Source organism: Triturus cristatus, chromosome 7 (genome assembly GCF_964204655.1).
Source record: "Triturus cristatus chromosome 7, aTriCri1.1, whole genome shotgun sequence".
In the NCBI taxonomy this organism is placed as follows: domain Eukaryota; kingdom Metazoa; phylum Chordata; class Amphibia; order Caudata; family Salamandridae; genus Triturus; species Triturus cristatus.
Window position 1 is genome coordinate 1,056,324,549 of NC_140590.1, and position 144,179 is coordinate 1,056,468,727.

Genomic DNA, 144,179 nt, shown 5'->3' on the forward strand with positions numbered 1-144,179 from the left:
CAGCATCTTCTACTAACTTTGGTCCTCTAGTTGTCTTCAAATATAGGTTTTTTTTTAGCGTTTTTTGAACTCTGGATTTTGTAGGCATCTTAAATTTTGTTCACTGCTCTTCAGCAATACCTGAAAAAAACTAAAAAAAAAAATCCTTTATTTTATTTAAATATATTACTACATTTCCTTTCACAATAGTCACAAAACGAAATTTCTTTGCCAATTTGAATGCACACTTACTGCTCTTTTTTTTTGGCAAGTGAAAATCACTTTTACAGACTGACACATTATGAAACCACTTTTTTGATTTTTTTAAATGCACATGTCCAAACTGCTTTTTCAGACCACCACCATGTGTAACCTGGGTGGCTGCCTACATTCCAGCAAGGGCAACCAGCCTTAGTGATGCTGAATGTATTTGCATTACAGACTGAAACCTGAAAACCCCACTCGCTTGTAAATACTGTGCATGATTATACATGGCAAGCAGATGGGTGTGTGCTAAGAGTCTGCTTCTTCCCCCAAAAAATCGCTCCCCCTTTTTCCTACTAATGCAACTGTGAAATCACCAGAAAAAAACACAATAAATCTCTGCCTGTAATTCCTATTTCCACACAGAGTCATGTTTTCACATTAGTCCCAAAACGAAATTTCTTTGCCAATTTAAATGCACACTTACTGCTCTTTTTTTTTGGCAAGTGAAAATCACTTTTACAGACTGACACATTATGAAACCACTTTTTTGATTTTTTTAAATGCACATGTCCAAACTGCTTTTTCAGACCACCACCATGTGTAACCTGGGTGGCTGCCTACATTCCAGCAAAGGCAACGAGCCTTAGTGATGCTGAATGTATTTGCATTAACAGACTGAAACCTGAAAACCCCACTCGCTTGTAAATACTGTGCATGATTATACATGGCAAGCAGATGGGTGTGTGCTAAGAGTCTGCTTCTTCCCCCAAAAAATCGCTCCCCCTTTTTCCTACTAATGCAACTGTGAAATCACCAGAAAAAAACGCAATAAATCTCTGCCTGTAATTCCTATTTCCACACAGAGTCATGTTTTCACATTAGTCCCAAAACGAAATTTCTTTGCCAATTTGAAAGCACACTTACTGCTCTTTTTTTTTGGCAAGTGAAAATCACTTTTACAGACTGACACATTATGAAACCACTTTTTTGATATTTTTAAATGCACATGTCCAAACTGCTTTTTCAGACCACCACCATGTGTAACCTGGGTGGCTGCCTACATTCCAGCAAGGGCAACCAGCCTTAGTGATGCTGAATGTATTTGCATTAACAGACTGAAACCTGAAAACCCCACTCGCTTGTAAATACTGTGCATGATTCCACAGGGTAAGCAGATGGGTGTGTGCTAAGAGTCAGCTTCTGCACCAAAAAATCGCTCCCCCTTTTTCCTACTAATGCAACTGTGAAATCACCAGAAAAAAACGCAATAAATCTCTGCCTGTAATTCCTATTTCCACACAGAGTCATGTTTTCACATTAGTCCCAAAACGAAATTTCTTTGCCAATTTAAATGCACACTTACTGCTCTTTTTTTTTGGCAAGTGAAAATCACTTTTACAGACTGACACATTATGAAACCACTTTTTTGATTTTTTTAAATGCACATGTCCAAACTGCTTTTTCAGACCACCACCATGTGTAACCTGGGTGGCTGCCTACATTCCAGCAAGGGCAACCAGCCTTAGTGATGCTGAATGTATTTGCATTAACAGACTGAAACCTGAAAACCCCACTCGCTTGTAAATACTGTGCATGATTATACATGGCAAGCAGATGGGTGTGTGCTAAGAGTCTGCTTCTTCCCCCAAAAAATCGCTCCCCCTTTTTCCTACTAATGCAACTGTGAAATCACCAGAAAAAAACGCAATAAATCTCTGCCTGTAATTCCTATTTCCACACAGAGTCATGTTTTGACATTAGTCCCAAAACGAAATTTCTTTGCCAATTTGAAAGCACACTTACTGCTCTTTTTTTTTGGCAAGTGAAAATCACTTTTACAGACTGACACATTATGAAACCACTTTTTTGATTTTTTTAAATGCACATGTCCAAACTGCTTTTTCAGACCACCACCATGTGTAACCTGGGTGGCTGCCTACATTCCAGCAAGGGCAACCAGCCTTAGTGATGCTGAATATATTTGCATTACTGAGTCCAACCTCAAACCCTTAAACTATTCTTTTTTTTTCCAGTACACCTTAATTTATCGTGAAAACATAGTCCATATTATTTTACATGTTCCTCACATTTAAATTTCTCCCAAAACAGAAAATGATAAACGCAACTTCAACAAAAAGAATTTCCATTTCTATTATTCATTTCTTAATTTACCATATACATCTCCTCTCAAACTCTAACCTCACCTTTAAAATTAGTTAGTTGTGAAAGAAATGTGGCACTCAAACAGCAGATTATCAGAGCCAGGATCTCTGTTCTGTTCACCTCTCTCCTCTCAGTAGAACCAGATAATGGCAAACTTTCCCTCTATTTTTCCACACATATACATGCAAGTTTCAAATCTCAGTGCTTCCCCCTTTTTTTCAAATGTAATCACACATTTCTATTGGTTGAAAACCAACCCTTTTCCAAAAGTACCCTGCCCCCAACTTGACTTCTGCCTAGTACCCTTCCCCCAACTTGACTTCTGCCTGCTACCATAGCAACAGCTCATGGAACACTGCTGTGTGGAGTTAGGTCAGAAGTTCGCCACACAATGTTTCAATTCCACAGAGCAAGAGTGCTTGACTTTTCAAACCTAACAGCAAATCCATAGTACTGTTCTTTGGTAACACATTTTTTTGTACCAATACAAAACATGCTTCTATTAGTTTACACATACAGCCTAGTTTTTATTCTAGAATGGTAGGAAACAGCCAATCAGTTCTTTTTGTTTTGAAAAAAATATGTATGCCTCCATTTCCAAACTGTCTTTCTTTTCATATTGCCATTCTACTGAAAGACACCTCCTGAGTGCATCCAGTTCTCCTTTGAAGATGTTCACAGTGTGGATTGTAGGGCACAGCTATGTCTTCTGGAGTGAAAAGTTTGCAGAGAAAACAGATATGGTGAGAGACCTTGCTTTGCCAAATGTAGACATTAAATGGATTGGTCAGAGAGGGTTAAAGTGGCACCAATTGATGCCATTGGTGAAATCCTTCATGCAAATCCAACACCCTGACCTCATAATAGTGCACTGTGGTGGCAATGACCTAGGCACTTTGACTGGGGTAGGTCTGGAAATGCTTATGAAGGACACCTTTGCACAACTGTTTTCACTTTTCCCTAAAACTGCCTTTGTGTTTTCCAACATATGCCAAAGGCAAAAATGGAACTGGTCCAATCATTTCTGTCCGCAGATTGACAAAGCAAGAAAGCACGTCAACAAATCTGTTTCTGCTTTCCTCCGTGACTATGGTATGGGTGCCATTTACCACAACAACTTGCGTTATGACATGCAAGACATTTATAGAGGAGATGGTGTGCACTTCAATGATGAAGGGAACAGAGTCTTCCTCTTGAACCTTAGACTCTGCATCGGTACTTACTTTTAGGTACCACTAAAAAATCATTTCATAAACACAACGGCTCTTTTTAGAGCCCCCTAATATCTAAACACTTAAATCTGAATTTCATTTTTTTTTTTTTTTTTTTCTACCGTACGCTTACCGTAAGCTTACCGTACGCGTACCCCGTGATTTTTTTTAAATCAATAAATGTTTTCTTTGTACTTTTCAGTCCTTCTTTGACCCCCTCACAAATGTAAGGGGGTCTGTAACTCTCCTCATTGCCCCCTTTTCTTGTTTTCACTCTTTTTTTTCTGAGTGAAACACACAAAATGGCGGCCGCCGCTTCCTGGTTTCGGCCGATTCGAATGTTTACTAAGATCTAACAGCCAATCAGAATCGCGCTCGCGCACGCCACCGTACGCGTACGGTAAGCTTACGGTAAGCGTACGGTAAGCGTACCGTAAGCGGGCTCAGATATATATATTGAATTAAAGGCTATTTTCTCAGAATCTACTGAACAGATTTACACCAAACCTACAAAAGGCACTTCCTTGACATAGGGACTACCTCTCTGCCAAATTTCTAGTAATTCTGTTCAGCCGTTCGGGCTGTAGCTCGTTCTAAAGGTCCTATGGAAAAATGCATTGGAAAAACGCGTTTTGGGACCCCCCTTTTATCTCAGCCCCCGCTTGACGTATCCCCCCGAGACTTTCAGGGTAGGAGCGGAGCGTAGCGCCCCACCTATTTTGAGAAATTCGCGAGGATTCATCGACCGGCGCCAAAGTTATTCCAAATAGAATGTTGCGGTTTTCCTATGGAAAAGGGGTCCTAACTATAACTACCTACTGGCGACCGCCAGTAGGTAATATACATATATATATATATATATAAATACATATACATATATATATATATACATATATATATATATATATATATATATATATATATATATATATATATATATATATATATATATTCACTGAAAAAACCATAGGTTTCACACATGTTATAGTTAGCGGAAATTTTACTGATAAAAAACCAATGAAATTCCCCCGTTATAGTTAGTGCAGGCAACTATAACTCACGCGACCGCAATCCTCTGCTGATGCTAATACTGTATTTAGACACTTATTTGCCCATGTCTTCTTCCATACATTTTTAGCTATACATATATTACAAATATTTTTTTTTCATAAAGACACATATGTCATCAGCAGAAGATTGCGGTCGCGTGAGTTATAGTTGCCTGCACTAACTATAACGGGGGAATTTCATTGGTTTTTTATCAGTAAAATTTCCGCTAACTATAACATGTGTGAAACCTATGGTTTTTTCAGTGAATTTGTACGGTTTTTTAAATGCTAAGTTACTTTACGCCATTCGTGGCGTGCGCGCCCACTTAACGCAGTTCGTTCCGTGCGCGCACGGTGCGCTTCGCGCACAGTGAGCACGCGGTGCGCTTCGCGCACCGCGCGCCCACTTTACGCAGTTAGTGCCGTGCACGCACGGTGGGCACGCGGTGCGATGACAAAGCAAGAAAGCACGTCAACAAATCTGTTTCTGCTTTCCTCCGTGACTATGGTATGGGTGCCATTTACCACAACAACTTGCGTTATGACATGCAAGACATTTATAGAGGAGATGGTGTGCACTTCAATGATGAAGGGAACAGAGTCTTCCTCTTGAACCTTAGACTCTGCATCGGTACTTACTTGTAGGTACCACTAAAAAATCATTTCATAAACACAACGGCTCTTTTTAGAGCCCCCTAATATCTAAACACTTAAATCTGATTTTCATTTTTTTTTTTTTTTTTTTCCTACCGTACGCTTACCGTAAGCTTACCGTACGCGTACCCCGTGATTTTTTTAAAAATCAATAAATGTTTTCTTTGTACTTTTCAGTCCTTCTTTGACCCCCTTACAAATGTTAGGGGGTCTGTAACTCTCCTCATTGCCCCCTTTCCTTGTTTTCACTCTTTTTTTTCAGAGTGAAATACACAAAATGGCGGCCGCCGCTTCCTGGTTTCGGCCGATTCGAATGTTTACTAAGATCTAAGAGCCAATCAGAATCGCGCTCGCGCACGCCACCGTACGCTTACCGTAAGCGTACGGTAAGCGTACCGTAAGCGGGCTTAGATATATATATTGATTTAAAGGCTATTTTCTCAGAATCTACTGAACAGATTTACACCAAACCTACAAAAGGCACTTCCTTGACCTAGGGACTACCTCTCTGCCAAATTTTGAGTAATTCTGTTCAGCCGTTCGGGCTGTAGCTCGTTCTAAAGGTCCTATGGAAAAATGCATGGGAAAAACGCGTTTTGGGACCCCCCTTTTATCTCAGCCCCCGCTTGACGGATCCCCCCGAGACTTTCAGGGTAGGAGCGGAGCGTAGCGCCCCACCTATTTTGAGAAATTCGCGAGGATTCGTCGACCGGCGCCAAAGTTATTCAAAATAGAATGTTGAGGTTTTCCTATGGAAACGTGGTCCTAACTATAACTACCTACTGGCGACCGCCAGTAGGTAATATATATATATATATATATATATATATATATATACATATATATATATATATATACATACATACATATATATATAATATTTTCTTTTTTACATTCAAAAAATATTTGGGTTTATATTTCTTTTTCTACCCAATTTATATTTATACCTATGTTCTACCCATGTTTTTATTGATATATCAACCTTAAAATAGCACCAGGCTTGTTTCCCAGAAGGGGGTGAAACACGTGTTGGCTGGTTCGATCTAATATAAGTGATTCTGATCCTAAAGAATCGCTTCTTGAATGTAAGATTCAGAACTAATAGATTAACTATTCAAATATCATTAAATAGAATTCTCCAATTAATTATGATTCTGTTTTTCTCCTTGATCCATTAAATCATTTTACTATATGAATGGGTGAGGGGTCTCCCATTCTTCAATGCAAAATGTCCAAAGAAATATCCTTCATGAACTGGGATGCACCAACAGAAAGGATCATACACCCCTCCCACTCTTGCATTACAAACTGCTTCATACCTGCCAACGCGAAGAACAATGTCACTCTGTGAGGACGGGCAGGGCCTTGAAGGGGCGGAGTTTCATGCAGAGAAGTACCTACGAGGCACTTTTGAAACCCTTCTGCCCTCAACCCTCTCCCTCCCAAAAAAAGCTTGCTGAGGCTTGTGCCGATGTCCTGGTGTGTTTTCACACCTCTTAATTGGCGTCAGCAGTTCAAAGCCTCAGAAAACGAGCTGGAAACCATTATTTACAGTGTTTTTCAGCTTGCCTTCCCTGCCACCATGTGATATTGGCTCCTCACTGGCAAACTGTGTGATGTGAGACAATATCGTGTGTCACCTATGGGCACCCTGTGAGTTGGCAGGTATGCTGCTTTTTTTTCCAACAATAGATTTATGAAGCAGAGGTTGTAACATCGAGTTGTTGTCTCAGTGCTGTAGTGTGCCTTCTTTATCACCATCATTTGAAATCCCAGCAGGGATGTTCACTCTGTGCGAGTGGTTGTCCATGTATGGGAGATTTTTGGCAGCAGGACATTTGGATTCACTATTTAACATTTTGTTGAAATAATGCACTACACACAAAGGATATTGTTTGTTCTGCATTTTGGATGTTAGTCTTTATAATTAGGAAAACATATCAAATTAGATGCTTCTTTCCAAAATTAGGAATGAGGTGTTCATGATTCAAGGTACTCAGCCCTCACTGTAGACATTGCTGAAGGAATTGCCTCTCTCTTCCAACATGTAAATAGGCTCCATAGTGTATCTTGGCCTGTGCCCTGAAATTATTGAGTCACACCTGATATTACCTAAGACCCAATGCGAAGATACAGCATTTTGAGAGTAAAAGAAATCTGGAAAGAGTCTCTGACCGAACCCACTGAGTTATGTCTTGTGGACAAAGTGTTGGAAATCAGACAAACTTGTCAGAAAATCACTCATTTGTATGTAAAAACATGGAGTCCTACCCAAACCCCCAAAATTAGTACACACACAAATATTGATATTTACAACAAACTAATATTTATTAAGTTCTGTGCTATTCTCCTTCAAATAATAAGTAATAATTATTGCCATAATTATTAATAACTCACCAAACAAAATATATAAAATGCTGAATGCTGAATATACCTCACTCATATTTCAACAAGCATCCTTTTCAATTAAACCTTACCTTTGCTATAGTTAGCTGATGTAAGAAATTGGGTTATTAGTTGAGAGGAGTGAAATGTTCACTCAAATAGTAAACACAATCCTTGCCAGGGTGAATCACAAAAGTCACTATTTAAACCTGTACTTAACCCTCTGGTAGCTTTGGCACAAAAGCAGTCAGGCTTAACTTAGAGGCAGTGTATCAAGTATTTATGCAGCACTCAAACAGTAAAAAGTCAAAAATAAAACGCAAGAAAAATTCAAAATCAATTTGGAAAAAGAGTATATTGAAATAAATACAATGACAGCAAAACAACAAAAGAACAGTCAGTAGCACTGGAGTTCTGAATTTTTAAAGTTTCTAGGAAAAATAGCATACAAAAACACAAAGCACCACATGCAATAATCTGGTTGCGGTGGACCAAGGTAAAATCACAAGTTAAGGCGACCGTAATGGATCATGGGTCAGATACAGGGACCAGGCTTGTCCTGCTGAAGTGTTTGCCTTCTCGAGTCCAAGTCCATGCAAGTAGCTGCAGATGGAGGTTTGCTTTTGGGAAAGCAGCGAGTAGTTCTTTGTTGGCATATCAGGTCAGTTGTTGCAGATGGTTGCTGTTGGGGTGTGAAGAGCAGGCTGTCGCTGGAGCTTTGTGTTGTTGGTCAACAGGGGCTGTCGCTGCTGACACAGACCATCAGGCCTGGGGGCTGATGCAAAGAGCAGATGTTGCTGAAGATTTGCATTGGTGGACGTCACTAATGGTGATAGTTCATTGTGAAGAGATTCCATTGCGGTTGCAAGGAGTCCAAAACCTTTAGATTTTCAGCTGGAGTTCAGGAGGATTCTCTTGATCTCCAAGTGTTCCGGACCTGGGGGGTACCTCTAGGGGATCATGACTCATTCCAGAGGAGACCAACATCAGGGGTCAGGCAGGTTCAGTTGATGCTAGCCAGCTGGGCAGTTGTTGGGAGGCCTCTGGAAGCATGTTGTGCCCCTGTAGAGCAAACAGGAGGTCAACTAACTGACCCCTGGATTCACATCTGAGGAGCTTGGGTTCAAGGCAGGCAGGTCTAGCTTTTCTTCTTCAGACAACAGGGCAGTCCTTCTTCTGAGCCTTCCACAGGTCCAGAGGTGTTCACATGAGAGGATCTGAAGATGCCACTTTTATCCCCAGTACCAGACTGTGGGTGGGGATGCCCCCTAATTATTATCTTCCCTATTCCTGAGTTTGGCTCCAAACTGACGAGTGTAACAAAGGACAGGCAGGCTTAGGTGTGAGCTGCCTTTGTCAGTAGCATATCAAGCCATCTTTAGAAAGAGAGAGAATGTGGCCTAATGGCTTCGGCGGTCGACCTTGAAGCCGGGGAACTGGGTTCAAGTTTCGGCAGGGACACTCAACATCCTGTGATTCTGGGCTAATCACTTCATCTCCACATGCCTAACACAAAAAATAATGAATGTGTCCATAAGCCACACAACTGGTGCTGATGTAAAGTGCTCTGATACCTTCAGGTCTAGTTTTTGCTATATAAAAAACCCCTCAAAACTCAAGTCAAAAAGGCTACCCTTTGAAGCTCAGGAAGGGCTGAGTACAACCCTCCATAACTTCCTGCTCAAGGAAGCACCACCCTCCTCGAATTCAAAGCCTTTGTTACCCATGTCTGGAAGGAATACACAAAACACCACGGGAAAGCAATTCACTTTCATGTGACCCTGGACACTGGCAGAAAGGCACATTTGGTTTAGGCAGAAAAATGCCAACTTTCTAAAAGTGGCCTTTTCAGAATAGTAACTTAAAATCCATAATTACCATGAAAGAGGATTTAAAACTGCAATTCATTTGAGTGAAAGAAGCATTTCTCTGTTACTAAACTGTCACTTTTTAAGTATAATAAGGTATTCCAGTGTACGTCTATAGGGGAGCTAGACTTACAACGTAAAAATGACTTTGGCTTTAGGAGTTGTTCACTGCCAGGGTATGTAAAACTTAAAAATACATGTTCTACTTTTTAAATATCATGCACCTTGTGCTAGGAGTGGTTAGAGACTACTTTTAGATGCCTTATAATAATTAAAAGTGACAGCTTAGGCCTGAAAAAATATTTATTTTCTGGGTCTGTCAATTTAAAACTGCACTACAGACAGCAGTGGGCAGGCTGAGACATACTTTCCAGTACTACTATATAAGGTGAAACAGTGAGTGTTGCAGTCTACTAGCAGCATTTAATTTATTGACCCTGGGTACATGTAGTATCATTTATGAGGGACCAGGAAGTAAACTAAATTTGCTAAATAGGCGTAGGCCACTTTTACCATGTTTAAGGAAGAGAACACAAGCACTTTACAACTAATTAGTTAGTGTAAGGTGGGTAGAGTCCTACTGCGGAAAAAAAAGAAGTGAAGGCAAAACATCTGGGGAAATACTACGTCAAGGATGTCAGGCGTGACAGCTGATTTACATTTTAATTATTTTATGTTATCTCACGCCAAATCATGTCAAACCTTTGGATAACGGAATGCCATTAGGCTATGAAGTCGGAGCCCATTTTCAGCAGCCCTCCAGCAGCCAGGCAGCCTGCTGGCACAACCCAAATCACTGGTATCCTTGATGCCTTTTTCAGATCTGTGGCCAATGGTGCAATAAGGGGTTTGCTTGTCCTTCTAAAACAGATCACAATTTACTGCAAAATGCAAAATTCTTCAAAGAATGGAAACAATTCGTCTTTGACGTGTTAATGTGAGCAACAGAAAAATACATGAGAGTTGAGCAAATATAATTTGCAAGTTTGCAAAAATCTCATAGGCTCATTCATATAAGTAATATACAAGTCTGTCTTCTGGGCTCTAAATAACAGTGGTGCTCTTTGATGCATTCGATGCACAACAACAATGTTACCAGACAGGAATGTCTGTGTTGTGTGTGTCATTATTTAAAGAAATAGCAAAACCAATGCCTTACCTGTCAATCTGGTCTGACTGTAAAACGGAAGCCTTGGGTACCATCCTGTAAGTTGGTGCGCAGTGTTACACTGAGTCCATCCACGCATTAGTGAGCGATAGATATGTCTTTTTTATTGACTTATCATCTCGTTGCAGCTCAGATCAAGGAGAAAGTCTGTATTTCAATCATAGCAAGACTACTGTTCTTCCGGGAGGCCGCAGATATTACATCCTCATTTGCTTTGGTAAAAGAATTGAAGGCCCCCAAAACAAGTGATGAATTATATTTGGGAAAGTTTACTGTCATCTTGAGGGCTTGACATTTCAGCCAAGAACCAAATCTACTGAGCAATTTTCAATCCACCCTATATGTGTTGTACATGAAAATTTGGGGTACCAGACTCAGCCGAAGCTTAACATTGATTGGGGACAACCATCTAAAGAGAGAATCTCTCCCGACCCTAAACTACATGTTCCATGTAACAACTCAAGCAAAGATTTAACATCTGAACTGGGTGCAAGTTGAGGAAATGGTGCAATGCATCTAAAACCTCACTCTACACACATGTATATCTTCTACTTAGGACTCTCAGGGTCATTTACACCATTGTGGGCAGCCAGTAGAGGTTATGGTCTCTACTGTCCTGGCAGAAGACTGCCTTCCAAATTTAGATATACCCGCTAGTATGTTGGCATTAATCAAGCCACTAAACTTGCCATGTTTGTTCCACACACTTGCCAAATGTTTTTTGTTTTCAAGAAACAAACTTCCAAAGCAGTGGCACACTAGGGGGCATATTCACAAGGGAAGGGCGAAGGGTGGTGTTAAGCAAACATTGGTAAAGCCACACTCTGTCATTCTAAAACATAATTGTCACAAGAATGCAGCACACCCCTGCGTTTCTCCTAGCACTGGCACTAAATCTAGCAGCCTAGTGCCAACGCAGGCACCCTTGCACCAAATGCAAGGGTGCCTGCATTAGGGGGAATGATTGTTTATGTGCAGGAAGGTGTCCCTTCCTACACATAAACAATCCAGAATGGCAATTTGTAACACCTATGTGTGCTGAATCGTGTGTGCTGCATCGTGCAGCACACTTAAAAGTTGTCAATCGTAATTTTTTTTTTAAATGATTGATTTATGTGCAGGAAGGGACACCTTCCTGCACATGAACAATCATTCATAGCAATTTGCTGTTTCTATATGTACTGTACAATGCAGTACACATAGAAACAGTAAAAACGAGGAGAATTGAAGTATTTCGCCTCTTTTCGCCGTGTTAAGACCTGGATTTCCCTGGTCCTAATTTTTCGTGCTGCCTCCTATTTATGCCACCCTTGTAAATAGTGGGCAGCGTCAAAATCAATCAGTGTTGTGGAAGAACGGTCACCGCAACACTCATTACATGCCCCTTTCACGTAAAGTGTAGCATGAAAGGGGACCTTATTTTCAAGGCGCCGTTAAGCCATGTTCAGTGGCTTAACACTGCCTTGTAAATAAGGCGAAGGGTTTATTGCCACAGGAACGTCATAAAAAGTAAAATTGCTGTGGTTATAGGGGTTTGTAAACATGCCCCTAGCTCCCTAGGACCAAATGGTCCAAGGCTATGAGTTCTTAATTTCTTCCAATTTTAGAGTCTGTGTATTGGAAAAATGGTTTCATGTAATTTCTCAGAATATATCACCTGATGACTTAAAGACAGAGATCTAGTCTTGAAATGTCTCTTTTCCATGGGTATTCCAGCATTAGGAGGACTTGAGCAGGGACGGACTGCTAGCAAGTTGCACCGCTCCCGCTTTTGTTACAGGGGGCCGATATTGCAGCACTGCTGCACAACCAGACCCCAGTGACTAAACCAGCCCCCAAGAGCACAAATCCAGCCTTCACCCCTCTGACCCACCGACAAAATGCCCGGTGCTCACTACGGCCAGTCCTGCCATGGAGTTGAGTGTCACTGGTGTAATTGTTTTGCATGTTAGCCTGATAACTGCAGTCCAGTAGAGGGCTGTGTTAGGCACTGAGCAGGAGTATTGAAGTATGACAGCAAAAAGGCTGAGACATGGTGATGTGAAAGGTGGTAGCAAGATGATGCTGATCATTCAGATAGGTAGAGGGAGATGCATTTAAGTATCCTTTGTTTGATGCCAGGGCCCTCAAATTTCAGTAGAAGAAAATGGTGGTGAGCTGTGTCTAAGAAGTGAAGTAGACATGTTCAGTTATACAAGTGCAGTGACTCCAGTACTTTCTGTGTTGGGCCTCAGGTTGTTAACATGTTTAATTTCCTCTGGTTCACTGATAAAAAGGAGTCTCATACGATGGATTAAAATAAACGTGCTATTACTGCTATTATTATTATTGTTGTTGTTATTATTATTATTATTATTATTATTATTATTATCCTCATACACGTACACTGTACTGTGTTGAAGAGGACTGTTTTCCTCTACATCACAACATTTGCAAAGCTAGCCTTTCCAATTATGATAACATGAACTGATAGCCAATGTTTTTAACAAAAAATGCACCACTGGCCTGTCTGGAGCAGGCTGATAGCTGAGTTTACTCAGCAGAACTATGAACACTAAAATGAAACAAGGCTGCGGCTTTCCCTCTCTCCTTTGCGCCTTTGGTTACAAACATAGCAGTGTTAAAAAACCTACACAAGCCTCAATGCAGCACTTCGTGAGTTTTACTTTTAAAACTTCTAGCTGTATTCATGCAACAAAATTACTCAGAGCACCGTGTAAACCACGAAATAGCACAATCTGCAATTTGCACCACAATTCGAGGCACTCTGAATGTGTGCAAAGTGATATAAAATGAAAAAAAAAACATAGCCGAACAAGAGGATTTTTCGTTGTAGCTCCAAAAGGGAGCACAATAATCTGGGAATAAATATATATACTAGGGACAAAATGGGTTTCTTTCCAGAATTAAATTCTTCAAATTGATGTTGTGACCACTGAGAGAAAGAAAGCTTTATCACTCTAGGTCTGGTCTGTCAGTTTTTTTTTTGGGTCTGGGGAATTTGAGCTAATCATTTGAAAGCCCATCATGGATGCCCAACTAGACAGTTGCTCTGTAGGGCAGATGTATAGTTGTGTGGCATCCTGGGCAATTGCACATCGTACAATTTTTTTGGGTGATCTGAAGTGATGATCTATGTCTTCGATTTGGGGAACCTACCAAGTTAGACATAGATTTTCATAGAAGGAATATAGAGCTGAATGACTGGGTCAAAGCACCCCATTGTTTTTGATCTAGGCTGTTGAATGGAAACTCTGGCCAAATGACTATAAATTGATGCTTGCAGTAGACTGAGTCACTCCAGATTTACAAAATGGCATGTATTTACATTGCACCTGGAATGATTGTATTGTTCACAAGTTAGATCCATCTTCAAGAATTCTACTTTCTATTAATTAGTCCAGAATTCAGTTCATGCGTCAATAAAATTATGCATTGACATCCAATATCTCAGATGATATAAAGGGATCTTAAAATGTACATACGTTCTTCAATCAAGCTACAGACATTGTGTTTTACTCCTGTATGGCAGTAGATAGGAATGTGTATACATCAGCATAGGATGTAATTTGAAGCAGGTACTTGGAATGGATAATGGACCCCATGACAACAGCCATGAAGGGTTAAAAGTTTTTCTTCCATGCTTGAGCTGAAATGAGGTCTTTGAGGATAATCATATTCTAATTTGTACTGTAGCAGCAATAATCTGTTCAATCGATAGGGCTACTGGACCTTACAATGAAGTTGACATATTCTTTAGCCTATTTGGATGTTGCACTGTGGCAGTGTAGTGGCATTTGTGAAAAGTAATCAGCAGGGTTTTGATTTTTCCCCAGCTTGTGAACAATTTAATTGTCATAATTTTGCAGTCGCAAACCCCAGCTCTCAATGCAACGCCTGGTGGTTCATGATAATGGTGAAAAGTTTTCCATATAGAAACACATGGAAATGTTTGCAAGACCACACTACAGCCAGAATCTCCGTCTCCGGCTATGAATAGGCAAGCTTCGACTGGAATAGGCCACGATGTGTCTCTGAGTATTTTGATGACCATTGTGTTGAGCCAGGATGGCCCCAGCCACACCAGGCTTGCATTAGGCCTGGGCGAAAATTTCGTTCCGTTCGCGGAAATTGCGATAATTTGCCATTTTCGCATTCCGCGGAGAGCGCGAAAATGTCAAAATTTCCGGTTTCCGCAGCTTGACGATAATTTGTTTCTTGCTCGCGCTGTAAATTAATACATTCTCGCGCTCGCGCGATCGCCTTACCTGAATCCCTGCGTTCACCGACAAGTTTTCTTGATCTGGTCGCGTTCTCCATGAGATGTTGTATTGTTTTTAGCCATTTGCGCTGTCTCGCGACAGTTCGCGCCCGCAGTGACGTCATGCATCGCGCGATCACGTCTTTCTTCTCGCGATCATGCACCGCGAGACAACTCAAAACAAGATGGCCGCGCCCGCAAGCAACCACATGGGTAAGTTGGCGACCCGCAACCATGCAGAAAATCTCGCGAACATGCCGGAAAAAAACTTCCGCATCTTCGTGATATTTCCGCTTGTTTGCGATAATTTTAAACATTTTCGCGATAATTTGCGAAAGTTAATTTCGCAAATTCCGCCCACCCCTAGCTTGCATCTAATGTGATCTGAGTATGTAGTTTGGGGTCAAAATAGGCAATTTCTGTTGCATTCTCAATCGCATGTTTTATTCTTTAGAAACTTTGGTCACATTCAGGAGACCACTGGAATGAACATTTAACTTTGTTAAATCTCTCAATGGGACACTCACTGTTGCAAAGTCACGAATGTACCTTGAGCAGTAACTGTCCATGCCTAAGAAGGATTGCAACATGGTTACATCTAGTGCGTGACAAGTAGATGACAGTGCTTTCACCTTATCTGGATCAGGAGCCCTTCCCCTATAAGAGAATATGTGCCCAGAGAATGTAAGTTTGGTTTTGTGAAACTCAAACTGTGCTGCATTCAGAGTGAGGCCTGCATCAGCAAGTAACTGACACACTTTTGAAAGAGCCTCATCATGCTCCTTTCATGTTGACCCCCAAATACCAGTATGCAATCACTGTAGTTAAAAGCATGTGTAACAGGCTGAATTACTCGACGAATAACATCCTGAAATTTTTCTGCACCCGAAGACACTCAAGACACTCAAAAACGTAGTCTTTTGTATCTTAACAGACCAACATGAGTTAAAAAAGAAGTAATATACCTGTAATTCTATTCCAGCTCAAGTTGATGGTATCCCTTGTACAAGTCAAGGCAGAAGAAGACTTTGGCTCCATTTAATTGAATGAACATGTCTGTTATGTGGGGACCAGGGTGTCTCTTTCTCTGTGTTGCTTTGTTGGCCTGGCACATATCAACACAAATGAGCACTGCACCTCCTCTGTCCTTTTTTGGCACCACCACTATGGGTGAGACTCATGGTGTAGGGCCAGTGAAGCGGTCAATTATGTCATGCTTCAACAGCGTTTCTAGTTCTATTTCAATGGCTGACTGTAAGTGAAAAGTGACTCTACGGTGCTGTTGTGCAACAGGAGGAATTTCCTCATTAATATGAAGTTGCACTTTCATTTTTTGGAGTTTTCCTAAACCATGAAACAATGATGGGAACTGACTTACACTTTCAGACTGAGTACGAAGGTTGTAATAGAGAGACAAATCTGCCCCATGCCAGCAGCAGTGGCAAAGCTGAGTAGACATGCACTGGATGAGGTTACTTGAAGGACATGGATCTCGCTTGCACTGATGTTGTTTTGTCACATGCTTGCTGTAAATGACCCTTGACTTTGAAGTGGTTCAGAAGCAGTCCAAGTATATACCTTTGTGCCTGATGTAATTCGGTGAGGCACAGTGGACAGGCTGTTAAACATTCCACCGGCATGATGTTGATAGAGGCACCATGGTCTATGATAAAAGTTACTGTTTCATCATTCACTTTCAGTGTGATTTTGGGACAACGTCCAATTGAAGATGTCATTTCGTTTGATGAATTTCTTTTGAACTGTGGTATTCTTTACAAAGTAGCTAATCCTACATGTGCATGCCTCTCTTTGTTAGCTACCTTTGGAACACTCCCATCTTATAATAATAATAATAAATGAGCTTTATTCGGTGAGTTGGCTTCAAACCATAAAAGCAAGTACAATATTACATTTCATCAATTATACAATAAAAGTCATATGAATTAAAAAAATACGAGATTTAAAATGCTCTCATAAAGGCAAAACATTTAGAATGTGTGAAAAATAACGATCTTTTGGGAAGGGGAGAATCAAAAAGTCATTTGTGTTTGCATATTGTAATATAATAGGATGTACATGCATAGCCTCAAGCGCAAAAAATGATCAGATAGTGTCGCTATGCAGAAAAAAGCGGAAGAAAAAGATAACCCCCAACTGCATTATTAGGATGCTTTGGGGGATATGCCCAAAACAACGTTTGGTATCTTATAATTACAATACTCCGTCTAATAAGTAATCCATAAAATGGATTTGGTTAAAAATTTTCACACAAAAAATAAATAAATAAATAAAAAAGAATTGTTATTAATACAATTTGGAAATATGTTCTACCATTTGACCTCACATAACCGACTATACGTCCTCAAGATTTTTCCTGTGATAAAAAATACATTTGAGAAAAGTACTAACACATTTGCAAACAAATTCAGAGTCCAGGAATTGCAACCGTAACATGGCTGGCCGACACCTTCTGAAACCTAACTGTTTCAACACAGGAACTAACCAAAGTTTGCGGTGTGAAATATAGTATTTGCAGAACAAAATAGTATGCATTGTAGATTGCTCTGCTATTTCATCGCATGGGCACACCGGCAATTGTTTCTCCCAAGTGTTTTTAGAAGGGAAGGCTACTATCCTATGGAAGATGTTTAGCCTGAATCTGGTCAATAAGAACCGCTCAAACTGCGACTGGACATACGTTAAGTATGGTTCGATATCCAGAGTTGTCATCACTAGCATAGAGTGGCGAACCGATGGTTTCCAGACCTCTGCGCACATACGTAATTCTTCGACGTGGGACAGTGCCCTTATTTTTAGTTCTTTCTTGGGTATTTCAGAAATAAGTTCTGGTGTCAGGTAATATTTACCCAATCCTAGGTCAAATAAAAAATGTTTTATATACATCAGCCAGTCGATCTTCCCCACGTGGTCCAATGACATACAATCTGACAGTAACTTCTTTGTGAGGGTATTTTTAGTCGAAGTCCAAACGCGGTACCACAGTAAAAGTGGTTCAATTTTTGCAAGGTCCTCAATATGGGGAGTCCCCAATTCAGTATGGGATGCGAAGGTGGAGACTCGTTTTGGAACCGCCAAGAGAAATCTCAGGAAGTTGTTTTTTGCCACCTGGAGGGAATTAGTATGTTTATGTCCCCAGAGGCCTGCTCCGTAGAGTGCTGTCAAGAGACACTTTGCTTTGTAAATACGGAGAAGCTCTACAGGTGGTCTCTTAACCAATTTTTGTGAAAATTTTATTAGGGCAGCATTTGCCCTCAGAAGGTGGTGTTTACGAGCCTCAATGGCTGGTTTCCAATTTAGCTTCGCATCCATCATTACGCCAAGATATGGGTATTGATCCATTGGTTCTAGCCTTTCCTTATCTAGATAGATATTCTTCCCCCTTTTTCTACCCTGCCCTGCCACCATAACAAATGTTTTTTTTATGTTTATTCGAAGGTCTAATTTGCCCATGAAACTTGCGTACCGTTCAGTTGCTTTTTGTAATTCTCGTGGTGTACGTGCAAGTATCACGGCATCATCCGCGTATAAGAGCGCTGGTATCAAGCGTTCTCCAACTCGAGGGAGGTCCTGGGCCCCCTGTAGTATCTCCGTCTCAAGACCATTTGTATATAATGAAAAGAGAAAGGGGGCCAGGACACAACCCTGCCTGACACCACGCTCTACTGCAAATGAATTTGAGAGTTCTCCCCGGACTCCAAAACGTACCCTGGCAGAGGCATTCATATATAATTCACGAAGGAAAGTTACTAGGACCGGGTCTACACCCATTTTGCTGAGAATTGTCCATAATTTTGAGTGAGAGACGCAGTCAAAAGCCGCGGACAGATCAACATAAACCATGTATAATCTGCCCTGCTTTGCAGAAACATATTTCCCCATAATTAGGGACAAATTTAGGGCCTGCTCAATTGTCCCAAAGCCCTCCCTGAAGCCAAACTGGATATCAGAGAGGACCTTGTCATCGTCCACCCACTCCTGGAGTCGCTGGAGAACCACTCTGCCCAGTACCTTCCCCAGAGAGTTCAGGAGCGAGATTGGACGATAGCAAGAAGCATCCTCCCTATCTCCCTTCTTGAAAATAGGGACCATGGTTGATTGTGTCCAGGATTTAATTAGGCCGCACTTCATTACTGCGTCGAATACCCTTTTTAGAATGGGAGCCCACAATTCTAGATTAGATTTGAAAAAGTCCACTGGCACACCATCCGGGCCAGGGGATTTCCCACTTTTACTTGATTTGACTGCGTTGATGATTTCAATTAGTGTGAGATCTATTGAGATTGGGAAAGATTTGGGCTGGGTGCTTCTAACATTACCTTCTATAGGTTCGATTTCTGGAGGTTTGGCAAAGATTTTTGAGAAGTGGTTTACCCACGCCGGGCCATCAATTGCCACATCAACCGATGGGTGATTACTATTATCTTGCAGGAATGGAGCCTTAACCAGTTTCCAAAAGGCGTCGCTATTTCTGGTCAGGGAACTCTCATGGAGTTGATCCCATAATGCCTGTTTCAGTTCTTGTTTCCTGCCCTTACATACTGAAGTGTAAGTTCTTCTTAGCCTCCTAATCTCGTCCTGATCTCTAGGAACTTTTGACAGGGCTCGCTTTAATTTTTTATGTGCCATAGAGCAATTGTGGTCAAACCACCCTCTTTTACCCCCCCCCCCCATTTCCTTAACATTTTTTGGTTAGCAACTCCATTACCTTATCTAAAATTTCCCCGAAATTATCCAAAACCTCCTGCTCCCCCGTGTTGGTATGTAAGCATTTTACTATAGCCTCGTATGTCGCACGGACCACCCTTTTTGTTAGATCTGCGGGGTCTATCTTACCCCACCCTAGGGTATAGCCGTTTATTTTTTTAAGATATATTTCGTGTTGGGCTAGGATGGAATTTATAAGCAAGGGCGGAAGCTGACCTTGATCCAGGAATAAAACTATGGCCAGGGCAGCATGGTCACTTAGGGTATTTATAAGAATACTAAAATTTCCAACCTTATTTCCTAATGTGGCTGTGACCAATATGTAGTCATTTGTCGACTCACAGCCCCTTCCCAGATAGGTTGGTTTCAGCTGGCCATTAGAAGATTTGGGCGTATTTAATATTACGAGGCCTAATTCAGACATGGTTTCATTTAAGAAGTTTCCCACGTTTGAGTGACTGAAATGGGTTATTTGACCATCTGTTTCATCCACCACCCCGCAGAGGTTAGTGTTACTTCTACTACATGGGTGATGGTTGAAATCACCCCCCCATATGATACTTGGGGGGTCCTGAGTTTTTTTCTGTTTAGACCAGGTTACGAGTTTCTTACGGAGAGCCCCTTAAATATTTAATCTATCAGTTTCTATCAGATTATCGTATAAATTTACTACAAGAAAGATCTTTTTTTCCTCAAATGTTAGTTTTAGTACCTGGTAGTTTGGTTCTAGTGCAAGGGGTGTAATCTCTAGGCCCAATAGAGTATTCGCTATGTAAGTCACCAACCCACCTTTGGGTCTGCCATGCGAGACGGCTTTTGCTGGAGTAAAAAAGGTTTTATACCCTATTAAATGTAGCTCGGTTGTTGCCCATGTCTCCTGTAAACAAATCACGTGATGTTCTTGTACATAGTTTAGAATGCTCCCATTTGTGATTTTTCTCTTAAGCCCTGCAATGTTCCAGAATAAAAATTGTATTCTTAAACTTTTCTGGGTTACATCAGTTCTTTCAATCGGGTCTACTCCCTCTTGAGAGGTGTTTTTTATGGTCAGTTGGCCTTCCACTCTTGGTAAACTAAATGTACCATTTAGTGTGTTTTCTAACAGGTAGAGTTCGTCTTCAATGGGTAACCTGTGTACTGAGTCGTCTATAAGTTCCTGCAAAAGGGGAGTATCTTCTACGTTTACACTCCCATCTTCTTCATTGGTACTCAAAAGCAATGTCGAGGAGCCTGTGCATGATGAGCTGAATGACGATTGATCTAGCCTTGTTTCTATCTGTCATAGTTGATGTTGCTTTTTGATTTAGTGGTCATGGCGAGAATGTTTTTGGAACCTTTTGCCACCCATTTTCTCTTCTCGCGGTGATGCATTTGATTTCTCTTTTGCTTTGCAAACAATTATGTAGTGGTTTCTTTCCCCCAACCTTTGCATGTCTGACCTATGGCTGGACATTTACCTTCATAGAGAACTTAAAATCCACATCGGAAACTTAACTTTGATTTCTTTAAAGATGTTGACGTACTTGCATCTTATTTTAACTTGTGCTTGCTTTTCACGGTCAGGGCTGATTCGTGATGGGCCGTTCTCGCTTCCATATCAGCAGCTTGTCAATCTGCTCATTCTTCTGCTCGCACAGCCATTAGCATTTTCTCTAGACTCCATGTTTCTCTCAACATGCACCTTCTAAATGAATCGGAAAGGCAGCCATCGATGACTCGTTGACAAATGGCTTCTTTGTGAGAGAAATCACAGAACTTGCAATGCTTAATGAGTGTATCAAGTCTCAACAAACTCATCCATTGTTTCACCAACCTGTTGTCATTCTTGGTTGAAGATGTATCTTTCATAGTTGACATTCGCCATTGAATTGAACTTGGCTTCCAATTCTTCTTTTATCTTTTGGTACAATTTTGCTTTAGTTGGCAAGACTTTCTTTATTACTTCTTTCGCTCCATCACCAGCAAAGTTCTTAAAGTATTTAATGATCTTTTTATCATCTTCTTCATTTAGGGCATCTATGAAGTCATTAAATGTTTCAATCCATGCAGCCCACCTGGCACTCATGTTCCGTTTCTTCGCTGTGTCAAACGGCGGTGGAGGATTTAGGAAAATGGCTTGCTGTATATTTCTTGCCCCCTTCTGTCAAAATTGTGTTGGCATTTGCAACTTCTGCAAACACAACCCTTGTGTTTGTGCTTGGGTTTCCACATTCAATCGGACCTGGTTAGCACTACCTTTAGTGTTTGCTTTGCATGAATGATGCTTTTGTGTTCTGGAGGAGCACAATAGCTCTTCTTCCAGACAACCTGAAGTTTTTGGAGGGCTTTTTGAATATGCTACTCTGTCGGGCCTTCAACTTCTTCTAGGGCAATGTACGGGCTGGAGCGGGGCTTTTACTTCACATATGCTGACCCTAAGCTGACCCTAAGCTGCTTCGCATCAATTTGGGGCAGACGTGGCATGAACAAGCAGTTTGCTGTACCATTGCAAACTCTCAGGAAAAAGCAGTCTTGTTTCTTCGGGGCACGTATTCCCTACTCCAGTTGTAGCATCCTCCCTAGTCCGGGAACATGCAAATAAAACCCACCACACATGGAGCTCTTTAACAGATATATTTATTCTACAGCATATGATCACACACTGCACACATCGCATTATGACTTTAATAACCACACGTTAACACCTCCCAGCAGCTTGTGCAATTCCAGTTTAAAGTCGGCCAAGAACCACAAGGGTTGTAGCACTCATAATCTTAAGGATACTACACATTCCTTCATTATATATAACATAACATAGTTGAATGCAGGTAATATGGCTGTCCTAAGGTCTTCATCTGATTAAATGATGTTCCCTAAAGAGACTTAGGGGTCTATTATGATATCGGGCGGATCGCCACGCGCCCGACATCATCCCCCGCCCGCCTTCCATTTCCCCCGCCCGCCTCCCATTTCCCCCACCATATTTTGATGGCGGGGGGTACCGCAGCAGACGGGAAGATCGTCCGCCGCTTTTCCGCCCTGTCGACGAGTCGACGAGTGGAAAAAGGTTGAATATGGTGGCGGTGTCTGCTAGACACCGCCATCCATATTAGAATTGCAGCAGTAAGCAGCCTTTCCGTGGCGGCAACGATCCACAGTTGAGGGCCCATTGTGGGACCCCAGGAGGTTGGGGGGATGGGGGGGCACATGGGGGTACCTATGGTACCCCCCCTGCATTTGCATAGACGATGTGGCTGGCATGTTGTGCATGCAAATGCACAATGTGCAGCCACAGCATTGTGGCGGGCGGTGCTGTGTGCACCGCCCGCCACAATGATGTGGATGGGGGATGCCACCGTGGTGGTGGCATCCTAATTGCCGGTGCAGGACCTCCGCACCACTGGCGGCCGGTCCCAGCACCGCTAGGGTGACGGGCAGACGTAAGTCCGCCTGCCATCCTAATAGGCCCCTAACTATGGTGGAATATCCTTGGTGGTCCTGGAACTCTGGAACAGCTTTAGTCTTCGACTTCAAGCAGAAGTTCATTAAGTCCAGTGCAGGAAATTCACAAAAACCGGACTGTTCCAATTCAGTTAAGTCTATCATCTTTTTGTGAGTGATAGAAGAATATCATATTTGCACATCTGGCTAGACTCTAAAACTCGTGCTGTCATAACTTTCCATGTAATTTTTGTTTTTCTGTTCCAGCTCTCTGAAGTAGCATAGGTGAGGTGCAGTCTTTAAAACAAATACAAAATTAATAAATCTAAAACACAAGAGAAGTTCTTTTTGTTAGTGGCACAGCAAGGATATCATGGGCCCAAATAAAACCTTGAAAGATGGCACCTATCTCTTTTTAGTTCCTAAAACCACCTATAATTGGTTTGCAGAGGGATCTCACATCACAGCCTGAGTCCTCGTGCTACTGCACCGGCTGCCCCATTGATTGCTGTGATCCTGATTTTAAAGCAGATGGTGGTTGATTGTTTCATTGTCTGCCTAGGAAACAATGGAACACCAAAAATACTTTTGTTGTTCCTTCTCTGCATATCTACTTATTTGTTATATTTGCACTGTGCTCTGTTGCGTTGTGTGTATAAAATATATATTTGTTCCAATAAAATGTAATGACCCATCGATAGAAATCTCTTTCTTTGTATAAAGATGCATGCCCTTCAAAGAACATGGCCTCAGGTTTGTCACTGTTTTCGGGCTCGCCTAGGTAGCGCATGCGCTGTCTCTTGAAACATGCAGTATCGTCTGAATGAGCTTTCAGAACGCCCATCTGTTCTCTTTTGTTTCTTCATGTGTCTTTCAAAATTCCTTTGTTTTCGTTGTTGAATAGTTTACATTTGTCCCTTCTTTTGCTCTTTTGGTCACGCTCAGGAGACTGGCCCTGTTTCATGGATCACTTCACTTCAGTAGTTTCGGCACCCTACTTTTTCTTTTGCCTTGGCGTGTTAGGCTTTCCAAACACGCTCAGTCGACGGCTACAAATCATGTCCTTATCTTGTTTTCAACTGGCTTTGGTTTGACTAGTGCTTTTTCAGCCGGGTGCTTTTTTAGCCAGAGGCTATGTTGTTTTTCATCCTATAATATTTTTGGTTTCATTAGCTCAAATGTTCAAACCTTAAATAATATACTTAATTAATGGGAGAGTAGCTTAAGAAGACGACAGACAGTAGGACCAACCTATTTACATTGTGCTTTTGACAGTGTGATTATTTTGATATGATTAAAGAGGTAAACATGCTGCTATTACTCTTTTTTTTTTTAATGGAAGCATCTTCAAGTTGCACATTTTCAACTTTTGATGCTTTAGTTTACGTTTCAATTGTTGTTGAAATAAAACCAATATCCAGGGAAGCCTTGTGCGATCCAAATGCGGCATGTAATGTGAGGTAGCTTAACAATATACCCTGTAAGTAGACAGTGCAGCATTACCTCAGCACACCTCAGCACTACCACAGCACCACCTCAGCATCAGTGCAGCATCACTTCAGCACCAATCAGTGTCACTCAGCACCACTTCAGCAGTACCACTGCAGCACCACCTGAGCATTAGTCAGCAGCACCTAAGCACAACCAAAACACCAGTACAGCACCACCTCAGTATAATTAAACCCTAGCGCAGCGACACCTCAGCACCAGCACAGCACCTCCTCAGCACCACCAAAGCACCACCTCAGCACCAGCGCACAAACTCAGCAACAGCACAAGACCACCTCTGCACCAGTGCAGCACTGTCTCATTACCAGCACAGCACTATCTCAGCGTCAGTGCAGCACCACCACAACCTCAGCATCAGCACACCATCACTCAGTGCCACCACAGCATCGCTCACCACCACCTCAGCACCAGCACATCATCTCCTCAGCATAACTCAACACCACCAGAGCACTCCTGCATCAGTGCACCACCACCAGTGCAGCACCAACTCCAAACCAGTGTAGCCCAGTGGCGGCTGGTGGATTTTGAAAGTGGTGAGGTGAAAAATGTTGTAACCTAATGCAATAGGCAAGCAAGCAAAGCGAGTGAGCCCGAACTGCAAAAAGAGGGTGCGGTGGCGTTCTCCCCCCCCCCCCCCCCCCCCACACACAAGAAAATTTTGAAAAAAATGCATTCAAATGGTGGGTTTTTCGTCACATATTTACTACAAATTGTTGAAAAAAAGGGGGATCCAAATATAGCATTTTGAAGCACAAGTGTGAAGAAAACATTAGAATCAAATCAAAAATGTGCCCAATCCTCAAACTGGTCTGCTTGCAAAATGACCTCCAACCCAAGCACATACAACCAACGGAAACATGCCCTCTAAGCGTTTCCCACCTGTAACACATCTCTAAACCACCTATGTTTTCATTGCATATAATAATGAAAATGCTGCCGTATGTTCTTATTTATCTTATGCAACTTACAACCATTGACAAAGCCTATAGTCCTGGCTGGTTGTAGGTTTAATGTCACTCGTATTATATATCTGGAGGCAATGACAGAAGAAGCACAATACCAGTGGGGCAGCACACTATGCTAAGTACAGATTTTTAACTTAACAGTTTTAAGCCACGCTCATAATTACATCGGCTGCCCCTAAGAGAGACCCCCCATTTCTTCTATCCCACTTAAAGCCCTGCACAGATCAGGTATCCTGCATAAAAAGCTTACACAGACACTCCTTGTCCTGTATAGGGAAGCAAGTATTTTGCTGTCACTGGCAACAAATAGGTAGGAAAACGTTCAACTCAAAATCATTATTGCTGTTTTTTGGGTGTTACTATATTTTATATGTGTGTGTGTGTGACCCAGGACAAACAGAGGGGCCCAGCTCTGTTGCTCGAAAAGCTGTGTCCCCAAGTGGCATCTGGTAAAAAGAGGGCAGGTTTTGAATGAAGGCCTGGCCTACAGGAGCACCTCCAAGGCCGTGTTGCAGGTGAGCTCTGCCGTTAGAGACCCCCCCCACCTTATGTGCGATCTGGACAGCGAGAGGCCGCTGGCGCACAGACACATATTTCCTGTGCACTCCCTGTATCACCACAAGCTCGCATACAGTGTCCCTGCACTCCTCCTGCACTCTCTCCCGCACACATTCCACCCCGGCACCCCTGAACCCAGATGTACATGCACACCTCATCTGCACTCCTACAAGCATAACCTTCTCTGCACACCTGTACCCCTGCACATCTTCACTTCTGTTGCCAACTGAACACATGTACTTAAAACGTTCACTCATACACACGCTGTACATCTCCTGCGCCCTACACCCCCTTCAGATCTCGGCCCCTGGACTTTCATCTGCTCTTTTAACCATAGGTCTATTTACAGCGCTTTGAAACTTTTTACGTGAGTTATGGCGCACTGCACACGCTCTCATTATTATCGGCATATTACTGCTGCTAATAGTAGTGCACTGTTGTGACTGTAACAAGCAGACTCTTACTGTATGTGGTCTAGGGTGATCATGGCTCAGTCGGGGTCACACTGATTCTTGCACGACTGACCCTGGTGATCCGGTGACTGGCACGGCACCCTGTCTGTGACGACTCTCTCCAATGCTGTTCTCTGGGGCCTCTCACAACGTCCGACTCCAGTGGTGTCGCGGTTGCGCCGCTGCTCATGGTCAATGTGCCCTATCGGGTGTGAGAGCACGCCTCTCTGAATCCGTGCCCCTCCAGTGATGTCGCTGACCAGATGTCACTCTCTGTGCCAGGCACTCACTCTAGTGGTATGCAGTGATCTAGTGCCCCTCAACCTGCAGCTAAGAACCCCTATCCAGAGTCCCAGTGCATCTCTCTGGTAACACACTGGTGACGTAGTGTGGCAACCCCTCTCAGCCAATAAAGACACTTCTCCAGCAGTGCTAGGATTGGCTTAGCAGGGATACTCGCCACCCATTAGGAGACCGAGGGCTGCGGCATTGATCAACCCTCGCTCTCCTAATGCGCAGCCGCCAGCTAGAGCAAACACTGGTGCGCATGACTGGGCTGGTCGGAAAAATTCTCCGGCCCAAACCCAACATGCACATATGTGAGTTGTGCACTCCGCACGACCACCCCCTGGCCTCCTGAAGTGCTGAGTCAGACAATCACATGTCAGTCAGCATGACGCCGGAGTCAACCTGCTGGCTGCCCCGCGCCTGCCCCTGCCTGTCTGCTAAAAAACTGTAAATGACTGCCTCCAGTGCCTCGAAGTCGGACGCAGCTTGGGACTCGGGAGGTAATAATAGGCTATTATTACCGTTCTTTAGGGGCCAGAAATTACTTGTGGGTCAATGCCCCAGCGCCCTAATGGATGCACCAACACTACTGTAGCCCCATCACAGCATCAGCGCGGTACCACCTTGGCACCAGTGCAGCACCACCTCAGCAGCAACTAAGCACCAACACAGCATCATTTCAGCATTAGGGCAGCACCAACTCAGCACCAGTGCAGCATCACCCTCCGCACCAGCACAGCACTAACTCAGCATATCTCAATACCAACTGAGCACAGCACACCATCACCTGAGCACCACCAAACCATCACTCAACACCACCTCATCATCATTTAGCACCACCTCAGTATCACTCAGCACCACCTCGTCACAAACACACCACCACCTCAGCATCACCTCAGTATCAATCAGCACCACCTTAACACCAGTAACACACCACCTCAGCACAAGCAGAGCATCAGCGCAGCATCAGCACAGCACCACCTCAACATCAGCTAAGGTGGTGCTGTGGTGTGAGCACCACCACAGCACCACCTGATCATCAACACAGCACCATCTCAACATTTGCACAGCAACACCACTCTATCAATGCACCTCCAGCGATGCATCACCAACTCAGCATCAGGGCAGAACCAGCTAAGCACCAGTGCAGAACCACCTCAACATCAGCACAGCACCATCTCAGCATCAGCACAGCAACACCTCTGCGTTAGTGCACCACCACCAGCGCAGCCCCACATCAGCACCAACACAGCCTTATCTCAGCAACAACTCAGCACCAATGCAGCAGCACTTGAGAATCAGCGAAGCACCACCTGAGTATCAGCACAGCATCACCTCAGCACAGAACCTACACTGTATCACTCAGCACCACCTGAGCATCAGCTCAGCACCACCACCTCAGCATGACTCAGCACCAGAACAGGATCATTCAACGCCACAACAACATCCCTTAGCACCACTCTGCATCTTCACATCATATCCTCAGCATCACTCAACACCACCATAGCTACACCTCAGCATCAGCACCATTCCACCTGTGCATCAGTGCACCACCCGCAACACAGCATAAGTGTAGCACTACCTCAACAGCAACTCAGTACTAATGCAACACCACTTCAGCAGTAGTGCAGCACCAACACAGCATCACTCAGCACCACCTGAACACCAGCACATCACCATCAGTGCACCACCAAAGCATTACTCAGCACCACCTCTGCATCACTCAGCACACCTCAGCACCATCAGACCATCACTCAGCACCACCTTAGTTCAGCACCATCTCAGCACAGCACCATCTGGGCACCACCACACCACCACCTCAGCATCAGCACAGCACCATCTGGGCACCACCAAAGCACCACCTCAGCATTAGCACAACACCATCTCAGAATCAGCACAGCATAGCACCACATCTTCAGTGTCCCACCACCAGTTCATCACTGTACCACCTGAGCATTACCACAGCACAACCTCAGCCCCAGCACAGCATCAGTGCAGCACCACCTCAGCATCAGTGCAGCCCCACCTCAGCATCAGAACAGCACCATCTGGGCACCACCACAGCAACACCTCAGCATCAGCACAACCCCATCCCAAAATCAGCACACCACAGCACCACATCTTCAGTGCCCCACCACCAGTGCAGCACTGCACCACCTGAGCATTACCACAGCACCACCTCAGCATCAACACAGGACTATCTCACAGTCAGTGCAGCACCACCTCAACGAAAGCACAGCGCCATCTCAGTGCCCCACCACCAGTGCAGCACCAACTCAGCACCATCTCAACATCAGCGGAGCCCCACCTCAGAACCAACATCATCTCACAATCAGCACAGCCCCACCTCAGAACCAGCACAGCCCCACCTCAGCAGCAATTCCACACCAATGCAGCACCACTTCAGCATCAGCGCAGCACCACCTCAGCATCAGCACAGCATCACCTCAGCACAGCACAAACTCAGCATCGCTCAGAACCACCTAAGCATAGTACCACCACCTCAGCATGACTTAACACCACCTCAACATCACTCAGCACCACCTCAACATCACCTCAGTATCACTCTACATAACCGGAGCACCACCACAATACCACCTCTGCATTGACACAATACCATCAAACCATCAGCACAGCACTAGCTCCTCATCAGTACACCACCACAAGTGCAGCACCATCCCAGCATCAGCGCAGCACCACTTAAGCACCAGCACAGCACCACCTCAGGATCAGCGCAGCACTACCTCAGCTTCATCAAAGCCCAAAATTTGCATCACTGCGCAGCCCCACCTCAGCAGCAATTCAGCACTAATGTAGCACCACTTCAGCATCAGCACGCACCACCTCAGGATCAGCGCAGCATCACCACAGCACCAACGCAACATCACTAAATCCCACCTGAGCACTACTTCAGCACTCATGCAGCACCACCACCTCAGCATCACTCAGCACCACCACAGCATCACTCACACCACCTCAGTATCACTCAGCATCACCTGAGCATCACCTCTGCACCGGCAAACCACCACCTCAGCATCACTTGAGTATCATTCAGCATCACCTGAGCATCACCTCCACTGCAACATACCACCACCTTAACACCACCTCAGCATCACTTAGTACCACCTCATTCTGCCCTTGGAATCTAGCATCTGTTGATTCTCTCCAGGTATCAGCCCCCTTCTCATGTTGTAATTCAAGTACTATTTCTTAACCTCCACTCTCCCGCTGTTTATCTCCCCATCACCCCCAAACAAAACAAAAGCTATAACAAACAAGCATTAGAACAGACAGGAAGAAGTTACCCATATTACAAGGACAGAAAAACTAGCAGACATTTTCTATGCTTATTTTTTATTTAATAGGGTCATTCTTCTTGGCTACATATAAGGTAACAGAAATGCTTATAACGCTTTTTCATTATAATATTTCATCATGCTGCACAGCAACAACATAACTTAAAGACATTAACACAGCCAATAGCTATGGCTAAACACTTATAAGGTCCCAAAGGCGAAACCTATTGGGTATGCCAATGCTTTTTATAGGATGCGGGTCGGAGTTCACCATGTCTGTCCATTAACAATGAAAACGTCTGCTTTACAAATGGTGGCAGCATTGTGAAATGCTACGAGAGACTGGACTTATAATGCATTAGCCATTCTTGCCCATCACAATAAGATGCCTAATAAGCAGAAATTAATATTTCATGCTCTCAGCTCATGCATTGTTGAAGAGGTTTGCTATAAACTGAAAGGGATTTTAGGGCCTGCGAAGCTATGAGAAAACTCCCTGTGCGTTTGTAAATCTCTCTAAAGAAATGGCCCTGGGAGCCCGCGCCAGGAATACAGATGCACGGTGATTGCACACATACAGTGCATATTTTATTTTGTAGTTTTAAAAGATTTTTGCCACTACGTCATGTACATGTTGATCAGCGATGCAATGAGGTGCAGTGTTGAAATGACTAATTATGTTTGCTTCTCTGTTCAGTGGACTTTCTGCTATAATCGTTATTTTTCCATGTGCTAGTAGGAGGAGATGACTTATGCTGCCAGCCCCCTAACTTGTAAGCTCCGACCCCATGTGAGTTGTTGTATAAGACTGAGGGCAACAAAAAAGAGGATTGTGGTAGGTTCGAGATGACATAAAGGGCTGTAATATAGTCTGCTGCTGTTGTATCTGTTTGAGGAATCTGGCTGTGATTATCTTAAGTATTTAGCTGCCTAAGTGGGCTCTGTTCTGATCTCACAGTTTTCTAAAGCAACTAGTTCCTGCTCAAACTGCCCTTTCCGCGTCTATGTCCATTTCCTCTCAAGCTTTTTTACTGCTTCGTTGTTGCTCAGGGCCAGCATGAGCAATACTGATGTTCCATTTCCTTTTTAGAAGTTCTCATTTGTGCTATTGGCAGCACACCACGAGTATGCTACCTAGAGAATGGTTCTACATGCCTGACATATTCTCTTCTCATATAGACATGCAATGTGCCTGTGTGTTCTCTGACCGTGGGCACAAGAATAGTGCCTTAAAGAACCCTAGGTGCAAGAAGTGGGCCAAACTGGATATTTTTTTGCTTTTGTTACATTACTTTGTGTTTTCTCGGCCCCCGCTTGATGAATCACAACAAAGCTTTCCATGGACAAACTGGGCAAAAAAGAGCACTTTTTCGGGAAACTTTAATGGCGATTTGTCAAATGATGCCAAAGTTATTAGCAACACAAAAAAAGCATTTCTTATGGAAATGCTGACCTAACTATAACTACCCAGTGGCTACAACCACTAGATAATATATATTTATTATTATATTATAGTTAACCCATATATCAGCAACGGCTCCCACTAGAGGGTGCCAGGACACCACCCATGTTGATTTCAAGTTCTGTGAATGGTAATTGCAAAGAACAATTACCATCCACATACGTTTTTTTGTAATTAAATAAGGACTTCAAGCGCTTGCAGAGTGCTGCTTAAGTGCCTGGCTGCCTCTCACACTTGCTGTGATGAATCAGAAAGCCAGGCACTTTCAAGTGAGACACATGCTCTAGTGAGCATGTGTCCCTCAGCAGTTTCGTTAAAAAAATATATCTATATGGAGGCTAAGGGCTGTCCTAGCACCAGCCCTGGCCTGCAATGTTCAGGGGCCTGAAGAGACCTCCCAATCATGACGCATGCAGCATTATATTTACAAATAGTCCAGGCATCTAGGGCATAAGCTCTCTATTACTGGGGCTGTATATCAATCACTTTCACAAGCTGCAAGCAACACACCCTTTCCCAACTCGTCACCTCTGATGTGTTGGGAAAGTGTGTTGCTTGCAGCCTGTGAAGTATTCCAAGCATATGACTCGAGGTCACAGAGTCATGAGACTCTGTGATCTCGAGCCATCGGAGACCGAGAGGGCATGCTTGGCACTCTCAAGCATGCCATCTTAGATTGGAACAGCAGCCCTGTTGTGTGCCGCGTTGCTTGTTCTAGTGCAGGATTTGCAGGTAAGAGGGGCTAGATAATGGAGGCCTTCCAACACACCTGCCAGCCTGTGGTTAGTTTCTACTGTTTTTTAAACAATAAAAACAAACCTCTGGCTGGCAGAGCAGAGTACACACCCTGAACTCACAAACTTAAAAGTGCTCCCTTTGTGTGCTTTTATCATGAGGGGCATTTTACTTTAGTACATCAGTGTATATCACTATGTTTAGAGGCATTTATTAAAACCATTGATAAATGCCTCTCAAAATAGTGATATAAACTGAGGTACTAAAGTGAAACTCTCCAGCATGTTAAAAGCAGATATGAGAGCCATTTTAAGTATGTGAGTACAGGATGTGTGCATGCTCAACTCACATATTTATATGTGCTCTAGTTCCTTGTATACTTTTAACATGCAGGAACGTTTTATTTTACTTTTACTACATCAGTGTATATCACTATATTGAGAGCAATTTATTAGCAGTTTTAATAAATGCCTCTCAATACAGTGATATAAACTGATGTACTAAAATGAACCTTCTTATTTGTTACCCCAGTGGGTTTATGAAAACAAGGCTGACTTGTCTACAGTCTGTGACCGCTGTCATGTCGAAACACCGCCTCCATCTACACGATGAAGCCATATGGATCCATCACGGGCCCGCACTGACTTGGTGAGCCTTATTTTCATCAACCCACTGGGGTAACAAGTAATTTTAATAACGGCACACTGAACAGACTCACTTGAGATTTAATAAATTCCTGCACTACGAGGACCACAAGGCCATAGGAATGACCCAGCCCACTGTGGCAGGTTCCGGATAAATGGAGGTGCAAGACGCTGTTCAGTGATTGCAGTAGTGACGCCACTGAAGAAGGGAAGCCTATTCTCGAAAGACGCACTCTGACATCCACTACAGCAACCTTCATGAGGTAAAAGTCGGATCGGTGGGCGGATCCAGTTTACAGCATGCCTGTCGATTCACGCCTGAGGCACACAACACAAGACCCACAAACCACGCGGACTCATTCGAGTCGCCCATTGGAGGGCTCATATTTCAAAGTGGGAGGTGTGGCCTCTATGCCAAAATGACTGTCGTGCCTCTGAAGAGTGCAATGAGCATGAAACGCGTCAGGCGTGCATCAATAGGCATGCTCTAAACTGGATCCACCCGCCGATCCGACTTTTACCTCATGAAGGTTGCTGTAGTGGATGTCAGTGTGCGTCTCCACAGGTGGGAATCGTGGAGCTTTGATTTACACGCAGCCTCCAAGCCACGGGAGATGCACCACTCGGAAATTTGGGGCCACGGTCAATGTGGAGGCATCCATGGAGGACTGACAAGCCGGATGTGCGAGTGGAGGCCCATTGGTGGTCTTGTAATGTCTCAGACAGCAGCACATAACTGAGGCACGCAGCACATAACTGAGGCACACACGACAAGACCCACAAACCAACACGGACTCATTAGAGTCGCCCATTGGAAGGCTCATATTTCAAAGTGGGAGGTGTGGCCTCTATGCCAAAATGACTGTTGCACCTCTGAAGAGTGCAATGAGCACGAAATGCGTCAGGCGTGAATCGACAGGCATGCTGTAAACTGGATCCGCCTGCTGATCCAGCTTTTACCTCATGACGGTTGCTGTAGTGGATGTCAGAGTGCGTCTCCACAGGTGTGAACCTTGGCATATATATATATATATATATATATATATATATTCCACCAATCCCGCTTCCATGAAAAACGGGCTGACACATGCTCAGGTACGATTCAGAAAAGCTTTATTTTCACCATCTGGGCACATCGTGCTTTGTTGAAAGTTCGCCATTGCTGTAACACCTGGCAGACGTGTTTCGGCTTGGTTGCCTTCCTCAATGCCAGCTTTGTGTGACAGAGAAACGCGAACAGAGATTTTAAAAGTTCACACATCAACTCCCATTGGAGGATACTTGTGGTAATAGAAAGAGGACTGCGGGTTCCGGATAGTACTCACTCTGCCTGTTGTACTTTGTCCCCTTTGACTCACGATATATTAAAATCCCTGTATGCAGCAGGATGTTGGCCAAATCATGCTGCTAGTGAGGAAAATACAGTCCGAATCCGGGGACACAGTTCAGTGACTACGTACCCTGCATACGATAATGCTCTGACTCCATCAGCTGTCAGGCTACATTCTCCCACTGCAGCAAGAAGACGGTGATTTGGCTTTCCTCCAATCGTCCTTTCAGCAGACAATCTGCTGCTCTTTCCCCAGTGTACCAACACAAGTGCCGCTGCTGGAAGGGCGCCGCGATGCGTACCTCATACGCTCAAACCAAAGATTTGTCGGCAAGTCGCGGAGCACCAGACCAAGAGGCGTGCCAGTTTCAAGCGCCGACCGCTTGACACATACTCCACCAATCCCGCTTCCACGAAAAACGGGCTGACGCATGCTCAGGTACGATTCAGAAAAGCTTTATTTTCACCATCTGGGCACATCGTGCTTTGTTGAAAGTTCGCCACTGCTGTAACACCTGGCAGACGCGTTTCGGCTTGGTTGCCTTCCTCAATGCCAGCTTTGTGTGACAGAGAAACGCGAAGAGGGATTTTAAAAGTTCACACATCAACTCCCATTGGAGAATACTCGTGGTCATAGAAAGAGGACTGCGGGTTCAGGATAGTACTCACTCCGCCTGTTGTACTTTGTCCCCTTTGACTCACGATATATTAAAATCCCTGTATGCAGCAGGATGTTGGCCAAATCATGCTGCTAGTGAGGAAAATACAGTCCGAATCCGGGGACACACTTCAGTGACTACGTACCCTGCATACGATAATGCTCTGACTCCGTCAGCTGTCAGGCTACATTCTCCCACTGCAGCAAGAAGACGGTGATTTGGCTTTCCTCCAATCGTCCTTTCAGCAGACAATCTGCTGCTCTTTCCCCAGTGTACCAACACAAGTGCCGCTGCTGGGGGGGTGCCGCGATGCGTACCTCATACGCTAAAACCAAAGATTTGTCGGCAAGTCGCGGAGCACCAGACCAAGAGGCGTGCCAGTTTCAAGCGCCGACCGCTTGACACATACTCCACCAATCCCGCTTCCACGAAAAACGGGCTGACACATGCTCAGGTACGATTCAGAAAAGCTTTATTTTCACCATCTGGGCACATCGTGCTTTGTTGAAAGTTCGCCACTGCTGTAACACCTGGCAGACGCGTTTCAGCTTGGTTGCCTTCCTCAATGCAAGCTTTGTGTGACAGAGAAACGCGAACAGGGATTTTAAAAGTTCACTCATCAACTCCCATTGGAGGATACTCGTGGTCATAGAAAGAGGACTGCGGGTTCAGTATAGTACTCACTCCGCCTGTTGTACTTTGTCCCCTTTAACTCACGATATATTAAAATCCCTGTATGCAGCAGGATGTTGGCCAAATCATGCTGCTAGTGAGGAAAATACAGTCCGAATCCGGGGACACAGTTCAGTGACTACGTACCCTGCATACGATAATGCTCTGACTCCGTCAGCTGTCAGGCTACATTCTCCCACTGCAGCAAGAGGACGGTGATTTGGCTTTCCTCCAATCGTCCTTTCAGCAGACAATCTGCTGCTCTTTCCCCAGTGTACCAACACAAGTGCCGCTGCTGGGGGGGCGCCGTGATGCGTACCTCATACGCTCAAACCAAAGATTTGTCGGCAAGTCGCGGAGCACCAGACCAAGAGGCGTGCCAGTTTCAAGCGCCGACCGCTTGACACATACTCCACCAATTCCGCTTCCACGAAAAACGGGCTGACACATGCTCAGGTACGATTCAGAAAAGCTTTATTTTCACCATCTGGGCACATCGTGCTTTGTTGAAAGTTCGCCACTGCTGTAACACCTGGCAGACGCGTTTCGGCTTGGTTGCCTTCCTCAATGCCAGCTTTGTGTGACAGAGAAACGAGAACAGGGATTTTAAAAGTTCACACATCAACTCCCATTGGAGGATACTCGTGGTCATAGAAAGAGGACTGCAGGTTCAGGATAGTACTCACTCCGCCTGTTGTACTTTGTCCCCTTTATATATATTAAAATATTTTTTTCACTGAAAAAACCATAGGTTTCAGGGACGTTATAGTTAGAAATTAGCATTTAACAAACCTTAGAAATTCACTGAAAAAACCATAGGTTTCAGGGACATTATAGTTACTTGGACATTTGACTCTATAAAACCAGAGAAATTCAACCGTTATAGTTAGTTGACCTAACTATAACTCGCGCGCCCGCAATGCACTGGTGATGACGTCACATATTACATTACCCATGACATGGTCAGTGCCATCACTCATGACATCACTCATCATCCACGTGATAGTCTGACACACCTCCTCACACTCTAGTATAACCTTTGATACACGTACTCTAAAATACAGACTACCATTTTCAAAACCATAGACGCACAAATACCAGATACTAGATACCTATCCACTGATTCCTATCTATATATCGTGAGCTAGACATACACTCATACAGTCACTCATACATGCTGTCACTCATCATTACATCAGTATAATATCCACTCATACACCTATACATACATTCACACAGTGCTACTGCTCCGAGTGTGGCCCCCCTGGACCACGCATCATCGCAGGGTACGTACACGCTGAGCGCCAAAGTTACTACTAAATCAGTGCACCATAAGTCATCGCCACGTGGTCTTATTGAGGCAGAATTCAATAGACAAAAGACATTGATCCGAGTGCGGCCCTCCCGGACCACGCATCATCGCAGGATACGTACACGCTGAGCGCCTAAGGTACTACTAACTCAGTGCACCATAAGTCATCGCCATATGGCCCTATTGAACCAGAATCCAATAGACAAAAGACATTAGTCCGAGTGCGGCCCTCCCAGACCACGCATCATCGCAGGGTACATACAAGCTGAGCGCCAAAGGTACTACTAACTCAGTGCACCATAAGTCATCGCAAAGAAGAGTGAACAGTTTTATGTCAGCAGTGAGGCATACTATCACTTGAAAATCACCCAAAAATACTTATAATATAAAAATAACACAAGAATTGAAGTACATTAATGATTACAATCGAGTAATTTTGAAGATGTGGAATCCAAATATGGACATACAATATGTTGCAGATAACTCAATTACTGTTACTCGCATACTATCCAAATAGAAGTCCATACCTGGAAAACATATGTCTGTATGAAATACTGCAACATTAAAGTTTTAGAAAAAATGTTACAGAAAAAATAAATGAGGGGAAATATGCTGTAATTGGATCTGATAGATGTTTCTTAAAGAATGCCAAAGGAAATGTGATTAATCACAGGAAATTAAGTGGTGATACTCCAGATAAGAGAGAGTTTTTCTCTTTAGCTCTTCTGCAACTCTTCAAACCTTGGAGGACTGAAATGGAATTACTTGGGAGATTTTGACTGCTATGAAGATTCTTTCAAAGCATGTAAAGCCATTGCTACCAGTGAGGCCCACCCGGACCATGCATCATCGCAGGGTGCGCACACGCTGAGTGCTTCAGGTGCCACTAACTCACTGCACCACAAGTCATCGCCACGTGGACTTATTGAGGCAGATTCAACGCAAGCCGCAACACATGGTGCCACTAACCCTGTTCAACAGAAGCCGGCAACACATGGTGCCACTAACCCTGTTCAACACAAGCCAAACTATGCCACATGTGGAACTGTGTCCTGAGTCCTGAATGGCAGTCACCACAAGTCCGTGGCAGCGACCACAGCACCAGACTCCCTTTGATCAGTTAGGCATATTTCCATATGGTAGGCCAGCGACACGTCATGCCACTAACCCTGTACAACACAAGGCGCGACACGTGGTGCCACTAACTCTGTTCAACACAAGCCGATCCCACATGTGGAACTGTGTCCTGAGTCCTGAATGGCAGTGACCCCAAGTCCGTGGCAGCGACCCCAGCAGAATACTCCCTTTGATCAGTTAGGCATATTTCCATATGCAAGGCTGGTGACACGTGGTGCCACTAACCCTGTTCAACACAAGCCGATCCCACATGTGGGACTGTGTCCTGAGTCCTGAATGGCAGTTACCCCAAGTCCATGGCAGCGACCACAGCAGCATACTCCCTTTGATCAGTTAGGCATACTTCCATATGCAAGGCCAGCGACACGTGGTGCCACTGACCCTGTTCAACACAAGCCAAACAATCCCACATGTGGAACTGTGTCCCGAGCCCTGAATGGCAGTCACGCCAAGTCCATGGCAGCGACCACAGCACCAGACTCCCTTTGATCAGTTAGGCATATTTCCATATGGTAGGCCGGTGACATGTCGTGCCACTAACCCTGTACAACACAAGGTGCGACACGTGGTGCCACAAACCCTGTTCAACACAAGCCGATCCCACATGTGGAACTGTGTCCTGAGTCCTGAATGGCAGTGACCCCAAGTCCGTGGCAGCGACCCCAGCAGCATACTCCCTTTGATCAGTTAGGCATATTTCCATATGCAAGGGCGGTGACACGTGGTGCCACTAACCCTGTTCAACACAAGCCAATCCCACATGTTGGACTGTGTCCTGAGTCCTGAATGGCAGTGACCCCAAGTCCGTGGCAGCGACAACAGCAGCATACTCCCTTTGATCAGTTAGGCATATTTCCACATGCAAGGGCGGTGACACATGATGCCACTGACCCTATTCAACACAAGCCGATCCCACATGTGGAACTGTGTCCTGAGTTCTGAATGGCAGTGACCCCAACTTTGTAGCAGCGACCACAACACCAGACTCCCTGCGATTAGTGATGCGTATTTGCACATGGAAGCCCGGCTACACATGGTGCCACTGAACCTAAACTACGCAGGCTGGTGGGGCCACCAACCTATGCATGTTGCTGTGGGCCCGTGCTCACCGCTACCTCTGGCCTACACTGCGGTTAACAGGGCTCACAATTCAGACACAGTCGCGATTGCAGATGACGCAGTAGGCAACAGACATAGCTCCCACTGCGGCCCATCTGCACCAAGCAGCATCACAGGCTCATACACTTCGACAGTGTATTCCATACATATTTCATCCTTTCATGACACGCCTACACTGTGGTCTGTAGGGCTCACAATTAAAATTTAATCTTCATTCATTAATTACAGAGTCCACTAGGCAAGTAACTATCACAGGCCTAAAACCTACATAATATCCTTTTAGTATCCTTGCTTCAAGAACTTTTTTTATATCAGTTATAGCTTTAGTACAATCAACAAATTTATCTTCAAGTGCCAACAAACACCCAATAACACTCTACACTGCGGGCAACAGAGCTCGCAATTCAAATTTTTGACATGTGGTGCCACTAACCCTGTTCAATAGAAGGCACGACACGTGGTGCCACTAACCCTGTTCAACACAAGTGGACCCCACATGTGGAACTGTGTCCTGAGTTCTGAATGGAAGTGACCCCAACTTCGTGGCGGCTATTTGTTGTTGTTTTCTTTAAATAAAATATTTTATATGTAAATCTATACATGACTAAGATTCTTGCTTGTCCAACCGCACAGGGATAATTCTGGGCCCAAGAAGGTTGTTGGGGGTATGTTGGTAATGTGGAAAGAAGGCGCGTTACCTGCAGATGTGAAAGGGGTATCTCTCACAGAAAGAACTCCGGTATGTTTTCAGAAATGCCTCGGACAGATGCCAGCTGACGGACTAAATCACAAAATGGCTTTTCAATGCTTATGTAGTGTGACTTATGAACAGTTTGCACCAAGGCTCGCAGAGGGACAACTGTGGCCTGTCCGGTTGACTCACAGACGCAGTACTACGAGCTGTCTGCTCCCAAATGATCAGCAGCGTAGTAGCTCGCAGAGGTACAGGCACAGCAGCGTACGCAGAGGTACAGGCACAGCAGCGTACTAGCTCGCAAAGGTAGAGAGCTGCGATCCGACGGAATGGCTTCTAACGCTATAGCTGCGAAGTGGTGATGTTAGGAAGAGGGAGCGTGAAAGGTTTATCTCGCACAGACAGAGCTCCGCTTTATTAAATTGCCCCCGGGACCTTTCTTTTATATTTTCACTTGATGCAAGAAAGCGCGCTTTCTGGACCATGACCTTTCTCCCTACCAAACTTGCCATAATTCCGTTCAGCAGTTTGACCTGTAGCGTTGTCTAAAGTTTCCTATGGAAAATCCTTTGAGAAAACATGTTTTCACACCCCCACATAGCTACCTGACGCACGCGTACTCGCTGTTGGTTTGCAGGTCAGTGCTCTAGTTGTTAACATGTCACGGCCACTCCCTGAGGGCAGGTTTGCACACACACCACACCCATTGGCACATATGTCACAGACCATGTGACCACGCAAGTATGATACATCAACAACGTCACATCCTTTATTGCCGGTGGTGACTGGATGGCGGACGCTCGACGGGTCTCAATCATAAAGAGTCCATGAAAAGTTGCGCAGAGGGTTAGTCGCACCCTGACTGTATAGTCGTCTCGGGCCTACTACCATGTGGCGCGGACTTGACTTGCACAGGGTTAGTGCCACCCGAAACTGATGTGGCCGTCAGGGGCCTAACACCACGTGGCGCGGACTTGAGTTACAGAGGGTTAGTCGCACCCTAAGTTGTATGGCCGTCAGCGGCCTACCACAACCTGCCACTGACTTGCGTTGCACAGGGTTAGCGGCACCCAAAGGTGATGTGGTCTCCGCAATTGATGACTCAGGACTCAGCGACATGTGTGGGATCTGCCGGGCCGCGGAGCTTTGACGGGCACGTGGAGTGCCCACTGGTACACACTCCGGTGGTAGCAGGTAATTATTTGGTCATGGATGTGCAGGTACGGCAGTATCTCTCTCTCTACACTCTCACTTCCCTCTCTTCACTCTCTCTCTCCCTTTCCTTCTCTTTCTCTATCTCCCTTCTACCTTTCTCACTCCCTTTCTTTCCTTCCCTCTCTTTTTCTCTCTGACTTTTTTTCCTTCTCTGTGTCTCGCTCCTTTGATATGCGCATTACACACGTCCTTATTTTGTGCTTTATTTTCCAGGGTGTGTCGACATTCATGCTCCCGACAGGAGTCTTCCGCCTTGTTGTTTTGTGTTCATTTTGTTAAATTTACTTTATCCTTTATATATACGTTTCCGAAAAAATAAAGTTTGGAGAAAAAAAATCAATAACGTTTTTGGTTGTTAGTTAAGTGCTGTGTGACTCTTTCTCGTTCTTATTACTGTTATTTGGTGGTGTCCACCATGGTGTTAACTTTTGGGGCCGTTATCGTGGGAATACTGGTGATGTCTGCAGTTTGCACCAGTTTCTGAATAGTGTGTCAGATTTATCTCAACTGTAGTTGCATTAAAGTGCTGATAATGAGATGCAGAGTAGGCGTTCCCGTGCAAAAACACACAAGGTGCACCTTTGCGATTTATTCTAAATACTAAAATCCTGTATTGAATTGCACTGTGGTAGTGGGTGCATTTACAGTGTACACACAAAATCAATGAAGAAATCTCATTGTATTTATATTGATTGTGAATAGTGGGTCAGGTGCTGGATCTTGACGGGATACACTGCCCAGTTCATTTATTTTTCTGTACAAGAAAAAACCACATGACAACTTTCACAACGAAAGGCAAAAACTGTGATGTGAAAAAAATTCCGGCGATAAGCCATGTTAGCGCCAGAGATTTTACACCTGCTTTCTGCTAGTGTTAAGCAGGACCACTACCTGCAGCATGAAAGGGAACGCAGCCAAGAGCCACACCTGAACACCCACAGGTGCCATAGAGTCAACGAGCATGATACACGGATACCCGTAAGGGCCATAACACTCATCGCAACAACCCCAGGACTGCCAATGCCCCCCGAACCCGCATCTGAGCAAGTATGTCCGTGTGGTCATTGTGTTAGCATGATAGGCACGGGCCCTGCAACATCAGTGTGCTGTCTTCAGTGGACGTTTCCATGTCACAACAGCATTGGCAGTGAGCCTGGAGATGTAGCTACGCACGCATCCTCCTGCATGCACAAGCGGCAAAGGGAACAAGGTGTCTCACACATGTCTGTCTGCAAGAAGTGCGGTAAGTGTGTCTCTGTGTTCTGGTGTCGCCGCCACAAGGGCCGCGGCAGTCGATGTTGTAAGGTGGCATGCACCACCTCCAAACGGCAGTGTCATGGTGTAATTGGAATCCCGCAGGACATGCGCGAATAGCCATTACAAAGGTGTGCCGTAGGAGTGCACGGGATACAACAGCGCAGCACACAAAAGTGTGGGGGCTCGTAGGAGGGACGAGCAGCTGTTTGGCAATGTAACACACAGTGAACCCGCCCATGTGCCACGTGCTGGGCATCTCATCCATGATGACCAGGGTCGCAGACATTCCACAACACCCACGACCGGCCTTTGTACACATTCTGTATGAATGCAGCTGTAGAAGTTACTGTAAGGATCAAAGGTTCTTTGTCTGATCTATCTTGCGCTAACACATTTGCTGCTCAGAGAAGGAACTTGCAAGTGGCCAGCCCCCCCTGACTGATACGATAATATTTGCATCCATCTCCAACACTACGCACTGCCCGATTTGAGAACGAGTGGACATCCAACACTCAAAAGTCCTTCGTCGTAGTTAGCGTGCGTGAAATGGCCTTCACACGTACTCCCACCACAACCCTGCCCTGCACCCATTGCACACAGACCTGGCTCATTGCACCAATCTGTGCCATTTCATCCTCAAGACTGGCACACAGCAAGCCAGTGCAGCTACAAGCATAGCCACTGACGCATAGCAGGGCAGCCCGAACACATGGTCGACTCCATTCACATCCACCTAAACCTTGCACATCTGCTGCAAGTCCTGGGTGCACTGCCTTTGGCAGTCCTGCGGATCACTTACCAGCACCATATACAAGTTACCGTGTTCCAAACAAAACTTCCTCCTACTACGTATAAAATATTGCTGACACTACTTGGACATGTGTGGCACAGCGCCCAGAGCACATGACTTCACAGCACAGGACACACAGTTTGGGCTCACGGTTTCATCCCCGAGTCAAGCAGCAACTCAATTTGGCAGCATAACATTGTAGACAATACCTCACTTAATTTCCGTACCCCGCACTTTCAGACCGGTAGGGGTCAGTAGTTCAGCGGCTTTATCCCCGGCAGCAGCTAACCTTACACCCCCCAGCGCCATCAGACCCGTACGAGTGAGTAGTTTTCACTTTACAAATACCAAATTGATTTGATAGGCGCAAATTTACCTTCGCACTCCCTGTATAACACCCCCTAAGCACCATAAACAAGTTACAATGTTCGAAACAAAAGTTCCTCCGAGTAGGTATAACTACATGCTGACACTACTTGCACAGATGTGGCACAGCGGCCAGAGCACATGACTTCACAGCAAAGGACACACAGTTTGGACTCTTTGATCCCCGAGTCCGGCAGCAGCTCAGCTTAGCAGTATGAGACTCTAGCCAATACCTCACATATTTTCCGTACCCCAGCACTTTCCGACCAGTAGTGGTCAGTAGTTTCTCCTAGTAGGTATAAACACATGCTGAAACTACTTCCACAGGTGTGGTGCAACGGAGAGGGCACATGACTTCACAGCATAAGACACACAGTTTGGGCTCACGCTTTAATCCCCGAGTCCCGCAGCAGCTCACCTTAGCAGCATCAGACTCTAGGCAATACCTCACTTAATTTCCGTAGCCCAGCACTTTCAGACCGGTAGGGATGAGTAGTTTGCTTTGCACCCCTGTATAGCACACCCTAAACACCCCACAGAGGATACAGTGCTCCTACCCTCCTCTTTCCTACTTTTTTGCCCTTTTTTCCCCTTACTCGCTTCGACAGAATCACAAAATGGCTGCCAACACTTCCAACTTGCAACCGCTCACACCGCTCGCAGCCAATAAGCAGCAAGCTCGTGCTCATAGCGCCTCAGCCAATCAGATGGCTGAATTCCGAAATATCGATATCTGTAAATTTCGATATTTCTCCAACACTACTGAACGGATTTACACCAAATAAACAAAAGCGTGCTTTCTATTCCAAGACCCTTCTCCCTGCCAAATTTGGGGTAATTCCATTCACCCGTTCGACCTGTAGCCTTGTCTAAAGTTTCCTATAGAAATTGCATGGAGAAAACATGTCTTGGGACCCCCCTTTTTTCTCGGCTCCCCCTTGACGAATCACCCTCAAACTTTCAACATAGTAGCTGATATGAACAAAGAATTCATTTGGAACCTTTCATGAAGATTCATCAAACAACGCCAAAGTTATAAGCAAAACAAAAAATGCTCTTCCTATGGAAACTTGGTCCTAATTATAACGGCCAGCAGATAATATGTATATATGTGTGTATATATATATATATATATATTATCTACTGGCGGTCGCCAGTAGATAGTTATAGTTAGGACCGTGTTTCCATAGGAAATCTGCAACATTCTATTTGGAATAACTTTGGCGCCGGTTGACGAATCCTCGCGAATTTTTAAAAACTAATGGGGCGCTACGCTCCGCTCCTACCCTGAAAGTCTCGGGGGGATTCGTCAAGCGGGGGCTGAGAAAAAGGGGGGGTCCCAAAACGCGTTTTCCCCATGCATTTTTCCATAGGACCTTTAGTCCGAGCTACAGCCCGAACGGCTGAACAGAATTATGTGAAATTTGGCAGAGAGGTAGCCCTCAGGTCAGGGATGTGCCTTTTGAAGGTCTCGTGTAAATCTGTTCAGTATTTCCTGAGAAAATAGCATTTAAATCAATATATATATCTATGGGCGCGCTCCGTGCGCTTACGGTAAGCTTACTGTACGCGTACGGTGCCGTGCGCGAGCGCGATTCTGATTGGTTATTAGATCAAAGTAAACATTTGAATCGGTCGAAACCAGGAAGTGTCAGCCGCCATTTTGTCTCTCGCAGTCTGAGGGGGTGAAAAACAAAGGTGGATAACGTGAAAAGGGGGCAGGCTGGACAGTTCCTGACCCCCTAGCCTTTGTCAGGGGGTCCCAGAAGGACCCCCAAGGGCAAAAAATTAATTTTAATTTTTTTTTTAAAAATCGCCGAATGCGCGCAGCGTACGCGCACGGCGTAAACGGAGAAATTCCGCGAGGAAAAATTCCGCGAACTTCGCGCAATTACGCGTACCGTACGCGCATGGCAAAAAAAAAATTTCAAAAAGGAAAGCTTGAAAAAAAACTAAAAAAAATTGTGAGGTAAGGTTGGCTCTTAAAAGAGCCGTTGGGTTAATACAGGGATGGAGGAAAGAAAGAATGGGAATATTATGAGCGTCTACAAACGTGCTGGTCTATCTTATTGTTAATAAGGGAAACACTGGTCTCCCCAAAAACAATAAGACCACAACACCTTAAACACCTCATTACAACCCTCCCAAATCGAGGGTTAACGTCCAGAGGAGCAGAAGAAGGTGATGCTCCCACCTCAGAGGAAGGGCTCAGCTGAGCTGCCGATGATGTACTCGGCTGAGCTTCTGAGGTTGGGCTCTGGTGACTTACTGAAGGGTTTTCTCCAGTATGTCGAGCAAAGGTCCTGGGATGTCTATCCCTAAGGTGTCTCATCATAGAGTGATTTCCAAAGGAATACTTCTTCCTTGGATTTCCTCTAGATAAAACACGGTCACAAAGTGTGCAAGTGACCAATGGAGCATTGACCTTTTTCTCCCCCTCTGGAAAAGTAAAATACTCCCATACAAAAGAATTCTTCTGTTTACTCCTTCTCTGGATGATGGTGGTGCTGCTAGCCTCACTCTCAGAAGAGGTCTGCTGTTCTGCCATTGTATCTCAATGTCAATTCAGCTCCTTCTCCTAGGGGATCTCAAGCAGTAATGAGGGGAATGGGTGTGGTGTGGGAAGTTTCTGGAACTGAAAGTAGTTTAAACCAATGAAAAGTGTTCTTTGTGGATCACATGACCTACTGTGCGCGCTCCGTAAGCTTACGGTACGCGCTCGGAAAAAAGTACGCATGCGCGAACGTGACGCTTACGGAGCGCTTACGGAGCGCGTACGTAAGAGGCACTCGCGCATGCGCATTACACGCCCCTGCGTAACCGCGACGTTGCTTCCGCGTGTACGCGTACGTCACGTACGTATCACGTAAGCGCGCTGTACTTATGACGTGCGGAGCGCGTAGCTTCAGCTTACCGTACGCGCATCGTATCACGTAAGCGCACTGTACTCATGACGTACGGAGCGCGTAGCGTCAGCTTACCGTACGCGCACGAAAAAAAATGCATAAAAAAAAAAATTAACCATTCCATAATGCAGGATATAGTACATATATTATTTTATACATAGGTTTACAAAAAATCTCAAAAAAAAATTTGCATTTAAAAAACCGTACAAATTCACTGAAAAAACCATAGGTTTCACACACGTTATAGTTAGGAATTAGCATTTAAAAAACCTTGCAAATTCACTGAAAAAACCATAGGTTTCACACATGTTATAGTTAGCTGGACATTTCACTCATAAAAAACCAATGAAATTCCCCCGTTATAGTTAGTGCAGGCCACTATAACTCACGCGACCGCAATCCTCTGCTGCTGACGTCAGATATTACATCACTGATGACATATGTGTCTTTCTGAAAAAATAAAAATGTAATATATGTATAGCTAAACATGAATGGAAGAAGACATGGGTAAATAAGTGTCTAAATACAGTGATGTAATATCTGACGTCATCAGCAGAGTATTGCGGTCGCGTGAGTTATAGATGCCTGCACTAACTATAACGGGGGAATTTCATTGGTTTTTTATGAGTGAAATGTCCAGCTAACTATAACATGTGTGAAACCTATGGTTTTTTCAGTGAATATATATATATATATATATATATATATATATATATATATATATATTTTGTTCTCCAAAGTGCCCGAAAGCAATGAGAGGCACTCGACAGCGCTCTGCCATCGGCGTTGAGATGCAGCCTGTCTTTCTGCTCCCTTTTAAATTCAAAATGCCAACGCGTTTCTGGGATTCCATCCCCTTCTTCATGGGCTGCTTAACCACAAAAATGACGGCTCACATTACCTTAATTTCCGGCTTTATTTATTTCAATTGTTGCCCCCAGTGGGCGTTTGCTCAGTGCAGTCTTCTTAGTGCCTTATGGGTCCTGAAGTCCCTCATGTGAGCGTAACGTGTTAATTTTTGTAAATTCATCGAGTGGTTCCATTAAAAGCATGTTTTTTTCCTATAGTAGGTACGGAGCACAAACACAGACTCAATTTGCATATTGAGCGCTGTGCTGGAACGATGTTGCACAGTTCAAACACCCCAGCCTCAAACCTTGATGATGGTGCTCTTCTCCACGGTCGGTGCCGCCGTGTTCATATTTTGTTCTCCAAAGTGCCCGAAAGCAATGAGAGGCACTCGACAGCGCTCTGCCATCGGCGTTGAGATGCAGCCTGTCTTTCTGCTCCCTTTTAAATTCAAAATGCCAACGCGTTTCTGGGATTCCATCCCCTTCTTCATGGGCTGCTTAACCACAAAAATGACGGCTCACATTACCTTAATTTCCGGCTTTATTTATTTCAATTGTTGCCCCCAGTGGGCGTTTGCTCAGGGCAGTCTTCTTAGTGCCTTATGGGTCCTGAAGTCCCTCATGTGAGCGTAACGTGTTAATTTTTGTAAATTCATCGAGTGGTTCCATTAAAAGCATGTTTTTTTCCTATAGTAGGTACGGAGCACAAACACAGACTCAATTTGCATATTGAGCGCTGTGCTGGAACGATGTTGCACAGTTCAAACACCCCAGCCTCAAACCTTGATGATGGTGCTCTTCTCCACGGTCGGTGCCGCCGTGTTCATATTTTGTTCTCCAAAGTGCCCGAAAGCAATGAGAGGCACTCGACAGCACTCTGCCATCGGCGTTGAGATGCAGCCTGTCTTTCTGCTCCCTTTTAAATTCAAAATGCCAACGCGTTTCTGGGATTCCATCCCCTTCTTCATGGGCTGCTTAACCACAAAAATGACGGCTCACATTACCTTAATTTCCGGCTTTATTTATTTCAATTGTTGCCCCCAGTGGGCGTTTGCTCAGTGCAGTCTTCTTAGTGCCTTATGGGTCCTGAAGTCCCTCATGTGAGCGTAACGTGTTAATTTTTGTAAATTCATCGAGTGGTTCCATTAAAAGCATGTTTTTTTCCTATAGTAGGTATGGAGCACAAACACAGACTCAATTTGCATATTGAGCGCTGTGCTGGAACGATGTTGCACAGTTCAAACACCCCAGCCTCAAACCTTGATGATGGTGCTCTTCTCCACGGTCGGTGCCGCCGTGTTCATATTTTGTTCTCCAAAGTGCCCGAAAGCAATGAGAGGCACTCGACAGCGCTCTGCCATCGGCGTTGAGATGCAGCCTGTCTTTCTGCTCCCTTTTAAATTCAAAATGCCAACGCGTTTCTGGGATTCCATCCCCTTCTTCATGGGCTGCTTAACCACAAAAATGACGGCTCACATTACCTTAATTTCCGGCTTTATTTATTTCAATTGTTGCCCCCAGTGGGCGTTTGCTCAGTGCAGTCTTCTTAGTGCCTTATGGGTCCTGAAGTCCCTCATGTGAGCGTAACGTGTTAATTTTTGTAAATTCATCGAGTGGTTCCATTAAAAGCATGTTTTTTTCCTATAGTAGGTACGGAGCACAAACACAGACTCAATTTGCATATTGAGCGCTGTGCTGGAACGATGTTGCACAGTTCAAACACCCCAGCCTCAAACCTTGATGATGGTGCTCTTCTCCACGGTCGGTGCCGCCGTGTTCATATTTTGTTCTCCAAAGTGCCCGAAAGCAATGAGAGGCACTCGACAGCGCTCTGCCATCGGCGTTGAGATGCAGCCTGTCTTTCTGCTCCCTTTTAAATTCAAAATGCCAACGCGTTTCTGGGATTCCATCCCCTTCTTCATGGGCTGCTTAACCACAAAAATGACGGCTCACATTACCTTAATTTCCGGCTTTATTTATTTCAATTGTTGCCCCCAGTGGGCGTTTGCTCAGTGCAGTCTTCTTAGTGCCTTATGGGTCCTGAAGTCCCTCATGTGAGCGTAACGTGTTAATTTTTGTAAATTCATCGAGTGGTTCCATTAAAAGCATGTTTTTTTCCTATAGTAGGTACGGAGCACAAACACAGACTCAATTTGCATATTGAGCGCTGTGCTGGAACGATGTTGCACAGTTCAAACACCCCAGCCTCAAACCTTGATGATGGTGCTCTTCTCCACGGTCGGTGCCGCCGTGTTCATATTTTGTTCTCCAAAGTGCCCGAAAGCAATGAGAGGCACTCGACAGCGCTCTGCCATCGGCGTTGAGATGCAGCCTGTCTTTCTGCTCCCTTTTAAATTCAAAATGCCAACGCGTTTCTGGGATTCCATCCCCTTCTTCATGGGCTGCTTAACCACAAAAATGACGGCTCACATTACCTTAATTTCCGGCTTTATTTATTTCAATTGTTGCCCCCAGTGGGCGTTTGCTCAGTGCAGTCTTCTTAGTGCCTTATGGGTCCTGAAGTCCCTCATGTGAGCGTAACGTGTTAATTTTTGTAAATTCATCGAGTGGTTCCATTAAAAGCATGTTTTTTTCCTATAGTAGGTACGGAGCACAAACACAGACTCAATTTTCATATTGAGCGCTGTGCTGGAACGATGTTGCACAGTTCAAACACCCCAGCCTCAAACCTTGATGATGGTGCTCTTCTCCACGGTCGGTGCCGCCGTGTTCATATTTTGTTCTCCAAAGTGCCCGAAAGCAATGAGAGGCACTCGACAGCGCTCTGCCATCGGCGTTGAGATGCAGCCTGTCTTTCTGCTCCCTTTTAAATTCAAAATGCCAACGCGTTTCTGGGATTCCATCCCCTTCTTCATGGGCTGCTTAACCACAAAAATGACGGCTCACATTACCTTAATTTCCGGCTTTATTTATTTCAATTGTTGCCCCCAGTGGGCGTTTGCTCAGTGCAGTCTTCTTAGTGCCTTATGGGTCCTGAAGTCCCTCATGTGAGCGTAACGTGTTAATTTTTGTAAATTCATCGAGTGGTTCCATTAAAAGCATGTTTTTTTCCTATAGTAGGTACGGAGCACAAACACAGACTCAATTTGCATATTGAGCGCTGTGCTGGAACGATGTTGCACAGTTCAAACACCCCAGCCTCAAACCTTGATGATGGTGCTCTTCTCCACGGTCGGTGCCGCCGTGTTCATATTTTGTTCTCCAAAGTGCCCGAAAGCAATGAGAGGCACTCGACAGCGCTCTGCCATCGGCGTTGAGATGCAGCCTGTCTTTCTGCTCCCTTTTAAATTCAAAATGCCAACGCGTTTCTGGGATTCCATCCCCTTCTTCATGGGCTGCTTAACCACAAAAATGACGGCTCACATTACCTTAATTTCCGGCTTTATTTATTTCAATTGTTGCCCCCAGTGGGCGTTTGCTCAGTGCAGTCTTCTTAGTGCCTTATGGGTCCTGAAGTCCCTCATGTGAGCGTAACGTGTTAATTTTTGTAAATTCATCGAGTGGTTCCATTAAAAGCATGTTTTTTTCCTATAGTAGGTACGGAGCACAAACACAGACTCAATTTGCATATTGAGCGCTGTGCTGGAACGATGTTGCACAGTTCAAACACCCCAGCCTCAAACCTTGATGATGGTGCTCTTCTCCACGGTCGGTGCCGCCGTGTTCATATTTTGTTCTCCAAAGTGCCCGAGCGCTGTCGAGTGCCTCTCATTGCTTTCGGGCACTTTGGAGAACAATATATATATATATATTCACTGAAAAAACCATAGGTTTCACACATGTTATAGTTAGTGGAAATTTTACTGATAAAAAACCAATGAAATTCCCCCGTTATAGTTAGTGCAGGCAACTATAACTCACGCGACCGCAATCCTCTGCTGATGCTAATACTGTATTTAGACACTTATTTGCCCATGTCTTCTTCCATACATTTTTAGCTATACATATATTACAAATATTTTTTTTTCATAAAGACACATATGTCATCAGCAGAAGATTGCGGTCGCGTGAGTTATAGTTGCCTGCACTAACTATAACGGGGGAATTTCATTGGTTTTTTATCAGTAAAATTTCCACTAACTATAACATGTGTGAAACCTATGGTTTTTTCAGTGAATTTGCAAGGTTTTTTAAATGCTAATTCCTAACTATAACGTGTGTGAAACCTATGGTTTTTTCAGTGAATTTGTACGTTTTTTTAAATGCTAAGTTACTTTACGCCATTCGTGGCGTGCGCGCCCACTTAACGCAGTTCGTTCCGTGCGCGCACGGTGCGCTTCGCGCACCGTGCGCGCACAGTGAGCACGCGGTGCGCTTCGCGCACCGCGCGCCCACTTTACGCAGTTAGTGCCGTGCACGCACGGTGGGCACGCGGTGCGATGACAAAGCAAGAAAGCACGTCAACAAATCTGTTTCTGCTTTCCTCCGTGACTATGGTATGGGTGCCATTTACCACAACAACTTGCGTTATGACATGCAAGACATTTATAGAGGAGATGGTGTGCACTTCAATGATGAAGGGAACAGAGTCTTCCTCTTGAACCTTAGACTCTGCATCGGTACTTACTTGTAGGTACCACTAAAAAATCATTTCATAAACACAACGGCTCTTTTTAGAGCCCCCTAATATCTAAACACTTAAATCTGAATTTCATTTATTTTTTTATTTTTTTTTCTACCGTACGCTTACCGTAAGCTTACCGTACGCGTACCCCGTGATTTTTTTTAAAATCAATAAATGTTTTCTTTGTACTTTACAGTCCTTCTTTGACCCCCTCACAAATGTAAGGGGGTCTGTAACTCTCCTCATTGCCCCCTTTTCTAGTTTTCACTCTTTTTTTTCTGAGTGAAACACACAAAATGGCGGCCGCCGCTTCCTGGTTTCGGCCGATTCGAATGTTTACTAAGATCTAACAGCCAATCAGAATCGCGCTCGCGCACGCCACCGTACGCGTACCGTAAGCTTACCGTAAGCGTACGGTAAGCGTACCGTAAGCGGGCTCAGATATATATATTGATTTAAAGGCTATTTTCTCAGAATCTACTGAACAGATTTACACCAAACCTACAAAAGGCACTTCCTTGACATAGGGACTACCTCTCTGCCAAATTTCTAGTAATTCTGTTCAGCCGTTCGGGCTGTAGCTCGTTCTAAAGGTCCTATGGAAAAATGCAGGGAAAAAAGCGTTTTGGGACCCCCCTTTTATCTCAGCCCCCGCTTGACGTATCCCCCCGAGACTTTCAGGGTAGGAGCGGAGCGTAGCGCCCCACCTATTTTGAGAAATTCGCGAGGATTCATCGACCGGCGCCAAAGTTATTCAAAATAGAATGTTGCGGATTTCCTATGGAAAAGGGGTCCTAACTATAACTACCTACTGGCGACCGCCAGTAGGTAATATATATATATATATATATATATATATGTGTGTGTGTATAAATATATATGTATTATTTTAAAATGTGGGACAAAAACATATGTTGTTTAGAGCAACTGTGCAAATAAACACACATTCATTCATTTATTACTGCAGTGCAAAATAAAAATTGAGCCTATTATCAGGGTGCAGCAACAGTGACACTTTTTATTGCCTCACAGAGAGAATGTAAGAATTGCTTTATCGTTTACACAAGGAAACATATCTCCTAATAATCACAGGGTCTCTCTAATATGATTTACGATATTGCACAAACCAACCCCTTGCATTCTAGTTTTGGTTAAAAATTTTTGTTAAAACAAGGACACATGGAAAAATACCGTGGCATAAACCCTATATGCAGATGCACAGGGTTTAAAATCCTATTTATTATCATTGTTGGGAGGGAAAATTATGACTCTCCCAAGTATTTGAATCTCGAGAGTCATGGCCCCTCGTCACATTTTGAAGAACAGGGATAAACCCTGCACTGAGAAAGGCATTCAAAAGTAAATGATATCCTAAAATAAAAAGCTATGTTCCCTCTTACCACTAAAAGTGCGCCCTCTTTTCTGCAGAAAGAACACAGACCCGCAAATACATGCTGATCTGACTTTCTTGATCTAATTTAATGTTACATAGTATGACCTTCACCCCAAAGAGCATTTTGGTGCAAAAAGCAAAATTATGAACTAACTAGATGAAAAGATACCTTCATAACCACAGAACAAAAGTAACAAGGTGCTCATTGATTTCCTATAGTCTAGTTTGTGGATCACTAGGGGATACCAGCCTAAAGCATGTGAATTCTGGAAGTGCTATTGAAAGTGTGACTGCTGCAGGGTACGAGCTATACTTAGGGCATTATTACTAATATCCAAACAAGATGGCCACAGGGAAGGAGCTCTAGGACCGAGCTCCTGGATGCCGGAATCCCCCCACCATGCAAATCCCTGCTGCCCCCCCCCCCCACAACGACCCTCAAAACAACTGAGACCCCCTGGAGCCTAAGGCAAAGGGGGCGAAAAGAAACGTCGATCCGCGCCTCGCTGCCTTCAAGGCCAGGACAGATGCCCTGGAGGGGAGCAACTGGCGGACTCTTCATCGGACGTCCTGGAGCAACTTCAAACTGCTGGAATCCTCATTGGGTGACCTGAAACAACCTTGCACTGGACCCACGAGTGCTCTAACATTGTGGACACTGCAGATGTGGCCTCGAAGCCCGCGTAGACGCGGCCACGAAGCCCGGGATGCCTGACCCCAAAATGGCGGCTCCTCGTGACCGGACACCTCCACAGTGTGGCTCACAATGACGGCGAGATGAGGCTCTCTGTTGATTTCGGCTTCTTAGGATCCCCGCGGTGTGCTTCAGTGCTTCTTTTTCACCCTGGCTCAATTGACGACCAACCCGGACGTACCGGACTCAGCAACTAATTTGACGCCGTACAGAAATTCCCGATGCCTGTCACTAAGATGGCGGCCCCTTGCGACCTGATACCTCCATTGTGCAGACCACAATAACAACGAGGTGAGGCTTCTAAAGACTCAGGACTCCTTTATTCCCACTGAATGCTCCCTCTCACACTGGCTCCTCTGTCATCCACCCCAGTCATGCTGGACTCTGCAACGACGAGGCACGATGCACGTAACCCTGGATGCCTGACCCTAAAATGGTGGCTCCTCGTGACATCATAACCCGAATTCAACAGCGAGATGCCACTTATTTTCCTGAAAACTGCCTGTTGTTTTGAAAATCAGGCTTCAACTCGAATGGTGCGGGGAAACCTCGGCAGACCACCCCCCCTCCACCCCCCGACTGAAATGGAACTGGCCTGTCTCGAGGGAGGGCATCTACAGTTATTCTACTTCCAAAGAGATCCAAGTGCAGGATGGTGCAGAGGCCACTACCACTGGAGCATGAGGGGACCCTGATTCAGGTCAGTTTTACCACGCTAGCCATGACAACCGTCTGCTTACCCCTGTTTGGGTTCCTCTTCTGCATATTCTGCTCTCTCATTTTCCACTTTGAGGAGACAACGGCAACACACTGTGGGGTTCTGAATTACCTCCCCTCCATTAGCGCGTCGATTGAGGAGGAAAGACCACAAAGGTATGTTTGGCGCTTCTGCATTGGCCTCCACTCTGCACCCCGCTTCCTGGTGGCTGTGGCCTACCGGAATCATTATCATGCCACGTCATGTTCCATCCGCACTTACGACGTTTTGTGCCACATTAACTTCATCCTGAACGTCCTGGAGAACCTATGCCTGCTCCTTCTGACATACGTGTCCTCTATAGAGAACCCTGCGGTCCACGAGTTGGCCTTCATTGGGTTCATGATCTTCTCCCTCAGCCACATGATTCTGACCTGTCTCCTCTTGAAGATGACTGGGAAAAATACAGTTTCTTCTGAGCATCATCCTCTGCACCCAAGAACTTCATGTGAAAACATCTGGATTGCTGATGTGCAGCGTACAATAATCTTCTGTCAGTTGAGAAAAATAATCGAATTACAAACTGTGTGCCTCATGTCCTGGGTGGCAAAGATTCTGGAATGGCCTGTGCTAGGCTTGTCTACCGGTTTGTGTCCCCGTCACCCTCCCCCTCCTCTTTTCATGCTGTGTCTCTCACCCTCCCCTCCTTCATTCTCTGTCTACTTCCCCTGCTCCTACCCCCTCTCCCCTGAATCTCTCCCCTTACCTGCTTTTTCCCTTACGTAAATGCCCTTATTGTTTGTCTCGACCTAAAATGTAACTATGTTGCCATGCTCTAATAACTGTGTAACCTTTGTAATGATGTAACCTGCTGATACTCATGTAAAGCGCTCTGATACCTCCGGGTCTAGCCTGCGCTATATAAAACCTTTCAAATAAACAACTAAAATAAATTACGAGTTTGGTGGTTATCCCTTGGAGCCTCATGCCAGCGCTCTGCAGGAGGACCGTCAAACCCGTAGTCAGATCACCTACAAGTTGAATCCTGGCAAGCAGATCTGCTGCTGTAGTCCCGTGGTGATTCCTTTCTAAGGCTCAAAGAAGAGCCATAGAAAAGCAACGCCATGGGGCAACCACAGCACATTCCTGCACAGGGAGAAATAGAACATGTTGCGCATTTCTTCCTATGCAGGACCTGGGGGTTTAAATATTTTGTGACCCCCTGCACAGGGCCTGTAACGGCCCCCTGAGTTGGCTCACTGCTACCCTTTCCATGGTGGACTCACTATCGTGGATAGGGTTGCAGTGAGGAAACTCCTAATATGCTCAGCTGTGCCACATCGGCACCACCAGCATATTGCAGCTTGTGACCGCTGCGTCACCACCATAGAATACATCATCTCCGACAGTTGCGGCGGTCCAGTGGCGGTCCGACCACCAAATTTTGTCATTAGGCCCTTAGTAGTGAATAAAGGCTCATGCTTAGTCTTGTATCTCAAAGCAGCAATTTTCTAATAGAAAAATTTACCTAATGAACCACAAAATTCTTGGAAGAGGAGTGTTACAGGACGAGACAGTAGACCAGGGTGCTTTGCTATAGAAAGTTTTTATCAAAGGGTTTACGGGTTGAGTGGGTCAGACCACAAACCTACAAAGTCTCTCTAGACTTCCTGTCTTATTTCCACCTTAAGTTTCTTCACTGTAGTAGCAGTAGGGTTCCACTGTCTTCTGGAACGGGATGCCCTCTCGGAAAGAAAGCCACAGGCTGTTAGTATCCGGTCACTAGAGAGGTTCCTAACCCTTCACCACATCACCGCTGTTATCGCGTGAAAGGACAGCGAGGGGGGTGCTGGTAATATACATAAGCACTTTTGTGAGCCAACAGAGGGACTCCTGTTGTAAGTGCCCCAGTGAGTCTCTTCAACCTCCAAATATTAACCTCCAGTGCACCAGCAAATGCCTGTTTCCAAGACCTTCCTACTTTCTAGCCTTCCCACCCACACAGCCCTGTGACATACCCGTGAGACCAAACCCACTGGCTCACACAACACACAGTGTCCCACAGCACCTGCCCAAAGCCGTGGCTCGACAACGGAGCCACGGCAGCCAAGTCCGTCCCGCCTTCCAGTTGGTAATCCCTGATCCCGGTGCTGCGATCGTCCTTCCACCCAGTCTGGGACCGAGGCCGTCTGTCGTGGAACCGCCCCTCCTTTCTCTCTGCCGTAGCCGTTCTCCTCGTCTGCATCTTCCACCTCTCTTCCTTCGGTGTTGGCGTTCTCTCCCGAAAGCTGTGTCTTGCCGACCCCTCCGCCTCCGACGCCGCCCTTTTCTCTCTCGGACATGGAAATACACACCGGTCTCGTGACGACGAGACCAGCAAGCAATGTCCTGTGGTACCCTCGGGCTCCTGCCACAAGTCCCCAGGGTGTTCACGTCACAAGGAGATTTATGATCAGATTATTACTGACATACCTTAAATACTTCTTGAGAAGAATTATAAGCAACATTAATCCACAGTTGATAATAATTCCCCTTTGTTATCAGAATGGCTTAACTGAATAGCTAACACCGATTTTCACAGGATTATTTCTTGGAATCAGATTTAGATTTATTGTTTGTTTTTTCTCTAGCTGCTGACCCTTTTGTTTTAAGGATATCAAAGCACAGGAAATGAAAGACCTCATGTACCTATCTTCTTCTACTTTCATAGACTTAATTTATCGTAGGCTTGAATTTTGTATTAAATGGACTCAAAATCACTGCAGGATGCACAACAAAACGGATGTCAACAGGCATTTAAATTTGATGTAACCAATACTCACTAAAAGCTTTACATTTTCTGATTGCAAACGTGTTTTTTTAAACAGACAGGTGTGACATGGTGGGTTGCAATAGTTGTTATAAAAATTAATTAAGATGTGATCTCTTCATGGTAGTGAAGAAAAGGTTTGATTAGCGGGCACCTAATAAAATTACATATGAAATCTTACAGGTGACCACCTCAATGAGTAGGGGACTCTGCGTATTGAATAAATCATATTGTATGAAGAGGGACAAATACTCATTAGCCCAACTCCTAACTCCAGCAGAACAGTTGATGCTTGCTGGACCACAGCAGCCAGATGTTTGAACAGGATGAAAGTGATGAATGAGCACATGGAAGGATGAACAAGTATGTTGAGTGAGTGCATGCTATCGTCCCATTTGTGGAAGGGGGCTGCTCTGTATTCCAGCTGCTGCTGGCTCACTCACCACACACATAGTCATCCATTCATTCATTCATGTGACCAGTCACTCACCCATTCATGCACCCATGCACTCACTGATTTGCCAGCTTTTACATTTACCCATCCATTTTGTCAACCCATGGCCCTATTAGCATTTTCACTCATATATATCCTGGGAACTACAGATCATGGTGTAGCTTTACGTATTTAAAGATCAGATGCAAGATCCCTATATGCTTGTGCAATTGCAAAGTTCCAGGGCCATATGTGTGGAATCAGAAGGAAAGCCCAAAAATCAATTTTGTTTTTCCATCCATCAGCTCAAGTATGAACTTTTTTAGGCACTGCCAATGGTGTCACCATTCTGTGTACTCACAAAGAGTGGACACTGAGCGGTATTATAAACAAGAAAGTCGGGTCCACTGTGTGGATAGGTGTTTTACTACACTAATCAAATGATACATTTTAAATGTTATAGTTTTTAGATGGTTGTTGTTAGAAAAACCCCACTCCCACACCGGAAGGGTGGTGGTAATGGGGTCTTTCCAGACATACACTGTGGTAGCTTGGCTCGAGTGGTCAGGGGTCAGGCACCGTGTTAAGCATACGACATACCCACACAATAACCATGCGTGCATCCGTTCCAAAAACGACACTACACCTTAAAAATTATACTGAAAATATATCTCTTTATCTTCTTTTCTCTTAGTTGCTGATTAAATAAATAATAAGACAATCACAGTACACAAGGCTTTTTCTGTGGAAGGGTACGTCAAATAAATACTGTCTTAACGATTCAATAAATAAGGTAGATCATAAATAATCAAGGCATAAATATAAGTGCATTACATGAAAGGCAATTAAATATTATGAGGCAATAAACACTGTACGACAATAAATATTGTGAAACAATAAATACTGTGAGGCAATAAATAGGATAAATACAATAAATACAGTGCTCTCAATAAATAATAAAAGCCAACAGTGACACTTGTAAATCAGTTCACATTTAAAATACTATGGGCTGATTTGGCCCAGTCACAGCTTGTGGTTAGGTGGATGGCCTGAGGGGTATACTCCCTGGCTTGGACAAGGCTGAGGCCTAAACTGAGGTAGATCAAGGGGGAATCTAGAGATCTGGCTCTCCCACACTACACAACCCCTCTGTATTAGTCTCAGCTCACCCCTGGCACAATCAAGCTGGTTCCAGCACCTCTCTAGCCCCTAGGATGGTCTCTTAGGGCTTCACAGGGCCTTAGGCACCCTCTATTCCACTTACTGCCCTTTTTATGTAGTTCCGACGCCGCTGGAGTCGTGTCGACGCCGTGAGGTGGTTCCGGTTCGATGTCGGCGGCCTCGGCGCAATGACAGTTCTTGACGACGCCGGTAGGCGGTTCCGGTTCGATGTCGGCGGCCTCGGCTCGATGTCGACCTCCGGTTCGATGACGTCGGGCAGTCTTGGCTCGATGTCGACTTCGGGCAGCTCCGGTTCGATGTCGGCGGCCTCGGCTCGATGTCGACCTCCGGTTCGATGACGTCGGGCAGTCTTGGCTCGATGTCGACTTCCGACGGCTCCGGAGTGCGATCTCCACTCCCGACCTCCGGTGCTCCTTTCCTCAGGTTCCGGCGACTCCGGAGTGCGACCTCCACTCCCGACCTCCGGCACGATTCTCTTCAGGTTCCGGCGACTCCGGAGTGCAATCTCCACTCCCGACCTCTGGCACGCTTCACCTCGGTCTCCGGCGACTCCGGAGGGCGGACTTCACTCCCCCGTCGACGCCGATCACTTGACCTCAGGTGTCTTCCTCCTCGACCTCTGGTACTCTCCACGACCTCCGTCGGCGCCCTCTCTCGACCTCTGGCGGCTCCGGGTATGACGTCTGCTTTCCAGTCAGCGCCGCTTCTCCACCTCGGGCTCCAGGTCTCAGGCTTCTCGACGTCGGACTCCAGGGAAACCAATAAACAGGTCAGATTCTTGCTTTTCTTTACTTCTAAGGCCTGTTCCTGCTGTCCAGGTCCTTAAGATGGTTTTTGTTGCTTTCTCCCACACAGGGCTCCAGGCTGGGCTCAGTTAGTAGGGACTAGTATCAAGGGTGGGTTTATGGACCCCACTCCAGGCACAAGTTTCCACCCCTGCTGCCTCACTCCTTCCTCCTTCAGGTTTCTGCTGCTCTCTCTTCACCAGTCAGGTGCCAACTGCCAGCTCCAACTGTCAACTCTGGCTTAGCTTCCCAACATTCCCAACCGCCTCCAACTGTCACAGGGTTCCAGAATGTTGCAGAAGGTTCTAGTAGGTTCCAGTGGGTTCTGATGATGTCACAGGTGGCCACCATTTTGTGCTCCAGGCCCTCAGACAGAAGTTCCAGGGGTAGATAAAATGGCTCCCTGAATCTGCATCAATACTAAAAAGTCTGGTGGTTCCCAAAAAGGAAAAAATACTAACCGGGTTTGAGGCAAAAGTGGGACAAAATAAATAATGATGAGGAGGGACCACCCAAAGGGCTGACAGGTCTAACACGCGTCCCCCCCCAGCTGAAAGTGGGGAGAGCTACCCAACCCCTTGGGAGTTCTCATCACTAAGGCGGAAATACCTTGAGAGACCGTCTGCATTGGCGTGGTCCACTCCAGGCCGATGTTCCACCTGAAAGTCCATTCCCTGTAGGGAAATAGACCACCTCAACAACTTGGGATTCTCCCCCTTCATCTGCATCAGCCAACGAAGGGGTCTGTGGTCGGTCTGAACTAGGAAGTGCGAGCCAAACAGGTATGGCCGCAACTTCTTCAGAGCCCATACCACTGCAAAGGCTTCACGCTCTATTGCACTCCACTTCTGTTCCCTGGGAAGTAGTCTCCGGGATAGGAAGACCACGGGTTGATCCAGACCCTCTTCATTGAGTTGCGATAACACTGCCCCAATGCCATGTTCTGATGCATCTGTCTGGACAATGAACTTCTTGGAAAAGTCTGGGGCCCTTAAGACCGGGGCCTCGCACATGGCTTGCTTCAGCTTCACGAAGGCCTGCTGACAAGCCTCCGTCCAGACTACCCGTCGAGGTTGTTTCTTGGACGTAAGCTCCGTGAGGGGGGCCACGATGGTACCGTATCCCTTCACGAAGCGTCGGTAATATCCCGTGAGGCCCAGAAAAGCTCGGACCTCAGTCTGTGTCTTGGGGGGTTCCCAGGCCATGATGGCCTCGATCTTCGCCTGGAGGGGTTGCACCGCTCCCCTACCCACCAAGTGTCCAAGGTACACTACCGACCCCTGCCCGATCTGGCACTTGCTGGCCTTGATCGTCAATCCAGCTTGTCTCAGGGCCTGGAGAACAGCTTGCAGGTGACGCAAGTGATCCTCCCAGCTGTTACTGAAGACGGCTATGTCATCCAGATAAGCAGCAGAGAAACTCTCCATTCCGGTGAGGATCTGGTTTACCAGGCACTGAAACGTGGCAGGTGCGTTCTTGAGCCCAAAGGGCATCACACAGAACTGGTAGTGGCCATTGGGCGTGGAGAAGGCTGACCTTTCCCTTGCTCCATCAGTCAAAGAGATCTGCCAGTACCCAGAAGTAAGGTCAAAGGTACTTAGATATTGGGCAGCTCCCAGCCGGTCAATCAATTCATCCGCCCTAGGGATCGGATGAGCATCAGTTTTGGTTACTGAATTCAGTCCCCGGTAGTCCACACAGAACCTCAGTTCCGGTTGGCCACCCGGTGGTGCAGCTTTTGGTACTAACACCACCGGACTGGACCAGGGGCTGCTAGAAGGTTCGATCACTCCTAGCTCCAGCATCTTAGTGACTTCACTGTGAATGCTGGCCTTCACCTTGTCTGACATCCGGTAGATCTTGGACTTCACAGGTGGGCTGTCTCCTGTGTCCACGTCATGGACGCACAGGTGAGTCCTACCCGGGACAAGGGAGAACAACGAAGAGTACTGTCCCAGGACCTGGCGGCAGTCCTCCTGCTGTTCAGGAGTTAGAGATGGGGAGAGAATCACTCCCTCCACCGACCCATCCTTCTCTTGAGACGCAAACAAATCGGGGAGAGGCTTGCTTTCCGCGTCCTCTGCTCCGTCAGTCACCATCATCAAAATGACTTCGGGCCTCTCGTGGTGGGGTTTGAGGCGGTTGGCATGCAGCACCCGTAGGGGCTGACGAGGGGTCTTAAGATCCACCAAGTAGGTAGCCTTACCCTTCTTCTCCAACACCTCAAAGGGTCCTGACCAGCGATCCTGGAGGGCGCTAAGCTCTCCTGGTTCGATCACCCACACCTTCTGGCCAGGCTCCAACTCCACCGGGTGAGCGTTGTGGTCATACCACGCCTTCATTACTGCTTGGCTGGCCTCCAAGTTGTCAGAAGCTTGCTTCCACAACTTAGCCATTTGGCTCCGGAAGGCCAGCATGTAGCTCACCACGTCCTGGGGAAGCTTTCTGGGAGTTCTTTCCCATCCGTCTCTCACCAGGTTGAGAGGTCCACGTACAGGGTGCCCATACAAAAGCTCGAAGGGGCTGAAGCCCACTCCCTTCTGTGGCACTTCCCTGTAAGAAAAGAGTAGACAGGGTAGGAGGACGTCCCATTTCCTCCGCAGGCTTTCAGGCAGACTTCTGATCATGCCTTTCAAGGTTTTGTTAAACCTCTCCACCAGACCATTGGTCTGGGGGTGGTAAGGAGTTGTGAACCGGTAGGTCACTCCACACTCCTTCCACATTGCCCGCATGTACGCTGACATGAAATTGGTCCCCCTGTCGGACACAACTTCCTTGGGAAAACCCACTCGGGTAAAGATTCCCATCAGGGCCCTAGCCACAACAGGTGCTGTAATGGTCCTCAGAGGTATTGCCTCTGGGTACCGTGTGGCATGATCCACCAGAACCAGGATAAACCTGTGACCAGCTGTAGTAGGTGGATCTAACGGACCCACAATGTCGATGCCCACCCTTTCAAAGGGGGTGCTAAGGACAGGAAGTGGTTCCAGGGGAGCTTTCAGCTTCACCCCTGTTTTCCCACTGGCTTGGCAAGACACACATGTCCGGCAGTAGGTATCGGACGACACTTTCATTTGAGGCCAATAAAAGTGTGGGACAAGACGGGCGAAGGTCTTGTCTTGCCCCAGGTGTCCTGCCAAGGGGATCTCGTGAGCCAACTCCAGAAGGAAGGCTCGATAACGTTGAGGGACTACCAAGGCTCGTGACGATCCATGTAGGGGTGCCTTGGGTTCACTGTAGAGGAGGCCATCCTCCCAGTAAACACTGTAGTTCCCTTCAACGTTCCCTGCTGCCTGGGCTGCGGCCTGACGCCTCAGCCCCTCAAGGGTAGGGCACTCCCTCTGGCCCTGGCAGAATTCCTCCCTGGACGGGCCTCCCTCCACGTGCCACTCGGCCGGGATGGGTAGGTCCTCCAGTTCGGTGACATCCCCCACCGCAGACTCCTGGTCCACCACCTCCGGTGGCCTATCCGTCCTACGGGGTGCGGACGCCGATGCAGGCTCCTCCTGTCCTCGGTTCTTCCCTTGACTGGCAGCTGGCTGGGCCTTTGTTCCAGGCTCCAGCCTGAACGAACTCCCTCTCCGGGTAGTCGCGGACCCTGTGCTCACACAGGCCCAGTCAGGTGTACCCAGCATCTCAGTATGAGTCCGGTATTCCACCTCCTTCCAAGCATTGTGCTCCATGTCATTCCCCAGCAGACAATCAACTGGCACGGCAGGGCTTACGGCAACTCGAAGTGAACCTGCAACCCCCCCCCCCATTCAAAGGGAACCTCGGCCACTGGATAGTGGCCTGTTCTGCCGTCAGCCATCGCGGCTGGGTGGAGTACATCGGGAATTACCTGCTCTGGAGACACCAGTTGGCTACGCACCATAGTCATACTGGCTCCTGTGTCTCTCAGAGCCTCCCCTCTTTGGCCGTTGATGGTGACCCACTGCCCATACTTTACGGTATTTGCGGGCACCTGGATCTTAGGAACCATCTCCCGTTCTCCCAGGGACACTAAAGTGACACCCGCCCACTCCCTTCCCTTAATTAAAGGCATCTCCTCCCCGAGCACTACACTAGCTACTCCGGGGGTTTTTCCTCCAATGGGAGGGGGTGGTCGTTTCGGGCACTTCGCATCTCCCTTGTAGTGTCCAACGCCACCGCACTCGTAGCAATGGACAACCCTTGGCTGCTGACTCTGGCCAGGATTAGGGTTTCTGGGTGGGTTAGCCCTAGGGGTGAATCCTGTTCCCTTCCCTTGGAAGTTATTTTGGGGGCCTTTGGAGAACTCCTTTTTCTTTTCCCCTCCCTCTTTCTTCTGGGGGGCGCCCTGTCCGGCCTTTTGAGTATCCCCTCCAGTCCCCCTTGTGGACACCCGGGTACTAGCCCAAATGTCCGCCTCCTCAGCAAGCTTCCGGGGATTGGTCAGCTTGCTATCCACCAGGTGTTGACGCAGTTCAGGGAAACATTTTTCGAGCAGGTGTTCCTTCAGTACTAAATCAAACAACCCCTCGTAGTTCCTCACTTCACTGCCCTGAATCCAACCCTCTAGTGCCTTCTTTGCATAGTCCAGGAAGTCCACCCAATTCTGTGTGCCCAGTTTGTGACTACCCCGGAACTTCTGTCTGTACTTTTCGGGTGTTAGTCCAAACTTTCTTATGAGCGCCACCTTCATGGTGGGGTAGTGGGTCTGCTCATCCTCCTCTTAGGCCAATAAAGCATCCCTACCAGCTGGAGGCATGTACCTGTACAATCCCTCTCCCCAATACTTCTCTGGAACCCCATGGGCCCTTAACGAGACCTCATAGGCCGCTAGCCACTTGGCAATATCGTCGCCCACCCCATAGCTAGCCACTATGTCCTTTGGCAGGTAGGGTTTGGGTTCCCTGGTGATTTCTTGGTCTTTGCTGCCACCATTAGGAACAGTGTGTGCCCCGACTCTTAGGATCTGAAGATCTATCTCTTTCAGCCTTAGCTCATGAGCCATCCTCTGTTCCTCCTTCTCTTTCTCCAGCCTTGCTAAGTCCCATGTGAGCTGTCTTTTCTCCCTCCGGTCTGTTAACTCCACTTCAGATAAGCCACCGCTAGAGACAGTGCTGCCCTTCCTGGAAATGGTTCTGGGCCCCGCTACTAGGTTCCCCACCTCAGGTTGGTACAACCCAGCCCCCTCGCTGTCAGGCTCTCTATCCCTGTCCTCCTCCTCAGCCTTGCTTTCTCGTCGTGCCTCCCCCCAAGCCCTTAAGCTGGTTTGGAGTGCACCCTTCTTTGCTCCTGGGGGACAATACACCCCCTCCCGCTGACAAAACTCCCTGAGTTGGGCCACAGTGTACGTTTCGAAATTCTCCAGTACAAACTCCATCTTGCCCACTCAGGTCAGAGGACAGTTATTTGCAGAAGCTATGCAGGGGGGTACCTTATATAATACCTCCTCCCACCACCAGAGTAAATTTGGAAAAAACAAAAACTCACAATTAGGAAGGCCGCTTTGAGAAAACTCCAGGTGTAGGCCTATGGACTACCCACAGTTATTGTCGAGTATACGTAGGCACAGCTCAATCCCGCCGCTGAACACCAACTATGTTAGAAAAACCCCACTCCCACACCGGAAGGGTGGTGGTAATGGGGTCTTTCCAGACATACACTGTGGTAGCTTGGCTCGAGTGGTCAGGGGTCAGGCACCGTGTTAAGCATACGACATACCCACACAATAACCATGCGTGCATCCGTTCCAAAAACGACACTACACCTTAAAAATTATACTGAAAATATATCTCTTTATCTTCTTTTCTCTTAGTTGCTGATTAAATAAATAATAAGACAATCACAGTACACAAGGCTTTTTCTGTGGAAGGGTACGTCAAATAAATACTGTCTTAACGATTCAATAAATAAGGTAGATCATAAATAATCAAGGCATAAATATAAGTGCATTACATGAAAGGCAATTAAATATTATGAGGCAATAAACACTGTACGACAATAAATATTGTGAAACAATAAATACTGTGAGGCAATAAATAGGATAAATACAATAAATACAGTGCTCTCAATAAATAATAAAAGCCAACAGTGACACTTGTAAATCAGTTCACATTTAAAATACTATGGGCTGATTTGGCCCAGTCACAGCTTGTGGTTAGGTGGATGGCCTGAGGGGTATACTCCCTGGCTTGGACAAGGCTGAGGCCTAAACTGAGGTAGATCAAGGGGGAATCTAGAGATCTGGCTCTCCCACACTACACAACCCCTCTGTATTAGTCTCAGCTCACCCCTGGCACAATCAAGCTGGTTCCAGCACCTCTCTAGCCCCTAGGATGGTCTCTTAGGGCTTCACAGGGCCTTAGGCGCCCTCTATTCCACTTACTGCCCTTTTTATGTAGTTCCGACGCCGCTGGAGTCGTGTCGACGCCGTGAGGCGGTTCCGGTTCGATGTCGGCGGCCTCGGCGCAATGACAGTTCTTGACGACGCCGGTAGGCGGTTCCGGTTCGATGTCGGCGGCCTCGGCTCGATGTCGACCTCCGGTTCGATGACGTCGGGCAGTCTTGGCTCGATGTCGACTTCGGGCAGCTCCGGTTCGATGTCGGCGGCCTCGGCTCGATGTCGACCTCCGGTTCGATGACGTCGGGCAGTCTTGGCTCGATGTCGACTTCCGACGGCTCCGGAGTGCGATCTCCACTCCCGACCTCCGGTGCTCCTTTCCTCAGGTTCCGGCGACTCCGGAGTGCGACCTCCACTCCCGACCTCCGGCACGATTCTCTTCAGGTTCCGACGACTCCGGAGTGCGATCTCCACTCCTGACCTCCGGCACGCTTCACCTCGGTCTCCGGCGACTCCGGAGGGCGGACTTCACTCCCCCGTCGATGCCGATCACTTGACCTCAGGCGTCTTCCTCCTCGACCTCTGGTACTCTCCACGACCTCCGTCGGCGCCCTCTCTCGACCTCTGGCGGCTCCGGGTACGACGTCTGCTTTCCAGTCAGCGCCGCTTCTCCACCTCGGGCTCCAGGTCTCAGGCTTCTCGACGTCGGACTCCAGGGAAACCAATAAACAGGTCAGATTCTTGCTTTTCTTTACTTCTAAGGCCTGTTCCTGCTGTCCAGGTCCTTAAGATGGTTTTTGTTGCTTTCTCCCACACAGGGCTCCAGGCTGGGCTCAGTCAGTAGGGACTAGTATCAAGGGTGGGTTTATGGACCCCACTCCAGGCACAAGTTTCCACCCCTGCTGCCTCACTCCTTCCTCCTTCAGGTTTCTGCTGCTCTCTCTTCACCAGTCAGGTGCCAACTGCCAGCTCCAACTGTCAACTCTGGCTTAGCTTCCCAACATTCCCAACCGCCTCCAACTGTCACAGGGTTCCAGAATGTTGCAGAAGGTTTTAGTAGGTTCCAGTGGGTTCTGATGATGTCACAGGTGGCCACCATTTTGTGCTCCAGGCCCTCAGACAGAAGTTCCAGGGGTAGATAAAATGGCTCCCTGAATCTGCATCAATACTAAAAAGTCTGGTGGTTCCCAAAAAGGAAAAAATACTAACCGGGTTTGAGGCAAAAGTGGGACAAAATAAATAATGATGAGGAGGGACCACCCAAAGGGCTGACAGGTCTAACAGTTGTATTTTAGTATTAGGTTATATGTATCGATTAGATATTACTTTTTAAATGAAACCGAAGAATTTTGTATATTGTAAACTTCAATAATCTGTATATATGCACATTGCACTTTTATGGTCGGGTGACCGAAATAAAGTTTATTGATGACATTCACTCATCTACACAACCATACACATATTTGACAATTCATGAAGAAACACATTCACTAATGTACTACATGGCCTCTAGGACTGCTATCTAGAGAGCACAATGGAAAGACAGAGGACTCTTCTTGAAGAAAGCAGATGTAAATGGGTCTCACATGATACTGCCTGAGGATAGCAGCACCAGGAAGAGGGTATTTGAACATGCCCAGGGGGCAGAGTATATGAGGATCACCCCTAATGATAGTGCCCTGGGCAGAAACTGGGAGAGCTTCTATGAAGACACTGACTTTGAAGAGTAGTTGGGATATGACCTTTGAGTTTACTGCAAAGAGAGAGAGTAACTGAAAGAGAACGTCTGAGGTGCAGCATGAGTCAAACATTCGGGTGGGGCGGGCGTTGCTCATCTAAAATACCTCCTTGGAAGAGCACTGTCTCTTCAAACCATCATTCTTGGCCGATTCCTTGCATTATGAAGCTTCCTTGTTACACAGACAGGATTCACCTAGTGAATGCCCCCACATTGCATGGGCTCCTGGGATTTATGTTCTGCCTCGGGTGCTACCAGGCACAGAGGTGGCACAAGGAACTGATCAGTGGCATGGGCCCCACTCCTTCCAAGCCCTGCAAGTTATGCAATGCCTCTCTTTGTTACATCAAGGTTAAAGTCAGACAGAAAAGGAATGTTGTGAAATCACCTGTTTGGGGGACCCCGACTGGTGAAGCACCACGGGCAGTCTGACTACTTCTTTCATACCCATGCATCATAGCCCTTCGACAGCTGGCCTTTGGAAAAGGATGCTGCATGACCACAACGCATGAAACGCAAATGCAGCCCTTATGCGTATTGTTACTGAAAACGTCTGAAGACTGACTCAGATGATGGACTGTTAGCGGAGGGTCCACAGAGGCCTAAATTCCTTCCTCCACCCAGCCATTCGGATAGAGTCTTCATCCACTCCTTAAATGACAAAAACCTAACCTGGGTACCTGAACAATGAGTGGCTTGCTAAAATGTAACAATTACTTTTTACTGAGATTTCTGTATAGCAGTGTCAGTCTGTCACACTGTCTACACACACAACACAGCCGATTAGGACAGCCAAGATGAATAGCCAAGGCGCCACCGGAGGGCCACTTGGACCATGGGGTCTGTGGGGGATGTGTGTTATGCCCTTTCATGTGCACACACACACAGACAAATAAACACACACACATATTCTGTTCTGTCATCTGTCTCTTCTTAATCTTGCTCGCTTTCTCCACTGCTTAAGTTGAGCCAGTGGTTCCCGGTGCTCGGTGCCGGCACTTAATTGTCAACATCGGAGCTTTTGACAGTTTACCACAAGGGTCTGGCTATTTTAGAGATGAGCACAACAGTCAATTATTAATTCAAAATACATTAACGATGATTATTACCTGCTACCCAAACCATTCTTGTAGCTTTGGGGGCCTGAAATAGTCCGAATTGTCACACTTGTGTGATGGTTAGCAGTTGTGTTGTTACTATCATTGGCAACATGGCAGGGGCAACATGTGGTGCAAGCTGGAGTGGCCTCCTGACAATATCCCTGGCACTTATTTTTTCACAAATTAAGCACTGGCTGTCTCTCACTCTCAGCAGTCTTTCTATAATGTTTCTTCTCTGCTTTGCCTTTTGACCTTCTCCTGGCTGCCGATCTCCTGATCTTCTTTCTTGAATCCATTGCTCATTTTCACAGAGAAACACTGGCTTATGTTTCCTTCCAGAACTAGCTACACTTGCAACAAACAAAAGTTACAAATGTAAACTTGTTTTGCCCTTTTCTATCTGAGATTTCACCAAACTGGCACTTGTCAAAAAAAACACAGTAGTTAAACAGCACATTGCACGCACTACAGTGAGGGTTGAGGCAGCCCACTCTAGTGTGGAGGAGCCCATGGGACCACGCAATGGAGAGGCTGTGGGTGGGGGGTGGCAGTGTTATATCCCTGATGGCAGATAACACGTATTCTTACACAGATTTCAGTTACAGCGAAAGAAAGTTGACTAGAAGAGAAGCTCTCTTGTTGCCATGTTTGGCGGAACTGCCACCTATTTCATGCTGGTGGCTATCTTGGAACAGTGGGGGTGACATAGTAAACAATGTCATGTATGTAAAAATTGAAAATGTTGAAAACTTTGACGTTACTTGCCCCTCCTAGTGCCGCTAGCTGTTTGGGCTTCACTGTTCTGAGCCTTCTGGCAGCCCGAGCAGTTGGTTCACCAAGCTGCGCTGGATAACCAAGGAGTAGGGCGGACCCTGGGTAGGAGCAACCAGGAAACCTTTGAGCTGTGGCCCTCCTTTCACCAGCGGAAGGATACAACTCATCCAATCAGAAAATTGTGAAAACGAAATGCTCCTGGGCAGGACAAAGACATGAATGAAGAAGAAGGACATTGAATTAAGTGAGGTAAGCAACGACATTTTCAAAAAGAGAGCACTGGTTGATCCAAAGATCACCCTAAGTGAATGTATAAAAGCATACCTACAAACAGCTAGAAAAACCTGTAGACAAGAACTAAAAACCAGCATGCATTAAGAAACATCATTCAGGGACCTCCTGCAATGCAAGTGGAGCTTTTCGTTTTGTTGGAAAACATTTGTATTGAGCACTTTAGATAATCCTTTCAAAGGGAGAGCACGTGGATTCACAAGATACTAGACCCTGAGACCTAAATTAAAACACAACTATAACGGCCTTGGTTTGAACTGGGCAGTAAAATGGTAAATGAAGATGTGTTGCTTCTTTAAACCTTTCTGATCTTGGCTAGGTAGAGTCAGAAATAATTTTCCAGAAATTGAAATACGACTTATATGCTTGCACATCATAAGGAAAGACCATCAGCCTTTTTGATTTTTCTTTACTCGAAGACACTAGTAGTCGTAGGTAATTTTGGCGATCATTTTAAGACCATTCACATAAAATACCCAACAATTTGAATACACCATAAAAACTTTACAAAAGAGAGTAAAATGTTAAAATGTTAAAACGCGTCATAAAAGCAGCAACACAACAGCTTAATAACGAAAATATAAAATATTTGGGTGGGAAGTTTTAATTAATTCCAAATTCAGGAAGGTATTCATGTAAATTTTATCATAAAGAGCCACCATTTATGAAAGGACTGATATGATCCTTACAACAAGATGTCAAGAACTGTCCGCTCCTTGCAACAGACATAGCGCATATTGGTTCCTAGATAACAGATAAGAGCCTATTCCTTATACGCCAGACATAAAGCAAATATCTCGTTATTATCGGACAATTCGTTGTAATAGGCCACTGGAAAGCCCAAGATCCCTAAGAGTAGCCCATTGTTTAGCAGGATTGATGTAGTCAAATGCCACTTTGAGATCCACAAACATGACGTACAGGTATCCCTTTTTATTCGTAACTTCCTTCTATGTAAGCAGAAGGAAGCGAAACACCTGATTCAAGGTGCTTGTAAATGTCCTGAACCTGGCTGGGACAGAATGTTTTTTTCCTCTATCCAGGATTGCAAGTGGATCAAAATTATTTTACAGCAAACTTTCTGTGCTATATCTAGGAGGCTGATGGGCCTGTAGTTGGAAGGATCCCCTTTATCTCCTTTTTTGAAAATGGGGATTATTTCAGCACCCCTACAGGTCCCAGTGATATCACCCCTTGCACAATAGCATTAAAAAAGATGTGAAATAATATGAAAGATCAGACAGCCGCTCTCTTCTACCCTTCTGCATGGCTGCCTACACCAGGGTAATCTAAGAGTCAGATTTGAGCGAGTATGGCCATTGAGACTGGCCAATAATGGAAATGGCCATCGACTCTACAGACCCATGGTGTTATGTAGTGTAATATTGCATATTGTACCACTGTGCTATTTCGCTTCATTTCTTGTGTGCAGTAAATACTGCTGTTTTGTAGCAGCAAGACTCATTTTATTTTGACATTGTACAAAATACAATAAATGTTTTTTTCTATCCCGAAACCGCAATGACTGCCAAAAAATGAAGTGGCAGATAATAGCACACTGTTACAATATGGATCTTAATGGCACCCTGATGCACAATAAACCTGCAAGCAGTGTATGAATTTGTGGCCCATTAACTCATTTTAGGATGACCCAATTGGACTCAGGGGAAATTTAGTTTACTCCAGTGTGATCTCACACAATTTCGGGCATTTCTTGTTTAGCTTGTTATGTGAAATGCAAGAGAGTATGCTATTATGCGAGGTCACGAAAATTTAGATATCTTTCAGATAAAAATCCTGGTGTGTGAGTATAGGAAAAACGTAGATGAACAGAATGTGAGATGCTGTTGTTTGCACCAGGCATGATTTTACACTATTGTTTTTAGCACACAATGTGTCCTTGTATCCAAAATGCCTGGGAAAAATAAAGTATGAGGGCAGATTTAGAGCTAAATGGTTGACTAGCATTATACATATTTGTTAGACCTGGCACCATTGGCGTGGGTCTCCCCTGCATTTTTTGCCAGTACCTCCTGTGTTTTTGCTGTGTGTTGGACTCCGTTTTGCTGATCTAGATGCTTTGGGCCAATCGCCACTGCTGTTCAGTGCCAAAGTGTGAGTGCTCCCTTTGTAAATTTTTGTTATGGATTGGTGTTTTCATGATGGGCTGATTTGATTTATTAGTCAGTCCCTAGTATAGTGTACTGTGTGTGCCCAGGGCCCGTAAATCAAATCCTACTAGTGGGCTGCAGCACTGATTGTGCCACCCACATACGCAGCCAATAAATGTAACTCTAGCCTACCATTGCAGAGGTTGTGTGCAGTCTGGTACTGCCATGTCGACTTGGCAAGTGCACCCATTTGCCAGGCACCAACCTTCCATTTTATTGCATGTCAGTCACCCCTAAGGTAGGCCCAAGGTACCCCAGTGGGCAGGGTGCAGTGTATGTGAAATGTAGGACTTGCCCTGATGTGTGTGGCATGTCCCAATAGTGAATTACTGCCAATTTCGCTTTTCACTATTGCAAGGCTACCTGTTCCCATAGGACAGAATGGGGAGTTTGCTTCTAACATATTATAAACATAATTACCCCTGGGAACAAGGTGGGAGATTACAGATTAGTATGCCTGAACTCAGAATGTTAAAATGCATCTTTAAGTGAGGGTGATTTTTACATTCTGTGTTTGAAAATACCACTTCAGAAAGTAGGCATTTTCTTGCTTAGCCATCCGGTGTGCCACTGCTATGTTTATGTATTGCATGTCTGGCTTTTGGATGACAGGCTCCAGAGAACCTGATGATTCAGGGCTGGGCTGAATAAACCTGGGCTGCATTTAGAGTAGAGGAAGGAGATTTCCTGCCAGGAAGCTGCACCAGAGAGGACAGAACCTGTTAGAACTGAGCACAGGGCTTCTCTGCCACCAGAGAACAAAGGATTTTGTGATATGAATATTGGGGACCAGACCCCAGAACTTTAGATCACTTCTGGGAATCAAGAGGGACCTTTGCCAAGGAGAAGAGTCAGAGAAGCTGAGGAGGAATACTGTCCCTGTGCTGTTTGCTGTCTGGGGTTGGCCTGCAGTGGCTACTTGCTGCCAATGAAAGGAGAAAAGTACTTTGTTGTTTGCTGTGTCCCCTGATTGAAGAAGATCTCCAAGGGCTTGAAACTGAGCTTGCCTCTTGTTCTGAAGTCCCAGGGACATATAGACTTCACCACCAGCTCCCTTGAACTGCCTTGCTGGGAGTTCTGACTTGCAAAGAGGTGCCTGCTGTTGTTTTGGACCTCTAGAGACTGTTTTCCACTGGCGGCTAAAAAAATAACTCAACTTCGAAGAAGCGATACGCATCCGCACCTGTTTTTGACGCATCACTGAAGAAACCGTTGCAGCGCCTACCGCGGCATGAGAAATCGCTGCACGCCACATTGAGTGCACCGATCTCCAAAGTCCGAGATCATCGCACCGAGTTTGAATCAAGGCCTGCTCTGTGGCTGCAAGAGTTCATACATTGTTCCGGATCGTCGCATCTGATGGAGCAAGGACTCATAGAAAAGAGACTTGTTCGGAAGCAATCTTCTCATATAACTCATAACCTTGTATTAATCATGTATTGTGAAAATTAATGTGCACCACACATGATATAAAAGAAAAGAAGAAGCTTGCCTATGTGTCTTACTACAAGGAACCAGAGTGAAAGCTAAAATGGCTGCTAATGCGGGAATCTGTATTGCGCATGCGTCAACTGCATCTACGCAGTATAACGAGCTGTCGCTTGGAGGGAATTTTCTAAAATGGCCGCTTGGAGGCTCACATGCTAAGCATCTGCTTTGCCGACACTAAAACAAGTTAATTACTAACTGCTAATGCGGGGAGAGCATTTATAAATAAATGGGATTAGAGTAGAGATAGGTGGTATACAGTGAATCCATTTAAGTTGAAATTAATGTGTTCTTTCTGATTTTTTCTACTAGTACGTAGTTGGGCCTCTTATGAGATGCTGGAGTCTATGACCATATGACCATTACACATGCATAGTCTAAGTAAACCACGTTGTAATCCTTGTACGCCATCCAAGGACAAGAACAGCAACATACCCTGGGAACCAGTATGATGTCCTGTGAAGAGGAAGAGAAATATATGAAGTGTATACTTTGTGTTAGATAATAAAGATTTATGAATTAAAATTAAGGGGCGGGATCATTTATCAAAGAATTGAAATAATATATTGTAAATTTGGTATGGTGTGATGATCATCCCCCCTTGCCTGTCCAATCAAAGTTAGAAGTTTCATGATATTGAAACATTAATGGATGGTACATGAGCATAGAAAGGTATAATTGAGGTCGTCTTAGTTAGTTAGTTAGCACAAGAGACAGAGATTTGCTGAATGCTGCAGAGCTTGGGATACTGTCGGATTGACGTGCGAATGCTGAAAAATACGTTTTCCAGAACATCAACTTAAACGTAATTAATTCAGAAGAAGATCGTGGAAGAATCTCGAGGAGGAAGAGAGTGTCAGAGAGGGGTGCAACGCCAGCGTCGGTGCTAGAGAGGTCATCTACCCTGTCCTGAATCCTGTCCTGAAGCCTTTGTCACCTGAGCTTTCCCGGGGACCCTTTCCTGCTCCTTGACCAGGGGTTGGTTTTCACACCATACTAGGTAAATATAATTTCATGAAAGTGCAAATGTACTTTTCTCTCTATCCTCTCCTTTCTGAGCACCATTATTACAAATTATGATTTTGTTTGAATAATTGACTAATCAAATCTTCCTTCCTTTGAGTAACGGAGACTGTACTGTACTTTGAATTGTTGACGTGAATTTAATTTAGATAAAATCTTAAAAACTTTCCCGAGTCTGTGATTATTCTCATTACAAAGAAAATCGACCTATGTCATTTCACCATCAACTAGTTCAACTAATGGTCCATGGACCAGAGGAAAGAACTTTTTGATGAGTGAAAGATTGGTAAGGTATGACAGGTAACTAATCTTGCAATAAGAAATAACATAAAAAGTGACCCCCAGCGGTTTTAACTAGTCAGTGTGAGTATGTGTGTTTATGGGTCCAGGTGAGTATATGGTATTGGATGATATGTGGCTGGTTTACCGCTGGATCAGTTTTCTGGTAGCAGAGCTATGGATATTATTGACTAGTTTGGTGATAAGTATTGATTATTGAATCATTGATTTATGTTTTAACAAACCCGTTTCTGTTTTGCTTTATGTTGTCTGGAAATTCCCGGGAAGTGAATAGCGCAGGTGAAACTTTGGTCTTATATCACCTAGAAAGGGTAACACCGAAGGAGTAACAGGTTCTTCTGAGCTTGAATGAAGGGTAAGCGGAAAGTTTTACTCGTAGTATATGAAGAGTAAGCGGAAGGTTTTACTCGCAGCAAAATACATAATCTATCCTTTGGTTTTAGTGGAACAGACAGAGTAGCGAATGTTTCTATGCTGTTATGAAATTTAAAGAAAATATGTTTTCGTGTAACCTTGTGAAGGGAGGGTCAGTCGCCGGAGTTGCACTGACAGCACAGAGAGCCACGCTGGGATAGGTTAAATCAGCGGGTGTGTGACTGATGCAAATTTGTAAAGGAGGGGTCAGTAGTAAGGAGTGATACTGACGTCACGAAAAGGCCGCAAAAGGATTGGTTAAACGAACAGCGTGAGCCCAAGTCTGATTGGTTGAAAGAATAGAAGCAGTGCTAGGATTGGTGGACGGAAATTTTGTATAATTGAATCTCATTTGCCATTTAGTGTGAATCACCCTGATAGAAAGCTCAAGGATTTGCAGATTATTGCTTTATGTTTCCACAGTCTAGAATGTATGGTGAAAAGAGAAAAATTTCATTGATTAAGAGAATTAAGAATTTCTTTAAGAAAGACAAACCTGTATTGACTAGGGAGGGAATTTCTATACCTCCGCCAAAAACACCTGCTTCATTTCTGATGATGGAGAGAGGATATCATACGTGTGTATGGATGGAGAATTGGATAGAGTACACAAAGGATGACAGTGTTTTGGCTTTTCCAGAATATGGTACATTTAATGGGAGAATCCTTCAGAATTTGAGAATGTGGATGAATGATTTAGATTCAAGACCCAGAATGACACAGTATGAAGCGCTAGAAGAATGGGAGACTGAGTCTTATGAACGAGAGTAAAACGGAAGAGGGAGAATGATGGGATTTTACCCAAGATATATGAATGGATCACGTGAAGATCAGATGAAACAATGGAGAAAAGCAATGGTATCTGAAGGTTTATATCCAGTATTAATGGCTGAAGAACAAACAGTGGGCAAGTGTAAGGAGAAAACAAAACATTTGACAATTACAGGTTTTGGTGAATCAGAAGATGAATTCATGGAGGACATTTTAACTAAAAATCCTCCACCATATCAGGAAGGATCAAATAGAATTATTCTGAGTGCCCCTGTCCTGGGAACGCCTTTGATTCCACAGGTTATACATGATCTAACAGATAATAGGGTAATACAGGATAAGGAAAGAGAAGCAATGAATGAAAACAGAGACAAACTAATACAGAAAATAACCCAACTGAACACACACCCTGAAGCATTGACAATACCCATAACTATAGGTCCACTTGTTCCATTATATGGAGACAAGATAAATGGTCCAAAGCCACAAGCTATGACAACTTCTTTGAATAATACTAGAAAAGAAATTGTAATAACTGATGACCAAGCTAGTGAGTGTGATTCAGTAATTTCATTAATGGATTTGCCGATAAGGGAATCAGTAAATGAAACCCCGAGAAAAATTACACCCAGTAGTTCAAAAGAAGGAAGGACAGGTGTCGCCGGGTCCACTGACCTGAAGTGATGCCCAGTCCACAGGAACGAAGAGACCTCTCCACACTCCCAAAAGACAGCCCCCCTGATATGGAAAAGAGATTCTCTCATACAGGAAGGCTAGCCCAGGGAGATGCGGGGAATGATATCCAACCCAGGTAGCCTCTTCTGAATCCCCAGAAGGTTCAAGGAAAGCGAATTCAAAATGAGTGTCCTAGGAGAGAAAACATGAAATGCCCCAAATGAAATTCTATCTCCTTATGTAAATCTCAAAAACTTCATAAGGATATTATGCCTGTCCCGCAGAGACAGTCGTTCCACTTACCAGCCAGATTTGATAAGGAACGTATGAACTGTGTGAGTGATTCGAAGAACAAGGTAAATCAGGCACATCAGTTATTTCCTTCACAGTCCGCAGAAGATCCAAAGAAGAAGAGGCAGATACATCCAAAAAGGTTTGCTTTCAATGTCCAAACATGTTTAAAGGCGTAAGTTGCACAAAAAGTCTGACTTTACAAATTTGTAGGCCTCTTAAGAGCATTCACAGTCTATTACTGAGAACATATGGAGATTTCCAAACATAGGGACTTTGGCACAAAATAAAAAGCTGGAGTATGGTTTAATTTCCCGAAAGGCCTTTTATTTCGGGGGCCTTTATTCAGCCCAATGTTACCACTTGATATTGGGGGCCAGGAATGTTCATGAATTGGCGCTTAAGCCAAAATATAATCAGAGAGGTGCTACTGTAATAAACATGGTCGCGCATTAGATATATACGCGACCGCGGTTGCAGCGAGAAAAAGGACGCGGACGCGAATTATCTTCAAACGCGGCCGCGGAGTGACACACTGCTCAAATGAAAAAAATAGGTGCTGGTCATTAAATGCCTTTAGTGCTACTGCGCAATAACAGGCAAACGCTCCATCCACAAAAAGAATCAGGGAGCAGTAGCGTGCCAGCTGGCAAAAGAAAAGGAACAAAAAGGATTGGCAGCCAAAAAGAAATAGGATGTAATACCTCCACAGAAAAACAGGTTTCAGCCACAGCAAGGATGATCTCCACGAAGGAACAGGAAGTGGGCGTGGTCTCAAGGGTGAAGTTTCCGGAAGCCAAGCCCTGGGTCTATCTGCTGGCCTGCATTTATACCCTTAAGGGAGCGTGTATAAATTTCTGTCCTTCTTCAGTCCCTTAAGGGAGCGTGTAAAAATTCCTGTCCTTCAGCATGGCAAGAGAATCTCGCAAAATGTTCTCTATCTCTGCAGAGCAGGCATTACTACCCCTGACTAACAGTGGGGCCATTTGATGGTACAAGAGGCTTGAGCTGTGACAGACAGGGACATCTTCAGGAGTCAGAAGTGCAACAGCAGTAACTCCAGAAGATCTGGAGAGATGTGCACAATGAATAGAAAAACAAAGCTCAACCCCAAAGATTTTAGATATTTATAAATTGAAAGTGGAATTGGAAGAAATGATAGCTGGAAATGTGGGATTAGATAGACTAAATACTTACAGTGAAGAAGAGTTGTTGTTCATTTGCAGGAGCATAACTAGAAATGCAAAGACATTCCATGAGAAATTGACGTATCTTGCATCCGAAATGGGAATAGAAATAGGAAGATCAAAGGTGTTACAGAAACCATACAGAGCAGAATTTACTGATAAAGACCTGGAAAATATGAATGTGTCTGGAAGAAAAGTACAGATTAGAGAGCTAAATGGGAGACTTAGACCTTTGGAAAACTAGGTGGACAAAGAAGAAGGAGGAAGCACAGGAAAGTCGGACAGCATCTGGATATTTCTTAAAAGAAGCAGAAAAAGTTGAGAGATTGTGCCCAATGAGAGAAGGTCCCGGAGGGGGATATGTTCATGTTCCATGGAGTCGACAAGATATTTTGTCATTTACAAATAACTTTCCTAAATTGAGAGAGAAACTAGTTGAATGGTACCAACAGGTTGAGAGGTTTGTGAAGGTTTTGAAGGTTTTGTTGAAAGATTTGGATTGTCTGTTTGACATAGTGGTACCTGCTGATTTATAGACAGAATGTAAGATCACAGTCGATTGGCCTAGTGATGAATGTCCAAGAGATCCAAAGACAGGTGCACCCTGCGATGATGTGATGAAGAAATATCACCAAGTAATTACTTTCTTAAAGAGGAAAATTCCTCCAAAAGAAACAGATTGGGTAAAAATAGATTGAACAACCCAAGAGCCGAATGAATCTGTTCATGCATATTATGAATGATTATTGCAAGTGTTAAAGCAGTATAGTGGATATGAGAACATTGAAGATAAGGACATGGGTCATTTTGTGTATCGGTTTGTGCATGGATTGAAACCTGAGATTAGTCAGATGATTCAGCAACATATATTGTGTTGGCAGGGAAAGCCCATAGATGACATAATAAAGTATGCAAAGTACTGTGGAGATGACATGGAGGCAAGGCATACAAAATTGAAAGAGAAGATGATGTGGACACAAGTAAAATTAGCAGAACAGCAGGAACTTAAATTGAACAATCAAACTGATGGACAAATGAAAAAACAGGGTCAGAATGATAATGCCATGAGTGGTGGTACAGCAAGAGGACGAATGAGCAGAGAGGAGGCGAAAAAAAAGTTTCCTTTTCATGGGTGCGGAAAGTTAGGACATTGGAAAAACGAGTGTAAGAATATTCAGAAGAATAATGGCCCAAATCAAAATTTAAATCCACAGACGCAGAATGAGGTGCTTATGAATCAACCGCAGCAGGTTGTTAATCAGCAGAGTCAGGTACCACCGGCCCCTATACCAAATTTTGTGGGCAAGACAAAGTACAGTGCGGACGCCGGATTTCAAGGAGGAAGTGGTAAGAAACATTCTGTGATTTCACAATATTTTTTGCAAAATGATAACGTCACTGAATTTGAACAATGACGGTGCCTGAGGGGGGAGGAAGAGGAATGCGTACTTGGCACATCCTTGCCGGAAGATCAGTCAGGTCCATTTATTAATGGGATGGTGGAAGGTAATTATATCACTTTTCTGTTGGACACTGGTGCTACCCGTTCTACTGTGAGAACAGCAGACATCCCAAACCTACCGCTCTCGGGAGAAGCCATCCATGTTTTAGGTGTATCCAATAAACAGATTAGAACCCCAATTACAGAGCCCATGGAGGTGCGAATTGGCTACTTTAAAGATATGTACAAATTTGTGGTGTGTGACTCCAGTCCAGTGAACTTACTAGGAAGAGATTTATTGTGCAAAATGAACTGCACAATTTATTGGATGGTGTAGCAATTCAGACTTCCGACGAGGATATTGTCTACAAGATAATGCTCGCAAAGCAAAGCACAGAGGTAGATGAAATGTATTCATTAATGTCAAAAGATGACTTACCAGAAGAGTTGAAAAGCACTGTAAATCCAGAAGTATGGGATTTCACTGGAAAAGAGATAGGGCTTATGACAAATGTAGACCAAGTGAAAGTAACTGTGAAAGAAGGTGCAGTTTACCCTAACACCCAACAATACAAAATGAGTCCTGATGGTAAAGCAGGAGTAACTTCTGAAATTGATCGAATGATTAAACAAGGCATTTAAAAAAAAATCATGAGCAACCCTTGTAATTCACCCATAATTGGTCTTAAAGAGCCTAGTGGAAAATATCGAATAGTACAAGACTTAAGAAAGATTAATAAGATTGTTGTGCCTTATTTTCCTGCTGTGCCAAATCCAGCAGTGATTTTGTTTCAGATACCTTGGAATGCAGGATGGTTCACTGTAATTGATGCATGTCAGGCATTTTTCTCCATTCCTTTACACCCAGTCAGCCAATATCTTTTTTCGTTTAAATTTGAAGATCGTATTTTGGCATGGAACCGAGTTCCTCAAGGGTATACAGAAAGTCCTTCACATTTTAATCAAATTTTGAAAAAGTGTCTTGAAAAATTGGTTATGCCCAGAAATTCAGTTCTGGTACAATATATAGATGATTTACTTGTAGCATCGAAATCTCAAGATGACTGTGTAACTGATTCAATTGCATTATTAAATCATTTGGCTGATGGAGGACACAAAGTATCCCCAGAAAAATTACAATTTTGTCAAACTGGAGTCAAATATTTGGGTCATCAAATAGAAAGGGGAGTGAGGAAGGTGACCCCAGAAATAATTAAGATAATAAAACAGATGCAGTTGCCCCAAACTCAGAGATAGATTAGAATGTTTCTTGGAGTAGTCGGATACTGTAGGCAGTGGATTGTAGGATTTTCCTTAATTAGCGAAGCCACTAATACAGATGAACCAAAAAGGAATAAAAGATCCAATCGTTTGGGATGATGAAAGTGTTGAAGCATTTGTAAAATTACGAACTTGTCTGTGTGAAGCCCCTGCTTTGGGTATGCCATACTATACAAAATAATCTGCATTGTTCTGCTGTGAGAGGGAAGGTTGTGCACTTTCAGGCTTAACCCAGAGACATGGATTAAGCAGACGTCCAGTAGCCTATTTTTCTGCTACTTTGGATCCTGTGGCTTCAGCATTACATGGCTGCTTAAAAGCAGTAGCTGCTACCTGTATGAGTTTGGAACAAAGTGAGTCAGTTGTGATGGGACATCCAGCAAAGGTGTATGTTCCACATTCAGTCGAGATTCTTTTAACAAGAACTCAAACACAGCACCTTACACCTAGTCAGATGACTAAGTACGAGAGAATAATTTTAGGAGCAGAAAATGTGACAGCGCTCAGGTGCACAATGGTAAATCCAGCAACTTTATTGCCAGACTCACATTGTGAAGAAGTTAGAGATGAAATAGATCATGACTGCTAAGATGCGACAGAGTTATGCACTAAGCCCCGTCCTGATATACAAGAAGAACCACTAAAAGAATCTGACCACAAACCTTTTGTTGATGGTTCCTGCATGAGGCTTGAGGAAGGAGGATTGAGAGCAGCCTATGCTGTATGTAAAATTACTGAAGTCATTTAAGCATCCTGTTTACCGTGAGTCAAGTCTGCACAAGTAGCCGAATTGATAGCTTTAATTAAAGCATGCAAAATTGGGGAAAATTGGAGTGTAACAATATATACCAATAGTCAATATGGTTACGGGGTTGTGCACAACTTTGGCCAGCTTTGGATGCTAAGGGGATTCATGAATTCTTTAGGATCCCCCATAAGAAACGGAAAATGTGTGAAAGAATTGTTGGAAGCAATACAGTTGCCAAAAGAACTAGCAGTGGTCAAGTGTGCTGCACACCAGTCAGGAAATGACTATGTGACAGCTGGTAATCATTATGCTGACCAGATTGCTCAGTATTATGCAAGAAATAAAATGGCAATAAACAAGAAAATTGAAACAAGTGGACTCACCTGCCAACTTATGCTATTCTCAGCTTTTGAAACATGGGATAAGGTGAGACAGTTGTAGGATGAGGTGGAAGTGAGTGAAAAGGAAGGTTGGATAAAATCAGGTTGTGAAAGGAGGACAGAAGATGATGTGCAGGTTTGTCCAGATGGCAGACCAGTCATGCCAGATGGTTTGCTTTCACAAATGGCTAGAATGTACCATGGAGACACACATGTAGGCAGGGATGCCATGATCAGACTTTTCAGACAAGATTGGTAAAATACAAGATTTAGGACACTCGCAGAAAGTCTTTGCCAGTGGTGTTTGATTTGTCAACAAATAAACCCTGGAATGAAAACAGTGGTCAGTTGGGGAAAAATTGGAAAAGCAGAAGGACCATTTGTAAGGTTATGGTTAGATTTCATACAATTACCACCATGCAGAGGAATTAAGTACATCCTTGTATGTTTGTTTCCACGGTGTGTGGAGGCATATCCTACTAGGAGGAATGACAGCATAACAGTTGCAAAATTGTTGTTGAGAGAACTTATTCCGCGGTTTGGATTCCCAGTAACTTTGGAGTCAGATAGAGGATCTCATTTTAATAATGAAATTATTCAGTTAATCTGTGAAGCATTCAGAATTGAACAGAAACTGCACTGTGCATACCGCCCAGAGGCTTCTGGAGTGGTGGAATAAATGAATGGCACAATCAAGTGAAGACTGGCAAAAGTGTGTGCATCCACATCACTGAGTTGGCCAGATGCATTACCTCTTGTTCTGATGGGACTCAGAAGCATTCCTGACAGAAATATAGGACTGAGTCCCCACGAAATTCTCATGGGAAGAGCAATGAGACAAGCAATTATACCAGGACATAAATTGCTGAATATAACTGATGATCTGGTATTGGACTATTGTAGTGGATTGGCTGACCTAGTGCGTTCTGTCTCTCACCAGGTTGGAGAAGATGCAGTTGTCAGGCAGCCGGATCAAACACATGATCTAAATCCCTGAGATTGGGTAGTGGTGAAGAATCACACCAGAGAGTCATGTTTAACACCCAGGTGGGATGAACCAAAACAGGTTATACTGGTCACTACAACAGCTGTAAAGTGTGCAGGTTTACCTAACTGGATTCATGCCAGTCACACAAAAAGGGTTCCAGCCCCTGATGAAAAAGGACCACAACTGACTCAAGCAGTTGAGGCTGCTGAAGGTTGTGCAGCCGAAGAATCTGAAGTTATAGATTCTAAAGAGGCTGAAAAGGAACAACCGAGCACCAGACAGGAGGACTGGATACCAGTGGGTGACATACATGTGGTGATTATCAAGACAAGAGGCAGAACAAAATTAGAAAGACAAGAAACTAGAGAGGACCAGATAGGTGTAGAAGAACACGCTCAGGAAAAGGTGAATAAAGCTACTTGTAACACTGAGCAGGACAGGATAAGGAGAGAAGAATATATTCAGGCAGAGGTTAACCAACACATTCACAGATCTGAGGAGGGACAGACAGGTCTAGAAGAACTCATTCAGGCTGCAGAAGAACAAATTGCAGTAATACTTGAACAGGACCAGTTAGGAGAAGAAGAACAAGTTCAGGTTGAAGAAGAACAGCCCGAGAGATGATACCTGAACAGGAACAGATAGAGGAAGAAGAACATGTTCAGGCTAGTAAAGATGCAATAAAGGAAACTGAACAAGGACAGACAGAGAGGGACTTTGAAGATGAAGAAAATCAGGTTGTGCCACAACATAACGAAAATAAAAGAGTTCTCGAAAGAGACGAGAAAAGTGAAAGTGCAGTGCAAGCAAAGAAGGTCAGAAAAGGTGATTACTGGTGGAGTCAAAAGGTTAAAATATTGTTTAAAGACAATCAGTGAGGAACCTGAACAAGTAAATGAAGTCACTAGTCATTCAGGACCGTCAACTGTGAAAAATAGACAAAGAAACCAAAGACTGAGAATATTGAACAATAAGTTCAAGGGTCCTGAATGGACCTATGTGATTCTTGAAGAACTCGAGAATCTAGATTTAAATGAAGAAAGCGATAAGGAAATAATTACAGAACAGATTGACGAAGGAGAAGTGAGACCTACTTGAAAAAATTTAAAAGAAACAAAATTCAGAAAGCAAAGTAAATAAAAGAAGAGAAATCTTCTTTGACTAAAAATGGCTGAAGACAGATTTACTGGAAGACCAAAATGAAATTGAGTAAATAAATGTTGTAGAATTTGTATATGTAGTATTCAATTAGTGTTTATAGTTTGGCTATTTTTACCAATAGCCATTCCTTACCTTATGATAACAGATAAGAAAAATAACACAGACACTAATGGAAAGTTGGCTAACATAAAAGGAGATGAGTTAGAATTAGAAGCATCAGATGAGTTAGATTTACATCACACAGTGACAGATAATGACACTACATTAAACGTATTCACAAAGTTGTTGTGTCAATATGTAGATACTATGTGGTTAGTGATTGCTATGTTTGCATGAAATTACCTGCCTCAGTAGCAGAGGGGGTCGCTTATCATCATTTACCATTAACGTATGGAATTTCATGTAGTATACTGACAAGTCTATTTTATAGAACTGGAATACTTCATATTATTATTAAAACTTAGATGTGGTATTTTCAGAAATACCGATTCGAAAGAATATGAATCCAGTACTTAGTAGTTTAGATTCACAGTTTATGGGAGAATTATTTTTAACTATGAAAACAATAGATATAGCAAAGGCACATAAAAATAATGTAACATGTTTATTGCGTGAAGAAGAGAAAGTGTTTATAGATTTAGTTGAAGAAAGGAGACAGGACTTCCAGAAAAGGGCTACTGAACAGAAAACCCATATTCCCCCATGTGCTGAGAAAGAGGGAATTTATACAGCTGGCAAGATACATGCTGTGATGTCCCTGGATCTTGAAAAGGCAGGGAAGACCTGCCTCCATAGATTAAAAACTGACTATAACAATGTATTTATTGGTTCCAGTGAGTATGAACATAATTTCTTAACTCTTGGAGGTTGGGGACTAAAAGGGGAAACAGATCCAGTCTTTCCTGGTGTTTACTGCATTTGTGGGAATGAGGCTTATTATAAGTTGCCTGCACGGTGGTACGGAAGTTGCTATTTCGGAATAGTATTCCCTAAAGTTTATCATATAAAGAGAATCACTGGAAGCAATGAAAACACTAAAGAACTAACACGTAGAAAGAGAGCTAGTTTTTCAGAAATAATAGGTGACATATTTGGTGCATTAATTCCTTCAGTGGGAGTCATTCTAAATTAACATAGAATTTGTCAATTATCTACAGTAGTTGACCGTCTATCGACTGATAGTGCTGGAGGTTTCTTGATGATTAATATGGAAATGGTTGCAATTAGGTCTATGGTTTTACAAAATCGACTTGCGCTTGATATATTGTTCGCAAAAGAGGGTGGAGTCTGTAAAATGTTGAAAGTGAAACATTGTTCCACGTATATACCGGATAAAAGCACAGAAATTAGGGGATATATCAAGAATATTACAAAATTAGAATAAGAATTGAAACCACGGAGGTTGACAGTGTGTGGGAAAGACTAACAAAGAGTATTTCTTCAATAGGGACCTGGTTTACTAATATAGAGAAAGGCATTATAGGTCAAATAGTAATTCCATTAGTTGGTGTAAACATGATCGTTTTAATGGTAATGATATGGTGCGAGTGTTGTAGAAAGAGAAGGAGGTACAAAGTAAATGAAAAAGGAAAGAAAAGAAAGTATGAAGAGATACAATTGGAAGAAATGAAAGGAGAATTATATCAGAGGATGAAAAACTTGAAAGCTGAAGATGGGGATAAAAGTGAAAAGATAGAAATGGGAATTGACATGTGTTAAAAGTTGGCATCTTGGTTTGATGGGTATTTTGTGATGGCTTAAAATGACATTAGATATAAAAGAAAATCAGGTTAACATATTTGGTCCATTAACTCATTGACTAACGATCCAACTAGGCCAGGGCAAAATTTAGTTTACGCCATCATAATCTTGCATAATTTCTGGCAATTTATGTTAGTAATTAAGATGTCATTCAGATATAAATCACATTGTTTGAGCTGAGGAGCAACATGAACGAACAGAATGCGAGTGCCGTCATGCATGATTTTGTGCAATTTTTTTTTTTAAACCCAAAATACACCATGTCTAGAATGAATGCTAGAATACCTTTTAACGGGGATGAATTTTCCACTAAATAAGTTTTAAATGCTCAACTGCATTCTGCATAATTTAGCTAATTTAGCGTCATTTTGGGGCATTTTGCATAATTTTTAAAATAAATTAGAGAATGCAAATTTCGCCCAGGCCTCGACCCAACTCATGGTTTGCCAGGTAAATTGCCTGGGATGGGGGTGTGCAGCAGTGTACCAGGCAGTTTGGTGGCTCAGTGAGTGGATTATTTGACGCTCAAAAAGGCACAAGTTTAAATTCTAGCGAGACCCATTCAACCTTCTGCCCTTCTGCAGGCTGTTAAATTGACTACCATAAATTGGGTAGTAGTGACATCTTTCATTGACAGTGCTTAGAGCCAGCAGAAATGCTATGCAAAGAACGAGTTACTATTATTACTGAAATCACTCCCCCTTCGGTGGTAGCGACTAATCTATCAACAGGGTGCAGTTGCGATCGGAAGAAATGACAAACACACCGTTTGTCGATAATGCTACTTTCATATGCTGCCTCATTGTAATACCTGTTGCAGATACTGACCTAAAACAAGGTGCACCTGGTGCCCAGTGGCACGCGCAGTCCCTCGCTAATCTACTCACACGGGGCCTCATTTATGAAAAGGGTCGCATTGCTGCAGTAAAACAGCGATGCAATACTTTTCAGTGCACCCTTCTTGCGACACAATGGATGCGCCATATTTACTGTATGGCGCTCCATGTCGTAAGGATTGACAGATACGTCAGAATCCTGACGTATCTGTTGCTGCAAAAATGCAGCATTGCTGGAGTGTGTCTGAAAACAGACGCAACTCTAGCAATGTGTCCTTTCACATGGTATGTGAAAGGGCGTGCGTCGGTCTTATGCCTGCTGTGAGGCAGGCGCAAGGATTTGACGCAGTGGCATCCTAAAAGTGTTGCAGTGAAATCTCATAGATTTCACTGCAACACTGCTACGAGCCTTTTTTGCAGGGGCATGCCCACCCTGCATACATTATAGCTGACGCAGGTACAATGTTCCAGCGTCCCCTTATCAGCAGACGTTGCATCAGCTCTTTGGGTACTGTGATGCGCCAGCGTCAGTAAAAGGATACAAAGACATGTTTTTCTCCCAGACAGACATGATGCATTTAAATGTCTCTGCAGCACACAATGAATACAAATCATGGTCTATAAAAGCTTCACTCAACATGTGACCTTTCCAGAAACTTCGAAATGTAAATGTCCTAGGCGTACGAGTACAAGGCCGATGTGATGATGCATTTGTAAAACACATTGTTTCTGAATTTCACCTTGATAGTTTGTCCCGATTATAGCGTCGCCTTAAATTACATAAGGACTGATTATGTAAGTATTTTAGAAAATGGGTTCATTGCCTTTTTCAGAGTGGGTTTACGAGTTCTAGCTCTTATTCATCATTTCTATTATTTGAGTTGCAGCTGAAAGCTCAAAGCACTTGGTTTGTTAATAACAAAAAGATATTAGCATTAGTGGTGAGAAGCTAGTCTACTCGGAGGTCAGTAGGAGCACAACATATCTCGACTGAAAAAACTTTTAAGAACGCGTTCACTGAACAAAACAACTCCGTCACTTTGGGCATCATGTACAGTGCACGAAGAGACCCTGAATATGTTAAAATAGCACAAAACACCGAAACTTTAACAAGTGCTCGACCGTTGGTTAAACCTTTCAGACCTGGATAATTTAAATATGGGTCTGGGCACTGTTGTGTTTGGGTGCTTGGTGTCGAACTGAGACCACATCCGTGGCCTTGTCCACTGGCTTTAAAATCTGGATTGTTTTTTCTCTAGTCGATTAGCCCTGGTGATTACTAGCTCATCAACTCATGAATGTTTCAAAAGAGAAAGCGTTGACAGGAAGCAAAGGGAGAATCATGTTTATAGTTTTGATATACTCAGTTCAAGGTTCAAGGTTTAAATAATCTTTATTCTGTCAGCAACACGACCATAGAACCACATGTTAAAAATAAGTACAAACAGATCACACAAATCAGTATCACAAATTTTTCAATTACTAAAATGTAGGGCATCATTGGCCTTCCATATTATCATAGCTGAATCATGCAGCATTTTTTCTCTTAAGCTCACCATCAGCTGAGTAATAAAATTCTGTAAAAGCAATAAACCTTCTTGATGTGTTTTAAAACATTTCCCAGACGAAATGGGACATTTAGTCCTTAATTAGGCGGTTCTAGGAAACTATTGTGTAAGGGATTATGGGGAATTCCTCAGTGACACACAATACTGATTTTTTTTTACTATAATCCCCATGAAGGACATGGGTATGGAAAGTCAGCAGTCTTAACCTCTGTTATAGCTGGTTATAGGGAGCACTGTCCTCAGTGACTAACAATTCCAAACCAACTCACATAATTTCACCACATACAGCCACTCCTCTCCATAACATGTAGGTAAAACACATTTACATTTACAATGCCAATAGCTTTAACTCAAGTTTTACTTTGTTTTGTAAAGCACATGCTTTTGCCCTAGGGTGCCTGTATTAATTACAAAGCATGTGTTATATCCTGTTTGGGTGTCACTTTGTATACCTTATCTGTTAATTTTTCTAAACTTAATTTATTCTGTTATTTGGATAAAGTTTAAAAGTTTTTAAAAAAACATACCACACAAAATAAATCAATATTTAAAACTCAAACTGAGCACATTTCCATTACACACCACATAATTCATCAAGAAACCACATAATACAAATCAACAACACAATTATATAAAAAACCAAATATATACAATCCACACCACATAATTAAACATCACACCACAAAATTAAACAGCAAACCACATAATTAAACTCCACTACATAGCACTCCACAACACAACATATCATACCACACAATTATTCTCCATAACACACAATCCCACTCACCATAATTCCTATACACTAAATACCACAACATTTCTATCCACATAATTCAACTTCACAACATACCACATAATTCCACTCCACATCACATACATCCACTCCACTCCGAAACACATAAGTAAAAAACATTTACACCAACAGCTCTAACTCTCGCAATTGCAAGACCTATTGCATTGCGAATGCTTGTTCATTATCAGACTTTAAGGCAGGGCTTGGCACACAAGACAGAAAGGATGATGAAGATAATGACAGGAAAAAAGTGACAAAGGGAGAAAACTGGGTTGAAAAATAACTCACATTAGTGAAATACGGAGACAAAAAGTGTAGGGAGGTGGAAGAGAGAGGCATGAGATGGAGCCAAGACTAGGCAGCCTAGGTATTCGGCAAACTCGTCTGCGGTGTACTACTAAGACAACCTTTGGGCCTCTGCAATTACACTTTCACAAATTAAGCAGTAGCTTGTTTGGTCTATATATGTCATGAATGCATCTCCTTAGCTCTCGTCTGTTTGCTGTTCTAGGATATCTCCATCCACGTTTTCTGTCACTGTCCAGTCTTCCCTCTTCTGTTGTATGTTTTGTCATTACAGAGGGGGTGGGGGGGTTTATAAGTATACTGCATAAAAAACAGACTATGGTGTCTGTGTCACCAAAAGAAGAAGTTTTGAAACGTTAGATTTCCGCAAAGGTTTGTCACTTTCTAAACAAATCCCAAATCAATGGGCAAAAACAACTTAACCTACTCCTAAAATCAAAATGGCATCGGCAATCCAATTCCAGGATTGTGGGTTCCATTACACTCAGAAGAAGCTGAATGTCAAGAATTACTGGGTTACCAGCAGGGGTGTAGCTTTGTGGTAAATAAAATTCCTTTACCTGGACTTAATTTGATACAGAAACATAATAAAATAGCTCAGTAAAATGAGAGGCAGAATCCGTGGTATTAGAGGTTCGGAATGGGCTTTATTCCAATGGACGATTATAATCGGTTGCTCCAAGTTCCATCACCACGGAGGTTCAGGAAGTGAAGTACATATATTATTGACAAGAAGTAACTTTTATAGTACATACATTACAATGAAGCGAATGCAGTAGGCGTAACAATTGATAAGGAAAATGACGATTTATCTGCGTAACCAAAAAATGGGTGTAATAAGGAGTAAAAAGGAACATAATTGGTTATGATGTCACATATAGGTGGATCTATAAGATAATACTTGGCATAGATGCGCGCGCAGCAGTATGACGTGTAATTGACGTGTAACTAGGGGGTGAAGGGGACTTGGCATTTAGCTCTACATGTGGAGACAAAAAGTCTGGGGGGTCAAGTCAACCTAATCCCAAATCATATCTAGCATCCTATGTTTAAAGAACTATGTTATCCACAAAAGAAGGACTCTCGGACAGAATCTATTCTATACTGACTGTGCGTGCGTGTACAAGCGTCTAAGTGTCTACACTGAATGCGAGGGGGTAGGAATATTCCATGGTAACGGGGCTATGAATTACTTGCATGAGGGCAGAGAAGCCGGGCCTTTTGCTCGGTAACTGGAAGAATGTTTACTTAAACTACTAGGCAGGAATGCATCGGCTGAGGGGGAAGCAGATAATTCGAAGGTGAAATACAGTTCTTGGCAGAGAATAGGCTGATGTCAGGCTTCGTGAGCCGCGCAGAGAATGAGACAAAGTTCATGGTCACAGATGCAGGCTCAGACTGGAGTTTTCAGAGGCAGAAGGCAAGAAGAGTTTGATGACAGAATCAGGGCCTACTTGCCTGGACTGCAAAATGGCATAAGTGAACCATATAAAGCCGGTGGCCTTTCATATTTAGGAATGGAATATCCGGCCTATTCATGGCGGATCTGACAGAGGACATGTTGACGGTGGACGCACATGTATTTGCGTCTTCATAACTGGAACTGGAGGGAACATACATGTACTCGTAACATGCACATAGAACCGTTGGGGTCCAAGATAGGGGACATAACTGACCAGAAAAATCCATATTTCCACATTCCCTCCTTGTCCCCTACTTGCCCGTCAAGAGATATCAATCTTCATTAATCCATTGATCTGTTCATATAGCATCATTTGTTCTTCTTTCTTCTTCCGTGACGAATGAAATCTTGGTGTGGAATGCACGATGTGGCACACAGACCACAAATCGCTGGTCCACATTGTAGACATAGACAGCAACTGAATAGTATGAGAAGGCCAATACCTAGGAAGGATAGAACTCTCCATCCCCAGGCTGATATCACATTCCAAAACCAACTGGACCAAGTCCAAGTGCCTGGGTTCTGGTGTATCTGGTTTACAATCTTATGAAGGCGAGTTATGGCTTTATATACTGATGGCGAATTTTCTGGTATGAATACGCAGCAGCTTGATCCGATGACCCTACAAGCTCCGCCCCTATCAGCCAGGATGACGTCAAGGACAAGACGATTTTGAAGCACAACAATCCGCATAGCAGACTGCTCTTCTGTTAAATTGCCTAAGGCGGAAATAGTCTCATTCACTACTGCTTCAAGGGTTCTAGTTAATCTACGTATCAGCTTACTATTTGTAACAGTACCTATATAAGGAAAGAGACCTTTATTGAAATCTGTGTATTTTTCCCATGCTGTTTCAGTGTAATCGACAATTGGGAGATCTCTCCGCTCTCTGTTGTGTATTAAATGAATATTTCTGTAATAATCAGGAGGAGCTAGGAAAACAGGTGGCAAAAAGAATGCAATGTAGCAGGTACCATCCCAATCTAGAGGTAGACGCATATATGCAGTCTGACCACATATAAAGTAGGAGTGGCGATAAGCTCTAAATGAAGATTTGCCTTGATCACTGAATTCTACTATAGTAGTGCATTTACTATGGCCCATATGTATGGAACCAACCTTTCTTACACACAATTCACCCTTCGCTGGGAATACTGACATGGTGGGTAAAATTAGTTCAACTTCGGATTCGACATTCAGAATCATGAGATTAGGTGTAAAATTACCTAATCCATATACTTCATTTTCTAGATCAGTTCCTGTTCTTTTGGGGCGACCCTCCTTGTCAGGGTAGCAGACCTTGAGTAAAACTAGGTTCAGGTTTCCCCATACCCAATGATCTTGGTAAACTGCTGTGTCTGAGTCTATGGAATTGATTAAACTAAACCATGCTCCACAGGAGCCATTATGTGTAAATGGGTGTGGAAAGAAAGGCAGGACTCCTTCATAATTCTGATAGGGAGGGAGCCGGCCACACACCCAACAATTAGTGGCATTACTAGTCTGATGTGAATGATGTAACATACTAATGAAAGTGTTATTGCGCAGCGCAAGTCTATAAGACAATTCATGCGGAGGTAAGTCACTAAAAGAATGTTCAGCAGTAACATTATAAATATGTCTAGAAATAGGGTAATATATGCGCAACAATATACTTGCAGTAATTATTAAAAGACTCAAGAAAAACAAGATTATTAATGTCACTATGCAATGGCTACGCAGTGATTTACAATACGCCTGTCGTTTCAACATTTTCCGCGACTGTCCATGATTCAGGTCTAGAGGATACATGTCAGAGACAAATTCAACCGCTTCACCTTGGAGAGGACTTAAACAATCAAATTGTCTGACGTTCTAGGCCTCAATTTTACTTTATAGAGTTCGGTTTTAGTCTTTTCAACCAAAGGAAGTTTTGAATCAGTCTGTGAGGGAGTGCAGGGCACAATGTCTATATCCGAGGATAGTCCATGAAATTTCTTGATATGACTTGAATGAATCCAGCCCTTGCGGCCCTCGATCTTCACGGCTGTCCTTGTAGTGAGCAGAACCAACTTGGGTGTCTTCCACCTGGGCTCCAGCTGAGTCTTTCGGTCGAAATTTCTCACAAATACGAGATCACCCGGAACTACGTCATGGGGTTTCACCTCAGTGTTGTCGGGAAAGGCTGCAGCTACCTGTGAACGACAAGATTGTAGTGCAGACATCAAGGAAGCCAAGTAATCTGTCAGCATATTACAGTCAACATCAGTTATTTTGCGTGGTACAGGCGTCCCCCACATATTTGGTGGTCTGCCAAAGATCACCTCATACGGGGATAGCCCTGTTCGAGAGTGTGCTACCATTCTCATGTAAAAGAGTGCAACTGGTAACGCTACTACCCAGTCGACACCTTTCTCTCTGCATATTTTGGACAATCTGATTTTCAGTATCTGGTTATGTCTTTCTACGAGACCTGCTGCCTCGGGGTGTCGGACACAGTGGAATTTCCACTGATATCCTAACAGGAGTGAAACATGTTTCATTAGTTCGGATGAGAACGGCTGGCCGTTATCTGAGTAGACAACACGTGGTAAACCGTATCGTGGGAAGAATTCTCGAACCAACTGTTTGGCAGTAGTCGGGGCAGTGTAATCTGAAACCGGGTATGCCTCTGTCCAACGGGACAGAGCGCAGACAACTACAAGAACATATTTGAATCCTCGACATCGTTCCATCTGGATATAATCCATCTGGAGGACTTCAAAAGGGTGATCAGGAGGCTGAAATCCACCCTGTTCTACGGGAACGCTTTTTCCTGGGTTGAACTGGCAACAGATCATACAGGTACGGACTTTTTGTTTGGCTGCTGCTCGTAAATGTTTATTGAACCAAATGTGTTGAATGCTGTCTAGCATAGCTTTTTCTCCTAGATGTGCTGGACTATGTATAGTGTTAATTATAACTTGGACCATTGAATCAGGAAGGAACCATACAGACTTTTCCTTCATCATCCATCCTTGGTCCGTTTGGATCCCTCCTAATTCAGTCCATTTCTTTATTTCGTCTGGTGTAGCATGTGTCTGTATGTCAATTACGTCAAGAGTAGGATCTTTAACTGTCATACAATGTGTCGGCGTCGGGACTATTGTCTTTGTCATGTCGGATGTTTGTGTTTGAGCAGTCTGTTTAGCTGTTCTGTCGGCTAGATCATTGCCTTGAGAAATGATATCAGTGACTTTCGTATGAGCTTTACATTTCATAATTGATATTGCAGTGGGTAGATGTATTGCATCTAATAAGGCATGAATGAGGGGTCCGTGCTGAATGTGGGCACCGTGGGAAGTTAAATAACCTCTCTCTCGCCACAGCACGCCGAAGTCATGTACAACTCCGAATGCATAACGTGAATCAGTGTATATGTTGACTTTTTTATTCGTGGCTTGAATACAGGCTTGTGTCAGAGCGATGAGCTCTGCGGCTTGAGCTGACAAAGTATTTATACGATTAGTTTCAATGACTTCAGTATCGGTTGTGACTGCGTAAGCGGCCACTAACTCTCCTGTACTTGTTCTCATACATGAACCATCTACATACAATGTCAGGTCTGGATCTGACAATGGAACATCGGTTAAGTCTTGTCTGGGTTTTGTCGTGATTGTAATAACTTCAATACAGTCATGAGCTAGTGGGTCTGTTCCGATTACTGGCAAAAGTGTGGCAGGATTCAATGTGTTACAGCGTCTGATTTCTATATGTGGCTGAAACAATGTAAGTTCGTACCCTGTAAGTCGCGCTATAGTCAAGTGTTGTGTTTGCGTTCTGTTTACAAGAACCTCTACTGCGTGTGGCACTTGAACTGTCAATGGATGTCCTAACACTATGGCATCGCTTTGTCTGATTGCTAAAGCTGTCGCTGCTACTGATTTCAGGCACGCAGGCAAAGCCTGAGCTACGGGATCTAATGTACTAGAAAAATAAGCACATGGTTTGCGTGCTCCTGCTTGTTCCTGTGTGAGTACTGACAAAGCAGTACCTTCGCGTTCTGTAACAAAGAGTGTAAACTGTTTTCTGTAACATGGTGTTGCTAAGACAGGTGCTTGACATAAAGCTTTCTTTAGGCTTTCAAAAGCTTGTGTATGTTCCTGAGTCCAAGGGAGAACAGTCGATGTGGCTGCCTCCTGTGTGGTTAACTGAATGAGTGGTTTTGCTAGAAATGCATACTGAGGGATCCACTGCCTGCAATATGAAGTGAGGCCTATGAAAGCCCGCACCTCCTTTTGTGTCTTGGGTATTGGCATGTTAGCTATTAACTGAATGCGGTCGGGTGTAAGCTGCCTTCCCTCCTTGGACAGCGAGTGTCCAAGATAAATAACTCGCTGGACACAGAATTGCAGCTTAGAAGGGGACACCTTGTGCCCCTTTTCGGCTAGAAATTGTAAAACTGTCAGTGATGCTTTTTCACATTCCGGTTCGCTTCTTGCGGTGATCAGCAGATCATCGACATATTGAAGCAGAGCAGTGTTAACTGGCATGTGGATACTGTCTAGTTCTCGTTTCAGTGCTTGGCTATAGATGCTGGGGCTTTCTGTAAATCCTTGAGGTGCGCGTGAGAATTTAAAGCTACGCCCATTTAAACTAAATCCGAACAAATATTGGCTTTCCGGATCTATTGGGACGCTGAAAAAGGCATTCTTGAGATCGATTACAGTAAAGAATGTCGCTTCGGAATCAATAGCTGTCAGTAATGACGAGATATCTGGGACCACAGGGAATTGTGGCACAATGCACTTGTTTAATTCGCGCAGATCAATAACCAATCGATATACTGGCGGGGCCTTTGGATCTGTTCGTTTAAGAATCGGAATTATCGGTGAATTACATACATTGGAGTCTGTTTCCACAACTACTCCTTGGGCAATAAGCTCGTCAATGATTTGTAGTAAAGCCACTACAGCATCTGGTGGTAACTTGTATTGTCGCATTCGTGGTAGCACCACTCCTGCCTTTAATGTGACTCTATATGGTGTAATATTCATGCAACCAACATCAGTAGGGCCTTGTGCCCATAGACGTGTAGGTAAAGTCTGCAGTCGGGAATCCATGTCTCTAGACACATAGTGACCTTTAAAATCACGTAAAAACAACCTTACTCCTTCCGGAGAACAACATATTATGGCTCCTAGAGCTTTCAATGTTTTTATTCCTAGCAAGTTTTCTGGACATGATTTAGTAAGCAATAAATCTGTAGTTCGGGTCAGAGGTCCTATCGTAAGTGGAAGAGGCTGTGATACTTCATTAACAATAGGTTTGCCTGAAAAACCAAGGGAAATATTCTGAGAGCCTGAGAGGGGTGCCCCTGGAACTTCACTACGTTTTATAGTTGTTCTACTTGCCCCTGTATCGAGTAAAAATTTTCTATCTTGGCCTAATAATTCACTATGTACATAAGGTCCTTCTTGATCTACTGGGATTTCAATAAGGGGTAAGTCAATTTCCCTCTCTAGGCTTTTTCATGCGTAACGCTGATACTCAGGATATTCATACTGTGCGGTCTGATACATTTGTCGTGTTGTTGTCTGTGTGGCAGCAACAGGCAACGGTGGTGCAGCTGGCACAAACTGTATTGGCTGTTGTGCGGCTGGCATGGCCTGGGCATGCTGCGGAGCTCCTTGTTCATTCTGCTCTTGTCTAAATGGCCGTGATCTTTCTTGTGTTTTACCTATGGCGATATTATGTTTTAAAACTGGACAGTCGTGTACGTAATGACCTGGCTTTTTACAATAATTGCATGTCCCTTTTACAGGTCCTACTGAATCGGAATGTGTCATACCCTTTTTATGTCCTTCAGCTGGAACTGTCTGGGAAACTAGCATTTTCATTTTCGTGTCTTTCATGCGTCTGTGTTCATGTTCTTGTTCCTCTCTAATTCTATTGTGATGGTACTGTAACATTTGTAACATTTGTGATGGAGTGTTACCTTGCCAGGTACTCTCGAATTTTAATACTCTATTTTTTACTGGGGGCAGGGCATTTTCTACTAATTTTGTTACAAACAGATGTGGGTATGATTCGCTACTTGCTTTTATGCCACTATTTATACTAAAACATTTTTCGAATCGGGCATAGTAATCACTAGTGTCTTCATCTTGCTTCTGCTTACAGGCTGAAATTGTACCCCAATCTTCCTTTTTCGTAGTTAATAAACGTGGCAGTACCTGTACTAATAAACCTGGTAATGCTTTAGTTTTATCCCCAAGTCCTGCTCCTGCAGTTCGGGCCTTTTCTTCTGCTTCTAATACTGACCATTCTATCTTTTGGTCTCCTACCTCCCACTCTTTTTCATTGAGTTTCTCATAAATACCAGCAGGCATCAATACCTTTAATATTGTCATAATGTCGGGATAGGTATACTCTCCCATGAGTAACATGTCTTTAATTTCTCGGTGAAAACCCGCTGGATCTTTGTCATGACTGGGTACCACTTTCTTCATTTGTAACAATTCTATTTTTGATATGGGCGTATATACAAATACGCGCTTAAACTCGTTGTCCTCGCCCTTTATTGGGTGTACTTCTCGTAAGGGATTCTGTCTATCCATGTAATACGTGGTTCTTTCCTTGATGGGCAATGAGACATGCTCTGCGCATACAAAAAGAATATACTGCTTTCTTGATTCTAGAATTTCTTTAATTAATTTAGTACTTGCACCTCTCCATTTATTCATAAGCAATTCAGTCAATATGTCAGGTAAGGGACCAGGGTCCGAATGCTGACTCCGATATAGTATAATGAGTTGTTGAATCATATAAATCCCAGCTAACCTCTGTTCATCTGGGGTGAGATTCAAAAATGTGCGTACTACTGTATCATCACTATATTTTCCGGGACTGTCCACCCAATGGACAGCTGCCCTGGCTAAATCTTGTTCATCCATAGAATCGAGAAAATGATAACCCCTTCGTTCTCGGAGTAGTTTGTCGGCGGTTTGGAACGAATGCTCGTTAGACCTTATATTAATTATAGGTATTTGGAAATTCCTGTTATTATCTGGACATATCGGACGTATCGAGTCAATAAGACATCTATTACTATTACAAGATCTTCCTCTTCCTACATAGGCTATGGTGTCTGACTGTCCTGTGGGCAGTCCTGACCCTTCTTCCTCGCTTTGTTCGAACTCGTCTACCTCTAATCTCTCTTCGTGTAGGCGTTCTATTTCTTTACGGATCTTTCGGCACATGGCTATTATACAATTTTGCTTATCATGTCTCCCTTCTGATATATTCTGGCTCCATCTGGTAAGAATTTGCATTGCTTCCGGGTCTACCCCCGGTCGGTCTTGATTTCTGATCACACAATTTATGAGGAAACGTAACAGTTCCCCCTGTATCTCTACTTTCTGGTATTCCATAGCTCTGTTAATACATTCTGGATCTCGCCCTGTTTGGACAAAATGATATATTTTATCTAGATGCGCAGTCATTCCTGGTAACTTCCCTAAATACACTGCGGCTCGTCTGATACGCAATGATGCCAGGGTCATTTCGTCCTCTTTACCGGGCACAGGGTCATATCTGCAATCTATAAGAAGTTCCTTCAGCGTACGGGCACTTATGAGTTTGGGTGTACGTGAATGTGCTGACTCTTGAAAAGTAAGTTTATTTATTCTGGGTGGCGTAGAAAAAATATTGGTAGCACCTCCCGTGGCCCCATCTGGGGTGTCGGGTGTGAAAGGATTCGTTGAACGTGACACAGCAACTACAGGTGTGGACACAGCTATAGAAGTAGCTGTAGGAATGGATGCAGAAACAGATGTGCTTGCCGGAACTTGTGACTCGATTTGTTGCTGTAGGGATACGGGTACTGGATCTTGGCGTTGGATCTCCCTGGTATGCGGTCTATGTGGGGCGGAATTAGCATACTCGGGAGCTGCGTCATCTAAATATGAGGAAAGAAAAACATCTTCTGCGGTTCTAGGATGCCCCTTAGGATGTACCTTGATTGGGAATAATGGGGGTGGCAAGTCTTTCGGTATCTCTGGAGTAGCCTTAGGTAATCCTTCGGCCAGAAGGGGATACATACCATTCATAAGGGCATTTCTTTGTCTGTCTACTTGTTCTGATTTCACTCGGATACCTTCCTCAATTAATAGATTTTCTCGAACTTTATTTGAACTCTCTTTATTCTTTTCTTCCTGTCTACGTGCTTTTTCCATACGTCTATGAGATTCTTTACACCATAACTCAACGGCGTCTTTCTGTGACTGTCTGACTTTCCTTTTCCATAACTCTTCCTCGACTTTCATGATGCACTCTGCATCCCAGGTTCCCGCTGCGGGCCACCTCTGACTTTCTGGTAATCCCTTGGTGTAGTCTACCCATAAATCAAAAAATAATATAGCGTCTAAGCCATGTTTGTGATACATGAAGTGCCCTGGAGTATCCCTAGGAGGAATAGGGACGGCTTCTTCGAGTACCCCTTTTCTTGTAGTGATCTGTCTTAGTTTCGAAAAGAGCGGCATATTGGCAACTGATCCGATACTTAATCTTGAACACACTTAATACAAAAGCACAATAATGAACAACCATTCATACCACAATATGCAGAACGTACTTAAAACATTTAACATTTAACATTAAACCTTTAACTGAAACAACAATGATGATCGTCTGCATAACTAATCACCAAGCATAATTCTTGACAATAACTAGATACTTCGGAATACTTGATATACTGCTAAACAGTACAGATACACTGCTAAAACAGTGCAGACCGGATTTGTGTACCCAAACCCGTCTTGACCGGCACAACCTATGTGCACGTCAGAAATGCCTCCCCAGTAATGGTACTCACCGGGTAGCTTCGGAAACGGAAGGCCTCGGTAACTTGAACTTGAACCGGACTGGACTCGACTCGACTCGTCGGAAACTGGGCTTGACTTCGAACTGGTGGGTCTCTGTATACCTCGGATCTTGCTCTCTCAGCTAGGCTCTGGTCGGGATACTTCGCACTTCTCACCGCCTCGTCTGGGTGTTGATCGCAGTCTCAGTCGCCCCCGCTTGACCGGAGGGAGATACAGGAAATCCTGCTGGTACGCGTTATTGTCCGTCCAGCTGTGGCAGGAGACCGGGCCTGCAACTCACCGCCGGCGCGTGAGATGAGAAAGTGTCCCTATTCGGGCGCCATTCATGTGGTAAATAAAATTCCTTTACCTGGACTTAATTTGATACAGAAACATAATAAAATAGCTCAGTAAAATGAGAGGCAGAATCCGTGGTATTAGAGGTTCGGAATGGGCTTTATTCCAATGGACGATTATAATCGGTTGCTCCAAGTTCCATCACCACGGAGGTTCAGGAAGTGAAGTACATATATTATTGACAAGAAGTAACTTTTATAGTACATACATTACAATGAAGCGAATGCAGTAGGCGTAACAATTGATAAGGAAAATGACGATTTATCTGCGTAACCAAAAAATGGGTGTAATAAGGAGTAAAAAGGAACATAATTGGTTATGATGTCACATATAGGTGGATCTATAAGATAATACTTGGCATAGATGCGCGCGCAGCAGTATGACGTGTAATTGACGTGTAACTAGGGGGTGAAGGGGACTTGGCATTTAGCTCTACATGTGGAGACAAAAAGTCTGGGGGGTCAAGTCAACCTAATCCCAAATCATATCTAGCATCCTATGTTTAAAGAACTATGTTATCCACAAAAGAAGGACTCTCGGACAGAATCTATTCTATACTGACTGTGCGTGCGTGTACAAGCGTCTAAGTGTCTACACTGAATGCGAGGGGGTAGGAATATTCCATGGTAACGGGGCTATGAATTACTTGCATGAGGGCAGAGAAGCCGGGCCTTTTGCTCGGTAACTGGAAGAATGTTTACTTAAACTACTAGGCAGGAATGCATCGGCTGAGGGGGAAGCAGATAATTCGAAGGTGAAATACAGTTCTTGGCAGAGAATAGGCTGATGTCAGGCTTCGTGAGCCGCGCAGAGAATGAGACAAAGTTCATGGTCACAGATGCAGGCTCAGACTGGAGTTTTCAGAGGCAGAAGGCAAGAAGAGTTTGATGACAGAATCAGGGCCTACTTGCCTGGACTGCAAAATGGCATAAGTGAACCATATAAAGCCGGTGGCCTTTCATATTTAGGAATGGAATATCCGGCCTATTCATGGCGGATCTGACAGAGGACATGTTGACGGTGGACGCACATGTATTTGCGTCTTCATAACTGGAACTGGAGGGAACATACATGTACTCGTAACATGCACATAGAACCATTGGGGTCCAAGATAGGGGACATAACTGACCAGAAAAATCCATATTTCCACAGCTTGGTCAGTAAGATTGGAGGGATAGGGAGGGGGGGCATGGGGAGACTTCAGATTTCCCAACAATTAGACTGGCATGTACAGTTAAAATACATTATACGACAAGCAGAGGGCATGAGAGTGGCCTATGGGGCAGTGGAAATGGAGGGGAATGTGGATTGGTAGGAGTACTAAGAGAGAAAACACAATATTTTGTAAAATTAACAAACCCTTTTTGAAGACTTTCACAACAAAGGGCGAGTGTGTGGGCATTTTTGGCTGTGTATATGTAAACCTTCTTGGTGAAATCTTACAGACATCTCACCATACCTGACTGAAAGCACCTATACCCAACTATTTATCACAAAGTACATTTATTAGGTGGGTGTAACTCCCCAAACACCCTCCTGACACTAAGCACATGGTTACCAGCAGCTGCAATAGCATATAAGCAGCAATAATCTGGCAAAATTGTGATTTGCATGCTTTTTTTTATTTTGCTGCTGCACTCAGTTAGCTCTCAGCCGGTCCATAGCCAGGAGCATTTGTTAAGGGGTGCATGTCCCCTGGTACCAACAACATAAAATGGAATGAAGAATCTTTATTGCTTGATTATTAAAACAAACTGTTGCAATACACTACACAATAAGTATCTAAAACATATATTCATAAGTTACATTAAAAAAAAAGTTTTTAAACCAAAGGCATGGTCCCATCGCTGTTTTTTTTTTATGACAGAACCCCGGAGAGAGACTCGCTGCATAACCTATAAATTAAGATTTTAAAAAACTGAGGTAACACTCCCCCAAGTCTGTTCAATCCATTCATCTCACCTGGTGGGGGGGGGGGAGGCAAGAGATTCAAAAAATTAAGAGGAGCCAGTAAAGTATGACCAGTTCTCTTGATAGACTCCTCCTGCCACACGCATTGCTGGGTCAAATAAGCAGATAATTGTAAACATTGAACCTAAAAAGTGGGGGTGCGTCAGATAAAATGACAAAAGCTGTTGTCATTGAGAAGTGCCTATACAGAAGACCCACACGTCTAGAGACGTTTGGCGGGCCTGTGCAATGAATAAACTGCAATATGCTTAACTAGATTAAAAAAGGCTCAAGCTATTAACACTAATCATATAAAGGGCAGTGTGCTTCAAATAGAATGGTTTAAGAGTTTAAGCTCTTATCACTCAAACAGGTGTAAGTGCAGGGTCTAGACATCTGGGGCTGTAGCCAACTTGTACCTACAAGGACGTGATGAAACATTAGGTGCAAGGACTTAAAAAAGAGATCCAGCTGATGAGCATTAAGGCTACTAGGACCAAACCTCTTAAATGTCTACTTGCACCCCTTCCCTGCAGATGCTGGGGTCGTGGCCTCCAATTCTTTTTCAAAACGATGAAAAAAATTCACCACTGCACAATTAAGTCCAATATCTGATGGTTCAAAGCATGCCAACACCGCCTCCCTACAAGACCTTATGCTTGGCCTATCCATGTTCTTCGTAGCAGCTCCCGCCTGTCCTCCACAAGTGTGGGGCACAATCATAATAAATTAATTATATCTTCCTTGGGATGCTCGCAGAACCAACATTTTTCCTGATCCTCACATCTTTTCCATGCAGGCTAATAAGCTGGAATAGGATTTATCCCCATCCTAAGTTTCATGAACTGAACCTTTGTCCAGCCAATGTAAAATTAAGTTTGGATATGATGGGGCGGATTCTTCCAAGAATGTTTGTTCAAATATTGTTCTTCGTCAAATTTTAAAATAGATAATAGAATCCACAGTATTTTGTAATTAGTGTAATTCTCCCCCAATAAATATTTGCTGATAAAAAGTAGCAGTTCATGCAATGTAAAACATGTCGTGGCAAACACATTCAACAAAAGATGAAAATGTTGCTGCGGACAGTAGCGGCTCCTCGAGGGAGTGCTGCCGGGCGGAAGGGCGGGGTGGTGAAGGGGCAGGATGGGGTGTAGTAAACTGGCATATGGCCGAACTGAGGTAAGTAAGTAAATAAACTTACTTACCTTCGTTCGGCCGTATGCCAGAGTTTACTCCCCCCCCATCCTGTCCCTCCCCCGCCCTACTGCCCCGCAGCACTCCCTTGAGGAGCTGCTACTGGCTGCGTACAGAGGTTTTCATTAGAATTTATTTTTAAAGGTTCTGAGAAATCATGTTCTTAAAGGACCTTGGCCATCAGCACTGCTTAAAGTGGGAATACATTCAAAAACAGGTTTATATGCCGGAGATGATGGTATCCCTCAGTGAAATTTTGGAAAAACAAATACATACATTTTGGAGGAAAATCACTTGTCGAAGCAGGACAGAATTTAAATATAGCTTTACTCTGGATTTGGGTGTTTTCTCTTAATTTATAGCAATAATGCATTTTGGCACTATTGGCTACACCGAATGGATGTCATAATGTATTTATTCAAGATAAATAGCCTAGTCTGGTAGCTGACCTATTTAATGCATCTCATGCAAAGATCTGTTTTTCACCCTATGGCGACTGGTTTGAGTACTGGATAGCTGATGCAAACGTATATCTTTATGGAGTACATAACATGAGTACCCTTGTGTTGGGTAATAACCATCTTTTATCTGTCAGTTGTGTTAAGCACCCTACATTCTGAACATATACTTTATAACGTACATGTAATATCATGTAACAACATGTTATATTAACACAGCAATGTTGTTTATATTGAGGTGTTTGAACAGAGCTGTCAACCAACTCATGTTATGAGCTTCACCCACATTCAGTTGTTGTCTTGAAGGCAATAGTTTGGATTCTGAGATAATGAGATTCCAATTTACTCATTAAGAGCAAAGTCCGAAGGGGTGGGACTGGCCACGATGACGACCGGGTAAGTCACATTGCTGCGAGCTCTGCTATATTGCTTTGGATTCAGTTATCTTGGGGTATCCCGCGACCCCTCCCCCCCAGTAGCTGCAGTGGGACAGACTGCTTATTTTTGCCTGACGCCCTGTGCAGGCCCACAAGAAGTGATTGCATTTGGTATCCTGCCACTTTCAGGCAGAGTGGTGGTGCGGCCTAGTAATAGCTCCTATGGCTGTGGACTATAGTAGCAGATGGCCACACTTGCAGAGGACAGGTGACATGTACAGCACAGCTGGATTGGGTTGGGCCTTCTTTCCGCACCCAGTACTGCAATTCCTACAGCAGTGCCAGAGGCTATGTCAGTTGTGGTGTCGCTCACTGGTGGCCGGTAGGACGGCCTTGATATATCCTCAAAACTGTGGCCTGGTATACTGTAGGTCCTGCCTGGGGAGGTGCAGGGGCATGTCCTGACCACTGTCAGGTCTTTTACAGGCGGGGGAGGACTAATTGCCTAATTGCTTCTGTATCAGGGCCTCACTCTTGGATCACTGCTTGGCCCATAACGTAACATCCTTTTTGGCCTTGAAGGGGAGGAGGGCCAGGGTTGCACTTGAGTCAGTTTACCCGTGGATTTTAGATTTGAGTTTCCTCACCAATGCAGTGGACTCAGGGGACTCCCCTCTTTAGAAAACTTTTACCACTCATGTTTAACTCTCCTCCTTCTTTGCCTCTCCCCTGCTGCCTGCATTGCCCTGTGGGCAGCACCCTCTGCCCCTGCCCACAGCTATGCAATTTGGTGGTCTCTATTGGCTCAGTTTGACCGTAATTCTGTGACGTGTCTGCCCAGGACCCAAGACTGGGCCATTGTCGACTCCCGTCAGGAGGGCTGTTGACATCACAATGCTGGTACCTTTGCAGTGACTCAAAAACAAGACAAGGACTCTAGTGGCACTTTCTCTTCCTCTGCGATGTGAGGCTGGTCCGGGTGTTTATACACATTCTGTTCAGAAAGGTGCACTATGAAGGAATGACCATTGGGAGGATCACCCAATAATCTCCTTCACCCAATCATTCGTTCGTTGTGATCTTGTGTACAGTGGACTCTTGACATCAGTTGAGGGATGCACAGCTACCAGCCACCTGCTGGATCTATGACATGGTGATGCTAAGAAGCACCAAGACTGCTGCACTGGTGGGAGACGCAGGGATCAGGCATACAGACAATGGAACCCACTCCTACTAATGCAATGGAGAGAACACCACAGGAGCATACCAGATAATTTGACAAGATTCTCATGGGCATCTTGGACATTAACATATCACTGGAGCCCAAAATTGATGCCTAGACTATAGACATAGGACATTTACGCACAGATCATAAGAAGCTGTGAGAAAGAGTGAACAATAATGAATCCTCTCTAGAAACCTTGTGTCCATCTTTAAAAGAGGTACACACTTAGATAAAGGTGCTTCAAGATGAGATCCACTTCCTGAAGATGAAGGTGGAAGACATAGAACGATGTTCATGTTGTAATAACATAAGGATAGTGGGGCTTCCGGACTGAATCGAGGGACTGAGCACAGAGCTCCTTTTACTAGCTGGTAACCACTGTGCTGTGGGAAAAACAATCCACATTTTTCTCTCTGCTCACAGGGTTTTGGGCAGACTGCCTCCATTAGGGGCTCCCCTTAAGCCAATTGTGGCAAGAATGTTCAACCACCGGGACATGGACCATATCCTCCAGTTGGCAAGGACAAAGGGCCCATGGCTGGTGGAGAACAGTAAAGCCAATATCTTTACAGATTGAACCTCAAGTCCAGAGGAAGAGGGAGTCTTTCTTCGAAGTGAGAAAGATGCTCAGGCAGCTGGATATGGCCTATGCTCCGAAATTCCCTGCTAGATATAAAGTTAGATATAAAGTTATACTTGACAATAAAAATATGCCCTAACCAAAGGATGCCAGAATGTGGTTGGAATCCAGAGGTGATTCGGTACCGGCAGATCACTGACCCACCAACAATAGATGGTCTACAGTCCGAAACAAATGTCACTCCAACAGGAGGCAGCGGGTGAGTTATCTAAGAAACAGGGGGCCAAGGAGAGGGCGATGGTGATGGCGGAGGTAGAGCAGCATGTTAGCCGGGCTGCCTGGCCTCAAGTTCCCCAAGATTCTCATCTGATATGTCTAGGGGACTGGGCTTGGCCACGCTTGATAGGCAGAGCCAGTTCCCTGTGATGGCCCGTAACTGACTCCAATGTCTGCAGACTATATCTAATGCTGATGTTGATGTCCTTTTTTCCTCTGGTTTTTAGGTAGAATAAATCATATTAGGCCACTTTACACAAATATTGGCAAATGGGGAGGCAAGTTTTGCTGATGAACACTGGGCTCTTCAGGGGGGTGGCTTTTACATAACAGGGAGGCAATAAAAGCTCTGCCATGTTACAGGCAGGGTCCACCACTATCTTAAACACCGACATTTACACTTTGCTTGAGCTACGAGCCACACCTTACCTCCAACTAATTCTAGAAACTGCACAGGAGGTGGAGGGGCACGGTGGTGAGGACTACATACTCTGAATATACCGGGTGCTTAATGATATGGACTGCTCCGGGAGCACCCTTCACGATGCAACTCTCCAAAATAGATTCTGAGGGTGGTTAAGTGGTGCTCAAGGGAGTACTGGATAAGGAAGCACTATCGCTGGTTGCTCTGTATTCCCCTAACATTAATCAACAAGCTTTTCTTGCTGCACTTATACCATCTCTTCTTATAAACACATTGTCACCTTGCATATGGGGAGGAGACTTCAGTAGTGCGCCAGATGTAATAATGGGCAGGCCCACACTACTCCAACAGTCAATCTCAATAATGAGGTACCTTTATCAGTGAGCAGTGAACACCCAGGTGTCTGACATATGGAGCGTAATAATCCAGCCTGCATGACCCACATAGTAGAATTGACCTCTTTTATTGTAGCATTGAGAATTGCATGAGAGTAGCATATACCAAATAGATGGGTCAGATGTTGTCTAGCCACAATTCCCTCAAGCAGGTACTTAACAGGGGAGGAATGCAATTGGAGATACGCTCATGGCATCTCTCAACAGAGGCACTCTGGGACAGAGCCTTTCATGACACATTAGCTGACAATATGGATCAATATTTCGCACAAAATACAGAACTGCCTCTGATGTTATGATTGAATGGAATGCCTTTAAAGTGGTCTAGAGTGGGCTTTGTATTAAGTCAGTGTTTGGGGTCAAGTTAGTCCTCCTAAGACAGCTGAAAACAATAGAGGATAGGATTTGTGCACAAGAGGGCTGGAAGGTCAAGGACCCTACTAGCAATAAATAATTAAGAGAAGCAAGTTTCGACAATGGGTTGACACTTGATAGGTTGAGGGTCTTTGATTATAGTGAGAAGGATGCCATCAACACTATGAATACTGCTGTTATTTCACATTCAACTGACTCCCCCTAACCCCATCATGCTCAGCAATAAAACATCAACTCCATTTGAAGCGGAGCAAATCCCATGATGGCCCTGAGACTAACCCTTACTGCACATCCTTCTTACACACGGGCGATACAGACAGGCAGTGACATGCTTATGTAGTGCATTGCAACACTGAGGGGGGGGGGATCAAAAATAATTTTTTGTAGCACATTACTGCCAGAAGGCATCTAGGCGCTGAAGCCATGGAGAAAGAGAGAGCCAAAAGTATAGCAATTAGTGAAGGAAATCCTAAGAAGGAAAAAATGGCTATTGATTAAGAAGCCATGTCTTCTTAAGGGTTTTCCTGAAAGAAAGAAGGCTGTACATTTTGTCAAATGGAGAGGAAGGGAGCGCCATGTTTTAGCTGTACAATGAACAAAACATCTGCCTCCCCAGTAGCCTCTCTTAACCTTGGGATCATCATATTATAGGCCAAGGAAGACCACAGTGCTCTAGACGGGCGGAACAATATGAAATTCTGTTTCAAATAATCTGGGCCTCGGCCATTCAAGGCTTAAAAAGCAATGCAAAGTTCTATGAGGTCAATGCTCTTTCGGATGGGTAGCCAATAAGGCTGAGCCAAGGCTTGTGAACCAGAGTGATGCTTGGGAATCCTAAGTAACATGCGCACTGCAGCGTTCTGCAGGACTTGCAGTTTGTTTATGCACCTCTGCTGCAATTTGACATATAATGCATTACACTAGTCAGGTTTCGAAAGCTTGAGAGCGGTGACCGCCAACATCTGCGTATCTTGCGGAATGAATAGGAAGATCTTCCTCAGGATCTTGAGGACAAAAAAGATGAGAAGGTCACAGCATTAATGCACATATCAAATGACAGTTTGTCATCGAAGCTGATCCCTAAATTTTTTGTTTTAGAGACTGGAGTAGGTAGAGTTCCTAGTTTCTGAGGACACCAGGATGGCGACCAGAAAGATGTATTTTTTACCAGCAATAGCACCTCAGTTTTACCGGAATTTAGCTTGAAGCAATTGTCGGACAACCAATTTATGATCTCCAGCACGCAGCTATGAAATCTGCTAACTGTGTCCTCTAGGTTACTGGTCACTGATATGACTATCTGGGTGTTGTCTGCATACCTAACATCCGAGAACCCAAGCTTTTAAATTAGTGCGTCCAGGGGGGTGATATAAAGATTAAAAAGCGTAAGGCTCAAAGATGAGCACTACGGAACCCCGCATGGTAGAGATAAGGTGCTGGAAGGGAAGTCATCAAGGACCACAAATTGAAAGAAAGGATTTTAAAAGTGCAAGAGCAGAGCCACTAATGCCTAAGTAATAGAGATGGTCAATAAGTATAACATGATTGACCGTACCAAATGAAGCCAAAACACCCAACAGGATCAAGGCAGCATTGGATCCTGAATCTAGACTGGTTCTCTTTTCGTTTAAAGCAACTATCAGGGCTGACTCAGTGCTATGTTCACCTCTAAAGTCACACTATGAATGGTCCAGCAGGTGATAAAACTCTAGGAATGTGAACAATTCTTTTTTAAGTGTCTGCTCCACAATCTTAGCTGGGAAAGGAAGGATTGATATTGGCAGATACTTTTTTGGGTCCAAAGGAGACAGATTAGATTTCTTAAGTACTGGCAAGATGGAAACTATTTTCCAAGCCTTCGAAAAATAGCCTTGGATGACCATTTCATTGAAAATAATTATCAGCTGGCTGGCTATTACATTAGAGACTAAATGTGAAATCTTGGGATGACAGAGATCCAGAGGAGAACCTGATTTTAATGATTGGAGGAAGTCCAGAACTTGATCCCCCGAAAAGGCTGAAAAAGACGAAAGAAGTGCTAAATCAGAACTGGTATTGCCTTTCTTATTCTGAGACCAAGATGGGCCTTCTAGTACAACCTCCAGACAATCTAAACCCAGTAGTGGAGATGCAGATAGAATCTTTGTGGTGAAGATATTATAAATATCTTCAACCTTTGCCAAGAAAAATAATGCAATAGTGTAGGAAAGTGCCCTTTTTGGATGGTCTCCCTCTCCACTTTTTGCTGTGTATGCTGTGGTAATAGAACTCTAAGTGCACTGGGACCTGCTAACCAGTTCCCAGTGCCAGTGCTCTTTCCTTCAAAGAAAATGTGAATTATTTGGTACATCCAATTGGCAAGATGCTTTACTTCCCCTGTACGTGTCTACTATATGGTACCAGTTGTACCCAGGGCAGGGAGATTAAAGGGGTCACCAGGACTGCAGCACTATTTGTGCCACCCTGAGTGACCAGAGTAAAAGTAAGGCCTGCAGGTCTGCCATTGTAGGCTGTACGAGCAGCTGTGCTGATCGAGTTGGACTCTGCACAAAACAAGTGGGGAGAGGAGTTGGCCTAATGGCTATGGCGGTCAACATCAAATCTAGGGAACTGGGTTCATGTCTCGGCAAGGACACCACGTCCTGTGATTCTGGGCAAATCACTTAATCTCCCCGTGCCTAACAAAAATTAATGTATCCTCTTGTAACGCAACTGGTGCTTGTGTAAAGCTATCTGATGCCTGATGCCTTCAGGTCACGTTCGCGCAATATAAAACTCTGTAAAAAAAAGAAGTGTAGTAGAGTCTCCTCACTGTCAGTACTATACAGAAGTCACCCCTAAGGTAGGCCTTCTATAGCCCAGGAGGCAGTGTGCAGTATAGTAAAGGTGCAGACATGTATGTTCAAGCATCTATGTCTCTACAGTAATCTTGCCATTCAAGTTTACTGTAAGTAAACAGTGGTCCATAGGTTAACATGGACTGGCTACCAGACGACCCTGAGATAGCCAGATCCATTATGGTACAACCAAATCGCGTCGTGTTTGGTCTCAAACATTGTGCCTTTTCACCCTGACATGATCCTCAGGTCGAGGGTGAGCTGGCATGTACCTGGGTGGTCCCCAAGTTGTAGCAGTTTCGCTGTGCTTTGGCGGGTTTTCAAGCCAGTTGCCACCAAGACAGAAGTTTGCCCTCCTAGTGGTAAGTGCTATCACTCCCAGAGGACAGAGACAAAAGACCTGGGCAGGCAGGTGGTCACATCTCCGCCGTCCGATGATGGCTAGTGAATGACAGGGCCATGAATCTCAAAAGCCACAATGCCTCTGATATATAACTGACTTGTCTCCCAGTGGAGACAAAGCGCTCCCCCTGCCCTCGGGCACTTGTGTTTGCAAGCAGGCTGGAAATTAGGTTTTCAGGTGGCGTACAACCCCCAAAGGCTAGCCACACCTCTAGCGTGGGCCAGCTGGTCTGTACAGCCAAGGATGGCTCATGCCATCTTGAAAGGTCCCCAAGAATAGTGGGTTCTGGGTAGTTTGGTGACATATTCCCCCAGATGTGGTCACCTCAGGGGCCCATGACATCCCACTTGCTGGACATCTGGTACAAACCAAAACCTGGGACAGGTTGGTTGCCCATTTCTTTTGGCCCCAGATTTCTGAAAAATTAAATGAGTTTTGTTGCACCTGTGTGACCTGTCAAGCCAGTGACAAGACAGGCACACAATCAAAGGCTTTCTTAATTCCACTGCCAGTGGTTGGAACTCCCTTTGAAAGGGTAGGGTTCAATATGGTTGGTCCCCTTGACTCTCCTTCTGCATCTGGAAACATATATATTCTAGTGGTAGTGGACAATGCCATTAGGTATCCAGAGGTAATTCTCCTCACGATGGAAACAGCTCCTGGAGTTGCAAGGGCCCTCCTTGGAATCTTCACCAGGGTTAGATTTTCTGAGGAGATGGTCAGTGATAGATGGACACATTTCATGTCTGCATACCTAAAAGCTATGGGGGATGAATTCACCAACCTCTATTACCCCAGACTAATGGCTTGGTGGAGAGATTCAACAAGACCTTTAAGGGCATGATTAAGGGTCCCCATACAAACTCAGAAGACGATGGGGTGTCCTATTACCATGCCTCTTGTTTGCATACAGAAATGTGCCTCAGAAGTAGGTTGGCTTTAGCCCTTTGAACTTCAGTTTGGCCATCTTGTAAGGGGTCCTCTAAATTTGGTAAGGGAAGGATGGGAGAAGACTCTCAATCAGCCCAAGCAAGACATAGTGCACTACGTACTGGGCCTGCGTTCACATATGGCTGAGTACATGAAGGAAGCATGGAAGAATCTGCAGAACCGCCAGGAACTTGTCGAGTACTGGTATGATCAAAAGTCAGCTAGTGTGGGTGTTAGAACCTGTGACTCCCAGGGCCCTCCAGGACAAGTGTACTGTGCCCTAACGATTTTGAAGAAGAAAGGGTAGGTTACCTATTTGGTAGAACTACGCAGCCCTAGCAGTCCTCACAGAGTACTCCATGTAAATCATTTAAAGCCACACAACTATAGGGCTGACATGACCATGCAGATGGTCACTGATCCAGGTAAAGAGGAGGAAAGGGAGCACCTCCTTGACCTGTTATCAACCAACCACAAGATGGTACAGTGGAAGGTACAGCGCTGTCTGACACTCTCACTGTACAGCAGCAGACTGACTGCAGACAAGTCCTCAGCCAGTTTGCAGAGCTCTTCACTTTGACCCCTGGACAGACAACCTTGTGTACCCATGGTGTGGACACTGGGGATAGCCTTCATGTCAAGAACATGATTTATCGTCAGTCTGACCAAGTCAAAGCAAGCATCAAAGCTGAAGTAAGAAAGATGCTAGAGCTAGGAGTGAAAATGCATCTGACAGTTCCTGGGCCAGCACAGTGGTACTAATCCCCAAACCTCGCTAAAAAAGTGGAAACAATGAGATTAGAGTTTGTGTGGATTACAGAGGTTTGTATGCCATGACAAAGACTGATGCGCACCCCATACCAAGAGCAGAGGAGCTTGTTGATAAGCTAGGGGCAGCCAAAGTTTTCAGTACCTTTGATTTGACATCAAGGTACTGACAGATTGGTGTGACCCATGGAGCCAAGGAGAGATTTGCATTCTCCACCCCAGAGGGACACTTTCAATTTAAAGTGATGCCTTTTGGATTTAAAAATACACTTTCCATTTTTCAAAGGCTGGTGAATCGAGTTCTGTCAGGACTGGATGAGTTTAGTGCAGCATATCTGGACGATATTGCTGCCTTTAGCTCACCTGGGAGGATCACCGGGTCAACCTGAGAGAAGTTTTGCAGGCCCTGCAGCAGGCAGACCTCACAATCAAGATCAGTAAGTGCTAGATTGGGCAGAGCTCTGTTGTCTGCTTGGGCCACTTGTCGGTGGAGGCCAAGTGAGACCTCTCCAATCCAAGATCCAGACTATTCTGGACTGGTAGCGTACCAAGACCCAGACTCATGCCAGGGCATTGCTTGGCCTGATTGGATATTATAGGAGGTTTGTGAAGGGGTATGGTAGAATTATAGCCCTTCTCACTGAGTTTATCTCTACGAAGCAGCGAAAGAAAGTTATTTGGACCTCATGTTGCCAAAATGCCTTTGACACCCTGAAAGCAGACATATGCTCTGCATCTGTCTTAAAAGCACCAGACTACTGGAAATAGTATATTGTTCAAACAGACACTTATGAACATGAGATTGAGGCAGTGTTGTCACAAACTAATGATGATAGTCAGGACCAGGCAGTAGCCTAATTGAGCAGGCGTCTCCTCCCTAGAGAGCAGGGTTGGAGTGCCATTGAGAGGGGAGCTTTTACTGTGGTGTGGTCGCTGAAGAAGCTGAGACCCTACCTGTTTGGCACTCACTTCAAGGTTCAAACCGACCACAGGCCTCCTAGGTGGTTAATGCAGATGAGAGGAGAGAACCCTAAACTGTGAGGTGGTCAATTTCCCTACAGGGGATGGACTTTGTGGCAAAACACAGACATGCAACTGACCATGCTAACGCATGTGGCCTTTCTAGGCTCTTCCACTTAGACGATGAGAATTACCAAGAGGGAGGTTAGTGCAGGCCTGGGCAGAGTTTGTGGAGTTTCACTCTGTGGAATTCCACAAAGTTACTGAAAAACTCAGTGGAAATCCACAAAGTTCCGCGAGCGGCCAGAGTATTTGCTGGGCCACCCCTAGTTACAATTCACCCATGGCTAGGCTGATTCTAATGATTACTTATTGACTGAAAGACAATGGTACAGATTGTTTTCAAAGTCACGTTGGAGATAATGACCCCTTTTTGTGTTTTTAGGTCTCGCCTAGGCAGCGGGCACGTGCTGCTCTAGGAGGGCCTTTAACTATCGGTCTGCTCATTTTGAAGCACACTCGTGCTTGCGGCGGCATCCACCTTGCAGGAGCGAGCAGCGGCGCGCGTGCTAATTGGCCACTGCTCACTCCCGCAAAGCGGATGCCGCGACAAGCACGAGTGTGCTTGAAAACAGCTGCTGGTTGTTTCAGCATTAGTTGTTTTTCCCCCCGTCGTGGGTCAAAGGCTAATTGGCACAACTGAGACATCCGCTGAAATAGGTTTTGCTTCCTGTTAAAATTGCTGTAATATTATTTGATCACGTGATCTCTCCCTGCTACTGCACCAATAGTTAAAATCAAGTATGGGAGGTGAATTTGCAGTTTTATAGATAATATTGGTGAGTGATATGATGTTTTATAGTTTATTCTTCCATAAATCAATAACAAAGGTTTTCCACAATCAAGGGCAGGCACACTCTAATGCGGCGCTTTTAAAGTTCTGAAATTCACCTTTAAAAAGAGACCACGGTTCAGCGGTTGTACGCAGGTAAAGCAATATTTGGGCTTGGGCGTGTGTGGGAGTACAAATATTTTTAAACTAACATTAACAAATATTTGAGGGAGTTTATTAATCTATAACAGGTATGCTTTAGTGAATTCTTTATTAAGTGCTTCGGCTGCCCGCTGCTGTGCGAGGTGTCGTGCTAAAAGGCTCCACAATAAATAGAATGTGCTGTTAAACAACCCTCGCTTCTCAGTGGGACCTGCTCCTGAAACACCTCCAAACGATCCGTGAGGAAACCACTTTCAGAACTATTTATAATTGCGCTGATTGGCAAGGCCGCGGCCATTTCCATTCTCATACCCTCGTGGGAAGGCTTGATTAAAAGAAGACGAAATATTTTGCATAAAATGAATTTCTGAGAGTAATGGCTGAAATTGTAATGTGCAGACAATGGGGTATTCATCAATCACAGCAATGAGTAACAGCTGATGCATGCCACAAAACCAACCATCTTTCTTTCACGTGTAAAATTGTCCCCCTTCCTTCATGCGCAGGCCCCGCTGATCCTCCATCATCCCTCTTTTCCAGCTACGGAAACTCTCCGAAGTTAAAGAAGGAAAGCGGTCTGGCACTGCTTCACATTCTGCCTCAGCTGCGACTTAAACAGTGTGAGCATTTACCGCTTAAGTTGAAAACTCAAGAGCCGCGTGGCAACTGCAATTAGGCAACCTAATTAACAAGCAACTATTAAGGATACCATTTGTATTAAAACTGCGTACCTGAAAACGGAAACAAACTCGTGGGCATTCAGGCTCCTCCTCCCTGCACCTGTACCTAAACAAGCATTGGCATAGCCAATAGGTCTCGCCTTTAAGACCTTATAAGTATTTAATTATGCAGCACAATATCCTTTGTGCAACATCAACTGTTGCATAGCTAAAAACTTATAATGTCCCAAAGGCGAGAGCCCTTTTGTGAATTGAGGTTAAATCCCTAAATACTAACAGGGGATGGAGGAATGCATCACTTTGGTGTTTCTGTGCACACCTACCAGCCCGCCTCAGATAAAATCAATTTTCTGTCTCCTCAGATGCAGTGCTGTTTCTGTAGCGAGAACTGCGGGCTCCAAACGGCACATCAGCACAGCCGGCTGAGGCATTACCTCCTCGTTAGTCTTCCTCGCCACATGACTAACACAGTGAGCTTCAGCTCCACACCAGAACCCTCCAAAGCAACAAAGTCAGCCTCCCATGCCTTCCCTCCCTTACCAATATGGCCGACCCATTACACCCATGACCCCTATAAGAGGCGGGCCGGCCCAACCCATCAGCCTGTTTTTTTTGTTCTGCGCACGTCTCTCCAGATGTGTCTGGTAAGTGGTGCCTGCTGTAGCAGGTACGTGGGTCTCAGGTTGGAGGTCCTGCTCTAGCGGACCCTAGGGGCTTGTTTGTTTTCCCCCTGCTTATGGCCCCTGGTATGTTTGCTTAGGCGTTGGATTAAGGTTTCCCTTGATTCCTCCTTTGAGCCGGTTAGGCTCTGCTTTTGAGAGCTGTGGGTTTTTCAGGGGGGGCGGGGATGCATGGGGGCAGTTCTTTCCGTGCCCTTTTCTGTGTTTCCCTGGGCTTTTCCCACTCAAGTTTAGGGGAGGTTTGAATGGCTACGTGCCTTCTGTGTCTCGCTGTGACTCCCCCCTTCTTGAGGCACGTTTTTGGGTCCTGATTTCCGGGTCCCTTTATACTTAATTACGGGTTCCATTCCCGTTGATTCTGCCGCCCGCCTTTCCTTGACGTGCGGGCGGCGGCTGTACGGCGATGTCTGTGTGTAGGTAAATACAAAATCGTTCATTCCTCCTCTGCCTACCTGCTTGTTCCTCCCCCCGGGTCTCTGGATTGGGCGGGGGCTTCACATTGCTGATTTCGGCCCCGAGCCGCGATTTGCGGCATTGCGCCTCCCGCTTCGGCGTGGGGGTGGGCTGCGGCTCTGCGGGGTTTGGGCACCGGCGCTGCGGGGTCCATGTTTGTGTGCCGCTGCCGCCCGCCTTCCCGTCCGGGTGCCGTGGCAGGCGGCGGCTGGGGGGGCCTGGCTTGCCTGCCTTCCGGGGATTCTCTGGTTTTACTGGTGTCAGTCTCGGCGTGGTTTCGGCTCTGGGCCTTCCAGCTTGGGACTCCCCATGCCGTTTCTGTTACGGGGCTACGTGGCAGCGTTGCTTCCTGTGCGCTGTTGGTTCTTCATGTTTCCCGCTCAGGGGCCGGCTCGTTGTCCCGGGGGCGGGGTTTGGTTTGTCCCGCGCTGGCTCTCCCTGGTGTTTTCTCTCGCCTTCTTCTCTGCCCACTTTAGGTGCCGGGGTCGGGCGGGTTGCTGGTGTCCCTGGAGTGGTGCCGGTCATCTCGCTTTTTGCGGTATCTGGCTCGCGCGCATGTGCGCTGGTCCTTTTTGCGCTACGGCTATCCCTGGTCTTGCAATGTCACTGCTTGCTCTTTCTGGTGTATAGGCGCTGGCGTTTCCTTCAGTTCGGTCTGTCGAGATGGTCGCCAGTTCGGATCCCGGGGGTCCGCTCGGCCCTTCGTCCTTCTGTGGTAGGTGAGTTATGGCCTTTGGTTTGTCCTGCTCCTGGGGCTTCTCGGTTTCCGTGGCTTTGCTTCGCTTTGCTGGTACGCGTGTTCTGTCCTGGTGGTTGGGGGTGCTGGCTGGGTGCTTGACTCTTACTCCTCCAGTTCTGTGTTACCCTTTCTTGGCTGCTATGCCATGCGGGTCTTGTCGCCCCGTTGGGTGCGTTGTTGTGTCCCGTTGGCCTGGTGGCTTGGTGGTCTGTTGCGTCGGCCTGTGTTTGTCCTCTTGATCTGACTCTGTCACTATGGCCGTGTGGGGGTGGGATGCGCCGCCCGCCTTCCCTTCGGGGGCGGGCGGTGGGGTTGTATGTGATTGTCATTTTACTCCGCTGTCGTCCTTCCTGCGCACGGGAGGTGTGTTGCCTTCCTTCTCCCCCCACTCCTGCTGCTCTCGCCTCCCATCTGCCTCTGGTGTGTGGTCGTCTTCCTGCCCCGGTTGGTTCGGGGATCCCGGGGGGAGGCCCTGCTCTGTTGGGCTCACTTGCTGGTTCCCCCTCCTTCTGGGCCTCGCGGTCCTGCCCTGCGCTCCCCCCTCCCCCGCCGCCTTGTGCTTGATGCCCTGCTATAGCGGGCTCTGGGGTTCGGGTTTTGCCGTTTGGCTGCCCGTCTCTGTGGGGGCGGCTGTGGGCTTGTCTGTTTTTCCGGCTGTTGTGCCTGTGAGCGTGAGGGTCCCTCGGCCCCCTCTGTTGTGGGTGTGCTGTTAGGGGCGCGGGGCTCGGTTGGCTTTCGGCTTGCCGACAGTGTCCGCTCTGTACCCCCGGTACTTTCGTCTGTGGGCTCCTGTTCCCGCAGTTGTTGTGCGGGGTCTGTCCCTGTAGGTTGCTGGTTGGCCGTCCTCCGGGGGTTTCCTGAGGCTGTGGGGCCTACGGCCTTGCCACCCTGAATGCACCTGGCCTCGTCTGCTCTCAGCGGTTGAAGAGGGTCGGGCCTGGTTGGTGCCCGGTTGGGGGACCGCCTGGGAATTCCAGGTGCTGTGGGCTATGGGGTCCTTCTTGGGCTCGCCCTGTCTTGTCCGGGTCTGCGGCTTTGCCGCTCCCTCCTCATCCTGCTCCCTGTCTCGGCGGGTGGCTCTTACACCCCTTTTCCTATCGGCTTCCTGCTTTCGCCGTGCTTCTCCTTGCCCCCTGGGGGTTGGGATTTTTGTTGTGGTCCTTCTGTTCGGACCTGCTTGGTCAGGCCGGGGGTTCGGCGCCCGCCTCTGGTGGGGTGGGCGTTCTATCCTTTTTCTGCTGGGTCGCTTTTGGCGGTCTCGCGTGTCCTTCTCTGGTCAGCTCCTGTCATGGGGTTTGATTTGCTCCCCTGGATTTTCCTCTTGGGGTTGTCAGCCTTGGTAGGGGCCTTCCTCGTATCGTGTTTTGGGTCTTGTTGCCTGGCAGTTTTTCTCCTTCCGGTTGGTCTCGGTGCCTCTGGTCCTTCCTTGGTTCGGTTTGCCCCGGGCCCATCCCGCTTCTGTCCTGGTGCGGTTGGGTGCGTCCTTCCCTTTGGTGACTTTTTATTTTCCTGGGGGGGCATGCTTGGGTTCCTGATCTGTGCTGGGTCAGTGGTTTTCCCTCTGGGAGGTTTTCCCGTCTGGCTTCTGTTTGCCGTTCCTTGGTTGCTCTGGGGTTTTCCCCTGCCTTGCTGGCCCTGCCTCGTGCTCCCGGGTGTTTGCGGGGTTCGCCCCTGTTTGTGGCGGCCTGTGTGGCGCTGTTTTTCTGGGTCCCTTTGGTGCTGTTTGCTCACTTTGGGTCTCCGGTGTTGGCTCTTCGGCCTTCTCGTCCTGGCTCCCGGCCTGGAGTCGCTCTGGCCTTTTGGTTGTGGTCTTTGCCTCTTACTCTGCGGATTGGGTGTTCATTCCCTGGTCTTTAGCTGGCGCTGGGTGCTTGGTCTCCTTTGTTGGCTCTGGTATTTTCCCTGGTTTTGGTTGGGAATTGTTTGGGCCTTTGCGCTTTCCTGGGGTCCTTCTTCTGCCGGGGATTCTGGGCTTGTGGGCCTGGCCGGGTTTTTTGTCCTGTTGGTGGTGCTCGCTTGGGCCTGCCCCTGATTTCTTTTTTACTTGCTGGTTTTTGTTTCCAACAGAGCTGTTGGGTGTCCGGGGGTGCTGGTGTGGCTTGTGTCCTCGTCTTTTGTCCCTGGTTTTGGGGTTCCGGGGCCTGTTGGCTCTGGTGGCTCTCTGGGGGCCTTGACGTGGCTCGGGTTCGGATTTCGCCCTGCCCTTCTGTCCTTCTCGCCTTTGGTGTGTTTCTGCCTGTGGATTTTTTCTCCCTGTGCTTTTCTGTTTTCAGTCGGTTCCTCGTTGTCGGGCTGAGCGGGGTCTGGTTGTTGGACTGGCTGCCTGTGTGGCCGCCTGGGTGCTCGCTTCGGCGGCTCGCTTGGTCCCTGTGAGGGGCGGGCTCGGTCCGTCGCGCTGCCTTTCCCTGCCTTCTGTGCGTGGGTGGTCATATGGGTTATCCGCTTTCCGCTGTTGCCTGGTTGAGTTCCCTTGGTGGCCGGGTCTCTTCGGTGTCGTTTCCGTCACCTTCCTGGGTCTTTTTGTTCCCTTGTTCCTGCCTGGGTTCTCTCCTTGGGGTCGCAGTCCCTTCCAGGGGGTCCTTTGTGTGACTGGGGTTTTTTTCCCCTTCTGTTTCTCTTCTGCGCCCCTTTCCTTTCTTGCTGCTCTTGCCAGTTTGCTTACGTCTGGTTCCGCTGTCCCATTCCTCTGGTGGCTTCGGCTCTCTCGCGGGTCGTGGTCTCCCTTGCGGGGTTGCTGTGTTTGTCGGACTGCGTCTCTCTTTCTGCTGTGACTTTTTTGTTGGGTCGCTGTGGTGGGGTTGCCCTCTGTTCATTCGGTTCCCCTTTTTTGGGGTTTTTGATGCCCTCTTTCGGGATGTCCGTTGGCCGGTCCTGGTGTGCTTGGTCCGGCTTGCTCTCTGGGCCCTGTTTTCTGTGGCCTTTGGCTCTGTGCGGTCTGGTCCGGAGCCTTTCTCTGTCCCCCTCTAACTTTTGCTTGCGGCTGGTTCCTGCCGGCGCTTCGTGTCTCTGGGGTCCGGGTTTTTGTCCTTCCCGGTGTCTTTCAGTCCCGGGCTGGTTCTTCCTGCTCATGGTTGCCTCTCCCCTGAGTGGTCCTTCCGCTCGTTCTGGCCTGATGGGTTTTGCCCTCGTTCGTGGGCGTCCCCTTCTGGTCTGTTGGTTTCTTGTGAGTTTCCATGAAGCCGCTTGGCTTTGGTATGTGCTCATGTGGCGAGGAAGACTAACGAGGAGGTAATTCCCCGATTACTTACCGGTAATCTTCATTACTCCGAGTACAGTCTTCCTCGCCACATGAGTTCCCATCCCTCCCTCCCTGTCTGGCTATCGGCTTCATGTTTGTGCTTGGTAGTTTCAGGCTGATGGGTTGGGCCGGCCCGCCTCTTATAGGGGTCATGGGTGTAATGGGTCGGCCATATTGGGAAGGGATGGGAGGCATGGGAGGCTGACTTTTTTGCTTTGGAGGGTTCTGGTGTGGAGCTGAAGCTCACTGTGTTAGTCATGTGGCGAGGAAGACTATACTCGGAGTAATGAAGATTACCGGTAAGTAATCGGGGCATTCCTGGCCATCACCCTGATACTACAGAAAAATGGCAAAACCAACAGCGAGTAAAGCTCAGCAAGGTAGGTGGACTACCCCTCCAACGTCGACACACGGACAAGTGCGCATTGGTGTGCATCGTGCAATAAAACAAATGCGTGCATCCCAATAACAATTCTTATTACAGTGTTATTTGCAGAAATATTTCTTTTTTTACCAACTGGAAAAACGCATAACAAATAACATATGCAAAAGTACCAAACGTAATATTACATTTCTTTAAAGCTTGTAGGGGCCAGGAGTCACTGATAAGTCCTTACCTAAACCATTCATGTTGGCTGGACCCTTTGTCAGCAATGCCAGGTAGTTTCAAGCAGTGTTAAATATCTTAACAGACACACTGTTCAAAACAGTGCGCCATGATAACACAGAACAAAATGTACACTGTCTTTTTACGGTCAAATATTACCAGTTAGGCTCATTATTGCAGGAACTAGATTCTCACTATCCCACATTTACTAAATGAGGTGTGTCTGAGAGACAAAATTAAACTATCCAATTACTTACATTAGATGCAATAGTGTGAACAGAGGAACACCATGCAAAGAATACAAATTTGTGGGAAGGGAACTCTAAGCGTCGCTCCAATGCACACTTTTGCACAGAAAGTGAAAGGACATAAAACCAAATGCCCGCACCTACTCGTTTTTAGGTCTCGCCTACGCAGCGTGCATGCGCTGCATAGGAGACCTTTAGCTGTCGTGCAGCTCTTTTTCAAACACATACTTGTGCTTGTGGCGGCATACACCTTGCGGGAGTGCGCAGCGGCGCGCCATAAGCACGAGTATGTGCTTTGAAAAAGAGTAGATGGCAAGCGTTTTCCATGCAATTTTCTGCAATTGACCCAAAAGCATGTTCCCCGGCAGTTGTGTTAAAAGTAAAAAAATTTTTTAGCAGTGTTATTTTTTTGACCTTCTCCTCCTCCCTCATTTCATCTCCGCCCTCCACTCTCTTGATGCGCTTGCCTTCATCTACCTCTGATGAGTCCTGTTATTCGTTCTCTCCCACTTACCGGATCGCCCCTTCCTCCTTGGACTCTCCCTTTACACCCCCCTCCAGCTCCTTGTGTTATTATCGTGTCCACCTGAACAGGGTGGGGTGAGGGCTCTCACTCTTGCATCCTGTCCAGCTTATGCTCACTACCTCACTTCACTCTGTCCTTTCACCCATCAATGCCTCCTCTCTCCCTCCCTCCTCTTTTCTCTGAGTCCACCCGCTCCTCTCTCACCCCTTCCTTTTCTTTTCACACCCCGCTATTCCTTCTCCCCTCTCCCTCTCTCTCCGACCCCTCCCTTCTTCTCTCAAGCATTCCCTTTTCCTCCCCTCGATTCTCTTCCCGTTTCACCCCTCCCCATTAATGTCTCCCCATAAGCCGCCCTCTTTCCCCCCTCTCCCCTTCTCATTGGCTCCTATCGCTCACCCACTTCTGCCCTAGCCCCCATCAACCAATGAATGACACATGTGAGGTACACCCCCTCTGTGTACCCATCACCTCCCCCCTCTTAGGTTTGCCTCCCACTCCGGCACCTCCACCGAAAGTGAGGTGCCCCCACTCCCCCAAACTTACATGGTCCCATAACTGCTTGGAAAGTGCTTCGGGGCTACACGTCTGGCATGAAGCACTATACAAACATACTCCTCCACGTTCTCTGTGCCCTCCATCCGCTCCACGCCCTTGCTGGGAGGCATGAGTGGGGTTAACTCCTCAAAGGACGAGGCACACCCTAGACATGACACAGAGGGCATCTTCTGGTTCCAGGCGAAGACCTTGGTCGCAACAGAAGACACCAAGACAAGGATGGGCAGGAAACAATCTGTCTGGTGGCGAGTAAAGCTGACATTGAGAAATCGCTTTTGCCTGCTATGTCCCATTGTACATAACATTCAGTGCGAGAAAGGCCTCAAATTGATGATGTTGTCAACAGGTTCTATGATCACTGTCGTTAGGTGATCACTGGTACTGCAGCTCCATACTTAATTCCTGAAAAAATATCAGTTTACCATTTAAACCCAGAGTTAGCTTTTCTGGCTGTTTCCTAGACCTTATAGCATTTGAGCTGTAGAAACTTTTGGATTTTATATGTATTTTTATTTTTTTAAGTTTTGCATAGCGCGAACTCGACCCTAAGGTATTGGAGCGCTTTACATGAGCATCAGCTATTTTACACAAGGTTTTTTTTTGTTGCACGGAAGGAATAATTGATTTGCCCAGAATTACAGGATGTTGAAATGACTGTCGAGACTCGAACCCAGCTCCAGAGTCAGGAGATCTGGCTGTAACGCCACAATCCTCTCCTACACGCATAATGGGATTTGATAATCTGCAATGATTTGGTGTTTCTGTTAGTTTAGTGCTCTGTAGAGGGAATGGGAAACTCCCAAATAAATTATATAGTGCTTGGAAGCCAGGGGTGTGGCAGAGCTGAGGGGAGTAAAATAGTGCTGGTATAGTAATGGGAAGTCTCTGAAGGTGGTAATCTAGGTGCTCACCTTCTTATGAGGTCTTGCTTAAATAGCAAAGCGTCACCACAGCATCACTGAACTCCACCTCAGCATCATTCAGCACCACCAGAGCATCACTCAGCCCAACAACAGCACCACTCAGCACCACCGCAATGCCAGGAAGCATCACTCAGCACCACCACAGCATCACTCAGCACCAGCACAGCATCACTCAGCACCACCACAGCATCACTCAGCACTACCACAGCATCCACTCAACGTAACCACAGCATCACTCAGGGCCACCACAGCATCGCTCAGGGCTACCACAGCATCACTCAGGGCCACCACAGCATCACTCAGGGCCAGCATCACTCAGGGCCGCCAAAGCATCACTCAGGGCCACCAAAACATCAATCAGGGCCGCCAAAGCATCACTCAGCACCACCACAGTATCACTCAGCTCCACCTCATCATCACTGGGCACTACCACAGCACCACCACAATGCCATAAAGCATCACTCAGGGCCACCATAGCATCACTCAGCGCTGCCTCAGCATCTCTCAGCGCTGCCTCAGCATCTCTCAGCGCTGCCTCAGCATCACTCAGTGCTGACACAGCATCACTCAGTGCTGACACAGCATCACTCAGTGCTGACACAGCATCACTCAGCGTCACCACAGCATCACTCGGTTTCACCACAACATCACTCCAGCACTTAGCGCCACCTCAGCACCACTCAGTGCCAACTCGGCACCACCTCCGCATCACTCAGTGCCACCACAGGGTCATTCAGCACCACCAAAGGATCACTCAGCGCCACCACAGGATCACTCAGCGCCACCACAGGATCACTCAGCATCACCACAGAATCACTTAGCGCTACCACAGAATCACTTAGCGCTACCACAGCATCACTGAGCTCCACCTTAGCATCATTCAACACCACCACAGCATCACTCAGCACCAGCACAGCATCACTCAGCACCACCACAGCATCACTCAGCACTACCACAGCATCCACTCAACATAACCACAGCATCACTCAGGGCCACCACAGCATCGCTCAGGGCTACCACAGCATCACTCAGGGCCACCACAGCATCACTCAGGGCCAGCATCACTCAGGGCCGCCAAAGCATCACTCAGGGCCACCAAAACATCAATCAGGGCCGCCAAAGCATCACTCAGCACCACCACAGTATCACTCAGCTCCACCTCATCATCACTGGGCACTACCACAGCACCACCACAATGCCATAAAGCATCACTCAGGGCCACCATAGCATCACTCAGCGCTGCCTCAGCATCTCTCAGCGCTGCCTCAGCATCTCTCAGCGCTGCCTCAGCATCACTCAGTGCTGACACAGCATCACTCAGTGCTGACACAGCATCACTCAGCGTCACCACAGCATCACTCGGTTTCACCACAACATCACTCCAGCACTTAGCGCCACCTCAGCACCACTCAGTGCCAACTCGGCACCACCTCCGCATCACTCAGTGCCACCACAGGGTCATTCAGCACCACCAAAGGATCACTCAGCGCCACCACAGGATCACTCAGCGCCACCACAGGATCACTCAGCGCCACCACAGAATCACTTAGCGCTACCACAGAATCACTTAGCGCTACCACAGCATCACTGAGCTCCACCTTAGTATCATTCAACACCACCAGAGCATCACTCAGCACCACAACAGCGTCACTCAGCGCCACCTCAATGCCAGGAAGCATCACTCAGCGCCACAACAGCATCACTCAGCGCCACCACAGCATCACTCAGCGCCACCACAGCATCACTCAACACCACCACAGCACCACTCAACGCCACCACAGCAACACTCACTGCCACCACAGCATCACTCAACGCCACAACAGCATCACTCAACATCACCACAGCATCACTCAACATCACCATCAGCATTACTCAGCACAACCACAGCATCACTCTGCGTCACCACCGCATCACTGAGTGCCACCACAGCATCACTCAACACCACCACGGCACCACCTCAGTATCAGCACAGCACCACTTCAGCATCAGTGCACCAGCGCAGGCCAACACAGCATCACCTGAGCTCCTGCTTCACCCTGTATCACTCAGCACCACATCAGTATCAATCAGCACCACATCAGCACAGCACCACCACAGTGCCATCTCAGCATCTGCACCACCTCCTCATCAGTGCACCACCAGGTCAGCACCACCTCATCACCAGTGCAGTACTATCTCTGCATCAACATAACACCACCTCCACATCAGTGTACCACCACCAGTGCAGCCCCACCTCAGCAGCAATTCAGCACCAACGCAGCACCACTTCAACATCAGCACAGCACCTCCTCAACATCCGTGCAACACCACCTCAGCATCACCGCAGCACAGCACCAACTCGGCATCAGTCAGTACCACCTGAGCACCACCTCTGCACCCCCTTAACACCAGTGCAGCACCACCACCTCGGCATCACTCAGCACCACATCAGTATCACTCAGCATCGCCTTTGCACTAGTACACCACCACCTCAGCATCACTCAGCAACACCTGAGTATTATTCAGCATCACCTGAGCATCACCTCCGCACCAGTCACCACCACCACCACCTCAGCATCACTCAGCACCACCTCAGCGTTCTCTCGGAATTTGGCATCTGTTGATTCTCCCCTAGCGTTCGTCCGCTGGTAGTGTTTTAATACAGGTACTAGTTTGAAACCTTCACCTTCCGATTGTTTATGCCCCCTCAAAAAAAGCTATAACAAACAACCATTGAACCAGGCAGAAATAAGTTGCCAGCATTGCAAGGACAAAAGAAAACTGAGGACATTTTTATTGTAAATACTTTTTCTAATAAGGTCATTCAGTTGTACATGAAACCTTTTTGGTTATAAGGTAACAAAAATGCTTCTGACACGTTTTTATTATAAGTTTTTAGCATGCTGCACAGCATCCACACTTCTCTACAGCACAGCTTAAAGACATTGGCAAAGTCAAGAGCTCTGGCTAAACACTTATTAGGCCCCAAAGGCGAGACCTATTGGCTATGCCAGTGCTTGTTTGTAGCTGATCTCACCCCACAGTTGGGACTGCAGTGCTGCCTTTCACAGAGAGCCTTCGAAAATCACAAGCTTGGTGGGTAGCTCTCTTCATGGACGAGTCCAGAAATGGAGACAGTCTGTTTGCAGGGTTATCTGCCGGGAAGATACTGATGTAATGAGAATCTCAGGCCTACAATCCCCCGTGGCAGCTGCAGGGGAAGCTGAGTAACCTCATTTAGGTGGTTCGTGGGAGGTGAAGGCTTCTCCATGGATGTGGAGGGACGGAGGAGAACTGCTGTGGTCATTTCTGTTCCCTTCTGCAACATTTTCCAGAGCAGGCCGCCCCCCCTCCCCCTGCTCTCACACCACCTCCAATTTGGTGGAGCAGAGGGCAGACTGAGCAGGACGGGTCCAGGAGGTCTATCCCCTGTAGCCATTAAAGAGACAAGCTGGGCCTTGAAGTCTCATCTATACCCGGGAGCCTGCAACTCTTCACTGAAACGCCAAGCAGAGTGACGTAACACACAGGTAGTGGCATGCAGAGAAATGTAGTCTTCTGCCCTCACAATCTGAGAGCAGGGGGTTCTGGGATCTCAGGAAGCATGCAAAAAGGATGAAGTGAGAGGAGATTCTGTGTCTCTAGGCTGTGTCTGCAGACTCTGCACTGCCGGCGGTTGGTGGAGTTTTCCGGACTTCGCTCTCCAAGCAGAGCATGGAGTGCCAAAAACTCCCCATAGTCCTCCCGCAGAGCGGAGTTCACCGCCCACCCCTAGATAGTGCTCATCACCTGAAGCCTGGGGGTGGTCATGTAGGAAACTGTACTTTTTGGATAGCCACTCCCTCATTTTTTGCTCTGGATGCTGTGGTAATAGAACAGTGCCAGTGCTCTTTCCCTCAAGAGTAATGTGAATTGGTGGACCCAATTGGCAAGATACTTAGACCTCCCCTGTAAGTCCCTAGTATATGGTGCCAGTGGTACCCTGGGCAGGGAGATTAAAGGGCTCACCAGGGCTGCAGCACTATTTGTGCCACCCTGGGTGACCCGAGTAAAAATAAGGCCCGCAGGTCTGCCATCGCAGCCTGCACGAGCAGCTGTGCTTCTAGAGTTCAACTCTGCACTCACTATGTGTAGCAGAGTCCCCTGACTGCCAGTACTACACATATGTCACTCCTAAGGTAGGACTCATATAGTGAATTTAGACAAGCTGAGGGTAGGGGCTATAGAAATCCACACCTGACAAATTTAGTATTTTGAGTAGAGCATGCCAGTGCAAAGAACCAAGGAGCACTTCCCTCTATACTCCTCACCAAGGAATACATTCCTATAAACACATGAAATCATAAGAATTGATGCTGAGAAACTAATGAACGAACATGCCGCTGGTCACCAAGCCATAATTATGTATACAAGTACTGTGTAAAATTTCTTCTGAACCTGGGAACCATGAGACTTTGTTGCAATTTCTGAAAGCGTCTTTTTTACTCGAATGAGCCCTGAAGAAATCTCAGTGTGAGACGAAACACGTCGGCTATGATCATTTAAAATTCTAATGAAAATTCAATAAAGAACGTCCTTTGAACAAAAAAGAAAAACAATTGGACTTTGGATCTCTTTTCATGTGCTCACTGCTTTGAACATTATCGTGGAATTACATTGTAAAGTGCTGAACCTTTATGATTTTATAGGCCTCATATCGCCCTGGAAGCAGAGTGCATGATAGAAATGGTGCAGACAGATATGTGCAAGTATCTATATATTTACAGTAACCTTGCCAATTCAAATTTACTGTAAGTGGACAGCGTTCCATAAGTTAACATGGACTGGCTCCCGGGCTGTCACGTTCAATGCCTTCTGAACATTGAATGCTGCCATCTGCCTTTAAGTGTGAACAATGGTAAACATGGGCAGTCTAACTTTGATTAAACAAAAGCTACCCCTATCATCACGGATGATATATAAGCAAGAGTCAAGAGTATTGATTATATAAATGGCGAACAATCCTATGTGATCATGGAAGACTTCATGTCCCATGATGCTCCATGCTTCCATAGTCTAAGCAGGAAGTGGAAGAGGCAGGACTATGAATCATGCTTCTGGCCTGCTACGCGTTGCAGATTGGATCGCCACAGTGGATACTCATAAATCATCTGTGGTGGGGTAAGGGTGCCATTGCACCTTTTTTGGTTCTACTTTGCTGGTAAGTGAGGGGAGTCCTTTGTGGAAGAGTTCTGTTCCTTCAAACTCTTTTTATTTTATTTTTTCTTGGAAAGCCTTAGAGAGACAGTAGCATTTTCAGCTGAAACAAATTCATGTTAAGGATTGATTGAGAGGTAGTCTGCCTTGTCAGTTGACCTTTTGATTTATTGGAGTTGAATTGAAAGAAACTCAAGTTGCATTTAATTTCTTTCCTTATGAGAACAATTCTTTTGGGCTCAGGCTGTGTGAACAAACAGGGAGTTCAGGACGGTAATGAATTTCGAAATAAAGTGTCATTTCTGAGGCTGTGTTTTATTTGGAACAGTAGGAACACAGAAAGAAAGATACTTTTCCTGGGGTTTACAGATAAAGCCATGAGGAATAAAATAGCTTTTTACAACTGTGGAAATATGATCAGTATGAAGTAGGGATATGAACTCTTGTAAGAAGAATATCAAGAGCCTTCAGCTACAGGAGAATTAATTTGCTTTGTTTGTTTTGTTATTGCCATTTAACAGGGGGTGCCAATAGAGTGAGGTTTATGTTATCCTCCCCTGTGAAGCCAGACAAGAGCTTTCTTATAGTGGGTAACACTCAATGTGAATTGTTCACATAATATTTTACCAAAGAACAAAGAGAGGAAGATATTTATATCGTTCTAATTCTTGATCTTGTGTTGCTTTTTTCGTTTTCACAGTACAGTCGTAATTCATATACCTCGTTTTGAACAGACTTCCATGTTCTATATATATCTATCTACATACATATATGTTCTGCAGATGTCACCAATGAAGTTAATATTATTTTACAGGTATTTGCATGGGGAGAATTGATGAATGTTAGACCTGGCACCTTGGCGTGGGTCTCCATTCCATTTTTCGCTGTTGCCTCATGTATTTTTGCTGGTGTTAGTTGCTCAGGGCACTGTGCCACTGCTGTCCAGTGCCACAGTGCAAGTTCTCCCTATTGTAAATTGATGTATGATTTGTGATTCCATGATTGGTTGGTTTGGTTTACCTGTCAGACCCTAGTACAGTGCACCAGGAGTGCCCAGGGTTTGTAATGCAAATACTGCTGGTGGGCTTGCAGCACTGGTTGTGCCACCCCCAGAAGCAGCCTGTAAACATGTGTCTGACGTCTGCCATTGCAGAGCCAGCGCCTGGTACTGTCATGCTGACTGGGCACCCACTTGCCAGTCCCTAAACCTTCCCTTTTCTTCATATCAGACACACCTATGGTAGGCCCAAGGGCAGGGTGCATTGTAAGGATAGGTTAGGACATACCCTGGTGTGTGTGGCATGTTCTAATAGTGAATTACAGCCATTTTTCGTTTTTCACTATTGCAAGGCTACCTGTTCTCCATAGGCCAGAATGGGCAGTTTGGTTATTACATCTTATAATCTTAACTGACTCAGAGAACATGGTAAAAATTCGAATTTAGTATGCCTGAACTCAGGATGATAAAATACATCTTTTAGTGAAGTTGGTTTTAACATTCTGTGTTTGAAAATGCCACTTTTAGAAAGTAGGCATTTTCTTGTCTAACCATTCAAACCTGCCTCTGCTAGGCTGTGTATTACTTTGTCTGGAGTTTGAGTGATAGGGCTGGGGAATTCCAGGAGACAGGGTGGGGTGTCCCAGTGGTGGATAGAGAGATCTGCATCTAGATGGGTGGGAGGAGTTGCACCTGGGACCTGAATAGGGTGTGCCTGCCTTCCACAATGCTGGCTCCACCTCCTGGGGAGTGGCTGATGTTTCTGCCCTACGCTGTGAAAGGAAAGGAGAAGTCTGGTAAACAGAGTGCTCAGGAACTAGTTTGGACTGGGCAAAGGCCCCTCTGCCCTCAGAGGACAAATGATTTTAGAGTATAAGTATTGGGACCCTGATCCCAAGAATTTAGATCACTTTGGGAAAACAAGAAGAACCTTTGCTGAGGGAGGAACCAGAAGAAGCTGAGGAGGAAACTATCCCTGTACGTGGGGGATTGGCCTGCAGTGGTTGCCTTATTGCCAAAGAGAGGAGAAAGGAAATTTGTGTGTGCTTTTGCTCAACTTGTGAAGGATCTCCAAGGGCCTGGAAAAGAGCTTGCCTCCTGCTGAAGTCTCAGAAACAACAGACTTCACCCCCAGCTCCCCAGAGTTCTTTGGAAGTGCCTGCTGCTGTTGTTGGGCCTTCTGAGGGACTGCGTGTCGCAAGGAACTGGAAGCGCGACTCAAGAAGGAGAAGCATGCCGCCGTCGGAGCTGTTGTCGTCGCATCTCATAAAGTGTGGCGCCGCTGCAGCATTGCATCAAGCGGAAGCGTCTCGCATCATCCAGGAAGTGTCTCGCAATGCCGAAGAAGCGTGTCGCCATCGCAGCCATCGTAGCTGACGCTACCTGGGTGGTATCTTTAGAGGTTGCCCCCAAGTTACCACAGCCTACCTATGCTTTGGCAGGCTTTCCAAGCATTTTGTTTCCAAGACTGAATTCTGCCCTCCTGCTGGGAAATGCTATCACTCCCAGAGGACAGAGACAAAAGACTGTGCAGGATGGAGGTCATACCTCCGCCCCCACAGGATAGATAATCGATGACCCATCAGGACGGTGAGCCTCAAAAGCCACACTGTTTCTGATATGTAAATAACTTGTCTCCCAGTAAAGACAAATTTCCCCTGCCCCCAGGCACTCACATTTACGAGCAGGTGAGAAATGAGGTATTAAGGAGGCGTACAACCCCCGAAGGCTATCTGCACCTCTAGGGTGGGACAGCTGGTCTGTACTGCCGAGGTGACATGCACCCCTTGGATGTGGTCACCTCAGGGGCAGATTAGCCACAGGACTAGTAGCCTACTGGCTATGAGCCCTCACACCCCTAAACATCCCCTAAATCCAGGATTTAAGGGGCACCCCTGACACCAGAACTCCAGACCTCCTCTAAAGAATAAAGGACAAAGAAGAGACCAGTGTTTGCACAAGTCAGGACTCCACGAATTCAAGGCACTACGTTCTTCACCTGTGGCAGTACCCTACACCCACCGGACTACTGCCTGTCCCATATCAAAGACCGGCTCCAAAAAGAAGGTGAACCCCTCTGTAACAGAAAGGCTTCACCAGGACTACCTATGACTAGAGTCTAGACTTGTCCCCTGCAGTCAACAGGCACAAACCACAACTCTGAAGATCAAGAAGGACTGTCTGCCAGGCCCCGTCAAGGACCAGCCCAAAAGTAACTAGCCAGGTGCCTTGTGAAAAGTGTAGCCCTGAACCCCAGTGAGTCTCATCTCACTACAGCATTCCTACGACCTCCAGAAGAAGATTTTCTCCAAGTGCTGCATTTTTCCCGGCCAAGGTTTGTTGGTGGTCTTGCTGACTACTGACTACTTTACTCAATGCTCCAAGAAGAGGGAATAATCTGCTCCGTCAACCTCCTGCTTCTGTGTCGCAGTTGTCGAGTAGTTGCATTCCAAACCTGTCTGCGTTGGCACGCCTAGCAAAGCAGCCCCTGCAGTCACATTCAGCACAGAGAATAGCCAGGTACACCTCTGCACCGGAGACGCCCGAGCCTGGGGCCCCTCCAAGTTTAACATGCAAGGGGCTCCCCTGAACTCAACCTGCAAGGGACTGAGAGTCAAAAGTACTATTTTTACCTGCTCCAGAGGTTTCTATTCAGCAACAATGAGAGACAAGTCACCCCTGCACCCGGACTACCTGGGCAAGCTAAAATTGTTCAGACTATCGAGGCTTGGTCTGTGGACACACAAGACATTACCTCCAAGTGGGTTCCGTTTAACTCACCCCGCAAGTGCCCGAGTCTCACCTCAGATTTTCCCAATTGACCGTATTAGTAACGTTTCACAGCTCTGCAAAGCAATGATTTACTGAAGAGTTTAAAATCAATATCAAATTAATACATGAAGAAACACTTGTTTCAATAAGCCTTGAAAAAGTCCGGATGGACGAAACACGTGTCGGCTGTTATGTCTATGTAATGTCATATGGAAAATACAAGAAAGAAAAATAAATAATGAAAACCGAATTACATCTTGGATCTGTTTGTGGACTTTTGAATTTATATTTACTTTGACTCTGTGAATACATGTTTAACGAATACCTATGTCTGCCTCAACCGTTTTGTGATTAAAACTGTCCAAAGGGTGAATGGTGGCATGGACTAAATCACTTGCTTGGCTTCCTTGAGGACCCCCCCAAAATGTGTTTACCTTGGAACTTTGAGATGTTTTTGACCCTAAACTGGGCTGAGGACTAGAGGCAGAGCCTGACCTAAGATGGCGCCCGAGCCGGGGCTGCACTGAAATCAGAGAGCCTTTAAAAATATCTATGCATCTGAAGGGAGAGTCAGAATCTCCCTTGTTACCTAGCAGAGGCACTCCCACCCTGACTCTCAAAGGACCAAACTACTGAACACTGTTCTGTCACTAGCTCTCTAGTTCTATGACGATGCCCCCTGTGCGGATACTAAAACTGTTTGTTCATATCGCGGAGCCCGAGCAACCTTGGCCGATGCCCGGTGGAGCTGTCCTATGCAGCTATAGAGGAGTCTGGCTCTGGTTCACCCCCTTGGCCGTCACCTACCCAGACGGTTATTTGTCATTGTTTTCCTTGTCTCCCCGTTTATGTTTCCTTCCCTCCCCCTCCTCCTCCCTCTGGGATTCTTTGATTTAACTGATGCAACTATGTTACCTGTAACTCGCTGATCCTAATGTGATTCTTTGATTCAACTGATGTAACTATGTAACCTGTAACTCGCTCATCCTAATGTAAAGCATGATACCTCCGGGTCTAGCCAGCGCTAAATAAAACTATGCAAATAAATAAAGAAAGAAAAATGCCAGTGTCAAGTCTTTTTTGATGTAGGTAGGACTGAGAACTTCAAGGAGATGGCTGCAAATTTTAATTTTAAACAGCACTGCATAATTGTCCAAACAAGTCAGTGGCAATGAGTATGTAAAGGACAACAAACTATTATCTGGGGAAATTCCATCTAGCCTATGGCCGGCTGAGTGAGTGCTGGTCTTAACCAACTGCTCCAACCCGAGGCTACTCATCAGTTCAATAAAGAGTTCAGATTCTCTACCGTGGCTATTTTTAAATGGGAATTAAAATCCCACAGGATTGTATAATCTGCATGATCAACCTTTGTTCTTATTAAGGGCAAGTTTAAAAGATAGTGACTCACACTCAAATGTTGGTGGGGCTGGAGTAAAGGTGCCTAAGAGAGGATTGCGCTAGAAGATGGCAAGCCCTTCTTATCTGCTCTGTCATGCCTAAGGATCGAGAAGCCATCTGGAATGGCTAAAAGTAAGTCAGGGCCTGAGCTAGCATCAACCCAGGTTTCGGTAATAAATGCTACATCCAGGGTCTGAGTCTGTATAAAAATAAAAGAATTGCAAAATATCTTTAGTGTTAGTGAGCATAAGGTCACTTTAACAAATTAGTGAGTTTAGAAGGATCTATAATAAGGCACTGACAGCTCTTACCTAGAGGACAGAGATTCAGCAGTTTCTTCCTATTACAGTGAAAAGCCATATTGGTGCCGGACGAGAAACGAGCAGGGGGTTGGCACTGGACGCAATCCAGACGCGGTCGGGTGCAGACGGGCTTGCCTTAGGCATGCCTTTGGCGCACCTTTGCCTACTGCGTGCGTCCATTTTAAAGCCCAAACTCAGGGAGCGTGCGATGGGTGGAGTCAGACTTAGCACACTTGAAGAAGGGTGGGAGACCCGTATCAGACATGAATTGACAGCTGTCAACTGGGTGCAATGCTTACAAACTGTTAAAATATTTCCAAAAATGCAGGACTAAACTATATGCAATTCATTAATTTGCATTACCCTTATTTGACACCCTGTTGGTTTAGGTGCATGTACCCAGGTTCTTCGCACATGGGCCCACTGTAGGCCGAGGAGGAGACTGCCTCTTACCAGGCGGACTTTTAATTTTTAATTTCACCGCAATTTTAAAAATTGGATTTAGTGGCGAGGGAATTCAGTCGCGCAGTGGGCGGGGAACATAATAGCAACTGGGTGGTGATCCCAGAAAAAGGGGAGCTAGTGGGACATGGAGAGGAGCCATTTTTGGGCAAGACGTGCTCTAGTGCTCCAAAGCGGCCAGCAGGAGGAAACTTCATCTCCTATATCTTTATGGCCGCAGCACGGACGTGCACCACATAGATATTTTTGAGATCGGTCGAGTAAGTTTCAGGTGGTTTCCCGCCTCACTCAAATTTGGGGCTGAAAAAATAAACTTAGTCTGGATTTTGTTATTAAATCTGGTGTATGTGACTTTTGCTGCTAATTCTGATACTGGTAACAGAAGCTAATTGAAATTGATTTTCGCTGAAATATTCCTATATGATTTGCATTGAAACATCTTTTTCAAACTGCCCCCTCTTTTTTAATCTGCACTCGCACTTTTTGTAGTTTTGCACAGTAAAGTCTGTTTTAATTGCGCTGCAATTTTCAAATAGGACTCAGTGGGAATTGAATTCAGTCATTCAGTGGGTGTGCAACATAACAGGTACTGGGTGGTGATCCCAGAAGGAGGGGAGTTAGCGGGACATGGAGCGGCGCCATTTTTTAGCAAGACGCCCTCTAGTGCTCCAAAGCAACCTGGAGGAGGAGTCCTCCCCTACTATATCTTTATGGCCGCAGCGCGCACACACCACTGACACTTAAGGCATGCCTGAGGCAAGCCCATCTGCCCATCTCCACCCATCCGGTCCCGGCCGTGGCAAGCGCCAGTCATTATGCAGGGTAGGTGATAGAGGGCCACCCAAGACTTATTTACACAGTGTCAGAACTGAGAGAGGTATGGGGAAACAAATATGTGTAATCCTTCCCTTTTAGACTGTGTAAGTCCTACTTCTTGTGTTCAATGTAAACATAGTCTACACCCCCTGAACCCGAAGCCTAAGAGCATGTCAGGCCCAACTAAGTACCAGGTGGAATTTAAGGCTGATTTGATTAAAATACTCTCCATGCAAAAGCATGCTTTAGACATATACAACATGCTTGAGGAGAGTACTTTGGATGCTCTTTTCATGACAGAAACCTGGAGGAGCGAGGACTCATATACAGATCTGCAAATTGACATTCACAATAACTATGGGGTCCATTACGATGGCAGGCGGACTTTCCGACCGCCAGAAGTGCGGCGGTCCCATTATGCCCATTAGGATGCGACCGCCACCCTGGCGGTCGCATCCTGCACAATTAACATTGTGGCAGGCAGTGCTGCAAGCAGCACCCGCTACAAAGTCAAATGTGCATGTTGTGCATTGGCATGCACAACGTGACAGGCACTGCGCGGTGCCTGCTACCTTGTGCATGCCAATGTAGGGGGGTACCATAGGTACCCCCAAGTGCAGCCCCCCCACACCCCTGGGGGCCCGTAACGGGCCACCACAATGAATTTCCGCATGCCTTTCCATGGCGGAGTCTCCACCATGGAAAGGCCTTTCCGCATGCCCATCATAATATGGATGGCAGTGCCTGCAAGGCACCGCCACCATGTTATGTCCCTTTTCCGCCCGGCCGGCAATCCGACCGGCGGAAAAGCGGCGGACGGTCTTTCCGTCTGCCGCGGAGCCCCTCGCTATACTAATATGGCGGGGGTGGACCAGGGCCATTTGGCGGGCGGATCGCCACCCCCGGGGCAGCGGTGGCGATCCGATTGTTATGCTAATGATCCCCTATGTGTGTGTTTACATAGACAGGGGGGAGTTTAAGGAGGGAGGTTGTCATCATATATAAAAAGGCCTGCAATTGTAAAACGGGGAAGCAAGAGGAGATTAAAGAAGCAGAAACCCTTGGTTTTAGCATCTCTCCTGGAGGGAAGCACTATCTCGGGATTTTGGTGATTTCATAGCATTACTGGATCAAGCCTTAGCCTCAAAATTTATCAACTATGCAAATTACACAATTTTAGGCGATTTTAACATACACCTGGATAGGGCAGATGATCTGCTGTCCATCCGCTTTTCGGAAAATCTGCTCTCACTTAACTTAGCATGAGCAGATGCAAGCCCAATGCACAGGACAGGGCATGCCATAGATGGCTTCCTGTCTAACACAACGATACACTGGGAGAACCCACACCAGGTGGCCAGGACAGACCACTTTTTTACTCCCATTTTCCTTGCATTTTGAATGTATGAAGGAAATCAGACCCCCACACAGAAAAGTGAGAATAGATTCTGGAATAAGGTTTATTTTCCAGACCTTAGGAGAATTCTGACTGAATCCAAACCAATAATCATGGAATCGGTCATAAAGGCTGATATTATATTAGGTCGTGACTCACAAAGGAGGCCGATTCTGTGGCCCCCTATGACAGCCACTCGGAAAGTAGCTTCGGCCCGTTCAGCACGTTGGTTCTCTCAGGAGTTAGTCCTGAAAAGAACAATATGCAAAAAACTTGGAAAGGGCGTGGCATCGCCACTATCATGAAACAGACAAAACTCACGAAAAATTAGCCCTTAAATTATATCATAACACCACAAAGGGGTCTCAGAACCCCCTCTATTCCCAGGGTATTAAAGCTGCAGATAATATCCGGAAGGAGATTTTTAAACTTGTCTCTAGCTTCACGGACCCTAAAAAAACGTCCTCTCTATTAAATCCACGACACAAGAAGGTACATGGAAGCTTCTTTATTCATATATCAATAAGTGCGTCCTCCAGCCTCCACACCAGCAGCCACTGCCGCTCTCAGAATGCCTAACATTCCACACCACTCCAACAAGCTGAGTTCCATATTCTATGTTAACTAAAAGATGCAAATGCAACGCCCTCCACCAGAGATCAGTCAAGTACTATGCTCAAGACTCAGTGAATAGGTTGAGGATAAGATTTCAAAAATTCAGACCAATTTAGTGGGTATAAATAATTTACCTGTCGCACCAGTATTTTTTGACTGTTTTAAACCTTTCGTTAACTTAATCTAGAGACCTCTTAACCCCGCTGTTCCCTCTAACATTCATCCTTTCCCCCGCTCTCATATTTATCTAAACTTTCAAACTTCTTTTCCATTATCTGCTGTAGACATCTCTAGATGCCCATCCTTCTTTTCTTGCTTCAATGCACTTTTGATTTTGTTCTGCACATTGTAATGTAGCCTATTTTCTTTTTGTCACCAACCAGTCCTTCATAATTGGCCTTCCTCTTCTCTTCCTCTGCATAAACTTTCAGTGGCTTTTGAATAGTGGATCACCCTATTATTCTTAGTACACTTTATTCGTTTTGACTTCTCGCTCTGTGCTTTCTTGGATTTCTATTTATCTCTCTGACCGGTTTTGCACTGCCACTTTCATTAATTCTGCTTCTATCCACTAGTATAGGGAATTCGGAAGGTTCAGTACTGTGGCCCCTACCTTTCAACGTCCAACTGTACCTCAGCTATTCCCTCTTCATTCCATTTGCTCTATTACACCTCTACCTCCAATTCCCATAATGTTCATGCCTTCTCTAATCTTCACTTCAGGACACTACTTCTAAATGTCCCATTCCTATTAATAACTAATGTTGTCCAACAAATAAACATGGCTCGATCTAAAGCAGAGATATTTTATTTTCAGCTGTCCATCCAGACTCTTCATTTGCCTCTATCTGTTCCCTAATGAACCTTTCATTAATCTCTGACTTTTCTTTCCTTCCCACAGCTGCTCTCTTTTATTATTTCTTGTACTTGATGATGTCGCCTAATATCTAGAAAATGTGTTCTTGCTCCACATTTATTGCTGCAAAAACTTTCATACTTACTCATCTATCCCTTCCTAACTACTATTCTTCTCTACTTATTGTGCTTTGCACAAGCCCCTATTCATTCTGGGCCAGATGTACGATCATTGAATTTTGCGACTCGCAAAATGCAACAAATTGCGAGTCGCAATTTGCGAGTCACAAAATTCAATGTACAACAGTGTCTCAGACACTGTTTGCAATTCCCAATGGGGTTGCAAATTGCATGCTTCATGAATATTAATGAGGCTGTCACAATTTGCGACCCCATTGGGAATGCCTAGCACTCCCAGGGATGGTGGCCTGCAGGGTTCAGCAGACCACCATGTCTGGGACTGCTTTGTCAATAAAGCAGTTTTTTTTTTTATTCAGCCCGTTTTCCTTAAAGGAAAACGGGATGCATTTAAAAAAGAAAAATGAAACTTTGCAGTTTCATTCTTTAAGGGCAGGCAGTGGTCCCTGGAACCACTGCCTGCTCTTAAAAAATATTTGTGCTTCCATTCACAAAGGGGAAGGGATCCCCTGGGGACCCCTTCCCGTTTGCGAGTGGCTAACCACCCTTTGAGTGCAAGCGTTTTGCGACCACAACGTGCCAAGGGCACCCCTTCCTAATAGTGAGTCGCTAACCATATTTTGCTAGTTGCTAATTGGATAGCAACTCGCAAAATAGGGTTAGCACATTGGGCAGATGTTTTTTGCAGTTGCAAAGGGGCCAAATTCCTCTTAGTGACCACAAAAAACAGTTGTACATCTGCCCCACTGTGTTTTATTTTTCTGTCTGTATGTCTTAACTCTAATTTCCAGTTTCTGCACTGTGAAACACATCTTAACCTCTCTTGTTAAGCCATCCCACACTGTGCCCATTCTATTTTAAGTCAAATGTTCTTGATTTTGAAGTATGGCAAGAGCTCCTTCATGCTTTAAGTTCTCCCACACTTTCTACCATTAACATGGCCATGAACTTCGTTTCGTTCTCCTGTTTTGGGAATTTCCTGATAGCTGTTTGTCACAATATTGAGAAGAAAAATGTATTACTGCCAAAATATTGTAGCCAAAATATTGACTACCACACTATGTCAAAGGTCAGTATATATAGTCTTGTATATATGTACTAGTCTTAACTCCACATCAGCAAATCTTGAAGATATATAATCATATATGTACCAGCAGCTGCTGCCACTAGAGGGTGCCAGGTCGCCACCCACGTCATTTTTCAAGTTATGCGGATGGTAATTGCAAAGAACAATTGTCATCCACAATTTTTTTTTTTTTCATTAAATAAGGGTTTTAAGCCTGTGCGACGTGCTGCTTAAGTGCCTGGCTGCCTCTCGCACTTGATATGATGAGTCAGGCAGCCAGGCACTTTTTAGTGGGACACATGCTCTAGTGAAAAGAAAATCCCTATGCAGGCTAAGGGCTGACCTAGCGCCAGCCCTGGCCTGCAATGTTCAGTGGTCTGAAAAGACCTGCCATTCAGGACACCAGCATCGTCATATTTGCAAGCAGTCTGGGGGGCAGATTTACAAGCCCCTTGCGATGGTGCAGATTAGGGCATACAAATTCTCCCTACTTCCACGGATAGAGTAATTTCACAGATACACGCACATACACACATCATACGCTTGGGCCCATTTCACTAACATACGCTCGGTTACTCTATCAGCATAGAACCTGTGGAGAGAAAACTCCTAAACACCCTATATCTACACTGAGGTCGATAAGACCAGTTTGATATTATCCTGAGTCATGATCTAAACAACAATAATCAAAATAGAGTACTCAATAAACAACAAGAAATAACCACCAACACTGTATTTAAAATAATGGTACTTTTATCTAAAATTAGTCAAAGAAAGTCAATCAAAGCAAATTCATCATTCTCATAATTACCTATTCTAGCTAAGTGTCATAAATGGGTCAGGACAGGTCTCTCAGTAGAAGTCTCCCAAGTCGCCGTCCTCACAGCATCGATCCTCACCAACGCAGGTTTGGGAAGAAGTGGCCTCAGACCCTCTCTAGGCTAACAATATTTATACAGAAACTTACAATATTAAAGAAACATAAAATGTTCTAAACGTCCGCTGAACCGCTGAGCAGAGCGAGCAGGAAAGGATGTAGCATCGCTACATTTGGAAAATCTCCGCTCAGAAAAATCACAAAAATAAAAAGACAGAAACAGGAAACTCGGGTTTTGCAAATGTTTCTTTCACATTCTTATTTCCTCGGAACCAGCGTTGTAATCACAAAGTTCATTGTGGCTCCTTTGTCCTCCAAGGACACTTGGACATTCGCCCAGAGCTGCTGTCCTCACGGAAAACTTTTAACCAGGCGAAGACTGTGGTCAGATGACTCTCGACCATGTTCAGCGAGGCCTTCTCATCAAAATTCAGTCACTCAAATGCGGGCTTTAAACGGCAGCCATTTTTTACTAGGCCAAAACGGACCATCTTAATTAAAAGAGACAAAAACAACGTTACCACAGCATAGTGATTAAACAGTGTTAACCCCACTAATACCCTTATGTGTATGTAATTATCTAGCCTTTGCAACACAGAAAAGCATTAGTACACGACATTTCAAAAGCGTTTTGTGCTTTAAAACAAACAGCACTCAGCAACATTCATTTAGTTAAACCTGCACATAATTATTTTGCAACATGTACGCTTCCCCACGTATAGTTTTCTCTTGTTAGTACGTATTGGTTAATCAGAACATTCACACAAAACAAATAATTAACGTTACAAATTAATATTTTTATTTTTTTGACATATAGACAAACCGGAGCTTAAAACCCAATAGATTTTCAACAGAAAACTCTGCTCCAGCAATCCCCCCTTTGGTGATTTTATCACCAAATAAACAACCCAAAAAAAAAAAATTTTGTAAAATTTAGTCCCATTTTAGGAGAAATTGGAAATGTCTTTTCCTCCTTACACAACACTACACACCAGACTCCCTTTCATCATCCCTCTTTGTCTCCAAGTAAACACTCTCCCTCAATTCTTCTAATTCTATTTCTTGAGGTTCTCTTTTTGACCTCTTATTTCTCTTTTCAATATTTCTTTTGATTAATTTCTTTTTCCCTCCCCTGTTTTTACAACACAAACACACCAATCTTAGTATTAACAAAGCAAGAATTATACAGGTCAAAGGAAACAATATCTTACCTATAATAGTACTACCTATCTCAGCAATAAAACTCTTAACAGCTATCACCTTATTAGCTAATTTAGTCCAGATACTTTCAGCTTCAAGTGGTTTTAATTCTTCATGCAAATCAGTAATATTTTTGATATAGACCTTCAGGTCTTTGCTTTCGTCAGGAATGTAAGTGCAACAATGTTGAACTTTCAGCATTCCACAGACCCCACCCTCTTTGGCCAATAAAATATCAAGGGCAAGTCGATTCTGCATAGACATGGCACGTAGGGCAATCAATTCCGTATTCACTAAAAGAAACCCTCCAGCGGTATTTGTCGATAAGCGATCTACCACTGTTGACAGTTTCCGAATTCCATGAGCATTCAAAGAAATTCCCACTGCTGGAATTAAAGCTCCAAAAATGTCACCCACTATTTCTGACCAAGTTTCTCTCTTAAAACGTGTTAGTAAATTAATATGTTCTACATCTTCTATTCTATTTATATGAAAGATCTTTGGAAAGACCAGGCCCACATAACACGTGCCATACCAATGGTCAGGCAACCTGTAATAAGCCTTGTTCCCACAAACATAATACACTCCTGGGAAAACTGGATCCTCTTCTCCCTTGAAACCCCATCCTGTTGCAATGAAGTATGTATCATGACACTCACTAGTCCCAACAAAATATGCATCATATTGGGATCTCCTTCTTGTAATGCACAGCTTACCCTTCTGTGGTGCATCTAGAGCTAAAGTTGGACTAGCCCCATTTCTCAATTCTTTCCCCATCTCAATGTCCCAAATTGTCTCACTCATTTTATATTTCCCTGCCTTTTCATGCATGCTCAATCTCCTTTCCTCCACCATATTCAGGAAAGCTTTCTCCTCTTCTTTCAAACTGCATGTTAAATTGTTCTTAAAAATGTAATCTAATGTTAATTCTTCTTTTTCAATAAAAATCTCACCAAAAATATTAGCATCTTTAGCCGGATTCAGCTTTTTGTTCATTGGCAATTGCCCAAAAATGTTATCTTTGTTAGACATTTCATAATCTATTTTCCCTAGCAAATAAAAAACACTACTCAATACACTACATGAAATTCCATTTGTAGCTGGTAAATGGTGATAAGTAACACCCTATGAAACGGATGCAGGTAATTGCATACATACGTAGCAATCCCTAACTTCCATTGTCTTCACATATTCATACAACAACTTCGAAAAAACATTACTAGAAAAATCATTAATTGACCTATCTTTATGTACGTAAGTGTTGCTAATTCTAGTTGGAACTACTTTATGCGAACTCTTTTCTGCAAAAGTCACATTCTCAGTGTGTATTCCTAAAGCGTCTAATGTAACCCTAAAGGTAACTAATATAGCTAAAACACCCCATAATAGCATTAACAATCCAGTACAGCAGCAGCACATTCTACACCATCTTTTCAAGAAGGCACATCTACTTTGATTATTTTCTATGTTAGCCATTTTACTACTTTGACCGTGTCTTTTGGCTTAGCCTCTACTACTCCACTACTTGAGTTTCTAGAACTCTGGATTACTTCAAACAGCTAATTTTCAGTCTTTCTTCTTTTCACTTTCTCCAAGTGATTTCTTCTGTTCACTCAGTTTGGATACTCATCATTCTTCACTTCAACTTCTTCGACATCAAATTGTATTAGATCTCCAACAATATCCTCAGTATCTGACTTTTCATCAATGTCAGTCAAGATAACTTTCAGGATTTCCCCTGTTTCCTCCTCAACCACTTTTCGTACGGTCTCCTCTGGATTTCCTTGACTTTCTGCCTCTTCACCTTCAGACAGTGCCACGTACGTCCATTCCGGCGACCTATACTTCTGGTTAGGTTTTCTTATCCTTTTGATCCCCTCTGGTTCTTGTTCTTTTGACTCTTTTCTCTTTTCACCTTTTACTGGATTCTGACTCGACACCTCATTCACTTGTTCAGCCTTCGAGGTATTTGCTCGTGTCAATCTGTATCTCAGCCTCTTTACTCTGTTGTTAGGCCAAAGATCTCCTCTCACAACCTTTTTCGGTCTTGTTTCTTTATTATTTCTCTCTCCAATCCAAGTTCTCTTTCTCAGAACTCGACCCTCTGATTTCTCATTCTCACTTTCATCCGATTCTGTTTCAAATGCCTCTTGTTCTTCAGCAGTTTTCTTTCGCTCCACAGTCTTTTTCACCACTGTTTGAGACTTCCCTAACTCTTTCCCTCCTCGGGTCTCCGACACGCAATCTTCTTGCTGTCTATTTGTCCCTTCACCTAGCTTATCAGGAATGTTCCCTACACCTCCTCGGGGGTCTTCCGCAATCTGTCCCTCTCTATCTTCTTCTGACCCTGCTTCTTCAAGTGTAATCTCAAGTGGTTCTTCAATCTCCTCATCTGATTCAGGAGTAGTCTCTGTGGAACTGCTCTTTTCTCTTCTGTTTTCTCTACTGCTCGTCGGAACTTCTGACACTCTTACAGAATCTGATCTTTTTTCTTCTGAGACTCTCAATGGTTCTCTTGAAGTCTTCTCTGACTCTCTTACTGGTTCTGTTTCTTCATCATCACTGGAATCTGACTCTTCAAAACACTCCTTACCAGTCCCATCTTTTGGATTAGGAACTCTCAGAGTATGACTTGCATGCACCCAATTTTTCACACCAGCACACTTTACTGCAGTTGTCGTAGTCAGAATAATCTGTCTTGGTCTTCCCCACCTTGGAACCAAGCAATTTCTTCTTCTGTGCACCTTAATCCTCACCCAGTCCCCTGGACTCAGATCATGAGCTTGCTTCTTTTCAAGTGTAGTAGCGTCTTCTCCAACCTGGTGAAACACAGAATGAACTGCGTCAGCCAGGCCTTTACAGTAATCCAAAATCATGTCATCAGTTATTGTCATTAACTTATTTGCAGGCACATATGCATGTCGCATTGCGCGTCCCATCAAAATCTCATGTGGACTTAAACCAGTAGTTCTATCTGGAGTAGATCTAAT

The 144,179-nt window shown here is 45.1% G+C and overlaps 1 pseudogene; it reads left to right on the forward strand.

Moving 5' to 3' along the window:
- Positions 1–54,631: 54,631 nt before the first annotated feature.
- LOC146811084 (acyltransferase PGAP2 pseudogene) lies at positions 54,632–115,144 on the forward strand (annotated as a pseudogene).
- Positions 115,145–144,179: the final 29,035 nt, after the last annotated feature.